Genomic DNA, 144,179 nt, shown 5'->3' with positions numbered 1-144,179 from the left:
TTCAGCCTTCATTACAGAAATGCCACCCAAAGGGTGTCTTTCAAAAGCTTTGTGTTTTTCAGCTGGAGTCAAGACTGAATGCATCGTGGTTTCTATGGCCCTACAATTTCTAGTCCAAGATAGACGCCACTGTCATTACAGGTATTGCAGGAAAATGTGCTATTTCTTACCGAGCTGCCTTGTGGACTAGTGTCACTGGGGAAATATCACAGCCTGGTTTATGGGAGGCTGTCCTATTTTATATGCAGGTACATCATAAAGAGCTTTATGCTTGGGAGGCTAGCTAGGAATACACCGCTTCCTACCTAGCCAAGATTCTCCTTTTTATTTCATCTCTTGGAAAAAGTGGCTTACCATTTACCTTTTTGTGTCCATTTCTAATGTGGCATAATCTTTTCTCTCTCACATTTCGAAATCTGACACTTGGGGTTTGCGTCCTTCTCCTCTGCTTCTTCCCATACATTTTCTCCTGTCCTAAAACCTATGCAATTAACTCCTGTCACCTTAAAAGCCTTTCTTACAGCACATTGCCCCAGCTGTTGAAGCATATGTAATTACATCCTACACTACCTGTCCTGGGGCATGCTAGTTTCATACAATTTTCATATCCCCTTTTTCATTATTCAAGCAGAGTGAAATTTTAAGGACAGTGTGATTAGGCTGAAATTGGAACTATTCAAGGTTTGGCATTGTGTAAAAGCAGGCTCTTTCCTTTCCTACACCAAACTCAAAAGCTATTGTTAAAAAGAACGGTTCAATCTGCTTGGTGCGCACACTGGTCACACATTCAGGACCGTCACAGTTAAGACTTTTCATTGAACCATATTAGCATTCATTAGTATTTTCGTGACTGAATTGGAGTTTAATCTGAGGGAAATGGTGTTAGTGATGAAGGATTGTATAGATTTATATAGATTCAGTCCTAATTTTGGCGATGAGAACCACGAAAAACACACGGAGGCGATGCAGACAATATAGGCAAAGTACTTATGCAAAGTAGGCCAGTGAGATACTTAAAGAATTTTGAACATAACCTAAAACATTCATTGTACCACAAAGGAAAAAGGAATAAAAAGCTTAAATAGTCGTTCTCTCTCTACATTACATCTAAACAAAAGCCTCTAAAGCAGACATACAACTGGGAAATGAACTCAATCCATTTAAAATTAATAGCAATTTCCCTAACTTCCCAGCATCCTAGCTCCACGGTTTTCCAAGATACATTATGGTTCGAAGTAATCAATCAACTTTTAAATATTTTATCTCCTCAGGATTAAATTGGGCTACTAGAAACATTAAACTTATAAAGTCTCTGTGATCTTAGTAATACTGTTTACTGCTCACCAATTGGAAATAGAGTTGAAAAGTCGATCAGTGCAAAGCCTATGGTACGGTAATACGTGGTGTCCCTCATATGCAAGGGTACAAATGCCCGGTTATTTTGAAATAATTATGTAACACAATCTTATTGTTTTTATCAAGTGATTAAATTTATTCTGTTATCACATCACATTATCAGTAGCATTCAGTATATTTTGAGCTTCAGGGACAGAGGCTAAGCATTGAAGAGGTGTATAAATATTCATTTGTCACAATATGGGAAGATTGTGTATGTGTCTGAGCACATACGGTGGGCTGGGGCACTAACCTCTGTGCAGTTGAAAATCCATGTGTGACTTCTGACTCCCCAAAACGTAGCTACTAATAATAGCCCATGTTGGCAGGAAGCCTCACCAATAACAGAAGCAGTTGGTTGTATGTTGTGTGTATAATATACTGTATTCTTACCATAAAGCAAGCTAGAGAAAAGAAAATGTTATTAAGAAATTCATAAGGAAGAGAAAATATGTTTAAAGTGCTGTATTGTATTTATTTTGAAAAATGGCATATAAGTGTACCAGGTCGGTTCAAACCTGTGTTGTTCAAGACTCAACTGTAGAAGGAATTTTTGAATTTTTCTGTGCTATATTACTATCATTGGTTATTCTTTCCTTCTTAATCAGCAAAAACACTAAAGAGCTGACTACGTATAATCCTAGCTACTGACTAAAAATCAGAGTACATTTGAATGCATGTCATTACAAGGATCCCTTCCAAATATGATTTATAGTCATAAATAATAAAAAAGATCTATTCACCAGGACTAAAATGTTATGATCATTTGCTTTCTTTTGTTCAATAAATACGAATCTTTTTGAAAGTATAGATTCATGTGAAAAATGAAGAGGTCCAAAAATATCATATATTAGAAGAGCTATGTAATAACCAGAACTTTTGTTGAATGTTTGTAGGCATGTAAATTGGTGCAAGTAATTTGAGGAAGAATTTGGCATTATGTGGTAACATTGAAGATGCACATATCCTTTGACTGAGAAATTAAAATCCTAGATACGCTACCTAGAGAAACTCTTGCATGAGTGCACCGAAGGATATGCTGGGAGTCTTTATAGTAACATTTCTGTAATAGAAAACCACTGGGAAGTGACCCCAAAATCTGTTGGATGAAGAATGTATAAATAAATAAGTCGAGGTATATTTATAGAATGGTATGTAACATAGTTGGAAAAATTAATAACAATATGAATAAACATGATTAAACCTCAAAACTTTAATATTGAGCAGAAGAAGCAAGTCTTTGGAAAATACCTATTATTATTATTATATATAAAGGTAAAAAATACTAGACAAAAAATGATTGTATATATCTTGGGTGCACCTACATCTTTGGTAAAAGTATACAGAAATGCAAGAGAACAATCAGCCTACAATTCAAGGGTAGTGGTTATGTCTGAGAGAGACATGAAGAAGGAAAGAAGGAAGACAACACAAACACATTCAAAGGTAATGATACTGTTTAATTCCTTTAGGTGGGTGGTAAGCTCATGAATGTTATTTCTTATTCTTTAAACTACAAATTTTATGTATACGTACTCTTGACAGAGAATCCCAGGAGTGCTATCAGCGCAGAGCCCAACGTGGGGCTCCATCCCACAAACCATGAGATCACGATCTGTGCCAAAATCAAGAGTTGGAAGCTTACTGGACTGAGCCACCCAGGTGCCCCTGGCACCTGTTCTCTTAACTGATATTTGCCATAACCTGTTTCTTGTTCTTACTTGAAAGACCATGGTAGATGGTAGAAAGTGATAATGCTGGGATTAGCGACAAGGCAGTCAGAATTTCTTGACCTCTACACAAAATGCCTTCAAAATGTTTTTCTGGTTTTTTTGAAGTAGCCTGCAATATTTGTTTTTTTAATTTTTTCAATGTTTTTTTATTTATTTTTGAAAGATTTATTTTTGAAAGACAGAGTGTGAATAGAGGAGGGGCAGAAAGAGGGAGACAGAGAATCTGAAGCAGGTTCCAGGCTCTGAGCTGTCAGCACAGAGCCCAATTCAGGGCTTGAACTCATGAACCATGAGATCATGACCTGAGCGGAAATCAGACTCTTAACCGACTGAGGCACCCGGGTGCCCCTCAGTACTCATTTTATATAGAAAAAAATACATTGTGCCATAAATGCAGTAAAGATAATAAGAAACAATATTGCATAGCATGCAAAGTTGATTGATGCGTAATGGTGTTACAACTTTGACTTTTGAAGTTTAATAATATTCTGTGTAGAAACTTACTCAAACAAATCAATTCATTGTTATTTTCACCTCTACTTATTACAGGAATTATTTCTTCAGTTCAGAGATGTGAGACACATATATCTCTGATTCTTTGCTGTCACACCACTCAACTTATTTTAACTGACAATTCTAAAAGCATTCCCATTTTTAAATGCCTGTGGAACATAACATTCTAAGTATTGACTGAATGAGATGAACTCTGTGAAACTGTTACATCCCGGATCTGAAGCAATAATTCTGTTGATGAGACCCACTGTGGTATCCAGACTACTAGAGAATGCAGGTGGATAGGGGCAGAGGAGATAAAGATAGAGAAAGAGAGACAAAGAGAGACAGAGAGCGGGAGATTGATCCAGATCCTGTGATTGAGGCCAACAAACCTGACTGAAGACCTGCGTCAGTATTGGTCCTTGGAATCCCTGCAATGTATTTTACAGTTCAACCCATTGACCTTTAGGACTCCTGCAGACACTAAATATATACTAAATAATTTTTTGAAAAATTATTTAAAGTAACTAATGTCACTCAAAATACTCTTAGGGGCATGTCGCTGTCATAGCTGTCCCCTCTGAGGAGATATTGAATGATTGGTGGAAATTAAACTCTGAAAGAACCTTTTATTAAAAACAAAAACAAAAACCAACAAAAAAACAAAACAACCCAATCCTTTTTGATGTACAAGAAGAGGAAGTTGTAGATTCCTTTAGCAGTTAATTTTATTTTTCTAATCAGTTTTTCACTTGCTTATCCAGTTTGTTAACCATGATCTTTTTTATAGCAGTCCTTTAGTAGCTCTTGCTATATGTATGTCAGAACCATTCTGAGCGTTTAATGTGTATTGTTTAATGTATCTGCAAGCGTCACTTTACAAGACCAGTGCTCTAACCCCTGAGCTATAGGGCCTCGCTGCAAACGTCACTTTAAAGTAGACATCAGTAACCTTGTTACATAGGGAAAGCAGGGTCATTGAAGAACTTGCAGGAGGTTCTACAACCAGACTTTGGATTCGAACACAGATCTGCTGGCTCCAATATTTGTGTTCTTAACGTCTTCCACTGTGCTATTCTCATTAGCCTCCCAGAATTTCTCAAGCTCCGATTTTCTGTGCTCAGGTTAATCTCTTTGCTAAATCAAGTTTGTGGGAAATATAACCAATTAATCAAAAACAGAATTCCCTTAACCATGATATTTTCTTTCTGCATGCTATCTAATCTGTAACTGCTGATGTTTACTCACATGCCATACCATCAACATTTCCTATGCTGATCTACTTGGTAACCATTTAGTCTTTGATTCCTTTGTAATCTGATTTTCAGCTTCACCATTTTATACTGAGGAAAGGCTGTGCGATGTAACAATGAACTTCCTTTGAGATACAAGAAGAGTCCTTTATCTCAGGATAAAAATAATTATCCTGCCTTATTTCCTAATAATATTAAGAAAATTCCGTGTCAGTGAAAAGCCATATTCACGTAAAGTCAGCAGTTAACTTCCAGAGTGGAGTCCATTTCTGATTTTATTCAGTTTACTGACCTTCTTTTCTGGAATTGGCCTCACTGACTATTTTTATATTTTATAACTTGATAACTTTGTTCACTCTTTCTGGAATGTCCCTGCCCCTTCTTCATTTCATCTAATCCAATTTATTTTTCATTAGATTCCAAGTTTTTCCTGATTCTTCCTAGGACAAGTTATTCTTTGTGCTTCTACTGTAACCACTATTTTTCTGAGATCATTCCTTGTGTTTACATCCATGGTGGTTTCTCTCATTGGAAAGGAAGCTTCAAATTGTCAGATATTATTTCAGAGCCATATTGATTCTTCCACCAAACCTAGCACAATGAATAGCCCATGTGAGTTTTCGATAAATATTTGCTAAATTGAATCAAGGTTTTATAATAGTATATTGTCAATCATTAGAAACTTGACCAATGTAAAATATTTGCTGGGAAAATAATGAGATGGTGGGGGGGAAGCCTTATTTATTTGTGAAGCTATTATCCATTTAAGTGTGCTTTTGTCTGTCTACCTCATGGCCATGAAAATAATACAGGAGATAATAAAATAGTAATCTGGTTTTATTTCCCATCAATAAATTCCATCTGTGTCTTCAATGGAATCAAAGTGTTCAAAATAATATTCTTCTTAGGGCGAAATCCACTGCACACAATGTTTTACACCATTTTGTAAAAAATGGTCTTTGGAACACTTTAGAATCAGGACAAAATTATGTAAAATGTAAATGACAACATTTCAAGGAATTTTTCCCACCACACGTGGAGCATTTTCTGGGAAGATGTTATTGATTTTTTGCAAAATAAAAACAATAGCATTAAATGCAGGACACTCTAAGTTCGTGGTTAGGAGGATTTGGAGATCTGGGGACGTGGTTTCTCTATAGGAGCCTTGAAGTGAGTGTTGATGTTTCCATTAGTGCCAATTCACAGCCTACGAGAGCTGTGGAGAGCTACCATCTGGTGGCCCTATTACATACAGAGAAGAGATGAATATCTCATGGACATAACTAACTTCCTGACAGATAATTTCTCTGTGGATAAATCCTCGAGAATTCAAGTATATATTTGTTTCAGCTTTTTATTGGAATAGATGAGACAGGTGAACAAATATCCATTAAGGAGTTATTGCCTTTCATAGAACATATGGTGACAAGAAGGCGACCTAAAGTTCTCAATCATTCACAGAAGAATTGTGCAGCATGGTTTTCAGACATCCAATGGCACATTTGGACAGAATAAATGTCTGTTGTTCTCTTAGATTAATATTCCAAACGTTGAATTTGAAGCCCAGAATCATGTGGATTTATTTTAAAGTTCAGCTGTAAAGCTTCCCAGAGTTATAACCCAGCCAACCAGGAAGGCTTTGAGCTAGGAATTTTGTGGTTCATGCTACTTGAGGATGAATATGGAAATATGATATTAGACAGCTTGTTGTCAGTTTCTAAAAATCATTACACCCACAGAAATTCTATTTGGCCCACCAAATTTGCACTCTTCCAGCTCATATTTCCTAGCATTATATCTGCTTTGCTGTTTCACATCATGAGGCTCTAGCAAGAACCTGCAAAAAGAGTAGAGTCCATCTCCTCAAAAATAATCAGATTTCTTCCAAAATTGAATTATGTGGGAAAGGCAATGAGAGAATGAATATATTTAATTAAGTTTTCTCAGCCTAAATGCTGAATTTTATTAAATTCACTGAATATTTAGATTCTCAGCACATGGGTTGGCATTTATTTTCCATCTCTCATCCTAGGCTACCCTTCAATCTAGGTTAGTGACATAATGACAATTTACTGAATGCTTATTAAATGACAGATCTTCTGTGAAATCTTGATATGCATTTATCATTTAATGCTAAAAATCGACCTCTATGGTTGTTACCATCTTTATTTGCTGGTAACTTGCACAAAGTCCCCAGCTAGGAACAGTTGCACAAAGTTGCACAAAGTTGCACAAAGTTGCACAAAGTTTCAGTCTCAGTTGCACGTCTTATGCTCATGTTCACAGACAGAATGACATTTGTCTTAAGTGTTTATATTTACAAACCCATATTCTATACTGCCTCTCTCCAAAGATATTGCATCATATTTGAGATCTTCTCCAAACATTTAATTTATTACAGTAAATAAAGGGATCATAATTCAGTCGGTGATACCAGAGATCTTTGGATTTGTATATGGAACCATAGAGAAAAAAAAGTAGGGTTTATTTTGGGGAAAATATACCATCGCTTTAAAAAAGCACTTCATGGAGATAGGATTGATGTACAAGAACTATACATAACTAATGTATAAACTTGATGAGTTTGGAGATAGATATATACCCGTGAAACCGTCCCTGCAATGTATGCCGTGAACGTATCTATCATCTTCAAAAGTTTCCTCCCAACCTCTTTATTATTATTATGATATAATAAAGCTTAACATAAGACCTACTTTAGTAATTTTTAAAGTATATAATGCAATGTTATTAACCAATGGTACTACACTGTGCAGTAGATCTCTAAGACTTACTTATCTTGAATAACTGGAACTTTGTACCCTTTGATTAATATCACTCTATTTCTTCCTCCTCCCATCCTCAGCAACCACTACTCTACTCTCTGCTTCTATGAATTTGGCTATTTTAGCTTTCTCATAAAATAAAGACTTATCAATTCCTCACAAATAAAAAATAAATTCCTCACAAATAAAAAGCCTGGATTGTGATGATAGTTCCACAGATGTGTACTTAATCTCCAAATTCATCAAGTTGTTTAAATTAAATATGCATAGCTTTTTGTATGTTAATCATACCTCAATAAAATAAAGGGAAGTAAAGAACAATTCAAAAAAAGCTTCTTAACAACAAAAGAAACCATCAAGAAAATTACAAGATAATCTACAGTATCTTAGAAAATATTTGCAAACTTGATGTATTATAAAGAATTAGTATCCAGGGGCGCCTGGGTGGCATAGTCGGTTAAGCGTCCGACTTCAGCCAGGTCATGATCTCGCGGTCCGTGAGTTCGAGCCCCGCATCGGGCTCTGGGCTGATGGCTCAGAGCCTGGAGCCTGTTTCCGATTCTGTGTCTCCCTCTCTCTCTGCCCCTCCCCCGTTCATGCTCTGTCTCTCTCTGTCCCAAAAATAAATAAACGTTGAAAAAAAAATTAAAAAAAAAAAGAAAAAGAAAAAAAAGAATTAGTATCCAAAATATATAGGCAACTCTTAAAACTCAATAGTGAGAAAACAAATAATCCAAGTAATACATGAGCAAAGGAACTGACTCAACATTTCTTCAAAGAAGATGATACAGGGGCGCCTGGGTGGTGCAGTCGGTTAAGCGTCCGACTTCAGCCAGGTCACGATCTCGCGGTCCGTGAGTTCGAGCCCCGCGTCGGGCTCTGGGCTGATGGCTCAGAGCCTGGAGCCTGTTTCCGATTCTGTGTCTCCCTCTCTCTCTGCCCCTCCCCCGTTCATGCTCTGTCTCTCTCTGTCCCAAAAATAAATAAACGTTGAAAAAAAAATTTAAAAAAAAAAGATGATACAAATGACCAAGTATATGAAAAGGTATTCAACATCACTAATGATCGAGGAAATTTAAATCAAAGTGGTAATGAGATACCATCTCATAGCTGTTAGAAGAGCTATCAACAAGTAGACAAAGCAGCAAGTGTTGGTAAGAATGTGGAGAAAAGGGAACCCTTGCACACTTCTCATGAGAATCTAGATTGATGAAACTGCTAAAAAACACTATGAAGGCTCTTCAAACAATTAAAACCAGAAAGACCATATAATCCATTAATCCCACTTCTGTGTATACCTATAAAATAATTGCTGTCAGGATCTTCAAAGGATATCTGAACTCCCATACCCATTAAAGCATTATTCACAGAAGCCAAGACGTGAAAGCAACCTAAATGTCCACTGACAAAAGAATGGATAAAGAAAAAGTGGTGTATACACACAATGAAATACTATTCGGTCTTAGAAAAGGAGGATACCCTCCCATGCATGACAACACGGGTGAATCTGGAAGCTAAATATATTCTTGCAATGACTAATGTGTCTCACTTGTTATATTTATTTATGCCTGTATGCCTATATTTATTAGCCTAAATATTATACTTCTATAGAGCTATTTAAGTGCTTGTTACAGTATAATGCAAGCATTGATTGTTTTATTTATTTATTGGTTGTTGCTTTGAAATCTTTAATGATCTTAGAAATCCTGGAAGCTACATGATAAAATGTGTTTTCTTTCAGCTCAGCTGAACTTATTTATAGCCTATTCTTATGTCAGCTGCTATCATTAAAGATTATTATATATGCACCAGATTTATTTCAAGTCTGTTTTTATATGAAGTAGGACTGTTTGCTGAAAGAATATATAACTTAAACTTTCTAGGAACGTATTTATTTCTATTAAATCTCCTCAAAGATTTTCTAGTTCAACAACATGCTAATATCTATATTAGCAACATATCTATAGATTTGAGATCTATATTTTCATGTATGAAAAACTAGTTGATTTAATAAATGCAATTTAGAATACGTAAGAGCTTAATATAGGTCTTTGACAATGCATATTAAAAGCGAATAGTGTTTGTTTTGACAACACACACACTGAAAATGGAACAATATAAAGAGTAGCATGACTTCTAGGCAAGAATGGCATGCAAATTCACCAAGTGTTCCATAGTAAAACAAACAAACAAATAAAAACTAACAGTAAACACAATGCCTATAAACTTGTCTTAAAAAGGGCATGGTGATTATAATGAAAAACAAATTGGAAATGTGTGTTTAGTTAATATATATGTTGGCCAAAAAATGTATCCTTTAAGCTTCGCTGAATTTATCTACAGCCTTATTCCAATGATGTCAGTAGCCATCATGAAATCAGCAAATCCTGGCAGGACTCCGATCCAAATCAATGTCTTACTTCTCTATTCTGCTGCTACATGGGGCTAAGGTGATGATAGAACAAATATTAAATGATAGGGATCTAATGGAGACAGTAGTTCAAAACACATCATGACCTAAAATAATACTGCTCAATAATTTGCAAAATAAAATCAGAGAACTTTCATGAACATAGTAATACCGAATCATTTACCTCCAGGCAATTTATATTTGATATTACCCTTAAGCTATTTTCCATGTATTATGACTCCTATACTTAATGCAGCATTTCAACTTCGCCCTATTTCTTTCTGACCCTGTGTGGAACCATTAGAAGCAGATTAGTAACTATTTATTTTGACGATAGGTGTTTTTCTGTGTGTAATAGAAAAAAAGATTCAGAGTCCATGATGCTAGGAAATCATTCTGTAGCTGTGCTTTCTGTCTCAACCCTGAGGGAAGAAAAGCTATCGGTGTTGATGAGAAAGACTATTCACACAGTACATCCATAAACTCAACAGCTATTTTTCTTTGGTAGCTTTTTAAAGATTATTATGAGCAGTTAAATAATAGTGCTGATTATTTTTATGTCATTATGTATGTCTTATGTTCAATTACTTAATTGATGGAGATTATTTTTGTTTGGTATTTTAACAGAGTCCTTGGTTAACAATGTACTATTATCTCGGTCTATGCATGCTTGTTTTTTTTCTTATGATACAATGTAAAGCCATGAACCAACACACATATCAAAAATTCAACACGCTTGTAACATGTATCTTTGGATGTTCTCCTCCCTATCCCATTTTCTCCCACCGCCCTCATTTTAGGATAGCCACTATTTCAAAAATAGGATGCTGTAGTTGCTTTATAATTGCATTTTTCCCTTAATTTTTTTACAAAGCTATTCTGTCCTCTCTGACAATTCCCAAATCTGTAGTACTTACTGTCAAGCCTTTGTATCTTTTTCTGTTGTTTATCATCATAGAGATTTGGCTCCTAGTTTATTTGGCAATTTTCACATATGATCTTAATCCTGCAGCTATTTGAGCAAACCTTCCTCCAGATATAGTTTGTTTCTAATTCTGAGAGTGGCTAATACTAATCTACAACTATTTCGGCACCCTACTAACATGGAAGAGATATCTCAAGTTCAGCTTCCGTACTCACTACTCTTCCTATAGTCATATCACGAAGGGCATGGAGACTCAGGTCAGCCACCAACTTGTCTACTCCAACTCTTTGCTTCTCTGTATTAGTTTCTCTGCCTCTCAGACTCTCAGCCTCATATCTAAGTCCAGTTTTCCGATGCTCCAACTCCAGGCTACTGAAGCTCTGATTCGCAATCTTCTAAACCTGCTTAGGTTTGTTTTTGTTTGTTTGTTTTGGGAAAATGGAGCATGGAGATTTTTCCTACCATTGGTGAAGAGAGCAGTGGTATAAAGAATGAATGTCACACTGGGAGACATCACCATTCTGGTGAAGTGTTGGTGAGTTTTTCAATCTTCCTTTTAAACACATGCACTACAGATATAGAGACAGAGATGATATACGATAGATGTTGGATACATATGTAGACAGGTAGAGAGATAGAGAGATGAAAGATAGATACAGAGATAGCTATAGATTTTTTTCTGGCAATTTGCTTTCATGTTCTTTTAAAGAAGTGCCAATAGGGCGCCTGGGTGGCGCAGTCGGTTGAGCGTCCGACTTCGGCCAGGTCACGATCTCGCGGTCCGTGAGTTCGAGCCCCGCGTCGGGCTCTGTGCTGGCAGCTCGGAGCCTGGAGCCTGTTTCCGATTCTGTGTCTCCCTCTCTCTCTGCCCCTCCCCCGTTCATGCTCTGTCTCTCTCTGTCCCCCAAAAAATAAATAAACGTTGAAAAAAAAATTAAAAAAAAATAAAGAAGTGCCAATAAAACCCTTCTACACAAGGGAATTATTTTACGTAGCTCAGAAGAGTTTCATAGAGTTTAAGGGCTTCGTACTGTTTTCCTAATATTCAAAATCAATTTTCATTTTGTAATGTTATACTTCTGTTTCCTGAAATTCTTCCTATAATTGTAGATAATGATCACAGCCTCCTGAGTTTATATATTATATCCATTTCTTCCATTTTGATAATGATCTCTTATATTAGCTTATGCTTTATTAAGGATTTTGCAGAATTTTCAAAACACGGTTAACTACTAATATAGCTCTTGAAAGAAGACATGCAGTGGGAAAATCAAGTCTGTGTGAAAAAGTAATTGAAAACACCACACAATATACAGTAAAAATGCAATTACTTTAAAAATAGAATCTGTAAACTAGGTCACTGAAAGGCTGTCAGAATATTTTGGTTTTGATTTGGTCTCCAACTTTTTAACAACACTATTTTCAAAGAAAAGGAAGTGAAACTATTGTCTGTGAGTTAAAGAATTTAAAGAAAACATGACATTATAAGAGAAGCTAATGATCTTCATCTGCCTAGATTAAAAAATATATGAGATGATAAATTAAATATATGTTTACTCAATTGCAGCACATAGATAAAAATGCAAATGTGGTATGTAAAACTATTAACAGCGCTTAATTAAATAATGACTCAGTGTCTGGAGAAAAAGAGACCTATGCAATACTATGGTTTTTTTTTTTTTTTGCTTGGTAAAAATGCAAATGAAATCATTAATAGTTTATAAATGAACCTAGCTAAGAGACAGCTAATGCAGATCTTGTTCTAAATTAAATAAAAGCAATAAGTGGTCCGTTACATTCATTGAGGTAAACTCCAAAAATCACTTTATATTTATGAAATATAAGATTTAAATGTTTATCTTATTTTTTTTCTCCCATGAAATCATTCGTTATGCTGCTATGAATCTTGGCGTTAAAGCAAAGTTAGTTAGAACATCATTTTTTCTCATTATTCTATTCAATTTCCCCTCTCCTCTCTCTCTGCCTTTCTTTCTTCACGCATACACATACACACACACACACACACACACACACACAGGCAAATATTGGTATATAAAGAGAGAGGATAAAAGACACAATAAAATCACATCGATCTATATGCTTTTAGGTCAGCCCCAGCATTAGGTAACTATATTCTTGCCACTAACAGCCATTTAATATTCAGAGGAAAGGTTTGGTATGGTACTTTTCACTTTAATATTTATAGAATTTGATTGAAGCTGGATCCTCCACTTTATAGTGTGGTAGAGAAATGAACAAAAGCAAATGTGTTATGTGATCAACTCTCAGTGATTAGTATATTTTAAAACCGTGTGTCTTCTTCACGACGGGGTTTTGTTTATATCCAGATCATCTCTCTCTGTACTCACAATTCTACTCAGAATCTCCTGCTTCCCTACCTAAGGAATGCAAATAATTTTAATTCTAGCAAGAAAAAAATGTAATTATGAAAGCAAATCCCCTGAAAAAACTGCATTCCCAAAACAAATATAAACTGCCCTTACCACTTTTAGATTATCAATGTGCTACTTCCCTTCATTACCAGATAGGTGAGTTTCCTGTAAATAAATTATTTGAAGAAGGCTACGTACAACAAAGAGTATAAATTATAGAAATGAATAATTATTCTAATATTCAAATATACTTTGAAATTCACACTGGTTAGTGCAGTGAGATGCAGAGGTAGTAAGGAGGATGTCAAATCAGAGGAGAATTTCAGGAGGAAATAATTTTGTTTCTTTATTTAACCATTTGTACTTTGACTTTAAGTATAAAAGGATTGCCATGACCTAAGAAGATGATATGTTGTTATGAAATCATGACTGAGCAAAGAATTTTGTGTGGGAGAAGGAATGATATTCACAGAGCAGGGTAAAATGAGCCAAAGCAAAGTATGACAATAACAAGAATTCATGTTTGTATAGTATTTTCAGCTGGTGAAGAACTCTTAACATCCATTAGATCATCTGATATGTAAGCTTTCTTGGTTAAGAAGGTGTATGTAATTATTACAACTTTAAGCATGAGGAAACATTAGCAGTCATCGCCAAGATACCCAATTTGAAACTCACAGAACTGGGCTAAATGAAACAAAGTAAAATAGTAGAGAATTTTATGCTTTTTTATGGGATAGTTTAAAATTAGTAAAGTCTTAGGCACTATTTCCTAGTGAGTGCGTACTTTAGAGAATTTTGACTGTGGTAAAGAAAGCTAGCTTAGCAGGCAGTTAGCCACTGAGCCTACTAAAATAACATTGATGACCCTATGAAATTGTTTCCAAAGATGGTTGTAGCAATTCCTACCATGCTTTTCCAACTCAGAGGTAGAGTTAGCTTCCCCATCTCTTAAAATACAGGCTAACTTTGGGACTTCTGCACTAAGTTTCATCAGGCCTTTAAAATAGACTTGTTGATGGAAAAAAAGATTCATAAATATTATTTTCTCATCTCCTTTTTCAAGACATTCAACAGTACTGTCTTGGGCTCCTATAACAAAATACTGTAAACTGGGTGCCTTAAACACCAGACATTTGTTTCCCACATTCTAGAGGCTGAGTAGTCCAGGATCAAGGCTCCAACAGATCCAGTGTCTGGTGATAGCCCTCTTTCTCATTCACAGACAGTTCTGTGTCCTCACATGGTGGAAAGAGTGAGGGAACTCCTAGGGTTTTCTTTTACGTGGGTACTAATCCTATTCACGAGGGCTCTACTCTCATGACCTAATCACAGCTCAAAGACCTCACTTCCTCCTACCATTACAATGGGGATTACGTTTCTTTCTTTTTTTTTTTTTAATTTTTTTTTCAACGTTTATTTATTTTTGGGACAGAGAGAGACAGAGCATGAACGGGGGAGGGGCAGAGAGAGAGGGAGTCACAGAATCGGAAACAGGCTCCAGGCTCTGAGCCATCAGCCCAGAGCCCGACACGGGGCTCGAACTCACGGACCGCGAGATCGTGACCTGGCTGAAGTCGGACGCTTAACCGACTGCGCCACCCAGGCGCCCCGGGGATTACGTTTCAACATATGACACAAACATACAGGCTAGAGCATGCATTTAATTCAGTGATGGACACTCCTTTCTCTCCATTTCAACCGTTGTAAAATCTTAATCTTAAATGTGTATGCAAAAAAAAGTTTATTGTAGGGGCGCCTGGGTGGCGCAGTCGGTTAAGCGTCCGACTTCAGCCAGGTCATGATCTCGCAGTCCGTGAGTTCGAGCCCCGCGTCAGGCTCTGGGCTGATGGCTCGGAGCCTGGAGCCTGTTTCCGATTCTGTGTCTCCCTCTCTCTCTGCCCCTCTCCCGTTCATGCTCTGTCTCTCTCTGTCCCAAAAATAAATAAACGTTGAAAAAAAAAAATTAAAAAAAAAAAAGTTTATTGTATAAATAAATAGATTTCACTTGTGACTAAAACAGTTTATTATTCAATATTTATCCATCCTTATCTCTTTACTAACAGTTTTGATTTTGTTGGATATACAAGTGATGAGTCACAAAACTACATTTTCTAGCATTTTCTGGTAAATATCTGATATAGTTCTGGCATGTGCCTAACTCCTTAAAAGGAAGCCAGTTCAGCCAGAATGACCCTTGGGCCTCTTGTTCTCCCTGGAATATGGTTGGAATATGGTTGTGATATTAGGGCTCTAATAGCCACCTGTCACCATAAAATGAGATGCACATGCTCAATAGCTGAGCAGGGAGACAAAAAAGAAACTGCGTCTTTGATGGTATCATGGAGATAGTAAGCCTGATTGCAGTTGCTCATTATGGAATTTTCATTGCTTGAAGAAAACACACACTTATCTGGTTTGTTTGTTGTTTATTTATTTATTTATTATGTTTTTATTGTTTATTTATTTTTGAGAGAGAGAATTTATTTTTGAGAGAGAGAGAGAGAGTGATGGAGAGCAAGTAGGGGAGGGGCAGGGAGAAAAAGACACAGAACCTGAAGCAGGCTCCAGGCTCTGAGCTGTCAGCACAGAGCCTGACGCCAGGCTCAAAGTCATGAACTATGAGATCATGACCCAAGCTGAAGTCAGATGCTTAACTGACTGAGCCGCCCAGGTGCCCCATACTCATCTTGTTTATTAAGCCTCTATTACTTGGGTTTTCTGTTATATATGGGTGAGCTCCATATATTATCCTTATCCTGTGTGTATTGTTCCATTTTCAGGTGACCAAACTGAGGCCCTAGAGCTTAAATGATGTCAATGAGCATCTAGCAAGTCGATTTCAAAGTGGAAGGAGGAATTCTGGTTTTCTGAGTCCCTACCGCTGAACTTGTTTTCACTATAACACAGCTGAAGTGCCTATGGAGTGGTAAGATCTTTGGGAGCAGGAAGTTACCATTTTTTTATATCTTTTAATATATCTTTTGGTGTATGTGCCAGACTCTGTTTTTGGTACTGGATCCCCAGAGTAGAAAAGTCTCTTGTCGGCATGGAGTTTGTATTTCAATGGGTAAGTGAATACACGAATGAATGTATGAATAACCAATACTTTTTTTTTTCTGAAACACTGACCTACCAGAGATGATCATGATTTATTCATTTTTCACATTTAGAAAAGCACATGAATATGTCTACACCTTCCCTCCTTCATTGTACCAATGAGTAATTGGAGACATTCTGACATGCAACTTTATGCTCAAGGACACAGAGTTCTGGAACAAACTTTGACATTATGTGACAAGTTGATATTACCATGATCATGAAACAAACACAGTCCATCAGGATTCATGTAACAAATTGCAGATGGGTCTACTAAGCTGCTGAAGCTGGAAGCTGAAGGGAAGCAGGGTTTCTACTTCTATACCAGGCACACGGTGGCAGAAGAAATTTTGTATATTCTCTGCAGGCTAATAGGAAACGAAAGCCAACAAAGTAATGATGGTTTCAGAATGTCTGCAAATTGAAGGATCTACACCAAACTGCGCAGAAACAAAATGCTTTCTTTCACATCTGAGCAATAGATAACCACCTGCGACCAAAGGACCAAGCAGAGTCTAAAACAGCAGGTGGATCCACAAAAAAGCAGTAGCTTTTGCAAGAGAGAACACCAAACACCTCTTTGAGATAGCGACTCAGTACACATAGGATCAGCCCTGGGCAAAGTTTCTCCTTTAGAAGTGTCTCTGCAAAGTAACTGCTTTTTGCAGGATAGCTTTGGTTGATGCTGAGTACAAAGAAACTAACCAGAACTGGGATTTAAAAAAGTAGTTAGTCCTTAATGCAATATGTTAACAATTTGGATCAAATCTGGCACTTCTTTGTCATGGGCCAAATAAGATTTACATCAAATATTTCTCAGCTGTTTGAAGAAAATCAATACTATTTACAGTTATAGCAAAACTTAGTGTGGATTGAGACCACGTAGGTACCAAGCATTTTGAATGGAATAATAGGTTTTGCTTTCATTTTATTTATTTGTTTTTTAACTAGTGGAACCAAGTCAGGCTTAATGCATTTTATTGATTTTATGTCACACCATTTTGAATACATGTGTGCCTGGTTGGTACAATGGCATAAAGATATCTTGACCACTTTCAGTTGTTTTCTTATCAAATGTATTGTATCAGTCTAGATTTCTAGGCTTTTGTTTTACATATTTCCCAAATTATGACGGAAATGTAAAGGACAGCACGGAATAACTGTGAAAGCCTCCCTGGGAAAACTTGTCCACATGAGGAGAAACTTCCAGAAGATTTACTGCTGGTGTGATATGTTGACTGAATGTTTTGTTTATGTAAAGCAACACTTTACACAGATAGATTAAACTACATTTTAAGCAAGTTCTTCATTTTGTCTCATGGCATAAGGGTGTGCGTGTCGTTTACATGATCACAAAAGGAGGGAAACAGCGGAGTTTGAAGTGTAAGAAGCTGATCTGAAGACATCATTGTTCTTTATGAAAAAACGTAAGATTTTCAGAATTATGAGAACTGGCACATTTTTTTGTACATAGGGCATCTTTCTGTCATTTTTATATGAATTTCCATAATTAAAAATTTTGTTACAGTCATTTCATATAAACATGGGAAATGATTATCTTCATATGGAGTCTGATATTAGGTCTACAGTGTAAGCTTTTATATTTGAATCCTGCTTATAAAGTCAGATTGCATTTTGAAAGCCAACCTATTCTGTATAAATGTGAAATTTACCCTTTTAAGAAAGATGTTTATATTTCAGGCTTGTACTTCTGCATCTCCTAGAAATTATTGACCTTTGATAGATGTTAGTCTTTCATATTTAATACATTCTAACTGTGTCACAGATGTCAGCGCCTTGAGAAATATATACGTATGAGGAATACGTGACATAACATATACACATAGTAACACGTCTATGATGTGTATATGAATATATACACATGCTAATTTTAGTAACTATCTTAATCTACATATTCTTTCCCTACTGTGGCATACCCAGGGAAGGTAGATGGGTGTGGTCTATCCTTGATATAGGCATTGTCTTTAGATAATTAAAAAAAAAATAAAACCAATTCAAAATCGATATTTTTATCGACATATGTCAATAATTCTAAATACTGTCAATAATAAAACATCTCCGCCCTGAAAATATCTTTGGTCTGAGTAATAAACAAGTGCTAGAGTCACTGCCAAATTTAATTAATTAAACACACACGTATGTGTGTGTTTGTGTGTGCGTATGTATGTGTGTGTGTTTCAGATTAGTACAATTTATTACTTAGCCTCTAACTACCAACTGTCTCATTTTCTGTGAGGCATTTTCTGTATATCCACTGCCTCATTTTCTTTGCCTTCTATCTAATCAGCTATGGAATATCAACCCATTTTTAACCTCCAAAAAAATAAATAAATAAAATTTACATGCAAATATTTGTGGGTGGGCTTTTCTACTGTTATGCCCAGAATTCGTGATCCCCAAAGACCACCAGGGAGCTGAGTCCGATGCAAAAGCAAAAGAGCCTTTATTCGAGCTAGCTCGAGCTCAATCCCCTACCTGCACCGACGCAGCGGTGAGATACCGGAGAGAGAGCGAGTTTCAAAAGCACAAAGGTTTTATTGGGGTCTAGGGGTAGTTGGTGAGGTAATGGCTGTGGCCTCAGCCGATTGGCTGGGGAAGGGTCGTGGCCTCGGCCGATTGGCTGGGGAAGGGTCGGAGTCCTGTTACGCAGGTCTCCGGGCGTGTTTTGATCGGGAAGTTTGAACGGGTGAGCAGGAGGTTGCTCAAGGGGAGGAGGTGTGGTCTGAGGTTTCTGCGATTTTCCCGGAAAGGGGTCATGTCGGGACATAGTCACTCAAGGTTGAGGACACAGAACAAGATGGACTCGGCCGGCGTAGGTCCGCCCTTTCACTACCAAAGAGTAAGTTTCTTGCAAACTCCATTCCATTTGCTCTAACATAACAAAGAAGTTTAGTTCTTTACTCCTTCTGATTCTACCTTCCCCTAAAGAAGGATCATTAATGTGCTGTGCTCAAAAACAGATAAATTATCTGCTTTAGATCCCATCATTTAGCGGCACAGAAGAAATAGAAGCAGTTTGGGCATTTGCAGAATAAAGATGAATTCCCAGCTCACATGAGCTGTACTACTGCCCTGCCATTTTGTTATAAATAATATTTCCGCTCCACTATATAGCAATTTAAAGATATTTCATGTTCATAAGAGCAGATTTCAGGACTCTGTGCCTTTGAGAGTAAAGTCAGCCTTGAGAAAAATCATTTAGCTCACTAATATTTAATTTCATTACCTGTAAAAAGGCGAGCTTATTTCAGAATTCCTTGTAAGTTTAAATACTGATGTTGAGGAATCTTGAATGGGACTTCTTATGGCTGCCGTAGTCAAGTGCATAAATCATGTTTTATTTTATGAGTTTTATAGCTACCCAAACAGCCAATGTGATAGTGCTAACAACAACAAAAAGGACATTAATTAAACATTTCCACGCTTTATGTTAAATGCTCTGTATGCATTTCTTCAATTGATCTTGGCCTTTCCAAGTTTTCAGAGGTAATGGAACCGCCCTCCTTTGACTTGTTCAAGCCCTTGAACACTTGATTCTTCTATGTCCTTTACCCCTACGTGCAATCTCTCAGTGCCTCCTATCAAGCTCTCGTTGGGACGCCAGCAGTAACCTTGTAATGGTTTTCTGCTATTTCCCCTCCTACAATCCATTTTCTGTAGAGCAGTCAGAGTGAACTTTTAAAAATGCCAATTAGATCATGTTATTGACCTGTTTTAACCTTCCAATGGCTACAGAGTTGCACTAAAATCCATTTTCCTTAGCTGCATTGACCGGAGCCACCCAACGAGAGCCTGCTTGTCCGACCATCTCTTCACTTCTCTGTACCTCCACTGTAGCCAGCAACCGGTCCTTGTTCTATTTTTCATGAATTCCATGTTCGTTCTCACCTCAGGGGCTTGGCATTTACTGTTCCTTCTTGCCGAGAAAGCTCTGGCCTGAGTGCTTCACACTGTTAGCTCTTTTTTGTTAAATGACACCTCCTCAAAGCCACCTGCTCATGAACGCTTCCTGGAGTATTTTCACAAGGATTCATTGGTTGCTTTTACAACATTATATCTTTTTGGTTTCAAAACCACCTCTCAGATGACATCAGTCCTCCTCAGGTGGATGCCCCGGAGCCATCTGTCATTAGTGCAAAGGACCATGTTGTGTGATTGTGTAAAAAGTGCTGGTTGGAAACAAACGGGTGAATAGATAGCCCCATATAGTGGGGGGATTTCTCCCAGGGCCTGCTGTACTGTGTAGGGAGAAAATCTGTCACATACATATTTTAGATAAGATATTTTGTTATGCAAAAATCTGGAAATTCAGGATAACTTTCCTTCGGGAGCTCACAAAATATATATTTGAATATGCATCCTTTTACACACATAAAAATACAAAATCATGAATGTGTATCTTGGTCGGTTTTTATTGCGTCTACATACCCGTGAACCGGTATCCATATTAAGAAACAGAGCGTTGCTGGCTCCTGAGAAACCACACTGTTTTGCACTTCCAGCTACTATTACCTCTCTCCCACTCCCAGGGATAACCATTATCCTCACTTCTAGGAGATTAGGTTAGTTTTTCTGGCTTTGAACTTTTTGTAAACAGAATTGTGCTGTGTGTACTCATTTGCTTGTGGCCTTTCCTTCCCCCCTCAATTGTATGTTTTTCAAGATTTGTCCATGTTGTGTATAGCTACCTATTTGGGGGGATTGCTCCATAGTATTCCACTAATTGAATAGAGCAAGTGTATTCCATTTGGACCATTTCCAGGTTTTGGGCATATTAAGAATAGGTTGCTATGGACATTCTTGGACATGCCATTTGGCAACCATGTTAGGAGTAGAATTGCTTGGCTGCAGAGTGTGCCTTTGTTCACCTCAAGTCAATGTTGACAGATTTTCAAAGTGACCGTACCAACTTTACTTCCAAAAGAAGTGTAGCCTCCTTGGAATATTATTATTTTTTTCACTTTTTATGGAAATAGGTAGGCACAGAATACAACATGTATTTAACTGCAGTCATCTTTTTCAAATTATGGTCATTCTACCATATCAACTAAGTAAGAACTTCAAAAAAAGGGGAATGTTTCCTCTCTGCAGTCATTTCCCAAGGGTTATTGGTTTCAAAACAAGATAGAACTCCAAATCTGATAAGTCAGCAGAATCTTGAGAGACAGGTAACGTGACATATGGGAAGACCATAGGGCTCAGGGCTAAAAGGCTCACACTCCAATTTTGGCTTTTCCTTCTACTGACTCTGGATTGTTCACATCATTCTGTCTCTATTTTTTTAGTTACTCATCCACAAAATGGGAATTAAAGAAATATTTTATATAGCTAAGTTTTTGTGAAGCTTCAAGAAAGCAATGTGTGGGATTATCTCTCCTTACAAAGAAGTAGAATAATCCCTACTTTAGTCAAGAAAAGATTAACAAAGTGGATGGAACTAGAGTGTATTATGCTAAGTGAAATAAGTCAGTCAGAAAAAGACAAATATCATATGATTTCACTCATATATGGAATTTAAGAAACAAAACACATAAACATAGGGGAAAGGAAGGAAAAAGAAGATAAAAACACAGGGGAGGTGAACTGTAAGAGACTCTTAAATACAGAGAACAAACTGAGGGTTGCTGGAAGGGAGGTGTGAGTGAGGGGGTGGGCTAAATGGGTGATGGGCATTAAGGAGGGCACTTGTTGGGATGAGCACTGGGTGTTCTATGTAAGTGATAAATCACTAAATTCTACTCCTGAAACCAATATTACAAGATATGTTAACTAACTTGAATTTAAATAAAAAAAGAAAAAATTAATAAAAAGAAAAAAAATGACTACTATATTTGATAACACTTACAAATGCCTCAATAGCATGATTTACCCCCCATTCTCTCCTTTCACAAACTCCTGAATTGCCTTTGGAGATCTGTGTGGTTCTTTAGAAACTGATTCTATCCCTGGTCTTATGCATAGATTTGCAATATGTAGGCTTTGCCAACCCATGCTGTTATTTTCCCGACCACAAGAATTATTTTAGCAGGGAGCACTCCAATTACCTCTCAGATCTCTTCCAAGATTGTGGGAAGCCTTTTCTTCATTTTCATTTTTTATAACAGCTTTATTGAAATATAATTCAGCTATCATATAATTTACCCATTTAGAATGTACAATTCTATGTTTTTTAATGTATTCAAGGAATATGGAACCATCTTCACTACCTAATTTCACAGGACTATTTCATCACCCCCAGAGGAACCCATTGGTGATCACTCTTCATGTTTTTCTAATCCCAGTCCTTTACAGACCAAGGCAGTCGCTAGATTTGCCCATTTTTGATCCTTCATATAAATGAAAAAATATAATACGTGGTCTTTTGTGACTGGCTTCTTTCACTCAGCATAATGTTGTCAAAGTTAATTCATGGTGTAGTTTGATTTTTGGTCTGAGCAGTCGATGGATACTTTGTAATTACTGCTGAGTGATCTGAGAATGCCTCCTAACGTTAGTATGGTTGAAGATCTCCTAGTAGTCTCCTCTCTTATTCGATTATGCTACACTGTTATAAGTCATGCCCTTGTACCCAGCTCTGTAGACGAAGATTTTCCCTATGTCCTAAACGTTCATTTCCTGAGCTGCTGGCGACCTAAAACTATACTGGCCTTTCTTCTTTGCCCTTCTTCTCAAGCTCATTGGATATTTATGTCAATCTGAATTTTTGTAGCTTTTTCTTCATGCTGACCTTTTAACTTTGATCACTGAGTTGGTCACAAGTGTTACCGTGAATTCACAAATTTATCACAGTGTTAATGATTATTGTAGACTCCCTAAGTTACAAAATGTTAACTTTATGTTTTCCCAAACTCTTTCATTTCAATAGTTTAAAGACTACGATGGCATGTATTTGTTTCATGTTTTGAAATTTCCAAAAGATAGGAATAAACCTGGCATTGTCAGTGTGTTCATTGTTTAGGCTTGTGCAATAATTCGAATGCCTTTCTAGACAGCAGCATCCAAGTACTCCCACTTATGGATCACATATATATATATATATATATATATATATACGTATGTATATATATGTCTATATACATATATACATTTATATACATATATATTTATGTATATATATGTATATGTATATAAGTATACATGTACGTACATATATGTATATATATACACGTATATATGTATATATATATTTGTTGCTGCTCTTGTTATTCAAAACTGATGGTCATTTAATTCACAATGATTTTATTAGCTTTCTACTACTTATACTTACTACTTGTTCAATGGTCTAAAAAGTTTCAATTTGTAATATGAGCTCCCCCAAACTCCACCCTTCAAAAAAACCCCATAACAACGAAGGAGGAGAGGGTGAAAACAATCTACTAGACAGACGGAAAAGGACAAAAAAACCAATTATCTCTTTAATTAGATAAGTGTAGAAAATCACTTCAGATATTGCAATATAAATAAATGTCCCTTCTCCATGATTTATATGGTGTTGGTATGGATTTGGTCAAGACTCATTCAACAAAACACATATAAAGTGTTTACTATAGTCATGGCGTGAATGGGCAATAACAAACCAAGCAAAACAGAGGGCTTGTTTCCAATAATGTTACATTTAGAAGTTTGGACAGTTGCCTGTTGTTCTAATTCACTTTGCCAAGACTAAGAAAAGCTGAATTTAACAACATACAATTCACTAAAAACTTTCATCCCCTCAAAATTAGAGTTAATGTTAAAAATCTCACTTCAACTAAAATTTTCCTTGGATATTGTTTTTTTGTTCTAATTTGATGACAGTAATAATCCCATTTAAGGGCATTTGGATTTGATACAAAAGACAATATTTGAAAGGACAGGCAACATCTTTATTAGAAGCAAACACCACCAAACATACAGAAAAAGGCTAAGTATTTCTCACAGTTTGGGGGTAGCTACTTAAAGGTAACATATCATTCAACTGGGATCATTACTTGAAGATCTCCAGCCAATAACACAGAATGCTTGACACCCATTCCAGTCGTTGAACACATGCTGGGCACTGTGCTAAGCAACGTTAACATAGTATTTAATCTAACCCTCAAAGCAACTTCAAGAGTTGCTTTTTATTTTTAACCCCATTGCTTAGATTAGAAAACTGAAGTTTAAAGGGATGGGTAATTTATCTGATTGAGGTCATACAATTCGGAAGCTATAGTATTACAGTATCATAATTCAAATTTAGGTCGATTTCCATCATCTGGTGACCATGCTGTTGTAGCATGTATTACATCTGGGCAGGAAATGTTTCCAGGTCATATTTCGTTTCTTTCCACTTCTTCCAATGCTTTCTTTGATGTGGGTTTCTTTTCGTACACTAGGTTTCCACAGAAATAACTGTGGTGTCTATTCAGGTGAAGGTAAATTTGTTGTCAAAGTGTTTTACTTCGTCATATAGAATAGTGTTGTTACTTTAAAGAAAAAAAGAATTGTCAGATAATTTGTAGAAGTATATAAAATTAGGAAATAAATAGTGTAATAATTCATTGTTTAAACTTATTTTATCATAGAGCCATAGAACAGTGGAAAAGAGTGAGTGTGTACAAATAGTTTTACTTTTTCCCACTCATTTGTTTTTGGGAAAGGTTGAGATCCAAAGATTTAAAAGTTGTTTGGAGTCAAGATGCAAATAACCCACAACAGAACCAGGTCTCAATTCTTTTGACTTGAATTTCAATGATTTTTAGAAAATTAATTTAATTTAATTCGACATTTAAAAATATTTTCTGGGGCACCTGGGTGGCTCAGTCGGTTGAACATCTAACTTCAGCTCAGGTCATGATCTCACAGTCCGTGAGTTCAAGCCCTGCATCAGGCTCTATGCTGTTAGCTCAGAGCCTAGAGCCTGCTTCAGATTCTGTGTCTCCCTCTGTCTCTGACCCTTCCCTGCTCACACTCTGTCTCTGTCTCTCAAAAATAAATAAACATTGCCAATTTTGATGCCTTTGATTTCCTTTTGTTGTCTGATTGCTGATGCTAGAACTTCCAACACTATGTTAAACAACAGCAGTGAGAGTGGACATCCTTGTCGTGTTCCTGATCTCAGGGGGAAAGCTCTCAGTTTTTCCCCATTGAGGATGATATTAGCTGTGAACTTTTCATAAATGGCTTTTATGATGTTTAAGTATGTTCCTTCTATCCCGACTTTCTTGGGTTTTTATGAAGAAAGGATGCTGAGTTTTGTCAAATGCTTTTTCTGCATCGATCGACAGGATCATATGTTTCTTATCTTTTCTTTTATTAATGTGATGTATCACATGGATTGATTTGTGAATGTTGAACCAGCCCTGCAGCCCAGGAATGAATCCCACTTGTTCATGGTGAATAATTCTTTTTATATGCTGTTGAATTCGGTTTGCTAGTATCTTACTGAGAATTTCTGCATCCATATTCACTTTTTGCAGATGACATGATATTATACATGGAAAACCCGACAGACTCCACCAAAAGTCTGCTAAAACTGATACATGAATTCAGCAAAGTCGCAGGATACAAAATCAATGTAGAGAAATCAGCTGCATTCTTATACACTAATAATGAGGCAACAGAAAGACAAATAAAGAAACTGATCTCATTCACAATTGCACCAAGAATCATAAAATACCTAGGAATAAACCTAACCAGAGATGTAAAAGATCTGTATGCTGAAAACTATAGAAAGCTTATGAAGGAAATTAAAGAAGATACAAAGAAATGGAAAAACATTCTGTGCTCATGGATTGGAAGAATGAATGTTGTTAAAATGTCAATACTACCCAAAGCTATGTACACATTCAATGCAATCCCAATCAAAATTGCACCAGCATTCTTCTCGAAGCTAGGACAAGCAATCCTAAAATTTGTATAGAACCACAAAAGACCCCGAATAGCCAAAGTAATATTGAAGAAGAAGACCAAAGCAGGAGGCATCACAATCCCAGACTTTAGCCTCTACTTACTACAAAGCTGTCATCATCAAGACAGCATGGTATTGGCACAAAAACAGACACATAGACCAATGGAATAGAATAAAAACCCCAGAACTAGACCCACAAAATTATGGCCAACTAATCTTTGATAAAGCAGGAAAGAATATCCAATGGAAAAAGACAGTCTCTTTAACAAATGGTGCTGGGAGAACTGGACAGCAACATGCAGAAGAATGAAACTAGATTACTTTCTCACACCATTTACAAAAATAAACTCAAAATAGATGAAGGACCTGAATGTGAGACAGGAAACCATCAAAACCCCAGAGGAGAAAGCAGGAAAAAACCTCTCTGACCTCAGCCATAGCAATTTCTTACTTGACACATCTCCAAAGACAATGGAATTAAAAGCAAAAATGAACTATTGGGACCTCATGAAGATAAAAAGCTTCTGCACTGCAAAGGAAACAATCAACAAAACTAAAAGGCAACCAATGGAATGGGAAAAGATATTTGCAAATGACATATAGGACAAAGGGCTAGTATCCAAATCTATAAAGAACTCACCAAACTCCACACCCGAAAAACAAATAATCCAGTGAAGAAATGGGCAGAAAACATGAACAGACGCTTCTCTAAAGAAGACATCCGGATGGCCAACAGGCACATGAAAAGATGCTCAACGTCACTTCTCATCAGGGAAATACAAACCAAAACCACACTGAGATATCACCTCACGTGAGTCAGAGTGGCCAAAATGAACAAATCAGGAGACTATAGATGCTGGAGAGGATGTGGAGAAACAGGAACTGTTGCACTGTTGGTGGGAATGCAAACTGGTGCCGCCGCTCTGGAAAACATCGTGGAGGTTCCTCAGAAAATTAAAAATAGATCTACCCTGTGACCCAGCAATAGCACTGCTAGGAATTTAGCCAAGGGATACAGGAGTGCTGATGCATAGGGGCACTTGTACCCCAATGTTTATAGCAGCACTCTCAACAATAGCCAAATTATGGAAAGAGCCTAAATGTTCATCAACTGATGAATGGATAAAGAAATTGTGGTTTATATACACGATGGAGTACTACGTGGCAGTGAGAAAGAATGAAATATGGCCCTTTGTAGCAACGTGGATGGAACTGGAGAGTGTGATGCTAAGTGAAATAAGCCATACAGAGGAAGACAGATACCATATGTTTTCACTCTTATGTGAATCCTGAGAAACTTAACAGAAGACCATGAGGGAGGGGAAGGAAAAAAAAAAGTTAGAGAGGAAGGGAGCCAAACCATAAGAGACTGTTAAAAACTGAGAATAAACTGAGGGTTGATGGGGGAGTGGGAGGGTGGGGAAGGTGGGTAATGGATATTGAGGAGGGCACTTGTTGGGATGAGCACTGGGTGTTGTATGGATACCAATTTGACAATAAATTTCATATTAACAAAAAATAAAATAAAAAATAAAACTCTTTAAGAAAGTTTAAATAAATAAATAAATAAATATTAAAAACATTTAAAAAATAAATAAAAATAAAAATATTTTCCTCTTCTGAGCATGTCCTACTTACAGAGAAAATGTGAAAATATTTTCATAATAAGGTAGAGAAATTGAGACCTAAAAGTTCTATTTAACATCATCATTTAGATCATTTTTATTACATCACCCATCAAACTTGTTTCATAAAGTCAAGGGATGAAATTATAAGCTAAATGTAAACATCTTAATGGAGACTTTTTGAATGATGCTTTAAAAATACACTATTTGCATGTCTCAGCATAATTGACATGTTAGAATTTAATAATAAATCTTTACTCCTTTTCTTCTAAATTCTTAACATGGATTAGAATGATTGTCTTTGTTCCTGCTGTTTTAGAAAAATGCTTCAGTTGTTGTTTGGGGTAAGTGCTTTAATTCTAAAAGAACAATTTACATTTCTAACTCTAACGTTTAAAAATGATGTGTAAAATGGCAGATATTAAGAAGAGAAATTCAGTTTTGACAGCCTTTCTTTAATTAAGGTCCATTAAATGAATCTACTTATAAGAATGTTTAATCAGCTGAGTTTCTCCTGACTTAAAAGCCACGTGCTTAGGAAATATCAAGTTAGAACAAAAGAGAAAATTCTGCATGCCCTTTTGGTTGGACCTATATCAATACTTTAAAAGCTGTTTCCTGCTTTGAAACACAGCATTGGTTTCCTGACAATGATTTATGTACTAATATCCCCAGCATATTGCCTCTTTTTCATAATCATAAAACTGTTCAAGTTTGGATACTAGAGGTAAACATGACAATATAAAACACGCTGACCCTAAAAGAGGTGTTTCTCTCACATTCAAACATAGAATAGATAATAATAAATGGTAGAGGTTAAAAAAAATGGAAAGACAAAATCTTTGAGCCCTTTAAAGGCTTTTTTTGTGGGGGTAGGAAATAAGAATATTTTAAATTAATATTTTTGGACTATGGGGATTAAATGTATGGGCGCTTTAGGAATATTAATAATTGGGTGCCTCACACAAGCCAAGTAAGATGCCATCCTTCTAAACACAAGTTAGACTGTTTTTGTCCTAGAGGCTGAGGCCAAGGCAGAATGGCAGGACCCATGGAGATAGAATCAGTGGTTTCCTATATTGTAACTAAGAAATTAGTTCTGTCTGAGAAGTTGCATGCTTTTTGTCAAGAAAGAACTTGAATATAATGGGACTCATCTTTCTCGAAAGACCGTTTAGTGTCCATCTGTTATTGTTCAAGAATGGTCCATGGGATTCTCATTAACCTCCACTCTGACCCTACATGATTTATCAATATCTTCCTTTCAGCTACATCCAATATTCTGCTTAAGATGAGTTTTGGTAAGCGCACTGTTGTCCATCCTACTACACTCGGTCTGTGTCCACTTCCTTCCAGCTTGGTATAATTTGGTGGAAGGGGTGACACTCTTATTATCACTGAATTTTCTCACTTTTACCCCCCTTTGACTCCAGTGGAAAGTGTGAAAAGGTACATTACGGGAGCCTTGTTCAAAAATATTTGAGAAGCAAAGCCTTGGAGAATGATACTACAAAGGTCACCCTGGCATTAGTAGTCTTTTTCAAGGCATAGGGAATCACTACTTATATTTTCTTTAAACTATGTAGTTCTAAGACAGCTTCTGGTTCAATTACCTTAGTATCTGTGATGTAAATATTAACATTTGGTACCAACCTTATTTAGTCATCTGTAGTAATTTCATGAAAATCTCCAATAATGTAAAACAGAGAGAAAAATAGACTTAAAAATATTTTTTATTCCACAATGGGAAAATCCATAAAACTTTTCATAGGAACTTCCAATTCAGTATAACTTTCTTTCCCTCAAACTCTCACTAAAACTCAAACCAAACTTATATCCATTTTATATTTCTAATCTTGTTAACATTGTCCTTTCATTAGTTCTTCTTCATCAGAAGAACTCGATCCTAGATTTCTCCTCTTCGTTACCTTCCAGAGTCAGTAACTTGGCACTTTCTCAGTCTTAAAAATCTCTCTTCTTGGTCCCCTCCTCTTCATCCTCACTGTACCTACCTACCCTAATTCTCTTCCTTTATTCTTCTCAGTTGATTAATTGTATTGCTCTCCTTAATTATCTTCTTTTTCTCAGGGCGCCTGGGTGGCTCAGTTGGTTAAGTATCCAACTTTGGCTCAGGTCATGATTTCATGGTTCATGGGTTTAAGCCCTTTGTCGGGGGCTCTGTGCTGACAGCTCAGAGCCTGGAGCCCGCTTCGGATTCTGTGTCTCCCCCTCTCTCTGCTCTGCTCATGCTCTCTCTTCCTAAAAAATAAATTTAAAAAACATTAAAAATTTTTAAATTATCTTTTTTTCTCTATGCTTATATTTCTCTAGTCCATGCTTGATATCATCTCCAAGATGATCTCTCCAACACAGATATCTGACTGGTCAACTAAGAATGGAAATATAATTTTGGAAAACTTAATTAGAGAATAATCTGATGTTTTGCAAAATATATCAAATTTTTCTTAGCGTGCGGCTTCCTTAAATGTTTTATCTCAACTGATTCAAGATTCCATTTTCCCCTTCTGAATTACTTAGTGTTCACAGACCTTGTCAAACTCATGCTTTCATACCTGATATTCCTTTCATCTGTCATGTCTGCTGCTGATTGTCACCCAAGTGCCTCTTCATCCTGTCAGTCTTAGCTCAAGGCTCCTCTGCTCCTTAAATACATCTTGGATTCTCTCAGATAACAATCAGCAATCTGCCTTAAGTTCTTCCTGCATCTGGCATATAACTTTAATATAGCAAGAACACATTGCATAATAATTTTGGTCAGTGTGCCTATACTTTCTATCTCCATTCTATAAAGGCCTAGAAGGTAGAGGCCAATCCTGCCCCCCATATTTGTGTCCTGAGTACCTAATATACAGCTTGAATGGAGTAGAACAGGTACAAATTTGTACAAATAAAACAAACTTGTACAGTACAAATAAACAAATTTGCCAAATAATCTCTTGTATGGCTCCAAAAATATAAAAAGACATTATAGGTTTTCCAAATTGTGATTAATATTAAATAATTCCTCATTCATAACTGCATTATGATCCCTAGCTCTTAAAATGATTTGTTCCTTTTTTTTTCAAGAAACAAAGTACAACAGAATGTTGAGATTTCCACAATTTTTGCCAATGGTGATAAGCAGTAATAAGGCAATTGCTTCCCACTGGTTGTGAGACCATCAGGTAGAAAATCTTATCTATTAAAATGTAGAAATCCTAAATTCAAATATTTATACTTGTTCTGTGACACCCAAATTGTAGTAGAAACGTACATTTTGTCTCCCTAAGGCATTAAATGAATGATAAGATACTCATCTCTGTTTACCCCTGCAAGGAATAGGACAAGATACGTATCAATTTCAAAAACATAGATTTTGATTATAGCAGGTGGATAGTGAATTTCCTGATGAGATAACAGAGTTAGGTGGTTGTTAGGGATGTCAAAGTGAGCATCGTTTTATGCATCCTTATATTAGTTTTGTAATAAATATGAAACTTGAATTTCTTTTATTTGAAGTGGCAAATTTCACCAACATTTTAATACAAAGTGATAGTGTCAACTAACTATGACTTGAAGATTCCTCACCTGACAAATTGCCTCTTTTGCTAATTGTTATCATCCTCCTGATAAACTAAATCTATGCATACATAGGAGAAATATCATTAAAATAATTTACTCTTGGATCTTTCCTGATCCAGAGAATATTTTAAAAAATTTCTTATGTACCACCCAATGCAAAAAACAAAGTTAAGTTAGTTTTAAAAAGCCTAAAGCCATCACATATCTTTAACATACACATATCTTTAAGTATAGACACATAAATGTAATTATAGTCAAGATTAAAATAAGAAGATGGGTGTTTGAGAAGTAGTATAAGATTAAATTGGATACTAAATTTTTACAAAAACTTTCAGAGTTCAAGCACACATGCTGGCTTAGGTGTAGTCATATGTGAAAATGATTCTCCCAAACAGTTGCATTTGGTTTATGTGTTTAGAGATTCCCTTTCCTTGTCTAGGCACTGACATCACCAGCCATGTTCACTCTTATGCTTCTCCCCAGTGTTTCACATTGACAAATTAGAAGGAAACATATACCATATTTCCCATTCAATAGTCATTTGGAGTGACATGAAATATGTTGGAGGGACCAGAATGCCTAGATAGGAGTCATATTTCCCAGGAAGTGGGAGGGAATCCGTGGACAACTTACCATATTCTCACAGTAGACAGAAGTAAGACTCTCTTGACCCCTTGCTTCTTCTAGCTGGAAGGAGGAAGAGGGAGAAGGAGGAGAAGAAGAAAGAGAAGTGTCAAAGAGCCTCCCCCCCATCCCCTTCTGCCTTCAGCAGACCCAAGGAGAGGGAGGGAGTAATTGTGCATTTTAGAAAAATGTGGACTTTGGTTATTACTCTGCCCGAACACAACAGTTACTGAAATGGATCATTTGCATCCATTGGAGCCATTAATGTGACAGGAGGCTTTTATAAAGCAGATAATGGCTGGAAAAGTTATGGGCTCTGCTTGAGGATTCATCCAGAAAAGGAGAAAATTAAACCTCACTGAAAGGGTGTGTACGAAGAGCGGAAGAAAAGTAAATAAATTTCATGATGGCATCTGAGAGTCAGACTTGTGTGGTGTTCCAGGTGGAAACTATGGCTGGCAGCAGCCTCAGACATGGCTACAGTGAGGAAGAAGGGAATTTCGTTTTTACCCGAGTTTATACAATTCTCTGCATGTGGAGCAAACTAGTAGTTACGAAAACAATTCCAAGCATTGGTTTTATTTATTTATTTTCCCCCAAGCATTGGTTTTCAATGCGGATAAACAATTTACTGTTGTACATAGGAGATGCTAATGTGGTCCTTTTATTCGTCCGGATCTTTAGTGAGGTAAATTGTAAGATTGGTACATTTTTGAAATCTGTGTTTCAGCTAATATTTACAATGCATTTTAAAATGCAACATTTCGTCCCTAAGATGTTTATATTTGTGGAATATAGGGGATTTGGGGGTAATTTCCATTAAAATTTTATTATATTCATCTATAATTTATAGGGCTGTTATGAAGCTCAAATAAGATAATAATGTACAGTACAAGCCCTTGACAACTTAAAAAATGTTGGATATTATAAATACTATTATTACATTAGTACTAACAATTACTTTACATTTATGACACAAAATACTTTAATTTTATGCCTTTTTAGCATTAAGAATATTAAGACATAAAGTTATAAAAGCATAAATTTATTAGGCTGTATTATTCTGTTTTGAATTTTAAAAGCCATTTGGTAATGGTTTTTATATTTGAATAAGTATAGAAATCGAATCTAACCATAACACAAAAGGTTACTAGTTTTACCACACTGCTTGACATCTTTTATTTAAATATTTCACAACTTAAAATGGTCTGTTGAAAAAGTGGTAATACATGTTTCAGTATATGATAAAATAATGGCACACAGAGAAAGATACAGAAGGTACATTATATGAATAATGGTTAAAAAAGTCAGTCTTTATGATTATCGCTTCCCTTTCCCACAATTAGTTTTTTATTTTTTTATTTTTTTTTTCAACGTTTATTTTATTTTTGGGACAGAGAGAGACAGCATGAACGGGGGAGGGGCAGAGAGAGGGAGACACAGAATCGGAAACAGACTCCAGGCTCCGGAGCCATCAGCCCAGAGCCCGACGCGGGGCTCAAACTCACGGACTGCGAGATCGTGACCTGGCTGAAATCGGTCGCTTAACCGACTGCGCCACCCAGGCGCCCCTAGTCAGTTTTGTATGATAGAAACATGGCTTATAAATAACTTAATTTATACAATAGAATCATTCTTAACTTACCATTCTGTGATTGGCCCTTCATTTTATGTTTACTGGTCACTTATTACAATCAGCTTTTTGTGCCTTTTCATGTCAATTTACCATATTTTTCTTAATCCCTTGCATAATACTCCATTGTACAGCTTTATAGTAGTTTACTAGATCTGTCTCCTACTTCTTGATATTAACATTGTCAGTTGAATTTTCAAATATTTTTATCTTTGAGAAAGCTGTTGGGTATTTCCTTATAGTGGGCTTGTGGATGTGTTGATTTGCAATATGAATTTTTGTATCTATACTTCTAAATTGCTTTCCAAAAATAGACATTTCCATCTATAAAAATGACAATACCTATTCTGTCATAGCTTCACTAACATAAGATCTTATAAAATATTTTGGTATCATTTTGGCAGTTTGGAAATGGGGCATTGTTGCTGTTTGATAGTATATATTTTTGTGTGTGTGTATGTGTGTGAATGATCCGACCGTTTCTAAATTTATTCCCATCTTGTTTTCATTTTTTGTGAGATTGTTATTCATATAATTTGCATTTTCTTTAAATGAGATTTAAGAAATATTATTGATTAGTAAGAGTAGTTTAATAATAGATTAGTCCTATGACTCTAGCTCTCCTTTTGTATAGGCAAGAGTTGTCAACATTGCAAAACTATACATAATTTTCTACATTAGAATAATTTTTTACTGAAATATGCTCATATTCAAAATATCTCCTTACATGAAATGACCATAAAACATAAGAAATAAACATGTGAATTCAGGAGAACAGAGAGAATGGTACTAGGTAATTAAAACAGAATGCTAAAAAATAAAATGACAGAGAGGCACTTGGGTGGCTCAGTCAGTTAAGCGTCCGACTTCAGCTTAGGTCATGATATTGTGGTTTGTGAGTTTGAGCACCACGTTGTGCTCTCTGCTGATGGCTCAGAGCCTAGAGCCTGCTTCGGATTCTGTATCTCCCTCTCTTTCTCTGCCCCTTCCCCACTCACACTCGCGCGCGTGCTCTCTCTCTCTCTCTCAAAAATAAACATTGAAAGAAGTTAAAAAAAATAAAATGACAGATCAAGAGATTAGGATACAAAGCCCAGGAGTAGCCTATGTTTATCATAACATTGGATAAGTGTGTCATTTGGAGTCAATAGGGATATTATGGGCTGTTTTTATTTTATTTTATTTTATTTTATTTCATTTCATTTTGTTTTGCTTTGTTTTGCTTCATTTCATTTTAATTTATTTTATATTTTATTACATCTAAACTAGTTAACATATAGTGTAGTTTTTCAGAAGTAGAATTTAGTGATTCATCATTTACATACAACACCCAATGCTCATCCCAAGTGCCCTCTGTAGTGCCCATCATTCATTTAGCCCATTCCCTACACAACACCCCTCCAGTAACCCTCTGTTCTCTGTATTTAAGAGTTGCTGATGATTTGCTTCCCTCTCTGTTTTTGTCTTATTTTCCTTCCCTTCCCCTATGTTCATCTGTTGTGTTTCTTAGATTCCACGTATGAGTAAAATCATATGACATTTATCTTTCTCTGACTGGCTTAATTCACTTAGCAAATACACTCTAGTTCCATCCACATTGTTGCAAATGGCAAGATTTCATTCTTTTTGATTGATGAGTAATATTCCATTGTACATATATACCACATCTTCTTTATCTTCATCAGTCGTTGGACATTTGGGCTCTTTCCATAATTTGGCTATTGTTGATAGCACCATTATAAACATTGGGGTGCATGTGGTCCTTTGAATCAGAATTTTTGTATCCTTTGCATAAATACCTAGTAGTGTAATTGCTGGATCATAGCATAGCTCTATTTTTAATTTTTTGAAGAACGTCCATACTGTTCTCCAGAGTGACTGCACCATTTTGCATTCCCACCAGCAGTGAAAAAGTTCCCCTTTTCCCGCATCCTCGCCAACATCTGCTGTTTCCTGAGTTGTTAATTTTAGCCATTCTGACAGGTGTAAAGTGACATCTCATTGAGGTTTTGGTTTGTATTTCCCTGATGATGAATGATGTTGAGCATCTTTTAATGTGTCTTTTAGCCATCTGGATGTCTTCCTTAGAAAAGTGTCTGTTCATGTCTTTGGCCCATTTCTTTACTGGATTATGTGTTTTTTGGGTGTTGAGTTTCATAAGTTTATTTTATAGATTTTGGATACTAACCCTTTATCTGCTATGTCATTTGCAAATATCTTCTCCAATTTATGGACAATTAAATAACAGATTAAAAGCTATAACCCAAATATGTTGCTACTTGCATCAGAATTAACTCTGTATCAATTTACATGTATAAGTAAACAATAGAAATGCTAGAAGAAAACATAATTTAGTTTCCCATTTTTTGAGTGCTGGTTATTATTTTAAAGATACTATAAAACAAAAAATTCCTACAGAAAGAATATATGACAATAAAACAGACATGCCATTACCAAAACACATCAGAAAATGAGAAAGAGACAACAAACTCCAAAAATATTTGTAACACATAAACAATATTTAAAGAACATATAGAAATGAATTTGCTAAAATAGCAAATGAAGTCATCATTTTAATAAAATCATTTTTATTTTTTTGAACATTGCATTTTGATTAGTCTGGGAAAAAAACACATTCTGTAAGCAGATCATCACCAGAAAATAGAGAACACTGCATTTTATGTAATTTACCTTTTGGAAACTGGCCTGAAGGGTTCTGTGAGCATGAGCTGTAGAGAAACAGCCCTTTCTGCATCATCTCATGGAGTTTCTGCTTAAACTCCAAGCAGATGAAGGAGGTTCTTCTCTCTGACCTTTTCAATGGCTTTCCGTCAACCAGCCCCACGTCCCATGTCCAAAGAGGAGCTATACAGCTAAAATGGCAGGCCACTGGGGCAGGCTACAATCTTGCAATGAAAAAGGACAATGGGGCTCCAATGATAAACAGAGATGTGTCTGTGAGAGAATGCTTTATGAAAAAACAATGCAGGCAGGCACACCAGCTGTACATGAGAGGGAACTTGGAAGCATGGAAGGAGGTGAACAACCAGCAGTATTTTCCTTCTGGAGATTGGTGGTGGTGGTGGTGTGGCTACAATTACTGAAACTTTTTCAAAGTTTTTGCTCTAAATTCTGCATCTATTTGAAATGTACATTTGAAGTGTTTGTAACTTCTGATTTTTTTTCTAAGATATTTGTAATATGTGTTTCTTTGAACTAGGCTTCTCTTCTAGTGTGGGTTTTCTTGGAAGTAAATTTAGTTTCCCATCATTAATCAGCAAATGAGTTGTTTGTTTCCTATAGCTTCCTTGATTAAATGCAAGGACATTGGAATGATGAGTATCCCAGGAGAGAGGAGGAGTGGGAGAGAAGGAAGGAGGGAGAGAAAAAGTGAGGAAGGAAGGAGAAAACACAAAATAGTAGAATATGAAGTTGCTTGCTTTAAGAAATTCAAACCCAAGCCTACAAAAGGAGAAATGTCTGCTGTTTTCTCCCACTTTGTGGTCACGGAAGAGCTGAGTCGGCTGTCATCTAACTGGCAGGAAGAGACCTAAGCTCAGAAGAAACTCACGTGAAGAGGGTTAGTTTGTTGGTCCACAGGGGAAAGTTAGTAGCCAGGGAATGCACTGAGAGGGTCCAGACTCTGGGGTGCTTCACTCAACCTTACGCAAGTTGTGAAAGTTCTGCATGGTCCTTCCTATGGCTTCATCCATGGTGACCAGTGGCTGGTGGCCCATGACCTTTTTGGCTCTCACAGCTGTAATAGTGGAATGCACTGGCCAATGCGACTGGCATTGGTATGAAAGTGGGCTGGAGCTGGATGACAGGACTGATCGCCATCACCAGGAGGGAAAGCAGGGGGGCCAGGGAGCAGGCCACCCAGTAGGGGATGTGGTACTTGGGGCCTTATAATTGAGGCCTGTCAGGATGTGGGACAGGAATGTCCAGAAAGAGGTGACTTCATGGTTGATGATGTGAAGTGCCTTCTCACTAAACCACATCTCAGGAGAGGTACTCTGCAGCCAAGATATGTCTGTGCACTGGGTTCTCCACGAAAGTGAGGTCCACCAAGTTCTCTCCATTTCCAATCTCAAACTTCACCTTCCTTGCCTTTCCCAGCCATCTTGATGAGGATGGGGACCAACTGGGGGTCTCTTGGGCTGAAAATGCCATGACGGCAGGTGGCCATGGCTAAGAAATGCCTCTCAGAATTGTTGATGCCCAGGACTGCTCTCTCCTGTAAGATTTGGTCTCTGTGTAGTGGTCTGCGGGTTTCATGGGACAAGGGAGATCTTCAGTTCCATTTTTGATGTTGACACCCTCAAAGATGACACTGGTACTTCTGGTTAAAATGAGTTTTGAACCCCAGCCTCTGTGCAAGTTTCAATGGCATTCTTCGTGCCAACGCAATTCACTCTATAAAAGAGTTTTTGTTGGTACTGGTTGGTGGGGGTCACACACATTGGACAACTGTCCTATACCTTTAAGAGTTGGGTACAAATCCTATTAGCTACAGGGGTCACCCAGAAAGAACTGCACCCAGGGATTGTGAAACCCTTGCTGCATATCAAATACATTGATAGAGTAGCTGGCTAGAAACTGCTCCACCGCGTGCTGCCCCAGGAATCCAGAGCCTCCTATCACTGTGCACTTATTGGCCCTTCAAATAATGGTTATTCACTTCCCAGTCTCCCACCCATGGGAGCTCCTCTGGCCAGCCTCAGAGTGCTTTCAGCTTGCACCCAAAGACCTCCAGCTGCCAGTGCCACCCTTTACTCTGATGCAGTCATTTTGATGTCAAGGACCTTATTTTTCCATAAACAATTAACTTGTTAATTAATTATATTTTTCCAGAATAGAAATATCTTTATTAGCTTGTTCTTCTGACATTGAACCTAATGCACCTTCATTGTAAGCTATTAAATAAAATTTTTAAATAAAAATTTTAATGAAGAAGATTATAATTACCCACAATCCAAGAGTAATCGTTTTCAATATATTTGCAGAATGTCTTTCTAGTTTCTGTTGTTTTTCTCTTTCTCCCCTTCTTTTCCTGCCCCATCCCTTTCTCTTTCCCTCCTCTTCAGCTTCTAAAACAAAAATAACCTTCATAGGTTGCATTTTTTTAGGACTTTCATTTTTCACTTACTATAGTTTGGACACATCCAAAAGCCAACAACATAATCATTTTTAATTTCCACAGAGTATTTTTTATTGTATGTATCTAGACTATGTATCTAAATCCTGTTGATGACCATTTAAGCTAATGTTATTTTGCACTACTCTAAACAACTCAGGTGTACAAATCCTTGCACCCTTTCCTTATAATATGTCTGATTATTTAGGTTAAATTTTCAGAAGTGACATTTATAGGTCAAAGTATCCACACATTAAATACCATGATGCCTACAACTGTACTCCAAAATGTTGCACCTGGCATTGGGGTGCTATCATTTTTACTATCATTTTTATTATGTCTTTTTGTTTTTTATTATCAATTTTTTATTTGCCAATCTTATTTTCAGAAAAAACTAATTTAATTTGCACTTATTGAATGGCTAGTGAAGTTGTATATTACTCATATTTTAATGACTATTTTTTAAAATGATGTCATAATTATGTCCTACACATTCTCATTATCTATTTTCTCTCTTTTTTCTCTCTCTCTCTTTTTAATTTTATATTTCTCTATTTGACTTAAAAGATTTATTACAATAATCTTTTGTCCTATGCACACAATAATTTTCTCTATTTGAAGTCTACCTTTCAATTGCTCATTTTATTATATAACCTAAAATATTTCTCTTAATGATATCTGTATTGGTTTAATGTTTTAGAAAATTCACCCTTCACCATGATTTAAAAAATAGTAACCTAAAACATTCTTATAGAGCCCTGAAAAACCATAATACATGTAGTTTAAGTCAGATGCCTGGACAGAATTCCCTCTCATGGGAGCACTTGTCTTTACTAGTATCTTTTTCCTTCCCAAATGTAATTTACCTTTTTTTTCTTTAAATGGAACAGGCAGATCATATAACAAATACGATGGCAAAATAATTAGTAAATTTCAAATACATTTGGAAATATTGAGTAAGATATAGGGAGGCATTAGTTTTATAGCTTTCTTCCTTCTTCTCTTCCTACCTTCCTTCCTTCCTTCCTTCCTTCTTTCCTTCCTTCCTTCCTTCCTTCCTGCATGTTTATTGAGTGCTAATTTAATGCCATAGGCCCAATTCAAGATTTCAGAGTTATAACAAGAACAAGTAAATTGAATAAAAGACTAGACTAGAATTTTGCAAAGACAACCTAAGAGAATCATGGATAGCTCACAAAAAGAAAGACGTATGTAGTATGAACACAGTTCCAGGCTATGAGTCAAATGTGCTCAATGGTGACATTTTTGTTTTTCAATAGAAATGCTCCCATTCAATTTGATGAGAGAAAACATAATATTTCTTAGTCAATTCATATAAACTTAGTCAATTTGAGATTTTAAAAAAATGAATTTAGGTTCTTCCTCAATTTTGCATTTTTGGGGGAGACATTTTTCCTGGATGTACCAAAAATATCATCATATCTGAAGGAGTGGGAGGCACCCAGTCACTGCTATTGACATCTTTCCCATTAGCTTGTGCTGAGAGACCTCTCATCTGATTCATTCTCCATGGCCACCAACGCATGTCTTTGTAACCACTGCAAATCTTTTTCAGCCAACCAGCTTTGGGTGTCGCACCTGGACACTCCCAGCCAAGGAGCATAGAAAGGTCTGAGGGATTGCGTGCTCCTTATGTCCTATCAGAGCATGTGAGGACTCTCCTGACACTGCCTCAGATTGCTTCCTGACATGCAAGAAACATGTCTCCTCCTGAAGCATCAGTGAGATCAATCTACCCCTCATGTGTGCATACATGGTGAACTTAACGATAGGTAGGGCAAGATTCAGTGCTCCTTCAATGACTCACTCTCTGACTCTTCTGAATTCTTCCCAACTTGCAGTTTCAAGTGCCTGGAGATATCACTTACTGATCAATTATTTATTCATTCTATGCCTATATTGATAGCAAGAACTTGGCTTTTGATGCTGTAAAGATCTAGCTTCTTGTGACTTAAAAAGCTAAAGAATCTGCCAAAAGTTTGATTTTTAAACTTTTTATACCAAAGCTAAACATTCATTCTTTCTATCTTCATTTCTGCAGTTATGATGGTTACCTAAAAGAGACCAGCCTGCCCAAGCCTGATCTTTTTCTGGTTCTTTTTATTCTGTTTCACTCTTTTTCTCTGTTTACTCTCTTTTTACTTCACACACACACACACACACACACACACACACACACACACAAACACACACACACACACATTATAAATGGACAAACTAAATCATATATAATATCTTCCCTCAAAGATCTTAGGCTTGATAACAGGAAGAGCTTAGGTAACACTTAAGTGTTGTGTAAAATCTTTCACTATAAAGAGATACCAAGAGTAAAGAATTTATAAAATTTAATACGCTTTATACTCATTTTCAAGATTAACATATCTTGGGGAGATATTTACAGTGAATTCCTTATATGTTTTGCTTGTTATTTATACTCACAGTTATTTATACTCACAAAATTTTAATTCTGTAAAACATGCCTTGTAGATTTTGCTTCATTAGTTATTAAGTGGGAAAGAAAAGTCAACCAAAGAATGAAACATAGTGTTCCAGCCTCTAGACATGAAAAAAATGGGAAGGAAGGACTAAAATCTTTTTAGGAAGGGCGTTTTCTTTATCTTTTTATATTTTTCCTATTCCCTTTCATCATCCTGCTTTCACATCTCCTGCAATTAAGCATCAGCAAATTAAATATACTCAACCAGTTTGCAGTTCTTGCCTTTGAAGATGCTCTTAGTAAGATTTTTTTCTGTGTATACAAATGTACTAAAATTAATAAATGCAGAATATATAAAAAAGCGTATGATGAATTGTTGTCAACTTGTCCAGTTTATATAAAAATGTACCTTTCTTTGTTGCATTTAATGATTGACTTTCTAGGTTAATGTAACTGTAGGTGATAAAATGCCAGAGAGATTAGTATTGGATCACATTTGAGATTTTTTTTTTGGTATTTACCCACAAAATATTTATTGAGCCCCCACTATGTGCCAGGTACAGCTGTAAGTGCTTGGGATACTTCAATGAACAAAAGGCACACAAATTTCTACAAATCCTGGTCTTCCTCAAGCTTACATTCTAAGGGAGACAGACAATCAGTATCAACAACCAGTCAATTCTATGTAATTGGAGGGGATAAGTCCTATCAAAAGAGCAGAGCAGGGTAAAGGGGGACAGAAGTTCAGAAGTGGAAAGAAGGTTGAAATTTAATATGAATATGCAAAACATATTTGCAATTCTATATACAGCATTTGCAATTGCATACATAGTATATGCAATTGTGCACACACACATGCACATATGTGTGTATATATATATATATATATATATATATATATACACATACGTGAAACAAGCAAATGTTTTTGCCATCTTTGCTTCGGAAGGATCACATTTGAGTTTAAATGTTAGAATTAGATTTAAGTCCACCACCTCCTGTTACTGCTTTATCCCAAATCCAGTTGTGTTGTTCCAACCCTAAATTCTCCATTTGATCCAATATCCTACAGCACTCACACTAAATATTTTAATATCAGTGCTTCCTTAAAAGTCTTGGACAATCAGTAAGAATCTCATTGTAGGAGAAACACGCAGGAGGTTAAGCCTTGGGTTCCTCCTTCCTGTAATTTATGGTAGTGTAATCGTGGTGAAGTAATCAGCTCACTGCAATTTGTTATTTCAAAGCTATTAATGTTACCCACACCTATAATGAAAAAGTCAAGAATTTTTATTTGAAGTATACTTAAGTGTCTTGGAAAGAATAATTGATTAGTATGTTCATCCCAAATAGAATATCTACAACTTTTTAAAATATTCTCTTTTTAAATCATTGAAATGTTGCTAAGAAAACATAGGAACAGCTTTTGAGTACAGTATTAAATTTAGAGCAAGTTCATACAAAAGTGGTGATTTAGACATGACTTTTGGCATAATTATCACTGAAAAATTCTATAAAGCAAATAGTACAGAATAACTTTAAATATATAAGTCCTGAAAATGCAATTACCCACCGAAAAAGGTTCAAATTAGAACTTCTGTGTATGTTACTCTTTCTTTTGGGATATGGTTGTGATTCTACAATCCTATGTGACATGGCTTCTTACTTGCCTATTTGGTTTTATCTTCGCACTCTATTTTTTATTGCTTTAACCCTAGAAATTTAGAGGCAAAGCCTTATAATATATATTTACAGTATATGCATGCAAAAATGCTTTTCAAAGAGTATGCTTTTCAGATTTTTAATGGAAAATAAGCTGCAGGTAACTTATTAATTTATTCATCAAGTATTCATTTTACATGTTTATTGAGCTCCTAACTTGTTCTATGGGTTCTGGGTAAGGTGATAGGGTGTCATTTTGACATAGGTAGAACATCTTAGTATTGGAGTAATAAGTGAAGAATTACTAGGTAAAGTGAAAGTTAACTTTTGTTGTGTTCCCAGCTTTTTAAAAAAACTTCCCTGCCTTTATTTGGAGATATGGAAAGAGAGAGAACATTTTAGCAGAGCTGTAGAGATCAATATTATTTTATTTTTGGAAAATAGTGAACCCTGTCTTAATGGAACCTGTATGTTTTATCTTGAAATCTCTTATTGCCATTTCCATACATTCCAGAGAGTTGTTCAGACTGACAGCTGGGGTATCTGGGAAAATGGCTAACTTACACATATCATCTCCCCAATCAATTCTGCGAAACTCTGTTCTTTATACATTTGCCTATTGTAGGCACATGTTTTAAATTAAAAGTAAAAGTAATGATATTTTCACCAGAAAGATGTACATAAGTGGCAGCAAAAAGTCTAAATAAATGGCGTGAGAAGACTTGCCAGGAGGAACTCCCTCGAAGAGGTGAATATTGAGTTTGTCATTAACAGAGAGAAGAAAAAAGATGCCGCAGAATTGCCTATGAACCAGCACGGTAATAACAATTTCTAGCTCCTTATGTGTGCTCATATGGACATCACACCTACCTCTAGAAGAGCTACTATCCTGTTTTCATCACATTCGTTTTAAATGCTTATGTTCCCCTCCTAGTCTACAGGAAAGAAGCCTACAGGGAAGGAAGCATGCTCTACTCATTTTCAAAAAATGAAGGCATAGATGAACAAATGATTGTATGTGTGTGATTAGTTTGCTAAAGAGAGAAGAAAAGCCGACCTTGACAACCATTTATAGTGATGGCTTCTTTGAAACAAAGCTGGCTTAGGTGGATGTGTCAGATTCATATCCTGGAAAGTCAACTGTGAGGTGGAATTTGTTGAGAAGGGTGATTTTTAGGGGCAGCCCTTGGGATCCACAGTTGTGAAAGAAAGGCACTCAGGCAGGAGTGGGAAGAAGGAGATGCTGAGAATGCAATTCCAATCATAGCCTCTGCCAAACCCATGGAGAGAGCTCTGGAGCTAGAATGACCTTTCAGCTTTATAGGCCAACTTGATCAGGACTCTGTATGCCTTTGTTGATGAGCCATTGGGTGTTGGGAAGCCTGGGAAGGGGGCATAACCTCTGCAGTGACTCTGTGCGATAAGGCAATCTCTGATGTTCCTGGAAGTTGAGAGCTGTCTACTGTCAGCACTCTGTAACTGGGGCAACTTCAATGATGTACTCCTTCATCGGTAGGGATCTGGGTGGTGTATTACAGTGTCGATTGCAGTGGGGAGAAACTAAATTATAACGACTATGGCAAGTCAGAAAGAAGGATTATCAATGGTGAACAGGTGTCTTTTTTTTTTTTTAAGGCATAATAGCACCATAAAGTTCATTCCATTACTAGTATGCTGGATGCATAGGACTGGGTGGAGAGATCAAAGCTGAGGGAGTTAGTTTAGAAAGTTGTTTGAGTGATTCTGTCGTGAGGCAACGAGGGCTGAGGCCCTGGTAAAAACTAAAAACCACGGAGATAACCTGAATTGAAACTGGTGCCTGAATGAATTGAGGGGTTGGAGAGGTCCGCCCCAGAAACTTTTGAGCTTCTATGTTTCAGACACTCTGTGCATATTTTGCACTTAATATGAGGTACACATTATTATAATGTTATTATATAGCACAACAAATAGATACTTTGAAAGTTTAGATGCATTGTCTGAGTCTTTCCGGACTGGGACGAAGACTAGATTTGTCTGACTGTAGAGACTGTACATTTTTACACCTAATCACTGATAGGACAGAGCATGCATTTCATCTTTGAAGTGCAGATTGGCTAGAGGATGTGGAAATATGATGATAAAAGAAAATGACACGTGAAATCAAGACCCGTGTCGAGCTCTGCAATGAGCGTGGAACTTGCCTAAGATTCTCTATCTCCCTCTCTCTCTGCCCCTCCCTGACTTGTGCACACACACACTCTCTCAAAATAAATAAAAAAACATTTTAAAAAAGAAAATGAAAGGCAAATATTCCGATTTGCATTAGTGAGGAATGAGGATTTCGAAAAAGATACAAAAGTTTATCAGGTAAGAGAATAACACCCTTATTATGCACTGGAACTATGCTTTAAAGAAAATATACTTAAGTCTTTATGAAAACTCTGTGGGACAGATATTATTATAATCTTCATTCTACACATAAGGAAACTGGATCTTAGGAAAATCAAATAAACTGCTTGACCTCAAGCAGTTAGTTAATGGTGGAACTAGATGTTTTTACATCAAGATTGCCTGACTTTATTTATTTATTTTTTTATTTTTTTTCAACGTTTATTTATTTTTGGGACAGAGAGAGACAGAGCATGAACGGGGGAGGGGCAGAGAGAGAGGGAGACACAGAATCGGAAGCAGGCTCCAGGCTCTGAGCCATCAGCCCAGAGCCTGACGCGGGGCTTGAACTCATGGACCGCAAGATCATGACCTGGCTGAAGTCGGACGCTTAACCGACTGCGCCACCCAGGCGCCCCAACCTGACTTTATTTAAAAAAAAATTTTTTTTTTAACATTTATTTATTTTTGAGACAGAGAGAGACAGAACATGAACGGGGGAGGGGCAGAGAGAGAGGGAGACACAGAAACGGAAGCAGGCTCCAGGCTCTGAGCCATCAGCCCAGAGCCTGACGCGGGGCTTGAACTCACGGACCGAGAGTTCGCAAGATCGTGACCTGAGCCGAAGTCGGACGCTCAACCGACTGAGCCACCCAGGCGCCCCTAGATTGCCTGACTTTAAAGCCACCAAACATCATATTAAAATTTGCCTCCTTATCAACAGGGCGTATTTTTCTGTTAAGTCATTTAAACAATTGCTAATCTACATCCTCCCCTTTTGAATATTCACCAGTAACGTTGCTAATCTTGCTTTTTAAAAATTTGTGTCTGGCTAATTATTTTATGAAATGGTCACCTTTAAAGTCGCCACCAAATCTTCATATAGGATATAAATGTATGTGTAAGTTGCTTATATTCAGTCAGATTGAGACGTGCTGTGTTAGCTGTCTAAGGCAGCCATGACAGAGTACCTACCACGGACTGGGTGGCTCAAAACAATAGAAATTTATTTTCTACCAGTTCTAGGAGCTGGAAGTCTCAAGTCAAGATGTTATTAGAACGATGCTGGCTCTGAAATATATACAGGAATCATCCCTTGCCTCTTTCTAGCTTCTGGTGGTTTGCTGGCAATCCTGGATGTTTCTTGGCTTATCCATGTGTCACTCCAGTCCTCTGTTTCACGTGGTCTTCTCTCTGTGTCTCCATCTTCAAGGGGCCATCTTATATGTACAACAGTGATGTTATACTGAAGGCCCACTCTACTCCAGCATGACTTCATCTTAATTAGTTACATCTGCAATAACTTTCTTTCTTTCTTTCTTTCTTTCTTTCTTTCTTTCTTTTTCTTCCTTCCTTCCTTCCTCCCTTCCTTTTGAGAGACAGAGAGAGAGAATGTGTGTACACAAGCAAGGGACGGGCAGAGAGAGAGAATCCAAAGCAGGCTTCAGGCTCTGAGCTGTCAGCACAGAGCCTGATGTGGGGCTTGAACTCACAGGCTGTGAAATCATGAGCTGAGTCAAAGTCAGATGATCAACCAACTGAGCCACCCAGGTGCCCCCCTTCGCCCCATAAATTTACATTCTTAGGTGCTGGGGAATATGACTTTAATATATCCTTTTGGGGAACACACAGTTCAGCTTATAATACTTGCATACACAAAAGCAACCTGTGTGATCAAAATAATTTTGTTTTGTACCATGTTTGTAAAAAAAAAAATAGATGAAGCTTTGCTAGGCATATTCCATTATAGCATTCTTTATTTAATCTATCTGTACAAATTAGAATCGGATAGATATCAAATTATTCCTAATGGACCAGAATCTAACACTTTATCTCTTCTTGTATGGAATTCCAACTGATATTATTGAGTGTGCTCTTGTGGGGAGCAAACAACTTTACTGATATTACTTATGATTTTGTTATTCCCCGTGGGTTGCATTTTCTTTTTGCTCATTTAGATAAGTTCCCCTGGAACACAGAGTTGAAACTTGTAGGGTAGGCTTGGGGAATTTGTTCTTCCTAAAGTGCTTTATTCTAATTATATTTTTTATTACTCATATTGTAAATGAGACAGGCTGAAGAGGCATTGCCATACTAATTTTTTTTCAGCTTTTGTCATTTGAATTACTCTCCTTCCATATGCATCTAATTATAAGAGTTTCTTAGATGTAGATATCAAAGAATTTTAATATTTAATTTGCCCCTAGGAATACGATGAGCAAGGTCTTATGTTTATTAAATTGATCTTAGGGCAGGCAGCCCCAAAGTCAGATGCTATGATGCATGATTTGTATTTAGATATCATTAAACCCACGTATAAATTATGTGATTATTTCATACGTCTGTAACATGGAAATTAGACCTCTTACTTGTCAAACGTAATTATCTATTTCTGGGTTTCAGCCTTATTTACCTTTCTGCACATCTTACAACTTCTTCTCTCAAACTCTTTTATTTCTGGTGCCCACCATATACTCACTTGTACTTTATACACTTTAGCATCCTCTTCTGCCTTGTCATCTACTGTCTACCCCAATGAATTTGTATTTATTATAACATACAATCTTTTTATCCTAATGATTTTGTATGTACTGCAAAATTGTTGCATATCCATATACCAGTGTTGCTCAAATCTACTTCTGTAGCTTTGATATCACCAAGTCTTTGACCTCAGTTGCCTCCTGGATATACCCTGGATGTTTATATGTATTTTTGAGTGTAAAATGCACCATATTCATTATCTTCTCTGCAAAACTACTTTAGTAGTAAAGTAGGTATCATTGCTTCCTCAGATGGCATTGTTTCCATGTAATTTTGCAAATCCTCCCCCAAAACACAAAGTATATTTGCCCCCTTGGATTCTGGGCTAGCTAATAAAGTAACTTGGTGTGGCCAATGGGAGGCTAAAAGCAAGAGCTTTTTCAGCATGTAGGGACTGAAATGTGCTTGAACATATGCTTTGGCACTTTTATTATTTCTGTGAGAATACCATGCCCTGGCTAGCTTGCTGGTCCAACGAGGTTGTGAGAATCATGTAGAAAAGCCACTCCAGGGACCTTTGTTTGAAGTAGCACTACCCAAACTCAGTAGTTCCACTGACATGTGAGTGAATTCAACTGGCAAAAGTAGAGGGAACCTGGTAAGATGTGTGAGAAGTAAATTATTGTTTTGGTATCTCGCTGATTTTTGTGGTTGTTATAAAGCAAAAGTCATCTGATGCAAAAAGTGGTACTTGAAGTGGAATGCTGATAAAAAAACTAAAATATGGGGCACTGATTTTAAGCCTGGATGGCAAGAGAAAGAAGCTGATATAGGAGGCTTAGAAAATGATAGCCCATATGATGCTGTCATTAAATGTTTGTAAAAAGTGCCCTTTTTGATTCTTGGGAAGACTGATATCACATGTAATAATTTGTAGATTTGGATAAGATGGACTCCAAGCAGAGTGCAGAATGAGAGATCTAACTTCATTTAGGTGGATGTGATCAGGTAATGAAAGTGAGACATGAGCTCAGTAAAGGACTATCCAGTTAGTAAACAGAATGAAGGGGCAATAGAGAGTTTCCACAATGCACTGGTTTATAAAACTCTTTAAAATTCTTCAGGCTCTCTAACCCTGCAAACCAGTAAAATATTATCAAATTAAGATAGATGCAGTTTGGGGGCAAAGAAAAAATCAAGGGCCTTTAAGATGTAGCTTAGGGATGTAGACCCTAAGGAGTAGTCCTCCTGTGCTTTCCTAAACTATTTAAAAGATTTAGGGTGATACCTAGTATGTCTTGCAGAGAATAAAAGGGCCTCTAGAAAGCGTAGCCCCGCAGATTCCTAATGGACCATACTACTCAAAGCACCCAAAGGTCTGTGGCCTTAGAAATACGGTTCATGGAAACAGAATACATGATAAAACCCACACATTTGTTCTTTTGTAAATGTAGTTGGCTGGGATCAAGTAAATAAAACACCTGGATTTGGGGATGCTTGGCTAAAGTACCACTAGCCAGGGCTAAAAAGGACTGAAGCTGTTTAATATCTAAAATAACTTTTGGGTTCCCAATTTTGCAGGCAGAAATTAGTCAAAGGAAAGAGGGCACATCCTTTAACAACCTCTTTAGAACTGGAGAAAGATGATGACAAAAGACTAATCCCCTTAGGTGGCTGAGAACCACTCCCAGGAAGCAGAACTGGGACCTAATCAAAGAACATTTTTGACTTCCAGAGGACAGAGGCATGGAAACACTTGCATAGCAGGAATTCTGAGTTGCCAAGGAGTAGTGACTTCTGTGAACTTTTTTTTTTCTTCAAATGGGAGTGTGTTTTAGAGAGTTCTCTGGTTTCTATTCCCAAAACTATGTGATGTATGCATGAGGTCAAAAAATTTACTTGTATGTTTTCTTCTCTCTCTCTCTCTCTCTCTTTAAATTTATAGGTCTCTAAATCAAGAGAATACATGTTTAGACTTGATATACTTTACCAGATCCAAGAATTTAAGCCTGATATTATGATTCGTTAAGACTTTCAAGGATTTTTTGATAGAGTGGGGATGAGTTTTTGTTTTTTTTTTTTTTGTTTTTTTGTTTTTTTGTTTTGCATGTGGGATAAGTGTGTGTTATTATGGCTGAAAGGACATCTCTCAGGTATACTTTGAGGAAGAGGCAGAGAACATTTGTTAGGCATCTTCAAGTTCTGAAGGTAGCATATTGTGTACTTGAGAGTATTACTCCAACTAATTTACCCAGTGACATGGAAGGCTGAGAACTAACTCCCAGTATGGCTCTGAGGCAGATCCAAAGTGTGTTGCAAGGAGCTCTGTCTCTTGAGTCACAGATATAGGAAGCCTTTTTGTATGTGTGGTGGGAAAAGATGTCATGCAAGCTGTAATAGAAAAGTTATAACAAATACTTTCTAGAGAAAGTCCCCATGCCATCTGTAGCACCACTCATAAAGCATAAAGCATTCTGTTGTTTTGTTAAGAACTAATATTGATGAACTGTGTAACCATGAGACACCAAGCATCTATGCCATCAGAGATATCCATCATGGGTAAAATGAATCAAATCATAAATTTAGGTAGGCTCAGTAGCAATCCCCTGTTAGATAAAAGTGATATGTCTAGGATAAGCATGATCAATGTCAAAGGCACAAGAAGATGGGGTGCCTGGGTGGCTCAGCTGGTTGAGTGTCCAACTCTTGATTTTGGACCAGATTCTGATCTCACAGTTCGTGAGTTCAAGCTCCACATCAGGGTCCGTGCTGACATTGCAGTGCCTGCTTGGGATTCTCTCTCTCTGCCCCTCTCTCTGTCCCTCCTCCACTAGTCTGTGTGCATGCATGCTCTCTTTTTCACAAAATAAATAAATAAGCTTAAACAAAAAAGGTACAAGAAGTTGCATTAGCAGATGGGCCAGGCCTTAACTATAGTCATCCACCACAGTTACATGCTGCTTATCTGCCTATCTTCATCTTATACCCATGCCAAAATGGAGTGAGTTTTCTTATAACAAGCTGACAGAAATGGGAAAAAATCAAGGCTGGTTCATAGATATGTCAGTTTGGTGTGTTGGGGCTAACTGAAAATGGAATGCTGATGCACAATACTCATACTTAGAAGTGGCTCTGAACGATGATGCAGAAGGAGAATCTGTACAAAAGTTTCCACACTATGCACGTAGTCATCAACATGGTGGAGCAAGAGATGTGCCTAAAGCAAGAATATAGACAGATTAGTCAGGGGACTGGAGGATAAAGTTTGGAAGATAAGGGTAAGGAGGGCTGTGAAGAGGTGTGTGGATGGACAGATAGGAGTGGGTACAAAGTGTGTAAGGTTTTTGTATCACTCATATAAATGAGTGCCTTGTAGAATTGATCCACCTTTACCAATAGAAGAAGCACTAAATAACCAAATAGATAAAATTACACAGCACAGCGTAGTTAGCTATTGGCAAACCATTGTTGGCAAATTAAACAAATGGATGCAGTAACCATGATGACAGGGACGAGGGCTATACGTAAACCCGAAAGCCTGGATCACCTCATGAAGACTGCTACTCCTCGCTGCTGACTATCCCAACTGCCAGCAACAGAGACCAGTGGTAAGCCCCTGATATGGCACCATCTTAAGAAGGCCAATTTGGTGGCAATATATTCTCTTGAACCCCTTCTACCCTGAAAGCAATTCCTCTTTAAAAAAAATGTTTATTTATTTATTTTGAGACAAATAGAGCACCAGCAGGAGAGGGGCAGAGAGAGAGAGAGGGTGAGACAGAATCCCAAGCAGACCCCACACCCACAACACAGAGCCCCACAGGGGGCTCCATCCCACAAACTGTGAGATCATGACCTGAGCTGAGACCAAGAGCCGGATGCTTAAGCGACAGAGCCACCTAGGCACCCCTGAAATCAATTGCTCTTGATTGAGATTCACACATTGTCTTAGTCTGTTTGGGATGCTATAGTAAAATAAAAAAGACTGGGTAATTTTTAAACAATAGGACTTTATTTCTCACAGTTCTGGAAATTGGAAGTCCAAGATTGGGATGACAGTATGGTCAGGTACTGGTGACGGTCCTCTTCTGTGCTGTAGACTGTGACTTCTTGCTGTGTCCTCATATGGGAAAGGATTGAGCTAGGTCTCTAGGACCTCTTCTATAAGGTCACTAATTCCATTCATGATGGCTTTAAGGACCTAAGCACTTCTCAAAGGCCCCACCTCCTAATACCATCACGTTGATATTTCAACATATGAATTGGGGGGAACATGAACATTTATAAAACACATTCCAAGTATGCATTTTCCTTTGCTTCCTGAACTTTGAGGACTTACAAAGACTTTCAGCCATTAACACTGAATGCTTCACAGCATCATCTCAAACTAAGGCATCCACTTCTTAGCAAAGAGGCACAGCAATGGGCAGAAGAGCGTGGGTTCCACACTGGTCTATCACATACCACACTCTGAAGTTGCCAACCTGATAAAATAGTTGAATGGTCTTTTCAATATTCTGCTGATGTGCCAGTTTGAGACATTACCCTAAAAGAAAGGATATTGTCTTTCAGGATGAAGTATACACTCTAAATAAATAAGCAATGGTAAACAATTGAGTTCAGGAACCAAAGTGTGGAAAGTAGTTGAGCAGTAATTTTTAAAGAAAACCTACAAATAAATAAGAAAACAGTAAAAAAAAAAACAACTCTGAAAAAGTATGCGTAGTTTTATTCCTAAGATTCAGTGAAGCACAGTTTTATTTTCTAATATATGGTAGGCTGAATCTAAAATAGCTCCCAGTGATCTCTGTCTACTGGTATTTATGCCCTTGTTTAAGGTATAGGCTTAGTGACCTACTTTTTATGAATAGCACATGGCAAAAATTATAGGATGTTGGTTCCTAGATCAAATTAAAGAATATAGTGACTTCTGTCTTGTTACTTATTTTCCCTCTCCCCTTTGCTTACATAGTAGTATGTTCTCCATGGCAGGGAAACAAGGATCTGAAGCCAAAAGCTTGTGAGGCACTGAATCTTATCAAAACCATTATTGTGAATTCACTCCAATTCAAGTCTTAAAACAAGACTATATCTTCACAGGATTAATTGCCATCTTAACAGTGTAGTGTCTTATTGTGGTTTTCATTTGCATTTCCCTGATAACTAATGATGTTGAACATCTTTTCGTATACCTGTTGACCATTTGGATGCCATTTTTGGAGGAATGTCTGTTCAAGTCTTTTCCCCATTTTTAAGTTATTTTTTGTTTGTTTGTTGCTATTGAGTTGTAGGATTTCCTTATATATTTTGGATATTAATCTCTTACCAGGTACATGGCTTACAAATGTTTTCTTCCATCCCATAGTTTGCCATTCATTTTGTTTATTGTTTTCTTTGCTGTGCAGAAACTTTTTTGTTTGATGTGTATTTTTGCTTTTATTGCCTGTGATTTATTTTGATGTCCTCCAATAACATCATTGCTAAGACTAATGTCAAGAAGCTTTTAGTTTTTGTTTTCTTCTAAGAATTTTACAGCTTCAGGCCTTACATTTCAGTTCTTAGTCCATTTGAGTTTTAAAACAACTTTTTAATGTTTTATTTATTTTTGGGAGACAGACAGAGACAGAGCATGAGTGGGGGGGTGGGTAGAAAGAGAGAGGGAGACACAGAATCTGAAGCAGTCTCCAGGCTCTGAGCTATCAGCATAGAGCCCAATATGGAGCTTGAACCCACAAACTGTGAGATCATGGACCTGAGCAAAAGTAGGATGCTTAACCAACCGAGCCACCCAGGCACTCCCAATTTGAGTAGATTTTTGTGCAATCTTGTGGTCCAATTTTGTTTATATATTTATTTTTGCATGTGGATATCCAGAGTTTTTTCTATCCCACTTATTGGAAACCGTCCTTTCCCAGTTGTGTATTCTTGGCTCTCTTGTCAAAGATCAACTTTTGTCAAAGATCAGCTGACCTTATATGGATGAGCTGATTCCTAGACTCTCTAACCTGTTCCATTGGGCTCTATGTGTATCTTTATGCCAGTGCCATACTGTTTTAATTACTATAGCCCTATAACTTTGAAATCAGGGAGTGTGCTGCCTCAAGCTTTTCTCAAGATTACTTTGGCTACACTGGGACTTTTATCATTCCATATGAATTCTGTTTTTTTTTTTTTCATTTATGTACAATATACCATTGGGATTTTAATAGGGGTAGCATTGAATCTCTAGATCGCTTTAGGTGGTATGGACAGTAACAATATTAAATCTTCCAGTTCATAAACAGGGAATATCTTTCCATTCAGTGTGTTTCCTTTAATTTCTTTTATAAATATTTATAGTTTTTAGTTTAGAAATCTTTCACTTCTTTGGTTAAGTTTTTCCTAAGTATCATATTTTTTTTGATGCTATTGTAAATCAGTTGTATACTGTTTGTGGGAACATAAAATGCTGTGGCAGCCTTGGAAGGCAGTAGGGAGGGTTCTTAAAAAATTAAAAATAGAACTACCATATGATCCAATAATCCCTCTTTTGAGTGTATATTCAAAAGAACTGAAATCAAATCTTAAAGAGACACCATGTCTCTTTTCCATGTTCAGTGCAGTATTATTCACAATAGCCAATATATGGAAATGACTTGTATGTGTCAACCAATAAGTAAAGATAATATGGTATATACATACAATAAAATATCTTTCAGGCATAAAAAAGGAAGGAAATCCTGCCATTTTCAGCAACACGGATGAAGCTGGAGGACATTACAGTAAGTGAAATAAGCCAGGTATAGAAAGACAAACACTGTATGATTCCACTTATGTGAGGTATCTAAAATGGTCAAACTCATAGAGGCAGAGAACACAATAGTAACAGGGACTGAGATGAGGTGGATATGGACAGCTGTTTTTCAAAGGACATAGTTTCTGCTATACTAGATGACTAAGTTCCAGAATTCTACTATACAACACAGTACCTACAGTTTGCAATAGAGGTATTGTGAGCTTCAAAATGTGGTTAAGAGGGTAGATCACGTGTTAACTGTTCTTGCTACAAAAATAAAAACAGAAACAGGGACATGAGATAATTTTTGGAGGTGATGTGTATATTTACCTTAATTGCAATCATGGTATCACAGGTGTTTGCTTATGTCTAAACTCATCAACCTGTACACATTTAATATGTACAGTTGTGTGTAAATTGTGCCTCAATAAAACTACTAAAAATAATTTTAAAAGTAAGACTACAGTTTTGTCCAACACCTTCATTGCAGCCTTGTGAGAGGCCCAGAGCCAGAGGAACAAGACAAACTATGCCTAGATTCCTGACTCACAGAAATGGTGCAGTAAAAATATTATGTTAAGCCACTAAGTGTTAGGTTAATTTAATGCAAAAACCTTAGGGGAAAAGCTTTATTTTTTCCCAGTGAGAATGATGTTAGCTATAGGTTTTTCATATAAAACCTTTTTATGTTGAGCTATGTTTCGTCTTAACCTACTTCGTTGAGTGTTTTTTATCATGAATGGATGTTGTACTTTGTCAAATGCTTTTTCTGCTTCTACTGAAATGATCATATGGATTTTATTCTTTCTCTTGTTGATGCGATGCATCACACTGATTGATTTGTGAATATTGAACTACACTGGCATCCTGGAAATAAATTCCTTTTGATCATGGTGAATTAATTTTTTAAATGTATTGTTGGATTCAGTTTGCTATTATTTTGTTGAGGATTTTTGCATCAATATTCATCAGAGATATTGGCTTGTATTACTCTCTTTTCTGCTATAATGTCTTTGTCCGGTTTTGATATTAGAGTAATGCTGATCTCATAGAATTAACTTGGAAGTTTTCCTTCCATTTTTGGAATAGTTTGAGAAAAATAGGTATTAACTCCTCTTTAAATGTTTGGTAGAAATCAGTAGGTTGTCTTAATGCTTTGTTGATTATGTCCTTTGCTGTGCAGTAGCTTTTTATTTTGATGTTGTCCCTACAGTTTATTTTTGCTTTTGTTTCCCTGGTCTCAGGAGACATGCTTAGAAGTATTTTGCTATGGCCAATGTCACAGAAACTACTGTCTGTGCTCTCTTCTAGGATTTATGGTTTCAGGTCTCATATTTAGGTCTTTAATCCATTTTGAGTTTATTTCTGTGTATGGTGATAGATAGTGGTCTTGTTTCATTCTTTTGCAGGTAGCTATCCAGTTTTCCCAACACCATTTGTTGAAGAGACTTTTTCCCATTGGATAGTCTTTCCTGTTTTGTCAAATATAAACATATTTGACCAACAAACATAAAAATTTAATTGTGGGTTTATTTCTGAGCTCTCTATTCTGTTCTATTGATCGATGTGCTATTTTTGTGTCAGTACCATACTACAGGTTTATTGTACACCTCGAAATTTGGGATTGTGATACCTCTATGTTTGTTCTCCTTTTTCCTTTTAAAATTTTTTTCATTTATTTTGGAAAAGAGAGAAGGAGGGAAAGAGAGAGAGAACAGGGTAGGGGCACAGAGAGAGGGAGAGAGAATCCCAAGCAGGCTTTGTGCTGTCAGTCCAGAGCCCAATATGGGCTCAGTCAAAATCTAGAGAAAGACACTTAACCAGTTGAGCCACCCAGGCACCCCTTGTTCTTCTTTTTCAAGACTTTTGGGATCTTTTGTGCCTCCATACAAATTTTAGAATTAGTTTTTCTAGCCCTGTGATAAATGATGTTTGTATTTTGATAGGGATTGCATTGGATAGTATGGACTTTTTAGCAATATTTTGTTTCCCAATCTATAAGCATGGAATATTTTTCCATTTGTTGGTGTTATCTTTAATTTCTTATATCAATGTTTTATAGTTTTCAGAGTGCAGGTCTTTCACCTCCTTGACTAAGTTTAGTCTTAGGTATTTTATTCTTTTTGGTGCAATTGTAAATTGAATTGCTTTCTTAATTTCTCTTTCTGCTTCTTCATTATTTGTGTATAGAAATGCAAGCGATTTCTTTACATTGATTTTATATCCTGCGACCTTACTGAATTCAATTAGTGGTTCCGGTAGTTTTTTGGTGATTCCTTAGGGTTTTTTTTATACGTGGTATTACATCATCTGCAAATAGTGAGTTTTACTTCTTCTTTACCAATTTGGAGGCCTTTTATTTCTGTTTGTTGTCTGATTCCTGTGGCTAGGACTTCCAGTACTATGTTGAATAAAATGTCAGCTTGGTTCCCGACTGCGTCTCAGCCCTTCCTACCATTTTTGATGTGGCCTCTCTCTATGTAGCTGTGGAGAATCTGTTCTGCCAGCCTTTGGGTCATTTTCTAAGTTATTTATGCTAATGTGGGTGTTATCTAGTTGTATCCATGGGAAAAGGTCAGTGTAGGGTCCTCCCTTACACTGCCACCTTTCCCAGAAGTCCTACATTTTCTTAATTCAGGATGTTTCTACCATTTTGAAAAATTTCTAATAATTTCATTCCATCTGCATCATCAATAACTGTATGGTCAGTTACATTCATCACATTTTAACTATATTTCAACTCAGAAGTTAAAAGTTTAAAAGTTTAAAGTTCAAACTTTGAAGCTTAAAAGTTTAAAAGTTATTAAAGCAAACACGATCTAAACTTAGTTCTGCATACAGGCAAGACTGAGGTAAACAATAAATTGTTTTTCCTTAACTAGACATTCTCGACTAGTCATACTTGAGGATTTTATTTTTGACTATTCAATCAGGTTTAATAGGACCAAAGTGATACACGTGCAGGAATGCTAAACACGAAGCAATGATCTAAATTTGAAGTATTTCTTTTCTGGTCTCTACATCTGAAATGAGAAATGTGCTCCTTCATTTCTCTTGTGTGCTGGGTGACAGATGGGAGAAGAGCTTCTTCTACGTCTCTCCTGCAGTCTCAATGCCCGAGGGTAGCGTTGCAGTCCCCAAATCTCTAGCTTCATAACTTTCAGATGTGCTATTTCTTTGAACACTTCAGGGACATGCAGCGAAGTAACTGAAAGGATGCTCAATTCCATATCTCAGTCTACAAGATGGCTTGGGATGTCCTGTCCTCGCCTCTGAGGTAGGCCATGCCTCTTGAAAGGTGAACCTTTGTGCTACCTCTTAGTGACTTCCTTCCCTCTATAGCCCCATGAAAAATTTTCCCCTATGGATGTATTACTCCCTGCTTTCCAAATTGGTCATGGACACGAGTCATATTTATAAAATTCTGTTCCAACCTAAATGGAAATTTCTGGCATGTAATCACGCAAATATTTCTGGCATGTAATAGCAAATATCAAAAACTGACCAGAGGAGAAACCTTGTAAGATGAGATACATATGAGGTTTATATGGGAGGACTATTTCTATGCTAATCAAGCTCAACAACTATTTGTTAAATGAATGATTTTTTTCCCTTTTCTTATTTCCTTTCTGAATCTTGGAAAGTTTAGCCTGCACAATTTGTTATCCAAAACTTTGAATTTTTTACAGATATTAACTTGAAGGTTTTGAAATTGAGACCAGGTGGTTCAATCCAGGGCCTTACATTTGGAATATTGGATTCCCCTAGGGTAACAGTCTGTCAGGAAAACATTTATGCAACACAAAGATAAGTCCAGATTCTTGTGCCAAGACTTGAGGGGAATGAGGCTCTCTGCATGAACTAATATAAAGTTCTGACTGCGTTGATGAACAGAAAATGGTGAAATTGTAAATGCATAGCTATTATGGAGATGGAGACATTGCCTTTTAGAGATTTCCTCTGGTTTCATTCCACTCTGGGGATACAAGATCAGGAATATTTTTCACCAGTTTAACATATCAGAGCAGTGTAGAAATACTGTTCTGGCAAGAAAGGTTTTCCTATCTGTGAAAGTTTCTAAGTTAACAAGATTTATTTATCCTTTAGTTCACCAGGATTATATTGAACAGTTTGTCTCCACTATCCGTTTCTGCACACGTGCTGTCAAACCTCTCCATATTTTTCATATTCCTGTTCATGTTTGGGGACTTTTTTTTCCTTCTCTAAAATCTCTGGATTTTTCACTCATATTGATTGCTTCTTTTTCCAAAAATTTTAAGTTTATTTATTTATTTAAAAAAAATTTTTTAATGTTTATTTATTTTTGAGACAGAGAGAGACAGAGCATGAATGGGGGAGGGTCAGAGAGAGAGGGAGACACAGAATCTGAAACAGGCTCCAGGCTCTGAGCTGTCAGCACAGAGCCTGACGCGGGGCTCAAACTCACGGACCGTGAGATCATGACCTGAGCCGAAGTCGGATGCCCAACCGACTGAGCCACCCAGGTGCCCCTTAAGTTTATTTATTTTTGAGGGAGGGAGGGAGAGAGAGAAAGAGAGAGAGGGAGAGAGCTTGTGTATGCGAGCAGGGGAAGGGCAGAGACAGAGGCAGAGAGAGAATCCCAAGCAGGCCCTGTGCTGTCAGCGTGGAGCCCAAGGCAGGGCTCAGACTCACAAACCATGAGATCATGACCTGAGCCAAAACCAAGAGTCAGTCGCTTAAGGGACTGAGCGACGCATGAGCCCTCGCCAAATTTATTTTTGACTGAAGCATTTATTCTAAAATACTTGCTTTCTGAATGCCAAAGCGGACAATGACTGTGCTGTGGATTTAGGACTTTGCACTGCAGCTCCAAGCTCTGAGTTCCCAGACAGAGTCCATGTGCCCATCCTCAGGATACCCAAATTCTTAGCCTGTGGCTCAAGCCCGAAATAGAACTTGTTCATCCCAATGAATTTGCTTTCCAAAAGGCAGAATGTGACCCTGCCCACTTAGCTGGCTCCATCACCATATGGTGGTCCTCCCAATAGGCAAAGAGCACAGTTACTACATACTCTTAGAGAAATAGAAAAAATAAACTTTTGGTCATGAGTCATTATTTAGAAGTATCACTTTGATATTCTTTAACACACGTTTATCTTCTAAATTAATTCCCCAGCCAAAAAATTAAAAAAAAATCAAGTTTTCTATTCCTATGTATTACATTAAGTTTCTTAGCATTTTATGCAGAATTCTAACCCTGTTTTTAAAACAACCACCACTTTTCTATACAAACCCAATGCTCTGGGTTTCTTATGCTTTCACATTTTGTTACCATTGCTATGTCCTCTGATATTTATAATACTTTGGTCTACTGATTCTTTTTTTTTTTTTAAGATCATTTAATTTTTATTTAAAAATGTATTGGAGTACAATTAACATGCAAGGTTATATTAGTTTTAAGGTGTACAAATATTGATTCATCATCTCTATATATTACTCAGGGCTCGCCGCTATAAGTGCAGTGGTTGTTGTTATACGTTATTACCACATTATCGGCTATATTCCATATGCTGTAGTTTTCATCTCTGTGACTTATTTTATAACTAGAAGTTTGTGCCTCTTAAGCTCCTTTATCTATTTCACCTACCTGCCCCCCATCTCCTGCTTCTTCTTTAGCCGTATGTGGTCTTACCTTCTCCATGAAGATTTCCTAAATGACTAAAGCTCTCTGTATCACACCGATTTAGATTTTAATATACAGTGTATCATGTTGTAAAACTCAGAAGACTCAGCACAATCTTCCTACCTTTGCTAAACAAAAAATGCCTTAACTTCCACATACACATAATCAATAGTCTTACTGATTTTTCTGGAAGAGTTCTATAAATCAATCTCTCAAGTCATTACATTGGCAATTTCTGACAGAAATAGTACTTCTTTGCCCAACATTATCATAATTCTCTTGAGTGAAATCAATACTGTAAGCTCCTTGTCTAGTCTCTTAGTTTGTATTGGAATTATCACAAAAATCCCAATTACTGTAGTGAGAAAATTGAAGAAATACATCCAGGACGTCACGGTAACCTGAAGTTGGTGAGCAGAAGAAAATAGCTTCATCTGATCAAAGTTTAGGCTTTCCTAAAATTGGCTTCTTGGCAACGAAATATTAATGGTGGAAATAGTGGCAATTAAGAAAATAATTCATTAGCTATGTTCACTTCTATGACAGATAGCTCTTTAAAGAAAATTACTTTTCCTTACTTGAAGTTAAGGCAGTAGTGTGGCACTACATATGTCCATCAGTTCTCTGAAATGCTCTGAAATGTTTGTTTTTCACTAATCAATTCTACCAAATCAGGATTTGTATGTGCAAAGTTGTGTCCCACCTATTTTTCTAAGTTTAAATTTGGTGCAGTGGTTGAGCCTCTTTTTTTTTTTAAGGATAATAAAAAATAAAGATGAGTTTATAAAAAAATTGTTTTTTTTCTAACTTTTGTATTCATTCTGAAAAGAGGCAGTCTAAAATCAAAATTAAACAGTTATATCAGAATGACACAGGACTAAAAGATCATTGTTCTGAGCTCTTTAGAAGAAAGAAATTGTGCTTTTTTGAGAAGACTACAAATGAAGTGTTCTCTGCTCTTTAAATAAGAACTGATTAAAAGATGACTTAAATAGAAACTCTAAAACAAAAGTGGTTGCAACTTTGATAAGAAGAAACAGATGTAGCTGGTATTCCTTGAGTTAACACAATTGAAATTCTAATACTGAAAACCCACATTAACTGTTATATTTTACAAATATATATATTAAAAAACAGTCCATGCTCACATGTTTGATTCTTTCAGATTGACCTTATTGACCAAAAATGCATTATCTACATCAAAACATTTATGAAAAAAATTTACTAACATGATAACCATTCCAATGAGAAGAATAGAATGAATATAAGTATAAAATCTATAGATAATTCAAAACCCAGTAGTATTTTATAACAAAGTAGACATTCAGTTATTTATTTCATGCCTTCCATACTAGAATGTGGGCAGATTCTATGTCTTTCTCATTCATCATTATATTCCTAGCACTAGATCGGTGGCTGGCTTATAATAACTACATAAGAATATTTGTTCATTGAAACAAAACAGACTCATAAATACAGAGAATAATTTGGTGGTTGTCAGAGAGGAAGAGGTGGGGGAGATGGGTAAAATAGGGGAAGGGCGTTAAAATTTTAAGGTAGAAGATTTATTTTCCTTTCCTTTCCTTTCCTTTCCTTTCCTTTCTTTTCTTATTTTATTTTTTAAGTCCATTTACTTATTTTAAGAGAGAGAACAAGTGGGGTAGGGAAAGAGAGAGAGGGGAGAGTGAGAATCTCAAGCAGGCTCTGCACTGTCAGCACAAAGCCCCATGTGGGGGCTCCAACTCAGGAATGGTGTGATTATGATCTGAGCCGAAATCAAAAGTCAAATACTTACCCTTAAGATTGAACCATGCAGGTTCCCCAAAGAAGGTTTCTTAAACAGAATAGAAAAAGCGTCAGCCATAAAAAAGATTGATAAGGTGGACAACGTTAAAATTAAAAGCTCTGTTCGTCAAAATACACATTTAGGCAATGAAAAGACCAGACCCAGATTGCGAGAGGCACATGTAACTGGCAACACATGTAACTGGCAAAGGACTCGCATCCAGACATATAAAGCATATAAAGAATGACTACAAATCAGTAAAAAAATAATAAAATAAAATAAAATAAAATAAAATAAAATAAAATAAAATAAAATAAATTAGCAACCCAATTTAAAAAAATGGGCAAAAGGCTAGAAAACACTTTACAAACGAGGGTACCAGAAAGGCCACTGACAGATGGACAGGTGTTCCACCTCCTCATCAGGGAAAACCTTACCGGAAGCATCAGGAGGTGGCACCGAGCACTGCCAGAGCAGTAAAAACTGCAGAGCTGGCCGGGATCTGGAGCAGCTTTTGGAAGCTCCGGTGGGAGTGTGAACGTGTGACCGTTTCGGAACGCTGCCTGCATTTTCTCTACAGCTGACGCTGGCAAACCCAACGGTTCCACAACTAGGGGTGCCCCCCAAAGTGTATACATGTGTGCGCCGGAAGACATATACAAGAATGTCTGAAGAAGATTCTTCATAATCGTCTCAAACTGGACACATCCCAAATTCCAAAAACAGTAGATTGGATGGAGTAATTGTGGTGTATTCAAACAATGGATTACCATAAAGCGAGCGTGACACAAAATAATTACATATTGTGATTCCCTTTATGTAAAACTCAAAAATCAAGAAACAGTAACTTCTGGGATCAGAAATTAGGACAGTGATGACTTTGGGAAGGAGAGGTAGTGAACTTCAAAGGTACTTGGTCTGGACGTTGGCTACCATGGTGTGTTTATTTTGTGATAATTCAGTGAGCTGTAAAACTTGTGACTTGCATACATTTATATGTGTGTAAGAGAAGTTTTAAAAAAATGAATATTTGTTGATTAATTAATGGATGAATTAATGAATGAATATTAAACAATTGTAAAAATAACAAGACCTACTGTTTTGTGCTCAATAAAAGACCTGTACACCGTCTTGTATACACCAGCTTTCTATGAATTATGGTGACTTTTAGGTAGAATCAAAACAGCTCTCTCATATAATAATATTTAATTAGGTTTTGTGTTTAGTAATTTAAATATTTGGAAACAAGTCTAACCTAAATTTAAAAATAATAGATTCTATACAATGGTTACAAGAATATTTTATTTCTCCTCTTTCGTCTTTTTTTTCTCTCTCTCTATATATATTTAATTTTTTAAATATTTATTCATTTTTTAGAGAGAGCAAGAGACAGAGCCGAACGGGGAGGGGCAGAGTGAGAAGGAGACACAGAAACCCAAGCAGGCTTCAGGCTCTGAAATATCAGCACAGAGCCCAATGCGGGGTTCAAACTCACCAACCCTGATATCATGACCTGAGCCTAAGTCATACACTTAACTGAGCCACCCAGGCTCCCCTTTTTTCTCTAAATGTATTAATTAGGGTTTTGAGGAACATACAAGTGTGATTTCAAATTTATTGACCATAGTTTACCAAATTGCAAATCTTTTGGTCCCATTGAAAGATAGCTGTATTTTTCTTTAAATTTACCTTAAACCAGCTCACTATATTGTTTTAGCCTCAAGTTAGGGGAACTCTCAAATCAAGGACAAATGCCCATAAAATCATAGTTTTGAGGTAGTAATTATCATTGCTCTAATGGAAAAATAAAATAAGTACGTAACTATTAAAATAAATGCCCTTCCACAGAAACTGGGAGACTACAGTGCTATTTTTCTTGGTGTTTACTTTTTAATGGGATATTTCCCAGGTCCTTGAAAAAGACATTTTTGGGTCCTTAAGGTGGCAAAAGCCTAATTTAACTTTTAAAAGGATTTACAAATTTTTCAAAGAGACAGAGTAAGAACTTATTATAAGTTTTCTAAAATAAGTGGTATGATATGGGAGGGGAGGAATCTCTTTCCTTATTTTTATCAGGGAGAATAAAGCCTTTTATTTTTAATTTGCATTTGCCTTTACATAAGTATAGCCCAAATTAATAGTAGCAGAGTAGGGACGAAAGGCTACTAGCAGAAATTTCTGATTTTGATTCCAAGTTTCCAGTCCCAAACTTCATTAGACTCTTTTCCCCTTTAATCATATTTTATTTATTCTTCAGTGAGTTCAGGTCCTATTTCAACAGTCAAGCTTGCACAAAACCCCTTAGGCTGGGTTACCTTTCCTCCATGACTAAATCTGTACATATTTATTATAACAGATGGTGCATAATAATTCTTGACAATTAAAGTGTGGTCACTGGAGCCGAATAAAGACAGGATAAATCGTTGCTTATGTTGTATAATGGAAAGAATGCAGAAGATGATACTGAAGGTTGCAGTTATGTTCCAGCCTTGCTGTACCAACTTGCTAAGTAATTATAATATCTTCTTCTGTGGGTTACTGCAAAGATAAAATGAAATTATGTGATTAGCACAGTGTAAACCAGAGAGCAAAAGTAGGTCTGAATGGAGCTCAAGGAATGTTGCTGGGTTAAATACATTTTCAAAATCCTTCCAAGACCTAGGATTTCATGCTTTGCTGATTTTGGATTTAGGATAATATTGCAGGATTTGCTTCTTTAATTTCAGCACTTCTTTTCCTTCATGTCATTTTAAGTATTTACACTTCGGTTTTATTTGTTGAGTTCCTTCAATTTTTGTGACATGGATGCTCACCTTTGTGTGTGGAATCAGATTAATTAGGATCCATTGATGTCTCAGATTTATGTAAAATTGGAAATGGGCCTAATGGACATCTGGTATGAAAAACAAGTTGAAAGCATGTTATCTCCTTGGTGACAAAATAGATTTGATTTAGAACTACTAAACGGTATTATTCTTTAGAGGTTTTCCTTTTATTTATTTTGTATTTATTTTTAATCCAAACACTTGATTTTACCTGATAGAGAAGCAAAGTGATAAGTTGTATTTGAGGATGCAGCATTAATTGATTCTTAAAACCCTTCTTCTCCATAAAACTTGAAAATATCATATAAAATACCAATTTCATTTCTAACCACATATTGGAAGATGCTAACATTTTCTGATACAATAAAGGAGGACTTTTCCACCTTCTAGAGAGTGTATTTTCTTGAGCATTGGACACATGCTTAGATACACCAAGCAGATTAGAACCCCTTCCCTGGAGATGCCGAATAAACACTGTCCGAGAGAGAAGCAAATAAGCATATTTTCAAGATATGTTTATGTAATAAACTATTTTTGAAAACTATAAATTATTTCTGCCTCAATTTTTTTCTGGTTGTCTGGCACAAATATAATATCTGAGAGTGCAGTCACTTATGCATATTTACACGAAGAGTAATCTGGTCAAATATCAGTATGATTAAATATAAAGAAGTATTTGCTAACAGCAAATATATTTAAGTTCTTATACAGTACCCCATAGGAAAAAAAGAACAAAACATATCATATCTTAAAAGAGGGCTTTAGCAATATATATTTTTTTGTTTTTAGAGAGTGCATCTTTATTACTAGCACAATATTATTAGCACATACATGAGTTTTAATATTATCATTTTTGTGTCTGGGTTGAAGTCAAAAGTATATATGTATTTTTATCATTTTATTTTATTAAAAAATGTTTATTCAGAGAGTGGGGGAGGGGCAGGGAGTCAGGGAGAGAGAGAGAATCCCAAGCAGACTCCCTGCTGATAGCACAGAGCCTAACTCAGGGCTCCATCTCATGAACTGTGGGATTATGACCTGAGCTGAAATCAAAAGTGGGATGCTCAACCAACTGAGTCACCCAGACACCCCTATAAACATATTTTTAAAGTTGAAATTAAAACAATCAGGTTGAGCTGTAATTGAGAAGAGAATGTAAGAAAGTGATTGGTAAGAAAAATTGGTTAAGTGATGAAATCTATTAGGTTTAGATAATTTAAATTAAAACGTGAAATGATATAATGAAAGATAGTTTGAAAATAAGGTGACCAATACTTTACATTTAAATGTAGCAGGTAAAAATTCCATATTTTTTAGTTTTGAAGTATCAGACACCCCTCTGGAGACCAAGTGAAAATCCGATGGGCCTGGGTATGTCTAGCAAAATGGACGAGACCAGAATCCTGATTTGTTGCCAGTGTTCTAGCTACATGAGGAATGAGGAGCCTCTGAGGAAAATTCATTCAACCAGAGGGAAGAATAAGCCATAAATACTAAACATGAATTTCTGAAAAGAATAGATATTTCAAGTACATCCTTTTTGGTATTATTGAATTATTGGCCTATGACCAGTACTGTGGGAGCAGAAGAAATACAACCATGAGGGCCCATTAATAAACCATTATGGGAAAGTAGAAACCAAGCATTCCTTTCCCCCACTTTACCACATGCTGCTGTCAGAGCACTGTAAGTGGCTAAAACCATAGAAGTCACCAAAGGGACACTGTCATCATGGTAGCATTCTGGGAGACTCTGTAGTGCTCAGAAGGAGCTGCCTACCCATCCTGTCACCCCCTACACTGCTTAAGCAACACTGTGCTAGATGAAATAGACATATTTCTAGGTGTATATGAGGAATCCCTGAATCAAAGAAATAGGTGAAAAATTTCATGCGACCAATAATCCTTCATCAGAAATGTTAAGGCAGGGGCACCTGGGTGGCTCAGTCAGTTAAACGCCCAATTCTTGATTTCAGCTCAGGTCATAATCTCACTTTGTGAAATTGAGGCTCCCCGTTGGGCTCTGCACGGATAGCATGGAGCCTGCTTGAGATTCTCTCTCTCTCCCTCTCTCTGCCCTGCCTCTGCTTGTGTTCTCTCTGTCTCTCAAAATAAATAAATATTTAAGAAAGAAATAAATATTAAGGCGATGGTAAAGAAAAATGAAGTTATTCTTCTTAGTAAGACTCCATCCCTAAGTACAGGTGAGGCCTAAGGAAAGTGGAAGAACTTTAGAGTAAGTGATTGAATATCCCTTATCCTCTAAGAGGAAATAGTTGGAGAAGTTCTCATAAAAGGCTCTTTGGTTTTTGCATGATTTTCCAAGAGTCTCAGTATTTGAGGAAGTGTGATGAGGGAGGGCTTGAAGAAGGTTGTTGGGTGGATAGACTTTGGTCTACCTGGGTAGGCTCCTGAAAGGAGCTGTTGGCAAACACATATTGCACACTATGGACTTTCCAAGGCTCAGAATATGTTTTCTTTACCCCAGTAAACCTCGCTCTGTGATTTCCTTTGAGAAAGTTGTGAATGAAGAACATTGTAGCTTGGTCTCTCCTAGAACCTCAGGGTCATAAAAGGATTTTTGAAAGTATCAATGGACTCTGGTGGATAAGGTTAGAAAACAAATCCAGTAACAGAGCTGCTTCATACAAGAAGTAGCTTAGAGTAGCAATCTCTAAGTCTATGTGGGTGTTATGGACTTGGTTTCCTTTTGATCCAAGGGTCCTATTAATAATAGCAACTCAAAGAAAAATTTGGTAACCCTTAGTATGTGCCTAACAATCTGCTAAGTACTTTATTCACACTATCTCCTTTATTCCTCATAATCACCTTATGAAATAGCCATTATTACTATCCCCTTTTAACAGATGAAGAAACTGAGGTTCATAGGTGATGGATGACTGCCTACATTCTCACCATCTTTTAGATGCCAAGCACTGTGCCAAAAATTTCACCTGCATCATTAACTTTAATACTCAGATCCACTGTTTAAAATGATGATTTCTAAGACTTGAGCTATATTAAATGTCCTTAGATATGGTTTTATTTATTTCTTTATTTTTTTAAATGTGTTTCCTGGAAGCTCAGGCTTACAATTCAGGTGTGTTACCCAGGGGGCTATGTTAGGATAGGAACTAAACTTTTCTGAAGTTGGTGGGTCAGAAATACATCTATTTTCTTTCTATAGAATTAGATCTCTAAATGTATTTGAACATAATCTCTAAAGATGTTATGTAATATAACATTGCCTTATAGCAAGTATTTAAAAACAAGGAGGCTTGCTTATAAATAGCTGGTTATTTTCTCACTTCTTTTTTTCTCAGCACATTTCTCTTCAGTGTTTGGTATCTTTCCAGAGCTAATTACCCATTGTTAAAGAAAACATTGCACCAGAAAAGAGGAGTATGCAGAAGTTGATGTTATTCCAGTATTATTGCCAGCAAGAGGGGAGAGAACACAGACCAAGTCTGAATAGTCAATTCTGCTGAAACAAAGGGTGGAGTGTTTCTTTAAGTGCTGAAATGAGTTAGTGGAAAAGAAGTGGAATACATTGTGGGGAAGTTGATCAATGGTATAAGTGGAACGCACTGAGTTTTCCCTGAGTTTGTAAATGTGTTTATGACTAGGTCATCTGTGTTTGCTAACTGACTCTCATCCAAGGTAGGCTTCTGACCTCCCACAGAGACTGGGAGGGTGTTAAGTCCTTTCATAATGTTTATGATTTAAGGAGATGGTTTTCAGGTCTTTGAGAAAGATGTTTCCTGAGTTGTAAAACTTGCAAGAGATGGGGAGAAGATTTACATATATTTCAAAGAGGCAGAGAGAGAAGTTACAACAGTAAGTTTTCTAAAGTAAATGCTCTAAGAACAGGGAGGTCAGGGGTTATAGTCAGAAAGAAATCTGTCTAAAGTTTCGTCAAGCTGAGAGGACCTTGAAGACCATCTTGATCATCATCATCCTGACGTTTTTTGATGTATCTGCAACCTTCTCAGGAGTGTTTTTTTGCAGTTTTGGTCTTTCTTTCTTTCTTTCTTTCTTTCTTTCTTTCTTTCTTTCTATGTTTATTCATTTTGGAGAGAGACAGAGGCAGGACACGAGTGGGTTAGGGGCATAGAGAGGGAGACACAGTATCCAAAGCAGGCTCCAGGCTCCGAGTTGTCAGCACAGAGCCCGACGCGGGACTGGAACTCATGAGCAGTGAGATCACAACCTGAGCCGAAGTCGGAAGTTCAACTGACTGAGCCACCCAGGCACCCTGAAGAGCTCTTTCTTTTTAATGTTTATTTATTTTTGAGGGGGGGTGGGCAGAGAGAGAGAGAGGGGTGGGGGACAGAGAATCTGAAATGGGTTCTGCACCAACAGCAGTCAGCTGATGCGGGCTCGAACTCAGGAACCATGAGATCATGACCGAGTTGAAGTTGGATGCTGAACTGACTGAGCCACCCAGGCACCCATAAGAGGAGCTCTTAATATTCTTATTGTCCAAGCTGAGAGAGCATTCCAGCTATCAGCTTTCCCACAAATCCAGGCAAACAAGTTTGAGACTTAAGATTTATCTTTGCTGCTTTTTAACAACCTCTTTATTTCATGCTACATTTAATCCAGTTGTGGTTGGCTGTCCTGGAGGCAGCCTCTATTTCCCCTCTGTGCCAACACTGAAACAACATTTTTGTAACATTAAAAAAAAACTGATTTTGCAACATGCTAGTGAATGATGTAGATTTTACTAAAGAATTATCCGGAGACAAAGGATAAGAATTTAGGTCACACAAAACATACAATCCTAAGTTCCCTCAAAGGCCCCCTTCCTTCCATCCCTTTTGTACTTCCTGTGAACATCTGCCCTTCTGGAACAAAGAAAAGGCTTTCTTTCAGGTTTATCAAAGATTACCCCAGGGCCAGGAAATGGAAACACAGTCTTTGTGTATGCCTACCAAAATAACCGCCCCACTCTCCTCAGCCCCCAACACAGTGGATTCTTCCATGAGGAGATTTCACTGCTAAGGTGAAGAAGATAGTTCCATATCAGTAGTTATATTAAGATCCTTCTTATCTAAATGTGAATAGTACTTTAGCAGCTGAATAACTTTTTTCAAATCTATAAAAACTTGAAAGAAAAGTCCTGAGGAAAGAAATGCCTACATAAAGTTATCATTTCCAAGACCCTGAAACTTTCAGCCAGAGCTAAATCACTGACGCGTGATTTTACTGTGAATTCTGGCTCTTCCTTACTCATGCATAATTAAGTTACATTTCTTAGCTCCTCATGATTCTGCCAAAGCTCTCGGGCAAATCAACTCAACTTTCCCTGAGTCCTTCCTGGTATGTGGCTAAAGCTCAGTTTTGTTTCCCTTTAACGAAGAATTAAATCATAGAATCCATAAACTAAGCCAGATCATAGAAAATTTAAAGCAGGTCATTATAGTCTAGTGACTTCACCAATCCTTTGTGCCTTTCTTCCTTTTCGTAAAGCAGGTGATAAAGTAAGCTTTTGCTGTTCAAGGGTAAGTAATTCTCAGGTATTATTTTTGGATCATAATACTAGTTCAGCAGCTACAGTGCTATAGGGTTAGATTCTAAGAAACTTCTTAGCAATAAGTTGTACACAGACAGAAAACCATGACTTTCAAAGAAAGAATAAAACCCATCATCACCATGTTATGAGCTTCTTAGTGTCAATAGGCTCCTACTTAGGGAATGAATGTAAGATACTCTTTTAATACTAAAAAAACACAGATCTTTTGTTGTCTTTAAAATAGAAAGTTGATAAGACTATTAATTAACAGTTGGTTTAAAATCTCCTACTAAAAATTTCAACTTCCAGTTTGTCAATTTGTATTCTAATCAAGCATTGTATCATTAATGGGTTTAAGTTCCTAGAGAAATCCAGAAAGGCTGTTTTAATCTGTCATATAGCTGATAAAGTGTATAGATACAATAAAGTGTAATGGAACAAAACCTATTATTTTTTTTTCTTCCAAGTATCACTATCCAGTCAAGGTATTAAAGGCGTGAACAAGATAAATAATGTACACATTGTCTGGATGGACTAGTTCCACATAAAAATTGTTAGAAAGTTTCAGAAGGATAACTGAGGTTAAAAGGTAGCCTAATCCCTTAAATCTCCTGCTGAATATCAGAAAATAGGAGGAAAGATATAGAAACAGGAAAATAATGATTACAAAGGAGAAATGGTATTGTAGAAAATTAAACAATACTGTGGATTTTTTTACCCATTGCTTATTTATTTATTTATTGAAGTAATCATTTCTTTTTTTAAATTTTATTTATTTTTTTAAATTTAAATCCAAGTGAGTTAACATTTAATGTAATAATAATTTTAGGAATAGAATTTAATGATTCATCACTTAAATATAACACCCAGTGCTCATCCCAACAACTGTCCTCCTTAATGCCTCTCATGCCCTCAGCCCTTCCCCCCCACCCAATACCCCACAAGCAACCCTCAGTTTGTTCTCTGTATTTAAGAGTCTCTTACGGTTTGTCTACCTCTCTGTTTTGATATTATTTTTGTTTTCCTTCCTTATGTTCATCTGTTTTGTATCTTAAATCTACATATGAGTGAAATCATATGATACTTGTCTTTCTCTGACTGACTTATTTCACTTAGCATAATTCACTCCAGTTCCATTCATGTTGCAAATGGCAAGATTTCATTCTTTTTGATCGCTGAGTAATATTCCATTGTATATACCCATTTCTTATAAGAAAATTTAAAGTAACATTCATCCCAGTTAAAGTAACTGTAAAAGTAGAAATAGACATAGAAGTAGAAATTTGCAGGAGAACAGGGTGGAGGGCACCAGCTTACTATCCATCTTCCACTTCCTACCCATTCAGTTAGCCATGTTTTTAGAGGGGCAATCATAAAAGTTGGAACCACGAAAAAGAATTTCTGCCAAGGAAAGGAGATGAATAAGACATGATCAGTCAGAGTAGTTCTAACAGCAGTACCTTATTGAAAAGAAGGTAGACAGAGAGAGAATTGAATAAAATAAAAAACACAATTCTTCAAGGGCAGCACATCTTGGCTCAAATATCTTCCTAGCAGTTTTGTAAAGCGGAAAATGTAAAGGAAAGACACACAGAAGAAATACCTCTGTGGAAGCAGTCAAGGGGAAGTGACAGCGGCACAGGGAAGAGGTGATGGCCAGAAGACTGGAAGGTGGGGACATAGCGTCTAAGATGGTGTGGAGTGTTTTTTTGAGAATGGATCCCATTTGCCATGTTAAGAGCTGCCTTATGTAAGGTTCATTCTAGTAATTTGGACATCATTAGCTGTTTTTTGATAAATAGTTCTCATATATTGACAGGGCCTGGAGAAAATATTACAAAAGTTCCTAAGTACATTTGTTAGAATTTGCACCATTTCTGAACTGTATTATATAGCAAAGTGGAAAATGTAATGTAGAGCAAGAAGCTGGGAATCTAAAGATAGCACAAAATTAATAAAATGTTGCACAAAGGACATTCTCATATATTTCACCATGTTTTGAAATAAGTTTCGGGTTATTTTTTCTCATATTCTTTTTACGGAAGGTTAACTGTAGCATGTTCAAGTATTTGGAATATACCAATTGCTTAGATGGAAGGGTATTTAAATTTTCATGCCTTGACTATCATTCTATAAGTCAAAACATAGTTTTGATGGGTTTACACTTATATTTTTATTATCTCTTTTTCAACATTGTATGTGGACGTATCATTATTTTGACAATTTTAAACAGTTCTTCAATTTAGGCTCAAGTAGGAGAAATATTAGAAGCTGCAACAGATTTCAGAATTTAAGTACGATTCATACTCTCTAAGGCAAAAGAAAATGACATGATAAAAAATCAGTAAAGAACTCTGAAAATATTAATGTGTTCCCTACATAATCTTTTATATGAATGTAATGAAAATTTAAAAAATCATGGGAGGGAATAATTGCTTTTAAAATTGCTAATGAAAATTCGCTTTGTAGGTATAGTCAATTATGCAGATTTTGACTACAAAAAGACACATGTCCACTTTTGAAATATTGGAAGGGTTTGGTTTTTGCCTTTAGCTTTTGGCCCTTTCAGTGATAACACAGCTGAGGTGGATATACATATCTTAATGACTCATTCCCTGATGAATGCAACTCTGTCCAATAAAACAAGGGGTGTTTAGAATTTTTCATAGCAACAAGATTCCACAAGAGCTGCCTGATTTAGCAAAGCATTCAGTCAGAGAATGTGGCTGTCTTTGCAATAAGAAACAACGTTTAGAAGAATACATTGTAATTAAACTCTAGGACTTGAATATAGCAATTATATGTGGAAACTCAACTTTTCTCTCATAAAGATGAGATGTAAGTGACCTATGACTGCCAATCTCTTTTATGCTTTTAATAAATAGCATGTTCAACTTTACATTTTTACAAAAAGTTTATTTATTTAGTCAAGTTCCCTATATGGATGCTTAAATTAAATTTATCTCTAAATTCCACATAGATCATGGTCAGGTTTTACACCTACTCTAGTGCAAGAAACTTGTTCGAGCACAGAGACAGACATTCGTCCAATGAATTTGGTGGTGGCAAACAGAGGTGGGTGGTACTTTCATGACAGCATGCCCCTGCCCAAATTGTCTTTGTATAAAATAGGTCATTATGTCTTTTATTTTTACTTAAAATTTTTTTAATGTTTATTTATTTTTGAGAGAGAGAGAGAGGGACAGAATGTGAGTGGGAGAGGGGCAGAGAGAGAGGGAGACACAGAATCTGAAGCAGGGTCCGGGCTCTGAGCTGTCAGCACAGAGCTCGACATGGGGCTTGAGCCAATGAACCAGGAGATCATGACCTGAGCTGAAGTGGGCCGCTTAACTGACTGAGCCACCTATGCGCCCCTTATTTTTACTTTAACAGCAAGTAGAATCTATGTGTCTTATTATACTTCTTTGCTAAGATTTTTGATGATAAAAATATTCAATTAAATCTTTAACTGCCACTAGGGGCATAGATAATGAGTAATTGTATTCTCCTATGAAAACCAAAGATTTATATTTTAAAATTTTTATAATTTTATTGACTTTTAAAGCTTTGAAACATTGTTCCCACATTGACAATAAATTTCATGAGTAATCATGAGTTGGCAGTAGATGCTCTTAAGTCTTTTGTCTTTTTAATGTCTTTATTAGTTTTTGCACAATAATAATAGAAAATCCACTCGCAGTAATTCAAGCAGTATATATTAATGCCTAAGAAAGCAAAGGAGAGATCTCATGACAAAATAAATTAGATTAGTATAATCATCATATTTATAGTAATAGAGAAATTTCTTTTCATTATTGGCTGGTTAATCACATATGAATAAAAACAGGGACTATAATCAGTATAATATTTTGGAAGTACATCATGCCTGTATTCTCATATAATTGAAATTAGAGATTCTAAATAATGTATCACCTCAACTGTGCTATTAAGAAATTTATTTAATGTTTATTTATTTTTGAAAGAGTCAGAGACACAGAGTCTGAGCAGGGGAGAGGCACAGAGAGAGGGAGACACAGAATCTGAAGCGGGCTCTAGGCTGTGAGGTGCCAGCACAGAGCTGGACACAGGGTTCAAACTCACAAACAGTGAGATCACGAACTGAGCCAAAGTCAGGTGCTTAACTGACTGAGCCACTCAGGCGCCCTTTGGCTGTGCTATTTTAAAGTCACAATTATGTTTAAGTGTCATGATTTAGAGTTACATTAGGATACACGTACATTAGATACGCAATATTTCCTATTTACACTGAAACGTCCACTGACTTAAAAATTGATTATCCTTAATTTTTTTTTCATTTGCTCCATAAAATGTAATAATCTGAATTACTTGGCCTAACCTATCATGCTGTGGATGGAATAACAATGACTTGCAACAACTTACACTAGTAGATCTCTAGTCTTAAAAAATTAGAATATGTTAAAAAGAAAAAGGCTTGGGGCATCTGGGTGGCTTGGTTGGTTAAGCATCTGACTTCAGCTCAGGTCATGATCTCATGGTTCATGGGTTCGAGCCCCGCATAGGGCTCTGTGCTGACAGCTCAGAGCCTGGAGCCTGCTTTGAATTCTGTGTCTCCCTCTCTCTCTCTGCCCCTTCCCTGCCTGTGCTTTGTCTCTTTCTGTCTCTAAAAAATAAATGTGAAAAAAATTTAAAACAAAAAGAGAAAAAGGGTTGACAAATTTCATCCACAGTTAGAAACCAGAAAATGATGGAGTGTCAAAGCATTTAAATAATCTTTCAAAATAGTGGGTGGCATGGTTAATAGAATGTATGGTATTTGGGCTCATATAATATTACATTATATAGATATACTATAGTATACAAATAAGACTATTTTTCTACAGTATCCTCATAGTAGATTTAGGTTGTGTGCATTTTAAACTTTTTATATATATATATATAATGTTGCAATTTACGCTTATGTAACATCCTTTCCATGCACATGTGGGATTATGGCATTGCTTGGTCAAGTTTTGTACATTTTCAGTTAGGCTAGCTGAAAAACATACTCTCCAAAGTTTTACTTATTTGTACTTCATAACAAGCACATAACAAAAGTGCTTGAGAATTCGAATTACCCCATATCTTCACCAGTACTTGGTTTTATGTGACTTTTTTGTTGTCATTGTTAACAGATGATTGTGAAATACTATCTCACTTTTAAACTTTTTGTATTTATTTTGAGAGAGACAGAGAGAATGTGAGCAGGGTAGGGGCACAGAGAGAGAGAGGGAGAGAGAGAGAATTCTAAGCAGGCTCCATGCGAGTGCAGAGCTCGATGTGGGGCTCGAACTCACAAAACCGCAAGATCACGGCCTGAGCCAAAATCAAGAGTCATATGCTCAGCCGACTGAGCCACCCAGGCGCCCCAATACTATCTTACTTTTGTTTTACCTTTGCTGATTACTAGAGACAATGTCATTTATCTTTGCTGGTTACTAGAGAGAATGAGAGAATTTACTTATTGGCTATTTGGATATCTTCTTTCTGCTAATTTCTTGCTAATAGGCTTCTCCCATTTTGTGATAGGTTTAGATTTTTCTCAGTATTCATATGACTCCATTATATGGTTTGATAATTAATTTTCTTGTAGGCTAGAAGTTTTAAAAATATTTTTTCTACAAAGTTGTTATGAACATTTTGTATCTAAGTTTTTAGGGTCATAAACTTTGAGGATTGTTACATTCTCTTAATAAATTGACTTCTTTATCATTATGAAATGATCCTCTTTATCCCTGGCCATGTTCTATGCTTTGTACTCTGATTTATTAGATATTTATATAGCCAAGTTTCTTTGGATTAATATTAGCATGATATATCTTTTCCATTCTTTAAATGTTAATCCATGTTTTTACATTTAAAGCATGTTTCTCATAAACAGCATACAGTAATGCCTTGCTTTTATTATCAAATTTGAAAATATCTGCAGTTGAAAGGGATTCCTAGGCAGTGTATTAATACAATTATTGATAAGATTGGTTATCTTTCTTTTTGATTTTTTTTATTTGTTCTAACAATTCTTTATTTCCTTCCCCTTTTTTCTTCTTTTAGGTTAAATATTTTTTTATGATTCTATTTTATCTCATTTGTTGTCTGGTTAGTTATAATTCTTTGCTTTGTTACTTTTGCATTTGTATTAGGGTTTATAGTGTACATCTGACGTCTGAAGTTATCACAGTATATCTTCAAGTGGCATTATAGCATTGAATGTACAATATGAAAACTCAGTAGTATACTTGCATTTCTCCCATCCCTGTCGTGATGTTATCATATGTTTTGAATTAAATATATAATAAACACCACAAAAATTAACATTAATTTTGTTTAAACAGATCATTACTTTTATTTATTTATTTTTATTGTTTTCAAACTTTTCTTTAAATTCAGTCGGTTAACATATAGTATAATATTGGTTTCAGGAGTAGAATTTAGTGATTCATCATTTACATATAACACCCAGTGCTCATCCCAACAAGTGCCTTCCTCAATGCCGTTCACCCATTTAGCCCATCCCCCCACCCACCTCCCCTCCACCAACCCTTAGTTTGTTTTCTATTGTTAAGAGTCTCTTATAGTTTGTTTCCCTCTTTTTTCCCTTTTCCCTATGTTCATCTGTATTGTTTCTTAAATTCCATATATGAGTGAAATCATATGGTATTTGTCTTTCTCTGACTGACTTACTTTGCTTAGCATAATACACTCTAGTTCCATCTGCATGGCAAGATTTCATTCTTTTTGAGGGCTGAGTAATAATCCATGCTATATACAATGGTAAGTACTTTAAAAAAGTAAAATAATAGGCACAAATTATATATCTTTCATGCTGTTACCATTTCCAATATATTTCATTCCTTTTTTCCTTTTTGCTGTATATTAGGATTTCCATATGGAATCATTTTTATTCTGCCTGAAGAAATTTTTTTTCACATTTCCTGTAGTGTGAGTTTGTGGTTATCAACTCACACTGTTTTTCAGACTTCTATGTCTGAAAAACACATGAAGTGGCTTTGTTTTACTATAATTTTTTAAGATCGTTTTTGTTGAGCATAGAATTCTAAGTTGACTTTTTTTTCTTTTTATACTTAACGAATTTGCTGCTGTCTTGCTTGTTGTTTTGTTTCAAACAACAAATATGATATTTTTTACGTTTGCTCTTCTGTGTTTGATGTGTCTTTTTTTCTGTGTGATTTTAGGATTTTTTTTCTTTATCACTGGTTTTGAGAAATTTTATTATAATGTGTGGTGGTATAAATTTTCTCATATTTTTTGTGATTGATGTTCATTGAAGTCTTGTTTTTATAGTTTTCATCATATTTGGACGATTTTCAACCATCATTTCTTCAAATACCTTTTCTATATTCCCATCTCCCTCCTCTCTTTCAGGAATTCTAATTATATGTATCTTAGGTCACATAAATTTGCCCCACACTTCACTGATGTTCTGTTCATTTTAAAAATTTTATATTACCTCTGTGTTGCATTTCAGATAGTTTACATTATTATTTCCAAATTCACCGATTTTTTTCTTGATATTCTAATTTCTACTATCTCACTAATCCTATATAGTATATTTTTCTCTCAGACATTATGGTTTTCATTTCCAAATTGGATCTTTTATAGTCTTCCATGTCTCCACTTAACTTTTTGAACATAGAGGATATAGTTATAGTGACTAACTTTATGTGTTAGTGTTCTAATTTTAATAGCTGTGACAGTTATGAGTTGGTTTTGATTGATCAATCTACTCCTTATTATGGGACATACTTGCTGTCTTTATGCAAGCCTGAATTTTTTTTATTGAATTTCAGACATTGTTAATTTTAACTCATTCATCCTGGGTATTTTTGTATTCCTATAAATAGTTTTCAGCTTTGTTGTAGTATGCATCTAGATACTTAGAACAGTTTTATCCCTTAAGTTCTTGATTTTAAGATTTCTTACATGGGACCAGGCCAGGACTCAGAGTGTGACTATTTTCTACTTCAGAGGCAAGATTCTTCTGAGTACTCTAGCTGATGTCCAGCAAGTCATGAGTTTTTCTAGTGTAGCTAATGGGATCAGGCACTCTTCTCTATCACATGTAAGCACCAGTACCGTTCTCTTTAATCTGACTGCCTTCTGCCTTAAGGTAGTTTCTTTATGTGTGTTTGCTTATCGGTACTCAGGTGAATAATTATTGGGGACATATCTTGAATACGCTCTATGAGCAGCCCTCTGCTCACTGGTACTCAGTCCTGCCAGCTCTAGCCATTTTGGTCACCCTGAACTCTCAGCTCAACACAGGTATCCTGCTGACTTTCCTGTATCTGCACTGTGGCCTGGAAATATTCTCAGGTTAGTAAGTTGGGACAATCATGGGACTCATAATGTTTGTTTTCTGTCTCTCAGGAATCACCTTCCATTACTAGCTGATATACAGTATCTTTAAAATAATTATTTCACATATTTTGTGTTTTATTTATTTATTTTTGGTTGTTCAAGACAAGAGGGCAAATATGTTCCACTTTAGTCTATCTTGTTTAAAAGTGTGACTCATGGGCACCTGTGGCTTAGTTGGTCGAGCGTCTGACTTCGACTTAGGTCATGATCTTGAGGTTTGTGAGTTTGAGCCCCATGTCAGGCTCTGTGCAGACAGCTCAGAGCCTGGAGTTAGTTCCAGATTCTGCGTCTCCCTCTTTCTCTGTTCCTCCCCCACTTGTACTCTGTCTCTGTCTCTCTCTCAAAAATAAATATTACAAAAAAACTTTTTAAGTGTGACTCAGCATTCTTTCCTTATCTAGTCTCTAAATAAGTTGCAGAATATTGCATTGTGATCTGATTCTTGAGTGTTTTGCAAAGCTCACCTCTAAAACTATCTGGACTTGTCAGCACCTCTGTGTGTGTGTGTGCGTGCGTGTGCACGTGTGTGTGTGATTTTCTTTAAATTCCATTTCTTTTATTTATGTGACATACAGATAGATGAATAATAGTGTATATTCAGGCATTCCACTGTTTCTTAATCAGGTTTAGCAGGTTGTATTATAAAGAAGCTTGGGAATATAATTTGTTATTTTTCAAATTTATCAAAATATATTTTCTTATTTTTAAAATTTTACCTTTAGCTATGGTAATGTCTCTTCCACTTCTGGTAGTGAGTATTGGTTCCTTCTCTTTGCCTGGGTTCCCAAAAACATAGAGTCTGAAACAATGGTTAATTAAGTGCAAGTACCTTATTGGGGGGTGCCATCCGGAAGACAAAAGTTAAGGGTAGAATGAGTGCAGCAAGAAGGAAAAAGAGCTAGTGCCAAGTAACATTATTTAGTTGCCCTCGATCTTAGAAGATTGGTTACTCCGTCTCTTCTTACCATAACAAATGTGCCTCTGGAACACCCATCTGGGAGAAGATCTAGGGAAGGACTTACCTATCTGTTCCTTTTACTCATCATAACTCATACAAATAGTAGCAAGCACTACACACAAACACGAATTTATTACCGTTGTCAGCCAACAAATTGCCAGCTCTGATTTACATTTTTCTCTTCATTTTCAGCCCCAAGGACTTTGATCGCATTAAAGGGGCTTAACTTTGCATTCAAAAATAAGCTTTCTTATGTGTTATCTGGCATAACTAATTGTCTTCTGAGAAAGGGTTTTCCTGCCATGTTGTTAGGAAATGAAGAAAAACGTACATATTTAAAATGGTGTGGGTATTCTTTTTCACTTTCTGGCTATGAAAACAAACGAGAACAAAATGTTCTAGATATAGTTTACTTTCATATCACTTTGAACTGAAAAGCTTTCAGTGAGCAAGCGGACATGCTATGCGAATCGGTGTTTTGTGACAGGAAGGTGAAATAATCTTCCATGCTTAAAAAAGGTTTTCTTTTAAATAACATTAAAAAAATTTCATTTTAGAGAGAGAGCATAAGCAGGGGAGAGGGGCATAGGGAAAGAAAGGAAATCTTAAGCAGGCTGCATGCCCCAACACGGGGCTCAATCCCACGATCCTGGGATCATGACCTAAGCCGAAATCAACAGTCAGATGCTCAACTGACTGAGCTATCCAGGAGCCCCTCTTTTAAATAACATTATTTTTATTTTTTTGATATATTTAATCAAATCCTGCTCATTCTATTCCTTAAATACTCTGACTCACACATTGGAACATAGTTTTCAAATTTCCCTTAATTTTATTTATACCGTATATTTGATCGACATTCCATAATTCTGTCATAGATGTTGTTAAATAATCTAAAATCTCTGCGGAGGTTGGTTTTTAAATACCATTTACTAACAAGATTCCAGAACTCCATGGTGAAATGGTTGATTCTAGGGAATATAGAAGATATGCCTAGAAATCAAAAAGTGAAGAAGTGCTCAACAAAGGATGCAGGATGGCCCATGTTAAAGGGGCTCAGGAGTGAATTCGAACATGCTTCCAATGGTCAAGTCTGTATCAGTTTGTAAAATAAAATAATGGTAGCAATAGAAAACTACCCACAGAATAACCTGGATATCTAAGACTCTCTTGGTATAAATAAATAATTCAAGAAATAATGAGAGGATAATGTTTAGTCCTTTCTTACCGTAGAATTCCAATCGATAAATGTAGAAGAAGTAGGAGGTGTCTGCCTGGCTGAGTCAGTAGAGCATGTGACTCGATCTTGGAATCATGAGTTTGAGTCCTACATTGGGGATAGAATTTACTTAAAAATATGTAGAAGAAATGGAAACAGGGAGTTTTAATTAAATAAACATCATGGCAATAAGTTTTGCAGGCAAAATCATCACTGGATGCTGAAAGTAGTGAGCTAAAAATGATGAGGGACAGGAAATTTATACAGGCCCAAAATATCATCCCACACTTATAATTACAAAGGGTAAAATACTAACTTTACAGTGAGGAAATCTGGTGTACACCACCTTTAGTGTAAGTTAAATTAATATCACCAGTAATGAGACATCTTCCCATCCTATATCTCCTAATATATCCACTAAGAAGGGCCCAATATCAATTTAATTATGAAAAGCTCTCAAATATTCCAAGTTGAAAGAAATTCTACAAAATAATTTATTAGTACTCTTCAAAACTGTCAAGGTCACAAATGGCAAAGAAGGACTGAGGAACTGAAGGAGACTAAGAAGACATGCCATCTTAATTCATCTTGGGATCCTGGACTCGATCTAGACCATAAAAATGACAGTGTAAAACTGATGAGATTTGAATTCAGTTCTGTGGATTTTTAATAGTGATGTATTAATGTTAATTTCCTGGTTTCAATAATTGTATTCAGACAAAGACGTTAATATTATGAAAAGCTGTGTGAAGGCATATAGGAAGTCTTTCAAAATAAAAGGGAAGGTCCTTAAAATATATATATAATACATATATATTATATACATTATACATGTATCACATATATGTATATATTTAATTTAAGATTTTTCATTTAAAAAAATTATGTCGAGACTCTTGAGAAAAAGAAAATCTTAGAATACCTTATCATCTTCGGCAGAATAAAAGCCAAACCATGTAGTCATCTAACCCGCATCTTGGGTTATCTGATTCCTCCACATTTTGACAGACTCATCTGCTATCAATCAGTCTAGGCACAGCTTCACCTCTGGCTAAAACAAATTGCTTGCAATTTTCCCAATGCTCGATGCTTTCTCTTACCTCTAGGCTTCTGTCCAACTTCTGTTCGGAGGCTTATTTGTTCCATTTTTTTCCCCCCATAGTTAACTTGACATATTCTTTAAGACTCAGTGCAAAGATTCCCTCTTTTCATCAGGGTTACGTAAACCATCTCTGTTCTCGTAATAGCTGTGATTACATGTGCCCTATAACTTACAGTGGTTTGTAATTTATGATTTACTTCTCTGTTCCTTCCACCAACCTATGAATGATTTTAAGACAGAGATAGTGTCTTTTGTTATGGGATTTTGATACCCAGTAGTACCTGTTATATAGTAATGACACAACGATTCGTATAATGAATGTTTGGGCCTTACGTAAAGTGAACCAATAATAGAGAGTAAAATTGTTTTTATCCCATTATTTTTATAAAGGAGGATGGTATGTATTATTAGGATGTCACTGAAGATGCAGCTGAACATCGATTTAATATATTTCTAGGTTTTTCTTCTCACTAATAATACAGCTTTGAAACCACGTGATCCTACTTACAGACAAAAAAAAAAAGAAAGAAAAAAGAAAAAATATTCTGGAAAAATCATGAATTGGAGATTAAAAGTTTAAAATTCAGTTGAAATTGCAAGTTAAACATACTGCTATGTTAGCTCAACTGTATTCTTTGTATGTTAAATAAACATCATGGCAATAAGTTTTGCAGGCAAAATCATCACTGGATGCTGAAAGTAGTGAGCTACAGTATGTGCTAACTTTATTTTCTTGTTTGTTCCTTCTCCTTGTTCTCATATATTTGGGTTATTGATTGACAATTTGCTTAATTCTTTGGGGGCCCTGCTTTGCTCCATTAATCTTCTGGAAGTTATCCAGTATGGCAGAGAGGAGAAGCATATGTGCCACAGAGTTAGACTGCCCTGGTTAAAATTCTAGCTTGGCCAGTTACTGTGTGGACACGAGGGAGTCAATTAGCCTCTCTGTGCTTCAGTTTCCTCATTTGTAAAATGAAAATAATAACAGTAATTAGCTCATAGAATTACTGTGAGGATTAAATATTATTACACAGGACATACTTAGAATAATGCAAAAAAAGCTCCTGGCTCATAGTAAAGAATCATGTAAGTGTAAATTATTATCATAATTGCTATTTGTCTTTCATCCAACCTTGCTACTTATCATTTCCTTTCAATACATTTCCTAATTACCTTTGTGGCTACAAAAAACTATGATTAACAAAATCAAGTAAAAATATCTATTTAGAGTATCATAGGAATGGAAAATTTGTGGGAAATGGAGGGCTTAGTAGCAGACTTCAACCATCTGAAGGGCTCTTATGTGAAAGAGATTGGAATTATTCGCTATTTTTCAGGGACAGTATGCTAAAGTGTATGCAAACTGCAAGGAGACTTACTTTGAATTTCTCATAAATAGAAATGACAAAAATGTAACTCCAGGAGAAAGGTTTCCTTTTCTAGAAGTACAGGAGGTAACCTTTAAACTAGATGACTTCTGAGATGTCTTTTGTTTCTAAAGATCTATATGATTGTGAGTAATATTTTTAGGCAGAGAAGAATCTATTTATCCCTTCAATAATGCTATAGGTCCCCAGTTCTGTTCTGTTTATCAAGAAAGAGAAAATCTGTCTTATAGTGAACATTGAGAGTGGAAAACAGGGAAGTTTTGGCATATATTAATAAGATTTATGCCCATATCCACAAACCATCTTTCATAACCAGTGGTATGTAATCTATTGGTGAATCGAAGATACATTATAAAGTGGTGTATTACTTATTAATAACTCCCTAAAAAGTTCTTTAATTTATTTTGGTTCATAAACTTCTATGTTTCCAAAAGGAATTATAAGTTTGTGGAGGGTAAGTAGAAGAAATAGGATAGCTGGATCTGTAATGTGTTCCTTTTCCTCTGATATGATTATTTTGAAAACATCAGCGCATTCCCGCTATTAGCTGAATATTTATCGGCAGGTGTACCATGTGCATTAAAAAGTTGATTTTCACTCTGGGTAAAATCCACTTAAAGTTTTGAGGGACCATCACTTTAGTAAGTTATAGATTGAGAAATATATCTATATTTGCTTTCTTCTCAGAGGACTTGTGAATGGGTTGACCACAGGTCTATTTATGAAAGAATGAAAAATATATTTTGCCTTCAACTCATTTTTGGCAAGTAGTATATTTGAAAAGGAGTTACTGTGATCTAAAATCTCCACTAAATATTTATTGCACGACTAAAAATCCCCTTCTTTATCTACCAAATATGTTTTTGAGGAAGGCCATCAAGAAACTGGACCTGAAATGAGAATTACCTGGCCGTGTGACCTTGGGTGCACTTTTTTATAACCACTAGGAACTGGTTACTTCATCATTAAATTGACTGTATTACCAATGGCCCACAACATGTTAGTTGAAACCTGTGGATCCAGTCACGTTTAAATTCAAATTAAGAGGGGTGCCTGGGTGGCTCAGTTAGTTGAGCATCTGACTCTTGATTTTGGCTCAGGTCAGTATCCCAGGGTTGTGGGCTGGGACCCTCCTTTGGGCTCCATACTGGGCATGGAAACTATTGAGATTCTCTTTCTTCTTGTCCCTCTGCCCCTCCCCCTTGCACGTGCTCCCACTCTCTCTCTCTTCCTCTCAAAAAAAATCAGATTAAGAAAAATCATGTAGTGCGTCTATCATATATTATTTAATACTAAATGGGGTCTGAGGTATAATCCCCAAAAGGATACTACTCATGTATTTGCAGTGATTCATGAATATTTATTCTAAGTGGGGAAAGTAAGATATGTAACATCCTCACAAAAGCTCAGATTAGTTTCACTTTTAAATGAGTTTTGGCAGCAAATTTAAAAATAAAAATAAAAATAAGCATCTTTTGCTCCTTAGAGGTTTTTGTATTTTGAAATAGCAGATGAAAGACCATATACCTATATTTATATAGCACAGTTCTGCTAAAGGCAGTTTTGCAGATCAAATTGGATAACTTTAAGAAAAAGAACTCTATAATTTAGAAAGCATTATATAAATGTAAGGCAATATTACTACCTACATACTTAACTTTATGTTTATTTTCCAAGCTTTTACTGGATAACAAAATCTGGGCAATATTTTTTTATTATGCTGGGTTTGAACCCAGTTTAAAGAAGCAAAGAGATTAAAAGTTTTATTCCTAGAAGTGTATGGTGATCATACTATTTAGATTTCATTGAAACCAGCATAAATTTATGTCTTCTGGGCATTAAAATTATCTTTCTTACCAAAATAATGCTGCACATTTCTGCAATTGTAATCCCTATATCTCAGGGAATCGAAACCTCGAATTCATTCATTCACTTATTCATTCAGTAATTGCTAATTTTGAGTTATTATGTGTGGAGTCACACTCAGTGGGAAGTAATAGTAGCTCAAGGACCTGACAGGAGAGTTGTTTCACCTGAAGAAATATTGGAGATATATAGGAAATTCCAGCTTAAGTGATAATTTGGCACAAAATTAAACTAAATTAAAAGTTTACCTGTAGATCTTGGATATTCACGAGCAGATAAAAGTAAAAAAAAAATTGGAAAGTCTTGTTGGAATGCACAGGAAGCTTCTGCAGTTGGCCAAGAAGCCATAATTGGAGTTACAGTGAGATGTTTGGTAACTTTGGCCAAGAAAAGTTGTGAGTGCTCATCTGGGTCGGATTCTGCTCCCCAGAGAGCTCCAAAATGCTGGTCACACTTTAGGTCCTTTGGTAAACCACTCTGTGAATGAGTGTATAGGAACCACTATAATGATCATTACTTTCTTCTACTCTCTTTGATGAATAAATTATTTAACTCTGCATCACCCTAATTAATGCAATCAACATCATGCATGGGAATTTATCAATGAATACATTTGATTTGTTTAACTCAGCAGCCTCCAAAAAGATGCTAACACTCTGCCCTCTTGGACTAAAGCAGATGAACCTCTCTTTCACAAAGTGAGAAGGGTCAACTTAAAGTATGAACATGGGATGGCATAATGATAAAGTAATACACACGTTAATATACACATTCTAGTCTTTCCTCTTAAATCAATCTGATTTAAACATAAAAACAATACGTCTGGGTCTTACTTTTCTCATATATAAATTGTGAGAATAAGCCTGATGCTGCTACCTGCTCAAAAATTGTATTTAAAGCTTAGTATATTCTGGTACTTTTAAATTTCCCTGTAGCCATGTACTATGCTTCAATAATCCAATTGAATACAGAAGTATCAGTGATTATCTTACCAGGTTGATGTAGGGTTTTCTTTTCATGTTTTTTTTTGAAAGAAAAACCATGCAATTTAAAAATTATCTCCTGCACACACACACACACACACACACACACACACACACACATCATTCCCCAAGTTCTTTGGTCTTTGACAGGTTAATGAAAAACTGACATCACTATCTATGAGGTTAAGTGATGAATGTACTCTAACACAGCTGGATACTTTATGCTAAATATGTCTTCTCAAACACTATCATATCATCACTTCTAACTTTTCAAACACTTTTCTAGTCTTATAAAAAACAAAATAATTATGAATCTTCTAGAAGTGACAGAGTGTAAGTTTTAGAGCAAAGAGAAATCATTAAATGGAGCATGAGTAATGTAAGTAAATGAAAAGAAAGACATGATATGTAGGACATTAATAAAATAAAATTTATATTGCAGTTGGGCTTTGAAAATTGATAACAGGACTCTGTGCTTCTGAAGGATATGATTTTGCAAAGTCTCATACTGTTTATTTCCATCTCCTTCCAAAATAGCCATTCCTTTTAATTTGTAAAGAAAAGGCCTCACCTTTTCATGTCTCAGTGGGCTGAATTCATGCATCAAAAAGTTGTTTGGTCTCAATTGGAAGAGATAGTAGAAAGAAAGAATGTATGTTATTGTTACTTACATACGCTGTCTCTTGTCTTTTGGAATCAAGACGTCATTGGTTTCTTAGTGATACTGTACATGTAACACACTCTGTTCAATAGATCATGTTACCAATCTGGATGTATTAAGGATAAATTCAAGGAGTATAAAATTTTATTTTTTCTCTGATCTTTTTATTCCATGTTCTTTTTTAAATTAGTAAATATTTATAAATTGCCTTCTAGACACCAAGCACTGTGTGATCAGGGACTGGAGATACCATGATGAAAATGTAATTATTTTTCCTTTCATACAGCTGATTATACAGTGGAGGAGATCAGTGCATCAACTATTGCTAACTATGATAAAAAAAGGTTAATAATTTTTATCTTTGGAGTGGTTACTATGCACCAGAGACTGTACTTATTTTCATGAGTGATCTCATTTTTAACTATGACTACAATACCATGAAGTAGATACCAGAATGCCATTTGTCAGATTAGGAAACTGAGGCTTAGGGACGCTAACTTGCTCCAAGTCTCCAAGTCCATGGCAGAAAAAACATTCAACTCTGGCCTCTCTGACTCCAAAGCCAAGGCTCACAACATATATTATTACAGTGGGACAAAAGTTGTCATAGAAATATGTACACAAGGTTGTGTTAGAATGGATAAATGAAGTGGTTAATTTTATACCAGTTACACAGGGAGAAAGCCGTGGAAAATCTTCACAGATAAAAAGGGTATTGAGTGAATGCTGGCATCTGAGAGATGCAGACAGTCTGAAGTGACTAGGATTTTAACTATGAAGCGTGGAGTGGAGGGGAGAGGGATGGGTCTCAACAGATGTATAGGAGTTTGGTCAAGGACAATCTGTTTAAACTACATAAGAGACCTAGACTTTTCTTTATGTGTGTATAGAACCTCCAAATGATTTCTCAACAGGGAGGTGATCAAATCAACTGCGCTTTAGGAGAATCTGGGACACATGAAGAGTAGATTGGAGTAGGCAGACGCTGGATAGGAAGACAAGTTAAAGTTACTGGAAATGTTGGCAGGAAATAGAAAGACCTAAGTTAAAACAGTAGCCACGTGGAAGAAGATGAGAGAAGAAATGAAAGAGGAAATTCAGAGAGGGGATCAATTCAATTTGATAATATTCTATAGAAGATGGAAAGCAGTTTAGAATAATCCCACAATTACTGTATTTGGTGATAGGGAAGATAAGAAAACAAAAGAATGAGCAGGCTTGAGGGGGAAAATGAGAAGTGGTATAACAATGTTGAGGTTCAGGAACCCATGGTATAGCCAGGTCGAGATGTCCAGTAGATGTAGGTGAGATAATGCAACTATCGTTAACATAGAGATGAAGTAAAAATTTATTTTGCCAACTCAAAAATGACAGCAGGGAATTCCTGCCGGAGAAAATACTGATGGTTGCTATAAACAACAGACTCACAAATCATATGTAGCTATTTTCTTTGTTCTTCAATTGCCTCAAAGTGGGGCTTGACAGCTTGAAAATAGAGATTCTTTCTTAAAAACAAGTCTCCCCTCAAAGCATGCATGGAGTAGGCATGACTTCTTTCTTCAAAGTTGAAGAATTGGATCCATCCTTTAAAAATAGCTTAGTGAAAGTCATCTATAAATATGTTCATTTTCCAAATAGTTCCTTTTGATGTTTACTTTAGCATTTAGGCTATTGCATTTCTTTATGAGGATCATTTAAATAGATAAGTGCTATTCGACATTCAAATATTACTTTATATGTTTCTTCTGACATGTTGTGATGTTAAGATGTATATGTACAATTCTTCCAAGTCAGATTTCCTAAAAATTATTTCTGCTAGGAGGTGTGATTTTCAGGCACCGAAAATTGTTAGTCCATTAGTCACTTATGTATATAAGTTGTTATTTTGTTTGGGGGCTTTTTAACGAACAAAAATGAAAGCAAATCTTATTACATTCATTCTACATAAACACATATTTGGCTCAATTTCAATACATAGCAAATAGTCTTATACCAGGTTTTCATTAAAAGTACATATTTTTGGGGGCGCCTGGGTGGCTCAGTCGGTTAAGCGTCTGACTTCAGCCAGGTCATGATCTTGCGGTCCATGAGTTCGAGCCCCGCGTCAGGCTCTGGGCTGATGGCTCAGAGCCTGGAGCCTGCTTCCGATTCTGTGTCTCCCTCTCTCTCTGCCCCTCCCCCGTTCATGCTCTGTCTCTCTCTGTCCCAAAAATAAATAAACGTTGAAAAAAAAATTTTAAAAAAAATTAAAAAAAACAAGTACATATTTTTTGCTTTTAAAGGATGGGTGCATCAGTAACCTGCCCTTAAGACCTTTAAATCTGAAAATAATTTCTTATCTGCTACCTCATTTTATACCTGAAAATAATCTGAGAAGATATTAAGAGCTCATTTTACAGATGAAAAACATGCTAAAAGATTAAATAGGAAATATGTGACAAGCCTATGTTTCAGTTTTATAAAGTACACAGTAAAGCAATTGACCCTTAACCTGTAATAAAATTATGTTATTAACAAAGTTAAGTGCTTTGCAAATAGCTGTGAGAGTCACAGCATATAGAACTTTCCTTTTTTTCTTAGAAGTGACATGAAAGGTCAGTTGAATGGTGTTTATTATAAGGTGATCTAGACAGCAGCAAACAGCCTTTCCCATTTTGACTTTTCCTCCAGTGTCATTAAATTACACTTGAGAAAATTGTAAAAAAAAAAAAAAATTCAATGTGCAGGGGCGCTTGGGTGGCTCAGTCGGTTAAGCGTCTGACTTTGGCTCAGGTCACGATCTCGCCATCTGTGAGCCCAGGCCCCGCGTCGGGCTCTGTGCTGACAGCTCAGAGCCTGAAGCCTGTTTCGGATTCTGTGTCTCCCTCTCTCTCTGACCCTCCCCCGTTCATGCTCTGTCTCTCTCTGTCTCAAAAATAAATAAACATTAAAAAATTAAAAAAAAAATTCAATGTGCAGTATGTGATGATGTGATATGCATATACTTTGTGAAGGAATTCCTCATACTGAGTCAAATAACACATTCACCACCTCACATATTCACCTTAATTTTTTTTTTTTTGGTAAGAACATTTTTCCATTCTCCTAGCACATTTCAATTATACAACACAATGTTATCAACTGCAGTCACCAGTTATATGTTAGAGTCTTGGACCTTATTAATCTTATAACTGAAATTGTATGCATTTTTACTAACCTCTCTTTATTTTCTCCACTCTTTGCCACTGGCAATAACTCTTTTCCTCTCTATTTCTCAGTTTGACTTTTTTTTTTTTTTTTACATTTTTACACTTAAGTGATACCAGGCACTAATTGTCTTTCTCGTCTGGCGTATGTCACTTAGCATCTAACAGATGTGAGGTGGTGTCTCATTGCGGTTTTGATTTGCATTTCTCTGATGCTTAATGATGCTGAGCGCCTTTTCATGTATCTGTTGGCTATCTCTAAGTCTTTTTCCAAAAAGGGTCCATTTCCATCCTTTGCCCAGTTTTTTAAATTGAGTTATTTGGTCTTTTTCTAATGAGTTGCATGAGTTTCTTGTTTTAAAAATTAGACCCTTATTGAAGCTGTTGTTTGCAAATATTTTCTCCCATTCCATAGGCTGCCTTTTCATTTTTGTGATGGTTTCTTTTGCTGGACAGAAGCTGTTCATTTTGATGTAGCCTGCTTTATTTATTTTTCCTTTTGTTGCTTTTGCTTTTGGTGTTATTAAAAAAAAAATCATTGCCAAGACCATTGTCAAGGAGCTTCTTTGCTAGGTTTTTTTTTTCTTCTAAAACTTTTGCAGTTTTAGGTCTTACATTGAAGTCTTTAACCCACTTGAGTTGATTTTCATGTATGGTGTAAGATTAGGGTCTAGTTTCTTTTTCTTTTTTTTTCTTTTTGCATGTGACTACTCAGCATTCCCATTACCATTTATCAAAGACACTACCTATTTTATATTTTTGACAATTTTTCAAAAATTAATTGACCATATATGCATGGGCTTATTTCTGGACTTCACTCTTTCCATTGATCTATGTGTCTGTTTTTATGCCATTATCATTCTGTTTTGATTACCATGGCTTTGTAATATAGTTTGAAATCAGGCAGTGTGTTGACTCTAGATTTGTTCTTCCTTCTTATGATTGTCTCAGCCATTCAGGGTCTTTTGTGATTCCATACAAATTTTAGATTATTTTTTTTTACTTCTGTGAAAATTGCAATTGGAATTTTGAGAGGAATAATATTAAATCTGTAGATTGCTTTGGGTAGTATGGACATCTTAACAATATTAATTTTTCCAGTCCATTAATAAAGAATATCTTTGGGGCGCCTGGGTGGCGCAGTCGGTTAAGCGTCCGACTTCAGCCAGGTCACGATCTCTCCGTCTGGGAGTTCGAGCCCCGCGTCGGGCTCTGGGCTGATGGCTCAGAGCCTGGAGCCTGTTTCCGTTTCTGTGTCTCCCTCTCTCTCTGCCCCTCCCCCGTTCATGCTCTGTCTCTCTCTGTCCCAAAAATAAAAAATAAAAAAAAACGTTGAAAAAAAAAAATAAAGAATATCTTTACATTTATTTGTGTCTTCTTCAATTTCTTTCATCAAAATCATATAGTTTTTTTGTGTGTACAGTTTTTCATCTCCTTGGCTAATTTTTTTCTTTTTTTTAGAGTATTTTATTATTTTTGGGAGAGTTCAAGTGGGGAAGGGCCAGAGACAGGGGGACAGAGGACCTGAAGCGGGCTCTGTGCTGACAGGCTGACACCAGGGAGACTGATGCGGGGCTTGAACTCATGAACTGTGAGATCATGACCTGAGCTGAAGTCAGCACTCAACCGACTGAGCCACCAGTTGCCCCTAATTTTTTTCTAAGTATTTGTGTTTTCAATGCTATTGTATATATTTTTTTCTTAATTTCTCTTTATGAAAGTTTATTGTTGGTATATAGAAATGCAACACATTTTCTTATTGATTTTGCATCCTACAACATTACTGAAATTATTTATTAATTTTAACAGTATTTTGATGGATTCTTTAAGGTTTTCTCTATATACAATTATATCATCTGCCAAAAGAGACAATTTTACTTCCTTTTATTTCTTTTTCTTGCCTAATTGCTCTAGCTAGGACTTCCAGTATCATGATGAATAAATGTGGAAAGTGACCCTCCCTCTCTTGCTTTTTATCTTTGACATTTGTTCACCTAATTTCCTTTTTCTCTGTCTCTCTGTTTTGTGCCTCTGTCTCTGCCTCTGTGTTGTTCTCAGTTCCCTCTGTTTCTCTTCCTCCCTCTCATGTTAATAAAACACACACACGCGTGCACACACACACACACACACACACACTTTTGGATCTGGTTTTTCTACTAAGGAATTAGCATTCAGCTACAAATGTGACACTTAGGAAGAAAATGAGGAGAATGAGAGAAAAGGTAAGAAAAGAAGACAATATTTTGATACGGTATCCTTTCTTCACCTGTCCTGACCTCCTTTCCCCTTTATATTTTTCTCCCTCTCTTGGCTGTCTCACCCCTCAGGCTTAGAGAAATGAAATAATGGGAAGTTTCACCTATGGAACTCGAGAGATATTATTCAAAGGGGAGAGAAATAAAATATTTATTGCTCTGCCACAGTCTGTGACCTGCTTCTTTTTATTACTATAGTTCAGAGGATGTTAAAAGGGTTTTATTAATGTGGTTGGGGCTAAACACAGACTTGCTAAGTAGTGTTTTCTTTCTGTATCATCTTATTTTGTAACATTCATCTATTATTTAAATACTGATCATTTTTCAACTAAAATTTCTTTTATTTATTTTGTATCACATGCTGCTGATCATTGTCTTGATGATAAATCAATATCTAGGCCTCAAAAATGAGTCATTGGGAAGTTCACCAATGTCTTTGTCTTTTATTTTCCTCTTCCAGATCAATTTTCTAGAGATAGGCTTGCCAATTCCCAGGGAAATTGTGTGAGTGATCAGGCAACCATCTCTTTGAAATCACAGGTAATTTATAAATTTCTTTGCTTTGTTCAATAGTAATTTTATACACACACACACGGACACACACACACACGTACACATATGACAATTTAATAGTAATTTAATAAATGTCTTAGGTTTTTATTAAGAAAATTACATCACCAAATTGAACACATTGGTGAATATCCTATTCGATATAAGTTATGGCAATGAAATATTTTATGATTATGAATTATAGTTTTATTTCCATTTTGAAAAATGGTACTACTCTGATAAGGGTAACAATAAACTGTTTCTTAAATTATTACAAATAATTCTCAAATGTAAGATGTATTTATTATATACATTATTGTGAATATTATAATTATTGTAAAATAATAATGATTACAATGGTAATACTGTTCATGTTATTAATTCAGAATCTCATTATTGGTAATATTTCATATTTTGATATAAAATTTGATGTGAATTCCCTAGAGAAAAATATATTTAGTTCAATGTGATTCAATCTACAGTGATCTGAAAGTTAAGGTAAATCAGTATTAAGAGGAGAAAAAAAAATTCTCATAATGATACAAAATGTCAATTTTACATTTTCTCTGAGAGCAGAATAAATCAAATGCGTGCCTGAATTTCAATGTATGCATCTTTCAATTTTTCTAGCATCTTACAGTGCTAGACTTAGAAACTGACTATTAACAACTACTACCTGCTACTAGCAAGAAATAGACTACTAAGCAGCTCCACGGCATTGAAATAATAATATAAATTCAAATTTTAATATTTTGATTTATTTTTATTATCTGAAAATATAGACAAACAGATTTCCAACTCAGATGTTTGAACTATATTATTAAAGGAAGTGACAAGGACATGGTTAAAGAGGATGGATTAATACTGCATAGAACCAAGATGAGGTATGTGGGGTAATTACAGAACTAATGAGCTAGTTAATCATTCTGAGAACAAACCATTGCTTCCATTTGCTTCACCTGGTGGGAGGTTTGAATAGATGACTTCTAAAGTTCTCACAGGATGTAGGATTCTATGACTGTGCAATTTAATATAATTCATGATTTGGGTCTCTGATTAATTAGAATGTTTGAGAAGAATATTAAGTCTTTTAGGCCATTACAGTAATGTTCTCAGCCATCTTAGTAAGAGGAAAGAGTTAATATCCAAATTTTCCAATTTATTATTGTGGATCAATAAAGGGGTGAGCATGGTAAAATGTTGAAAATCAAGCAATATATTCTAAATGTTCCTCTATGAAGTATTTTTCTGTCCGACATCAAAAATGGTGACCTAGGATTATCAAAAATAGTTATTGGACCACTCAATGTAGGCAAACTACATTTTTGAATAAAAATAAACAACAAAATAAAAAATAAATACATGAGGCTAAATTATTGTATTTTTTATTACATCATGAAGACCTAGCCTTTTAGGGTATTAGAGAGATAATGTATTAACTTCAATCAGATAGGGTTTAATTAAGTTCATTCTAAATCCCTGGAGTTGTATGCTCTAAGTGGCAGCCCAGTGACCTGAAGAGGTCATGGATCTTGACCTTGCTAACTACCACATTCCCAACATTAGAGAGGAACTATTCTGAGGGTGCCTAATCCACTAGAGTATATGTTAAATGTACAAGATTCTATATCTAGGCTAGTGGAACATAATTTAGGTAAAGGGAAAAAACGGTACAAAAATTTCTATACCATATGCATTTGAAAGCCCTTATAAAACACAGGCAACATATACATATATTTAAATCAAAGATTAAAATAAATTGCTATTTCTTTTTCTAGAGTGACCATTTTTCATGAGTCGAGACAAATTTTGGTTACATTGATTGTCTTGGTATGTCCCAATTTAGACAGGGAATTCTCCCTTGACTGGAACAAATACACATGTTAGTTATCTTTATAAATCATAAATTAAGTGTGGTACATCCCTACTCAGGCCTTTACCCATGAAAAGTTAGAGGCCTAATGCAGATCTTAAGACTTCATAAGAATGTGAAAGGATGTGCAACACTTGCATTGAATTAAAGTACCTTTCATAATGGTATCATGTAAATAATTGTTCTAGATGTTTTTCAACCAAATTATGAAATTTCTGGTTTTCAGTTTTCAAAGGTAATAAGTAATCAAAACTTGATTATCCAACAACAACATGGTCAAAATGGATGTCCAATACTGAAAAGTAGCAGAAAAAAAAAAACAAACTTTAAGGTTCTTTGACAGCAAAATTTTCAAATATATTTACAGATTAAAAACCTTTATATTAACTTTATTCCCTTTAACATTACCTTTTAGAATGCATTAAGTCAGATTAGAGGTGATTGATGTTAAAAACTAGTTTATATTTCAAAGGAAATTTTAGCATTTTTACACACCTTTGGACTTTACTTTCAGGAGGAAGACAAGCAGTTTATAGCAAGGATAATTCAAAAATAGGCAATACGGATAATCAATTAAGGGTAGTCCCCTTTACAGAGACTTCAGATTAATGCTATAATGTTGTGTTCACTGATTTGATCTGGTAGTTGATTTTTTTTTTAATTCAAATAGCCTCTAAAGCAAGGACCTCTTGAGACATGACTGTTATCTTCCAGATTTTCTGTACATGAGTTTACTCTGATTTTTAAGGCACCTCAGGTTATGATCCCATTTGGTAGACAATCAGGAAGTGTTACTAGGTCACTACCTGGTATACCACTGATGCTGTATCGTCAAAATCTCGTTACTCTGAGACCATGATGGAATTTATTTGAACTTGCTCAAAGACAAAGGATTTGAACTTTCACCATTATATTTATGTTAACCTGGAAGCAATATGAAACAAAACCAAACCCATAAGATTAGATCTCCATATTTAAGACATTGGGGTGGGAATTTTGTTCATTTTGTGTAACTGTATGTGTATGTTCATGTGTGTAATTTATTCCATATTAGTCTTATGTATTAAGGCTGAGCTCGCTCGCTATGATGTTAACTGAAATCAGAAAGAACAATTTCACTGGAAATTACCAGAGACAACTTGGCGGGTTTTTGGATAAAGCAGGAAGTAAATGAGATGGACCAATGTAACACGTACTGTAAATAAACATGAAAAAATACATTTCTAAAATTCATGCTAATACTAAGTTATCAGGCTAGGGCACAATGTATGAGGCCTGATTAAATTTTAACTTTTCTTTGTGTTTGTCATTTCATTGTATGCTTCACTTCACTTAATAAAAATTCGTAATCAACATCAAATAGTTCAATGCAGTAGGCAGAAGATAGCAGAAAAAAATTTCGTTTTTGTAAGTAGCATATGCAGCTATTACATTTTTATTGGCTAGGGAACCAAATAAGGCAAAATGTAAAAATCTAGGCAAACAATTACTAAAAAGAGACCATTGAATTCCTTGAGATAATAATACTCACAAATATTTAGTGCGTGCTGACTATGTATTTGCTGGGCCCCTATGAGGTTGGGCCCATTCTTATCTTCATTTTTCAGATAAGAAAAGTGAGGCTTGGGCCTACTGTTTTTTTTAACATAGACAGCAACAGTATTCACTGTTGAACCCAAAGAAAATTTGCATAACTTGAATATCTAGGAAATGTTATTTTTTCCCATCTACATTGTGACAAGATTCGCAGGAAGAGCTGGTACACTTGCATTGAGAAATATCATTTATTTATTATTTGATTAAAAATGCATTTGTGGTTAATTTTGGAGTAACTAAGATCCATATGCATTTAAAAAATTATGATGAATGAATTTTGCACTGAAGTATCATTTTAGGAAAATATTACCACTAGACAAAAGCAATTTTCTGCTCTAATTTGCACATGAAATCAGTATACCTTTTATGTAAATCTGAGGACAAAATTTTATCCATAAATCTCTTAGAACAAAACATGCAAATAAAACTCCATAATACTGTCTTCTTTCCTTCTCTTGTAAACCACAAATGGAATTTTATTTAATCCATTTGGACAATAGCTACCGTACTTATTTAATCTGAACACTTCTCAAACACAGTAAGCATCCATCCCTGAATAACAGCTAATGTTTCACTGTTTACCATCCCATGCACCACAGGACATCTGGTGTGTGAACAGTGCACTCTAATACTGAGACGTGTCACACTGACCTTGGGAAGCAATTTTGCTAATGAGTGACAGAAGACCAATGAACCATGGAAAGCCTTTCCTGATAAAGTCATAAAACGAGTTTTACAAGAGTCAATTCCTCATGTTCCTTGTTACACAAACATTGAAAGCTACAGCACTCTTGTCCCTCACAGATGCAGAACAACAGTTTCTAAATGGTACTGGATTGGGCTGTGAACCTGGCCTGAGCTCAAAATAAGGTCAGCTGCCAGCCTGAGGGTGTCCTATTGTCAAGACCAATGTTTGAATAAATTGGATGAGAAGGTCCAATCTACTCCATGCTGGTATCCTCATTCTGTAGATCTCACTCAAAATCATTTACTTCACATTATATTGACAGGTAGCAGTAGATTTACAACCATTGTGTAGTTTTATCAGTTGTCAACTTGATAAAAATTAATCTCCCCTGCATTATAAGATTCTGACCACTATCTCTGCATAAGTCAATACAAATTTCACACTACTCTTCAAGTATCATAAAAATATTATTCAACTGAATAAATATTTGTTGCCTACCATCACGTCCATATTCTTACAAACCAAACATTACACCATCACTTGTGCAAGGGTTAGTACTTGAAATTCTAAAAACCTTACTGAATTATTCCATGATTAAATTTAGAGTTTTCAAAGGAACTAGGCTTTAACTTGCAAATATATAGGACTATTTCATGATTTTATGGCCAAAAAACCATTTCAGACAACAAAAGGAAATCAAAGGCATCAAAATTGGCAAAGATGAAGTCAAGCTTTCGCTTTTTGCAGATGACATGATATTATACATGGAAAATCTGATAGACTCCAGCAAAAGTCTGCTAGAACTGGTACATGAATTGAGCAAAGTTGCAGGATACAAAAACAATGTACAGAAATCAGTTGCAATCTTATACACTAATAATGAAGCAACAGAAAGACCAATAAAGAAACTGATCCCATTCACAATTGCACAAAGAGCATAAAATACCTAGGAATAAATCTAACCAAAGATGTAAAAGATCTGTATGCTGAAAACTATAGAAAGCTTATGAAGGAAATTGAAGAAGATATAAAGAAATGGAAAAACATTCCGTGCTCATGGGTTGGAAGAATAAATATTGTCAAAATGTCAATACTACCCAAAGCTATCTACACATTCAATGCAATCCCAATCAAAATTGCACCAGCATTCTTCTCAAAGCTAGAACAAGCAATCCTAAAATTCATATGGAACCACAAAAGGCCCCAAATAGCCAAAGTAATTTTGAAGAAGAAGACCAAAGCAGGAGGCATCACAATCCCAGGCTTTAGCCTCTACTACAAAGCTGTAATCATCAAGACAGCATGGTATTGGCACAAAAACAGACACATAGACCAATGGAATAGAATAGAAACCCCAGAACTAGACCCACAAACGTATGGCCCACTAATCTTTGATAAAGCAGGAAAGAATATCCAATGGAAAAAGACAGTCTCTTTAACAAATGGTGCTGGGAGAACTGGACAGCAACATGCAGAAGGTTGAAACTAGACCACTTTCTCACACCATTCACAAAAATAAACTCAAAATGGATGAAGGACCTGAATGTGAGACAGGAAACCATCAAAACCCTAGAGGAGAAAGCAGGAAAAGACCTCTCTGACCTCAGCTGCAGCAATTTCTTACTTGACACATCCCCAAACGCAAGGGAATTAAAAGCAAAAATGAACTATTGGGATCTCATGAAGATAAAAAGCTTCTGCACAACAAAGGAAATAATCAACAAAACTGAAAGGCAACCAATGGAATGGGAAAAGATATTTGCAAATGACATATCGGACAAAGGGCTAGTATCCAAAATCTATAAAGAGCTCACCAAACTTCACACCCGAAAAACAAATAACCCAGTGAAGAAATGGGCAGAAAACATGAATAGACACTTCTCTAAAGAAGACATCCAGATGGCCAACAGGCACATGAAAAGATGCTCAACGTCGCTCCTCATCAGGGAAATACAAATCAACACCACACTCAGATATCACCTCACGCCAGTCAGAGGCGCCAAAATGAACAAATCAGGAGACTATAGATGCTGGAGAGGATGTGGAGAAACGGGAACCCTCTTGCACTGTTGGTGGGAATGCAAACTGGTGCAGCTGCTCTGGAAAACAGTGTGGAGGTTCCTGAAAAAATTAAAAATAGACCTACCCTATGACCCAGCAGTAGCACTGCTAGGAATTTACCCAAGGGATACAGAAGTACTGATGCATAGGGGCACTTGTACCCCAATGTTTATAGCAACACTCTCAACAATAGCCAAATTATGGAAAGAGCCTAAATGTCCATCAACTGATGAATGGATAAAGAAATTGTGGTTTATGTACACAATGGAGTACTACGTGGCAATGAGAAAGAATGAAATATGGCCCTTTGTAGCCACGTGGATGGAACTGGAGAGTGTGATGCTAAGTGAAATAAGCCATAGAGAGAAAGACAGATACCATATGTTTTCACTCTTATGTGGATCCTGAGAAACTTAATAGAAACCCATGGGGGAGGGGAAGGAAAAAAAAAAGAGGTTAGAGTGGGAGAGAGCCAAAGCATAAGAGACTGTTAAAAACTGAGAACAAACTGAGGGTTGATGGGGGGTGGGAGGGAGGGAGGGTGGGTGATGGGTATTGAGGAGGGTACCTTTTGGGATGAGCACTGGGTGTTGTATGGAAACCAATTTGACAATAAATTTCATATATTGAAAAAAAAGCAAATTAAATTTTAATAATTTAGGATTTATTATCATGTGCATTGTAAAGTAAAATTATTTAAAGTGAATGAATAATCATTTGAGCTGATCCTGCTTTTTGAACATTTAGGAACTGCTAAGGTTTAAAAGATATTCAAAGGAAAGATAATTATATATGTTAATATTAGGGAATTTATTTTATCTCATTGCAGAGATGTTTTCCATTCCATTACAAGGTCATTTAGAAGACCAATAAAATATTCCCACACCAAATATGTAATACTAACAACTTGGAATCACAAAAAACTAAGAGATTTATATCATTTTTCTCACTTAATCTTTTGTGAGGTAGATGTTATTTTTTATCGTACTCATTTTTCAGAGGAGACAGGAAACATATTCAGATAGCTCTAAACTCTCCAGAAACCCTCAAATGCTTATTGAATAAAGCCCAAAATCATTATTAAGGACTGTGCCATACACAGTTAAGTTTCTGTATTCTTCTCTGGCTTTATTTCTTCCACCCTTGTCCCTGCACCTTCACTCTCTTTACCAAAATAAATGATGAGTACATGAGTTTATATGAAATAACTTGTCATTCTATAGCTCCAAAACCAAGGCTACATCATGGCCTCTGTGCCTTAGTTCACAGAGCTTCCATAGCCTAAAATACATTTTACGGAACCTCTGTTTCCTTAGACATTACAGTTGCAAGATGCAGTTCAAAGGTCACTTCTCCTATCAGAGGTGTACCTGTCTCCTCCATAGGTTGCTGCCTTGTGCTCCTCCATTATTCTGGTTTCATGTGTACTTTGTAACATTTATTGGGTTTATTTGTTGAAATAATGTTTCTCTTCTTGAAGACTGTACCTCTCTTGAGGGCAGGAACAAGGTTTTTATTGTTTTAGCATCCTCAGCACCAGGCAAAGTGTTTGCCTACAGTTCATAGTGCACTAAATGCAATTACATTAAAACAGTAAACGCTAAGTACAAAGTACAAGGTATGATAATGGTTCAAAAGGGTGTTTGACAAGGAAAAAGCGGCTCTCAACTTAAGTTTTAGAAGGCTCTAAGTAACTTGTTTATTTTTTTCTGACAGTATGTATTAGAATGTGTAGAGGGACACCTGGATGGCTCAGCTGGTTAAGCGTCCGACTTTGGCTCAGGTCATGATCTCATGGTTCATGAGTTCAAGCCCCATGTGGGGCTCTGTGCTGAAAGCTCAGTCTAGAGCTTCCTTTGGATTCTGTGTTTCCCTCTCTCTCTGCCCCTCTCCTGCTCATGTTCTATCTCTCTCTCTCAAAAGTAAATAAACATTAAAAAAAAAAAAGAACATGTGTAGAAAAAAGAAATTAGCTTTCAAGTCAAAACAAAAAATAAAAATAAAAACAAGTGAAAATCAACTACAAAAATATTCTTTTGACCAAGTTTGTTTTAATTATGTGACCTAGATGAGGTACAGGCTTTCTGGATTTTATTTTTAAGTTCAGTTTTAATTTTTTTCTAGGTTCCTTTAAAGGTCTTTGTCCGGTAACATGTTCATTCAGTGGATCTACAGTGTGCTCCATCCAATGTTAGGAACTTTTTTAGCCAAATGGGTCTGGACCCACGGCCCAAGCTCATATTTTTACTTATTCCTACTTCAGCCTCTGACCCTTTCACTGATGGAAATTGTCCTTCTAATCCCCTGGAATTTTCTTCAGTTTAAATGAGTTGACTTTGTGAGTTATTGCTTTTTTATTGCCAAAATGTCTTTTGCAATTACCTTTTCTTTCAGGGAGAAGGTTTTGCGTGTGTGTGTCTATATTTACAAGATTAACTCCTGATACTTACTGTCTGCATCTTTATTCTGTATAACAAAAATATTCATTAATCAGGATGTCAAAGAGCGTTATTTTCATAGCATAGTAAATGCTTTTCCACTGTCTGACTTTTGAAGTGTGGAGGCTACACTGTAGAATGACCTAAGCCATATACGGTGGTATGATATTAATCACTATGAGAGGTAAAGCCTGAAAAATCATAAGTTGGAGATAAGCCTGTTTGGGGGACAATTTGCTATTCAGACTTCGTGTGCACCCTGAGAGTAATTTTTATTGCACACTGTGACAATAACACATTCATAATATGACACAGAAATGAACTTGGCCTCAGAGTTTAGGACGGCAATTCACAAGTAGCCACAGTATTAGCACTGCATGCTAGGAACAATTTTAACACAAGCTACGAGTTGGAAGTGGGGCTTCCTAATTCCATCAGGTTCCTGCTGTCTCCTATTAGAAGCAATTTTTTTTTAATTTTTATTTTTTGCTTAAGACTTTTCAGAATTGCTGTAAGTCTTTCTGTGATTAACAGAGGATGAATTGGTAATAACCAAAATCTTCAAAGAAGAAAGAAAGATGTTTTAAAGAAAACAAGGTTTCCTGGGGCTCCTGGGTGGCTTAGTTGGTTAAGCGTCTGACTCTTTTTTTTTTTAGTTGTTTTTAATGTTTATTTATTATTGAGCAACAGAGAGAAACAGAGCACGAGCAGGGGAGGGGCAGAGAGAAGGGGAGCCACAGAATCTGAAGCAGGCTCCAGGCTCTGAGCTGTCAGCACAATGCCTGATCTGAGGCTTGAACCCACAGACCGCAAGATCATGACCTGAGCCAAAGTCGGACGCTTAACCAACTGAGCCACCCAGGCACCCCTGAGCACCTGACTCTTGATGTTGGTTCAGGTCATGATCTCATGGTTCGTGGGATTAAGTCTCGCGTTGCTTTGCACTGTTAATGCTGCTGTTTGACATTTTCTCCCTCCTCTCTCTCTGCCCCTCTCCCTGCTTTCTTTCTATGTCTCAAAGCAAATAAATAGAGATTGTTTTTTCTTTAAAAAGGAAACAAGGGTTCCTGACCTATCTTTTAAAAATAATAATTCAAACTTAGGATTTACACAAAACTTCTGGTGTGTCAGCAGAGTTCTAGAAGGGAACTGTATCCAACTCTGATGGCTCAAGAGACTTTACCTTAAGAGGCTCCTTACAGAAGCATGGCAGGGTCAGGAACAGAACAACAACATGAAGCACCAGAGACTAAGCAGTGGGAAGCTATTAACAACTTCAGTTCTGAAAACACCAGGATGGGGAGAGTGTTCTTGGACCCAAGAGCCAAGAACGACGGTGACCTGAAAGAAGCTGTAGACGTGGGTGGACAGGAGAGATGTTAGAAACGCTGCACATGCAGAAACAGCAGGGAAGAGTTAGCACGACCCCTTTGCCTTTCTGCCCTTCAGCCTCTTTTGTCCTCCTGATGATTGCCACTGAGCATCCTGGGAAGAGGGGAGGAGAATGAAAAATAGATATGGAGAGTAGGCAAAGCATAGTGGTAGACCTGGGGAATATCAGCACAGCTCAGTGTCATTGTGGCATTTCACACTGCAAAATTTTCTCTTCATTATGATATTCTAACCTTTTCTGGAGTTGATCTTTGACATAATTTTTGAATGAAAACACTTTAGCGCTGTGTAATCTGAAGCGATATTTCTATGGGGGTTTTATGTGCACTCCTCTTAAAAGGAGGCAAACTTCTTCTCATCAGTGTCTACATACTTTAAAAATGTTAGCCCATATTCCTATCACAATAGGAAATTTCTCCCTTGAAAATGTCTCAGGTTTAAAATGACACCTTTAAGAGACCTGTCTGAGGCTTTATGTCCTGACCTTTCACAGTATTCGATATTGATTGAACTTCCCATTCCCTGATGCTACTGATTACCTATTGATCAAAATATCTTTGATAGCCTCTTACTCAATCGGACACTCTACTCTGGCTTTTCCTCTTATTTTCTTTCTCTTCTAGTCCCTATAATGTAAGCTGTCCTGAGGGCTATGGACAATATCTTTTATTCTATTTCTTTGAGTAACAAGTATGATTGTCTATCTGTAATGCTAGAATCTGAAGAATGTTACCTTTTCATTTCAAAAGGAAAATCTCTATCATTTTCCTCCTCTACTTGCCCTGGATCATACTATAATCAAGAGTTTATGTGTTATTAAAAATTATATATAAAAAAGAGGGGAAAGCCAGATCTTGATTTGTAGAAGGTGACCAACGTTGCTCTTGCATGCTTGGCTGCATGAGTTGAACCCTCTGATCCCAGAGGACTCAGAAATGGTCCTCTCAGCAGTTCACTCCCTGACTCATCTGCGACACTTAGGACTGCTTTCGAGACTTAGGGGCTAAAGGCGGCCCCTTCACAAATGTCATATATCACTCTTACTGCTGGGTGTGTATAAGTGGCTTTGGGTCTTTTCCTTGACCAGGAAGTTCTCAACTTCTCATCTCCAGAGACTCATCTGTCCTTCCTTTGATGAGAATTCCACACTTCTTGAATTCCTTGCAGTAGCCAAGTTCCATAACTGAATTTACATCTTTTCCCATTATGTCTTTTTGTTTAGAACACAGCCCAGGCTCAAGCGTGAACTCCTATGAGAGAATGTTTCTTTTCTGATTTGTTTTCTGCTAGACTGCAGCACCTATCTCAATATGTGATATGTGTGAAGCTCATTATAAAGAACTATTCAATAAATCAATGAATTTATGAATTTCCATAATAATTTTACTGCTTTTCTTTCTTGCCTTTCAACTCTAATTGTTTTAGATTTTGTGAATGATCTTTCAAATGTATTATTTGTATTCCCACTACCTCAATGAAAATTTACACCCTTATTAAATGTCAATTTTGATATGGCAAAACTTCCCACTGCTGATTACGATTTTTTTCTAGCCTTGTAACTTCTACTCAAAGCATCAGGATTACATTTTCAAGGATTTTGATTTTCGAGTCAAAATTTCAATCCTGTATTTGCCCAAAACAAAGAAACAAAAATATGGAAAACTGTACACAAAATTTCAACTATTGTTAAATGATAAAATCACAGATTATTGTTATCATTTTTTGTCAGCATTTTCTTCATTGGTTTTTAAATAGGTTTAATCTATATTATTAGTCATTCAAGGGAGTAAACAAACTCAATGAGTTAAAGGAATACCAAAAATAAGTCATAGTTGAGCACTGGAAATTACATACTTTATGTAGGAATTGATTAAAAGCTAATTTATAATTATTCAGTTAATATATTCTTATTATCTCTCTTGATAATAAATCTTTGATGAAAGCTATGAGGCAAAGACCTATTTTTTTTCCTTTTTGCTTCAGTATCTATCTATTAGAACACAGATCATAATGTCTGCTGTGTTCTGAGAATTGTTTAAATATTAAGAATACAGCCAAGTCCCCTGACTTTGCAGGCCTTTATTTAGTGAGGGAAAGCAAACATTAAACATTAAATAAACAAATTATTAAATAAGGCAATTTCAGATAGTAATAATGAAGAAAACAGACTTCTGTGGTACTCTATGCTGGGGAGGTAGGATGCTACTATACTTTTATTCATTTTTTTAAGTTTATTTATTTTGAGAGAGATCGAGAGCAGGGGAGGGGCAGTGAGAGAGAGAGAGAGGGAGAGAGAATCTCTAGCAGACTCTGCTGACAGCATGGAACCTGATGCAGAGCTCTGTCTCATGAACTGTGAGATCATGACCTGAGCCAAAATCAAGAATTAGACACCTGACCGACTGAGCCATCCAGGTGCCCTGGATACTACTTTAGACTCAGTGGTCAGGGAGGGTTTTTCTGAGATGTGAAATCAAAGCTGAGATATAGATTTATGAAAAAGAGTCAGTCATGTAAAATCTGAGACATGCAAATTCAAGGAAACTGTTAATATGAAGGGTGTATAATTCATCTCCTTAGTGTAGTAAAAATAAAAGTGATGTTTATGCTCATAGAATAGCTAAGGCAAAGGCCCTGGGGTGGCAACAAGCTTGTTCTGTTAAAGGAACAGAAAGTTCATGGTACTGTAGATACAAAGAGAAGGGGAGAGAGAGAGAGAAAAAGAGAGAGAGAGAGAGAGAGAGAGAGAGAGAGAGAGAGAGAGGTGACTGGCCATGTAAGGGCTTCTAGACTATGGTAAAAAAAATATTGCAAGAGTGATGAAAATCCTTTAGAGGATTTTAAGCAGAACAATGGTATATTTATGTTGTAGAACATTCCTGGCTGCTGTTTGAATAATAGATTAGAGAGAGAGAAGTGAATAAGGAGAGCAATCAATGTGGATACTATGGCAGTTGTCTAGGAAAAATAACCTATTCGTCTGTTCATACAGCTCAGAACAAAACTGAGGATAACTGGTTAGTTTCAACACTGGCATCAATGAATACACTGAAGTTTATCAGAAATGTCCGTTTTTAAAGAACTGTTATTGGTCTGGGGGCAATAAGTATAATCTTTTGCCTTGTATATTGAGATGTCTGGGACCTTAATAAAAGAAAGAAGATGGGACACCTGGGTGACTCGGTTAAGCGTCCGACTTCAGCTCACGTCATGATCTCGCAGTTCATGGGTTCCAGTCCCCCGTCAGGTTCTGTGCTGACAGCTCCAGAGCCTGGAGACTGATTCGGATTCTATGTCTCCCTCTCTCTTGCCCCTCCCTGCTCGTGCTCTGTCTCTCACAAATAAATAAGCATTGAAAAAAAATTTAAAAAAAGAAGGAAGAAGGATTAAACAGTCTAGTGAAATACTTTACAAAATTTTTCTGGGGGAATTTTATGCTTTCATTACTCTGGCCTTGTTCCCAGCACTGATTTATTTATGTGATGCTAAAATATTTGGGTTAAAAAATTAATTATATTATCAACTCTATGTTTTCTTAAATTACATAATATAACCCTAAATACTAACTATAAACATAAAAACATATTAACATCAATTTAATAAAATCTGAAAGTTTAACATAAAATAAACTACTAATTGAATAGCTATTTAATATTTTTTAGGAAGTGTTGATGTCATGGAGAGAGAACACAGTGATTTCATTTGAAATGATATTAAATATAGTCAAAATATATCAAGTTATCAATCTTTTTACTTCTCTAAAGTATTGATTTTGTGCTTTGTTTTATAAAACCCTATATCTTCTTTATAGCCTATAAATATTTTCAAAAGAACCAAGGTGAACACCTTCCTACGGCTTATTTTTCCCCCATTTAAAAGAAAATCACTTTGTGATATTTTTCATTCTTCTTCCTTCGACCTTGACTTGTCATTCCTGAGAATTAATGGAACTCAGTCAGCTGAACTTTTCTCAATTCACATTTCACATTTCTCTACTTTGGGTTTCTTGACAAACACAGAAGTTACATGATTTATTTGAAAGGGAAAAAATGATCTCACACGTGGCATACATAACTACATGTTGAAAAACAACAACAACAAAGAAGCTTAGGAAAGAATAAAATACATAATAGGTCACACTGATCAATGACAGTGAAGAATTGCTATAGGGATTTCTGACCCTCACAGGCCCTCACACAGTTTTAGGACCGAAGCTCTGATTCAGGAGGAAGAAGCTACTAGTTATTTAAGGCTGCCAATGTGCCACCCCTACTCCTCCTTTCTGGTTCCAACCATGGAGCTGGGTATAGGCTTTAGGGAGCTAAACCAGCTTCCTTAATTTCAAATTAGAAACATAAGGCCCAATGTGGTGAGCAGTCATGAAGAAGTCAGGTGTTAAGTTATTCGGGGAAGCAGGTACTGAGAAGGGAATTGGTGTGCAGGAAATTTACTGGGGAGTGCTCTTCAAATCAGCATACCTGGAGGAATTTAAGAAAACCAAATGAGGCAGAGAGGAAAGTTGGGCTGCAATAAGGTCACAATGAAGTCTTCAACAATAGGACTCTGGGTCTGACATGGCCTTGCAGATTAGAGCAAGGAACCCCCTATCCATGTGTTTCCACTGATCGTTGGAGACAGGACATCTTCCTTCAGGGATGGCTGGAAAAGTGGAACAAGTTACTTTAAATTTATCACAGTGTGCATTTTGCCATCAGGACACAAATCAGGATTCTCTTAACAAATAAGAGAGTGGGGTGGGAAGGAATGATTCTAGATTGGGCAATTTACCATACTTAAGGGAACCTCAAAATACAATAGGGTAATGGGTTCATGGACATTCAATTCTCCCTACTTCTGTATATGTTAAAAAATTTCCATATGGAAAGCTTGAATATGTTTTTTTCCATTCAATGGTAGTAAACCTTAAAAAGTTGGATTTAGCATATATTCAAAAATCAAAATATATAGTTTTACTATACTCTTAATAAAATAAAATGATATGCAAAGCAAAGAAAGAAGGCAATAAATCCAAATGAGTTTCTTTCCCTTTCCTCTACATTTCTTGGTTATTTTTCTCCTCAGTTTACATCTTTCATCCAATCAGCTTCAGCTGGAAGGGGGCAGCTAGGCAATTCCCCATCTTACTCCATTTTGACAGGAAAGTGTTCAAAAAGGAGCCAACGGTTAAGTAATATTTCAAGAGTATGGCAGTGGTATTACAGATATGGAGAAGGAAAATAATCAGAAATTAAGTAGAGTTAAGGGCCTAGAGGAAGGGACCTGTGTGCTACTATGGCTTCAGACCTGTCTGGTCATAGAGAAAGCACAGGTAGGTCAGGCAGTATATTCATGAGAAAGCTAAAGGTGTCCCCTAACAGCATAAACACAGGAAATATTAAGAGTATTTCACCTGTCCAGAGTTTATGAAACAACTTGGTATCCTTAAGTAGGGACTCGAATTAAGGGGGAGAGGGCAAGGGAGGGTGAGAAGCTTCAACAAAGCTTGGTTCAGGGACAATGATTAGACTCAGGAAAAGGTTATCTCTAAATAGTATTCACTTTTTTTCTGTACTAGACCTCAGGAACCTGGGCTAGTATGTTGGATGAGAAAAGCTTCATAAAGTAGCCATCTAATGAAGCCGTTGTATTATTATAGAGATGCACTAAATGTGAAAGCAAAAATGGGGGTTTTAGAAACATTAAATACAGATATTTAATGGGCGTGTTTGGGCGTGTTTGTGTATGGGCGTGTTTGTGTAAAGATTGCATTTTTAAAATTTTTGTGTATTGCATTAATTGTGTAACTATATATCACATATATGTGACTATATATGTATTATTTATATATATACATGGTGTGGTATGGTTACATACTATGTATATAATTCATATAATACTTAATTTTCCTTATGGTTCTATTAGCAAGCATATTTTTTCTGTCAGTTGGCAGATAAGGAGAAAATCAGAGAAAGAGTTACGTTATCCAAGGTTTATCTGCATACGTCATATCGAGAATGATGACATGAACTGCACTTGTCAGTAGGAATGAATAAAGAGCTAACCCTCAGGATAAATAAATGACTGAAACCACCAAGTGGAAGATGTGGCCAGTCACGACTATTCCTAATCACTTGAGGAAAACCTCTGACATTCTCTTGAACCTTAAGGGAGAAATTTAAAATAGCATGCCAGTGATTCTGTTGCAGGACCATGGTGTATCTGAGACCTACTATTTTATTAACAGTTATTATGACTCTATGAACTGCCAGCTGTTGCAGTCTGAGGAAAAAATATTGCATTCGACAACTGATGACACATAGAAGAAGATGAAAAGGTGATTCACTGGAAGGCCAGAAAATGTGAAAGTGTTAAAAAACAACCACCGTGCTGATAGGGGTGCCACAAAGGGGCACCTGAGCCAACTAGAAGAGCTTCCAATCGTCAAACCTACACCTAGTTAAACAACAAGATAAGTAAAGTAGTGCTGGATCACGACCAAAGTCTAAAATAAATATCCACGGTTCCATAATGATATAAATAAGTTAATGGCTATGCAAAAAAAAAAAACGAGGAAGAAGATGCCGGCCTCTCATGAGAAGTATTTCAAATGATCTATGAAGACACTCTGTTCTCAAGAAAGTGGAGCAGAATGTTGCAGTCTTCAAAGATGGGTTGCACATAATGACTTCCTGCCAAAGACTACAGTATTCTTTTTTATTTTTTAAGTTAGTTTTCTTTATTTTTGAGAGGCAGACAGAGACAGAGCGTGTGTGGGGGAAGGGCAGAGAGAGAGGGAGACACAGAATCCGAAGCAGGGTACAGGCTCTGAGCTGTCAGCACAGACCCCGAAGCGGGCCCGAACTCACGAACCGTGAGATCATGACCTGAGCTGAGGTCGGATGCTCAACCGACTGAGCCACCCGGGCGCCCCCCAAAGAGTACAGTGTTGACAGGGGGATAAAGGAAAACATTACAGTGGGAAAACCTGACAAACATGACCCTTTCCAGGTGAACAAGGTCAACGTCAGCAGAGGCGAGTCATGGTCGTGGTATGTATCCTTGATGTAATGATAACAAACGGCACTTTATCTCTGAGGTCGTTCTCACATAATCCTAGTCTAATCATGAGGAAAACGGACACGTTCCAATAGATGAGGATCCTACATAATATGTAAGTGTCGTCTTCAAAACCATCAAGGTCATCAAAAACGGGGTAAGTCTGAGGAACTGACCTTTTCAAAGGAAGCTCATGGAGACATGACCACTAAACACAGTGTGGTATCCTGTACAGGATCCTAGAACAGAAAAAGAACATTAGGGAAAACTAAGGAAATCTGAATAAAGTAATAGCTTTAGTTAATCATGATGTCTCAATATAATTTCGTTTATTGTGACAAATACACTATTGTAAGATGTTCACAATTGGTGAAACTGTGTGTTGGGTGTATGGGAACTCTCTATACTATCTTTATAACTTTCTGAACATCTAAAAACTATTTTAAAATGTAAAGTGTATTACCGGGGCAGTTGGTCAGGCATCTGACTCTTGATTTCAGCTCATGATCTCACTGTGAGGGGATCTCACTGTGAGTTCGAGCCCCACTCTTCATTGTGGCATTCTGCTTGGCATTCTCCCTCTCTATGCCCCTCCCCTGCTTGAACTCTCTCTGTCTCTCTCAAAATAAATAAGTAAATAACCTTTAAAGTATATTATCCAAAAAAAACATGAAAATGTCTGTGGTATGATAATAAAAAAACAGGACATGTAATTATATTGAGTATGACAACTGCCTAAAAATAAAAACAGGTATTAGAAAATAAAACATAGGAATACAACAAAATTTTTGTGATAGCTGTGCTTATGTGGTATGACTATGGTAATTTTCCCCCTGTATCTGTTTGTCAATTTTTAATGATATATATTGATGTCATAATAAAAAGAAAAGAAAGGCAAGATGTTTCATGGATCAAAGAACCAAGAAGTGCATGTTTTTTAGATGTAACGATGTATAGAGCAGTGTTCCTGGCAACGTTCCTTTGAAAAAAACGTACTTAAAGGAACACACAACACTGGAGAGATCATTATGATGAAAATCAAAGTAAGAATAAATCAAAGTGCAATTATATTTCCAGCTAATGCCTCTACTTAATAATTACCTCATAGAATAATTTTCCGTTTTTGTGATAGTTCCAGACTTACGTAAGAATTTACAGCATGAATTGTATCTATACAGAAAAGGTCTGTGAACGCATCCTGTATACAATATTGAGTGGTAGCTGCCGCAAGTTTCTGAAGCAAAACCATCATCTTTCTTTATATGTTAACATTATACAATCATAAATAGGTTCATTTTAAAGTAGATGTTGACATGCCTCATCTTCACTGTTTACACGCCTTCGCACACATGCAGGGCAGTTGTAAATGAGACTCAATAATAGTAACCTATATATTTATAAAGTCTTTTGATTGCTACATTAGTTCTGATAGTAGACTACATAAAATTTCTTAGAAATGATATATAAACAGTGTGGGAAAGAAATCTTGGAAGCCTGATATTCTTTACCATAGAGGTTCATTATAGGGAGAAACACTTCGTAACTACATAAAAGTATGTCACCTAAGTAATTTTACCTTATTTGAGAATGTGTACCTCAAATATTTATTTATGAATAAATATCAGAAAGTTAACATAAAGACAGCTAAGTGATTATCAGGAAGCACAATTAAAAAAATTTTTTTAAATAATTGATGACTAAGATACATGAACAGCTAACACATGAATTGACTCATATTTACATCTAGGACCGAGAACTACCAAATTCATCTTTATTAATTTCACACCTTTTACATATTGAATATCAAAGATATTTCAGCTCCAATTTTACTTCAAGCTTTAGAAACTCATATGTGTTTTTAAATTTTTTTTAACGTTTATTTGTTTTTGAGACAGAGAGAGAGCATGAATGGGGGGAGGGTCAGAGAGAGAGGGAGACACAGCATCCGAAGCAGGCTCCAGGCTCCGAGCTGTCAGCACAGAGCCTGATGCAGGGCTCAAACTCGTGAACCACCAGATCATGACTTGAGCAGAAGTCGGACACTTAACCAACTGAGTCACCCAGGCGCCCCTCATGTGTGTTTTTAAATGAATGTGTGATTATCTCCATTAGAATCACTTCAACATAATTATTTTAAAGGTGATTTTTTTTCCTGGCCAAATTCATTTCATCACCTAGTATATTGCCTTAATAATGTAATAATGAGCATCATCCTTGCTGCAATCAACAAGACAGTGTGGTGTGTTCTTTTTAATCAAAGATGTCACAAATGAGAAAATTAGATACTGAGTTCGAAAATGGATTGTTTTCATTATAAAGCTATTGTTGACACTAACTAGATTGTGTATGCACAGCTATATATCAAAGCATAGAAATCCACGTCACAACATTTGACGATAACTGGCTGACCTTCGGGTCTCTTTTCAGCTGTCCAACTCTGGCCTTTGTAGAATATGCTCCTGAACTCGCAGCATGCACCTGATTGCCAAAAAACTACATGTAATGAAAGCAGCTGCTGGGATGCCATAAACTGTTTCACCAGCCAGAGATGACAACCTCTTAGAGGCACTGAAAGCTTTAATGGAAACAATTCTGTTTACTTGCAGGAAGCAAGACTTCTTGCTTGAAGAGACTAATCAATCCTTTTATTTGATAGAAAATTTAATTGAAGACAACATCCAGAGGTAAAAATATGGTTCAGCTAGCCACTTCTTTTGCCATTCCGTCATATTAATTGGGATTGTCCTCGTATTTTCATTGTTGAATTCGCTTGACAGAATCACTAAATTACATTAAAGTTGTTTAAGCATGAATTTTGTGAGAGGCAATCTTTTTAAATTTGAGCAGTATGTAGGAAGCATGAAGCTGATATATTAGAAGGATAATTTCACAATTCTTTAACAATGCAATATAGCATCTACTCCCATCTACCAGTGAGGTATGACACTCACCTCATGCTCATATCGGTAATGTGGGTAATTTGTTTTCAAGCAAATATTTACTCTGAAGTTGACGTGGAATGTTTATTAATAATTTTCTACTATGTTTTCTTGTCTCCCATGAGAAGGGGTGGAGTGTTTTTACCTCTTTTGTATATGCCCAATTGTATAGTTAGCAGCATGGATCAGTCAATAGATTGCAGGGAAATGTTGTTTCAACAATGCAAAGAAAAAAACAGTATCGAGGAAAAAAAGCCCCTCCTTGTGTATTACACCATTCCATCACTTCATTAGGCACTGTTTCTAGAACCGTACACTGTCTCCGTGAATTCTCCTAGTGTGGTTGCCATACCCTTAAACTCTACTTATGGACAATTGGACAATACTCCTTCTATTGAGTGTCTGACATGCAGGTGTGACGTGCTTTGTTAGTTGCCTTCTACGTACACAGGAAAGAAACTAGGGAGTCATCGAAGGGTCCTCTGTGCTCTTAATATCAAGTCCTGAATCACTTATCTCTGAAATATTTTTCGAACATGGCTTGCATTTGGTTTGTTTTACTTCAAAGCTGTGTTGTTTCATGTACAGGCTATACCACCAGCCGTTACACTGTTATTCCGAAGTTCTCATTGTGATGAAGTGACCTACCTAAAACTAACATCTATATTTTAGCATCATTTTGAAGTGTTATACCTATTTCCAATATACTGGCTATAGGTATAATCTGAGCTTCCTAGCATAGTTTGCAATGACCTCCATCATCTGACTCCTTTTTACCTCTACCTCTGACCTCCATCCTATAGCCTTCCCTATGAAGAATTTCACGTAGCATACATTCGCTTCCTGTTTGAATTCCTGGTTCCTCCATGTTCTCTGATATGTTGAAAGGATCCCATATCCCTACTCTCAGCTTTAGGTATATACCTCCTCCCCTAAGGGCAGTATTCCTGAGAGCCTTGACCTTCACAAATTGCTTACTTTTCCTAGGCTATAATGCATTTGTTTTCTTCTATCATTGCCCTTATTATGGGTTGTGTACCTCACCCGCGAGTTTCTTAAAATGAGGACTACATCTTATTCAAGTTTGTAGTGCCAGTACTTAGCATGGCACCAGACACATACCAGTGCTCATTAAACGTTCATGGGTGGATAAATGCATTTCAGCTGTAGAATAATTTTTTGACCTATGCTTTTTGTCTAAATCTTTTTTTCAGGATGACCAGATAAACTGCTCTCAATTAATCATGAACTTTCTCCAAATTCATAAGCAAATTGTAGTCAGAAAAGTCCACTGTGGATGGTACTTATTTGAGAATAATGAAGTCAGAAAAAACTTGGCCAGAAAGAATGCCCAGACCCACCGCAGGGCTGCTGTGGCTGAAGGGCAGGCCTGAACTGCCTAGAGGCCTGAACCCCACTGCAGAAGAAACAGGTGTCTCTGCCACTCTGGTTCCCAAAAGGTCTGCTCTCCCCATCTCACTGTGTTCACAGTTATGTGACTGGTGAAATGCTAAATGACATGGAAAATCTTGGGCTCAAAGGGAGTTTAAGGGATGTCATTTTACTTTTCCAACCCTCACATTATATGAACACAAGTTAGAAGACCGAACGTGTTGAATGAGCTACGTTATATATTATCTGATACACCCACAAAATGTACACCTGAAAATTTTTTTTCTGAGCCAATAAAAAATCAATCTGTCAACAGCCTACAACTGTTTTCTCTGGAACCTTGGGTGCTAGAAAGAACAAAGGCAGAAGTCTGAAAATCATGGAAAGTTTCTGCTGGCCCCTATTGTTGACTTTCAAGGGGACCCCAAAATCTCATTTCCTCCTCTTTTCAATCCCTTATTTACTATTATTCCATCCACAGTATTAGGAAGTGTTGATGTGGACAGGCATAGTCTTAAGAATGCATCTGGACCCCAAATGGGCATCATCTCTTTTAGAGTCCCAAAGTTTTAGGAATTTAGATGAGTGTGATTCACTCTCAGCAACTTCCCAAGCTGAGGAGAGTGATTTCAGCTCTTCTGTGAAATTCCAGCACAAGCTGTTTTCCAGGATGCAGGCATCTAGGGGACTCATTCATTCCTTCCTCAGATACTGAGGTACAATGGCACTGAGGCCGCTTTTGCTTGAGAATGGATCACTGGCTTCTCAGGCTCGGATGGTTGGTCTATACAATGACTATAGTGGCATTTAGAAAGAAATACTGTCTCTTTTCTGGGATTATGATTTTCAGGATGCTTTCAGAGAACACATTGTTTTCCTCCATATTTTATTGGTAAGTGCCAGTGGTCTTATAGGAAAGGGAGGTCACTTACACTCCCTGCTAGTCTAGCAAAAACACAGACTTCCACATGACTCAGGTTGTGTGTGTTTATGAGGAAAACTACACAACAGTAATGACTGATTTTGTCAGGATTGATCCTCTGCTCACAGATTGTTCTTATAGAAGGGGACTAAAACCATTGTAGGTGGTTGGACAAGGATATGAATCTGTGTGGTCAGAATTCTGTTCCTTTGGCCAAACAGTACTGTCTATTGTTACTAACATTGTATGTATTTACTGGATTCCTCAGTCCAGAGTCCTTATGCTTGCTTTAAAATGCATCAAAGTGGGGAAATACGGCAAACTAGCCAAAATAATATAGCTTCCGTGTATGAAAGTATACCTACACATGTCAATTTTACACATGGAGCTCTCCTGGGAAGTTTAGGGTTTATAATAGAGCTGCTATCTAAATGCACCTTGCCACCACTCACACTCAAGTGCTTGTGAACTTAAATGGCAATTATTATCTGTGGACTGTAGTTGGTAATTAACCATATACAATCTTCTGATACCTGTTTGGTTGTTGCCCTGAATTGTCACTTAAATACTTTGTTGATGTTTAATTTTTCATCTGTTTTTCTATATTATCTTTCTAACCAGAACAGGGCCAGAATTTTTTTTTTTTTTTTGATATCCCACACTGCCTGGCCCAATTCTGTGGAATTGGGGAAGAACACAATAAATATTTACCAATGGATCTCTTATATGGTGTGGACTGCTTCCAGACAGATTGAATCATGATGTGGCAGAAAATGTTATATCTCTCAGGGTGCCTTTAAGACTGCAACTCTGATTTCATCTTTCTCTTCAGTTTCTTTAATTTCCCAACAAGACAAGAGCCCTGAGATTTTTATGTGCATTGAAACATTGAAATATTATATACTAAACTAGTACCACTGACTATCTCTGGGTGGAGTCTTCATAGGTAGCTTTAAATGTTTGTTTTATACTTTTCTAACACTTCCCCAAATTATTATGCATCAATTTTGAAATGACAAAAGACATTTTAATTTTTAAATGAATAAATGATCATCATGACTATTCTGGTTGTTTTACAAAGAAGAAGTCAACTTAGTCTCTGCCTTTAAGGGGTATTAGATTTATTGTTTTATTTAACTTTACACTTGTCTTTTCTGCAAGGGTCTTTTAAGGGTGGATACAGATTATGCTGTTTTAAGTGTGGATACAAAATTTTGTAGTGTTATATAATAGACCACTTGACCTTTCCTTTCTTTTTAAGTTTATTTTACTTATTTTGAGAGAAAGAGTACGAGTGGGGGAGGGACAAAGAATTAGGGAGAGAGAGAATCCCAAGCAGGCTCTGAGCTGTCAGCACAGAGCCAGATGTGGGGCTCGATCTCACAAACCATGAGACTATGACCTGAGCCGAAATCAAAAAGTGGCCACTTGACTGACAGAGCCACCCAGGTGCCCAGGCCTTTCTTGACATTAGCAAACTAATCAGACTTGCTTCATTTGCTACCTCACTGAGAATATTTATAAAATTCTTTGAACTATTTTTATGAAGATTATATATAAATGCAAAATCATTATATAAAATCCCATTATCTATATAGTCATGATCTTGTTTTAGGTATATAAAAATATACATGTGACTGACTTAATAATTTTTATTCATTCCTGTCCCACAAAAATAAAATGGTTTCTGGGATAGTAAAGGGAACATAATCTTTATTTCTTCACAATCCTCTTTCTGTAAATCTTTGTGTAAGTTTTGCAAATAATTAATTTAGAATGCTTCCTGAACTAGAAACCACCAAACACATGCAAAATGATGGCATCTCTAGCCTTGAGGAGCTTACAGTCTTTTGCAGACAAGACATTTCCATGAAATATTTGGCCATATCTTCCTATATAGTTGTTGAATCAATACTTAAATGACATCAGTTTGAAGGAGCTTTAAATTACCACCCTGCCTGAGGTACTTACATCACTCTAGCTGTTTGAAAATCTTTTTTAGTCCTAGAAATAAATGCAGTAATTTTGGTTCAGGCAGTTGGGGAAAAAAGCACAGAAGTTCTACTATTAAACAAGTAATGATGACCTCAATAGCAGAATTTTGGGTTAAATACATATGAGCAAAACATGGAACAAATGCATAAAAGAATAAGGACATCAAATTAAGAGACACTGCATTATTATTTAAAAATAAAATTAAAGATACACAATTTCAAAGAATATGTCTTTAGCAAGATTCATTGGAATTGTGGATCTTGGAACTTTTAAACAAAAAGGAATGATGAGATTGATTGGCCCATTTGTTTTTTCTTTTGAGGAAAGTAAGGGTAAGGAAGTTCAAGGTCATTCAGATCTCAATATCTTTGTACAATGTTCTTTATGAACAAATATATTACTCTTCTTTTGATTTACTTTTATTTTGTATATAAGACTATTTAACAAATAAATATATGCACCTAGTTTAAAACTCAAATGTCATTGTAAGGCTTATAACAGACTCAGCAGTTTCTTTCTCACATCTGCCTGTCCACCGGATTTCTTGTGATTTTAATTACAGACTTATGTTAGTTCTTGATTTCTTCCAGTATCAACATAATTATGGACTTCCTACCCTCAAATTTGATGCCCCCCCCCCCTTAGGCCACTTCCTCTACACACACATTGCCTTTCCCCCAACCTCCCTATATGGTTATATAGATTCAGTATAGATCAATATTCAGTTATTACATTATTCTGACTTTGTAAATACTGTTCACAATTAAGCCACATAAAAGGCACTAATTACATTTTCTTTCCTACAATGATCTATTTTTCCTAGAATTAATAGTGCTTGCCTGTGTTTGCTTGGTTTTCTTTGTGCCTGTTACTACTTTATCCCTCAACATCCACATAGAACTGTAAAACTTCCCCCAAAATATCAGGAGATACAAAAAGGTATCTTTTAATGTTTTTCTTAGAGATTATGACAGAGTGATTGCATTCATTGCCCCAATTTTTCACACTGCCCTATCTCCACGCCCTTTGATAGAAATCTTATATTGACTCTGGGCTTGGCCATATGATTTGTACTGGCCTCTAGGAAAGCAGCAAACTTGAGACAAGGAGCGGCTTGACAACGTGATGGTGCATTTCTGCTTGCTCGCATAAGATTATTCCTTGGTTAGTTTGCTGCTAAAATATGAGATAAATATAACGAAGAGCCAAGGTGTCCGCCAAGACCATTATAGCACAATCAGCCTCCAGCCAACCTACTAGCTGACCACATGGATGAGTAAGTCTAGCCAAGATCCGTCTGGCCTATCCCAGTTATGCAGAACTGCTCAGCTGCTCTGTAAACGTGTTGGAAATGGCAAAAGATTTTTTTAAGCAACCAAGTTTTGGAATGGCTTTTACTCAATAATGATTAATCAATACACAGATATTATTTCGAGGGCCTTTAGCCTGGATTAGTGACATTTTAAGCCTGCTGCACAGCTGCCATCCTGGGATCCCCATTACCATCTTGGAAATTTGTGTTGCCAGTGTCTCTTACTCTGGAGACCCTTTTCCCTGGGTCCCATATGTTTTGCGTTATTCCCTCCCTCATTTCATACAGCACATGTTCTAGCAGCATTTTAAGAAAGGGTAATAGATGGTTACAAATTTTTTAGGGCCTAACAAATCTGAAAATACTGTTTTCTGTCCTTTAGAATTAATTCGTAGTTTGATCAAACAAAAATATACCTTCAAATCATTATTCCTCAGAATGTCGAGTATATTTTTCTCCTAACTTCTAATGTTGTTATTTAAAAAAAAAGTTTTTTACCCTTTTTAAAGCTTTTCAGCTCTTATTTTCATTTCAAAATTCAGAAATGTCATGGATGCTTTGCTATAATTTTTATTGCATTTGGTCTGCTTTGGTATGAGGTTTATTTTATTTATTGTTTAAAGCACTTAATGGATTACCACTATCTGGAAATTGATAATATTCAGATCTACTTATTTTTTTTAAATATATATTATTCCTTTAATCATTTTTCTTTCTGTATCTCCTCCTGTTGAAACCTACAGTTTCAGGATATCAACTCTTCCGAATTAAGCATTTATTTTCCCCCAATTTTCCATCTTTTTATTTATTTTACTTTATTTCCTGGGGATTTTTCAAATTCTACTTCAACATCTCCAATAGATTTGAAAATATTTCTGCCCTATGGTACTTAATTTCTAAGAGCTCTTTCTCATTCTCTGAATGTTTCTTTTAAAAAGCACTCTGTTCTAAATGAATGTATATCTTCTTTTATGTCTCTAAAGACATTAAAGTTTAATGTATATATTTTTTTATCCTCTTCCTTCCGTTGTCTTTTTTCTCTTGAGTCCCTTGTTTTCTGTTTCTTTTCTTAGGCTTCTGTGCTCCCAGTTGGAGGCACTGTTTGATGATCTTTGAAGGTTAATTTATATTTAGATTGACACACTAAAAGCAGATAGAAAACTAAATACTTGAGTAGATCTTGCTGATGTGAGGCTTCCAGAAAAGTGACGGGGCCGTGACCCGGCACAAAGCTGTCAGTACCTGTGTGCATTTGCGCTCGGGTTGGTTATTTCTCCCAGAGAAAACTCTTTCAATTGTATGACTGGAAATTACACATCTGCTGTGTTGCTAAGCAAAACGAGGGGTTGGGGTTTCAGGATTTAGTACTAAGAAACTTGTAGTTGATTCATTTGCAGGGTAGACCCCCCTCTTTCCCTAGCTCCCCTCACCACCACTTCCATCTCTGGCTCATGTTGCAGAATCCATAGTTTTTCCTTCATACAACATTTTCACATAGGAAAACTTTTGCCTTTTGCCACACAGGCAAGGGGTAATTTTGTAATTGAAGGGACTCAAGAAGAGGATGTGGGGTTTTAACTGCACCTGATAGTGACAAGCAATCAGGTATCTTGGTTTTCTTTTGTCCTGCTCTTCAAAGCTTCCCTCGTGCCTTCATCCCCTAGACTTTCCCTGGTTCCAGGCAAGAAATTCCACTGCCTTGCGCAGGTCTCCCTCTTCTTCGTTTCTTCTGACTTGCTAGTTCGCTGCCATTTCTGTATCTCTGCTTTTCAACTTGCAAAATATGAAAGACATCTCCCATCTCCCATTATGTTTTCCCCTTTCTTTGTCCCTCTGGGTCTATACGAGTATTTTAAAATTTTTACTATCATTTTTATAGAATTTGGGAAAGGGGCTTATGTTTTCTAGATGCTGTATTTAATTTATTAAAACCCTGAATACGTGACTTTAAACTTCAAAATATACATAAAGATTCACATAATGATAAAATAACCCTCTATTACTGTAGCTAAACAAAGAAGACCTTAGGAATAGCAATAATTATTAATTTTAAACTATAGAAAAATACTAAATATTATGTAAAATGATGTGTTTTGTGAGTCATAGGAACTTTAAAATGAGGTAAATATTTCATGTGTCCCTGAAAATACACATATTTTTAAGATGGATTAATTCCAGGAAAACAAATGTAGTAAAAGCTTACCTGTTAAACAAGGTCAAACTTTCCCACTATGAAATAAACGTTAGTTTGGCTTACATGTATATTTTCTAACAAATTTGGGAGCAGTGACCATTCTAACGAACTATTATCTCTGTAAATAATGTTTTCTCAGAAGCTAAGTTAATGAGGTAAGTCTTGGTCATCTGCTCATTAAAGTTCTAAAAATAGAGCAAGTGATAAATGTGGTGTCAGAATTTCCAGGCCAGGGGGAAACCTGTAAGACTAACAGTGATCAATGCCAAACTCCAGCATCATGACACTGCATATTCATTTAACAAACCTCTTATCTGTTAATTACTATACTTCCTTGGATTGAGATGATTACACTTTCTGTGAAAAACCTATGACTTTTGGACTTTGTGTGTGTGTGTGTGAGCATTTGTCATTTGCTGAATTTTATAGGTGATCTGATGTGGATTCCATTTTCCAAAACTATGAAGAGACGCCATTATAATTTCACAGATAAAGGGAATAAACTTCTCAGTAAAAATTTACAACGAAGGAAGATCTAAGAGACACAATTTTGGGGGAAGAATTCAGTGTAGTAACCTTCCTGCCAGTGGACTTTGTTCTGTTGTGCTATTATGAGATCTATTCACTTATTAAAAATGTATGCTCTACAACCCATCTCCTCTGAATTCCATGTTCACTGAACAGCTAAGGGTTGTGAAGTTAGCATAGCAATCAGGCAGTCCAGGCTTGAACACCTACTCTGTATCAGGTATAATGACCTTGAGAGAGTTAATCACTCTGACACTATATACTCACCTGTTAAATGGGAACAATGCCGTTTGCCTCTAAAGAATGGAATCTGCGCATAGGACTGGTTAGGATGTATGGGTAAGCACAATGTCCCATGCCAGGCACGCGTCAGCTGATCAGTCAATGCTGGCTTCTTCCCACAGTCAAAAATATATGCATAAAAAATATACAAAGCTTGTAACAATAAAAACTAGATAAATGAAACTGAACTAAATTATAAATTCACATAATTTAGGGTGTAATAAACTCAGTTCTTGAGTCCATTTTTCTCCCGGGGAGTAGGCAGATTTCTTTTCTTTTTTTCTTTTTTTTTTTCTTTTAAATGTATTAGTATTTGAATCAGTTGTTCTCACCAGTTAGCAGAGGGATTGGGTATGTGTCAGAATCAGCTGGGAAATGTTTTCAAACTTGATGCTGCATTCTTAGCGATTCTGATGTATCAACATCTCCTGTCAAAAATTCACTGTTTTAGGAGAAGGAAATAATCAACAAAACTGAAAGGCAACCAATGGAATGGGAAAAGATATTCGCAAATGACATATCAGACAAAGGGCTAGTATCCAAAATCTATAAAGAGCTCACCAAACTTCACACCCAAAAAACAAATAACCCAGTGAAGAAATGGGCAGAAAACATGAATAGACACTTCTCTAAAGAAGACATCCAGATGGCCAACAGGCACATGAAAAGATGCTCAACGTCGCTCCTCATCAGGGAAATACAAATCAACACCACACTCAGATATCACCTCACGCCAGTCAGAGGGACCAAAATGAACAAATAAGGAGACTATAGATGCTGGAGAGGATGTGGAGAAACGGCAACCCTCTTGCACTGTTGGTGGGAATGCAAACTGGTGCAGCCGCTCTGGAAAGCAGTGTGGAGGTTCCTCAGAAAATTAAAAATAGACCTACCCTATGACCCAGCAGTAGCACTGCTAGGAATTTACCCCAATGTTTATAGCAACACTCTCAACAATAGCCAAATTATGGAAAGAGCCTAAATGTCCATCAACTGATGAATGGATAAAGAAATTGTGGTTTATGTACACAATGGAATATTACGTGGCAATGAGAAAGAATGAAATATGGCCCTTTGTAGCCACGTGGATGGAACTGGAGAGTGTGATGCTAAGTGAAATAAGCCATACAGAGAAAGACAGATGCCATATGTTTTCACTCTTATGTGGATCCTGAGAAACTTAACAGAAACCCATGGGGGAGGGGAAGGAAAAAAAAAAAAAGAGGTTAGAGTGGGAGAGAGCCAAAGCATAAGAGACTGTTAAAAACTGAGAACAAACTGAGGGTTGATGGGGGGTGGGAGGAAGGGGAGGGTGGGTGATGGGTATTGAGGAGGGCACCTTTTGGGATGAGCACTGGGTGTCGTATGGAAACCAATTCGACAATAAATTTCATATATTGAAAAAAAATTCACTGTTTTAGGCCTATGTAACCCAATCCTTATTAAGATCTTCTGAAATCACATGTCAGAAATGTGAATTACTATGGAACCATACTTGCTTTCAATTATGTTTGGATAAATGACAAAGTCCCTTCCACTAATTTCATGGTTTATGACGGTATGTAGTTTCTTAATCTAAGTACTCAGGTATTCATTGTGTGTACCCCAGGGCCATGGAAACTGCAAATCCTGAATAGATGTAAAAGGGCAGAAAAAAAAATCTAAAACGTTCCTTTAAAACTTGACATGGCATGGAGCGCCTGGGTGGCTCAGTTGGTTAAGCGTCTGACTTCGGCTCAGGTCATGATCTCGCACTCCGTGAGTTCGAGCCCCGCGTTGGGCTCTGGACTGATGGCTCAGAGCCTGGAGCCTGTTTCGGATTCTGTGTCTCCCTCTCTCTCTGACCCTCCCCACTTCATGCTCTGTCTCTCTCTGTCTCAAAAATAAATAAATGTTAAAAAAAAAACTAAAAAAAAAACTTGACATGGCAGCAAATGAAAAATCCTATCTGTTTACAATATTCAGATAGTGTCATAATGTTAAAATTAATTCACTCCATTTTACCAATTTGTAAATCACAGAATTTCTAAGTTAAAGACCATTTATTTTTACTACTGCTGCTGCTACTACGAGTAGCAGTTGTGCTAGTGGAAAATACTTATTGAGTTATTACTATGTGCAAACTCCTGTGTTAAACAACTTTTCCTGCATAATTTCATCGAATCCTTCCAACAGGGGAATAGTTCCTCTTGAGAGGAATCCAAGGTAGCATTTACGGCTCCTGACCTCATTGAACTATAAAGAATATAGGTAGAATTCCTACTCCATGGAAAAATCTTTTAAATTAGAACAATTTTATGTCTCAGTTTCCAGGCTAATATTTTTACTTTTTCTGAAATTATGAGATTGTGATTTCCCTTTCTACTCTGGTAATTGCCTTCTTACAGTCTTCCAGTTTCTCTCTTTTTCTCTTCTAGATGCTAAGTGCAACTGCACCTGACCCCCCTGTATTCGGTGTACAATAGCCAAGGATTATGCCGTCCCTTGTGTTGGATTTAGCTCTAGTCTTCAATCAAATGCCAATTTAGCTCTTTTGGCCTTGGTGCCACATTCCTATCACATCACCCATATTATACTTCTTCATATTATGCTATGCTGAAAATTACTGGTGAAAATACATATAGATATGTATTTGTAATATCCATATCTCAAATTTACATACAGTTAATTACCATTTATATAAACTTGTAGAAATGATGAGTATGATATAAAATTAATAAATCTTAAAAAAACGTTTTATATTTTCTTTGAAGAATGTGACACAGAAGCTCAGATTCTCACTCATTCCATCCTTGAATTCTTCTTGACTTCATTCAACTGTGAGTAATTTGCAAGTTGGTTGAAGTGCAACTAGAAACATACCAAAATAAATAAGCACAGCCAAGGAAAGTTGAAAAACGGCACTCTATTTAACTCTACTAATATGGGTAAAATGAAATGCCATTCTAATAAAATTCTTTTAACTTTTTAAAAAATTCCAACATGCCCAAGTACCATGACAGGAAGTCATAGTGTACATTCTTGTAGCGAGTTTATGCATATAAGTAATAGATGTTGGTGAAGAGTCATTTGCATGGCTATGTGGAAGCTAAAGGACACAGAAACTGTTGAAAAACAACAAGAGCTGATGATCGCCAGAAGAGAGATGGGTGGGGGATGAGTGAAATAGGTGATGGGGATTAAGAAATGCACTCAGTCGGTTAAGCATCCGGCTTTTGAGTTTGGCTTAGATCACAATCTCACTGTTGGTGAGTTCAAGCCCCACATCGGACTGTCTGCTGTCAGTGCAGAGCCCAATTTGGATCCTCTGTCCCCCTCTATGTCCGCCTTTCCCCCACTTTCACTCTCTCTCTCAAAAATAAATATTAAAAAAAAAAAGGTGCACTTGTGATCAGCACTGGGTGATGTATGGAAGTGTTAAATCACTATATTGTACACCAGAAAATAATATTACACTGTATGTTAACTAATGAATTTAAATAAAAACTTTAAAAAATAAAATAAAAACAGTGCTTCCAAAGCCTCAGTAACTTGCATCATTTTAATCTTTTTATCATTTTCCCAGGTTATTATAAAGGAAGATGAAGACTCACATATGAGTTTCCTTTTTTAGAAATGGCCAAATAACTACAAAGAAAGTGTTCTATAAAAGACTTATTTTTGGCTTATAAAATTATGTACTTTGGACAGAACTGGACATTTAGACTTGGTCTCTGACCCCTCTATTGCTCAGGAAAAAAAAGAGAATTTTTAAAAAGAAAAGACGAATTTAGGTTTTTTTCTATTTACCCAAATATTGTATTAGTTGGATGAAAGTGTATTTATATCTTAGATGATGCTTTTTTCCCCTATTAGATTAATTTTTCTGAAAGGATCTCTGCTTTTACAGTCTTCCTTTCAAAATTATGTATGAACTTCAAAAAAAGGCCTTTTCAGCATACCTCTTTCTGCTCTGTATAACACTGCATTTCATCCATTATTCCCTGGTTTATCCTGGCTATATCAAAGGGATGTTATCTTATGAATTCTTTTATATATATAATATTTACTAAGTGTTATTATAACTTTGACACTGTCAAAAATATTCTTATATGGAAACTAAAGTGCAAACTGGTGGAAAAATATCTGAGAGTTGACCAAAACCCATCATTTTTCTTTATTATATATTTGTTTTTCTGGATTGTCTGACTTTATCACTTTGTATTTACCTATTAAAGTATTTGTCTATTGTATATAGGTAAGATGAGAATCAATTCTTTAGACATTAGGAACTTCTGAAATATTTTCTGTCAGTTGTATCCATGGCATTTATTTATATAATTGGAGATAAGAGATCACAAGTAGTAATTTAGAAGTTAATGCACAAGGAGGTGGGAGACAGAAGGTGCCCAACACAGAATGTTGAAGTCCAACCCTTGGCACCCATTATTTTCCTCTTTGCCATATTACCTTTGCCCTAGTCTCTCTGTGTTTGGTAAGTTAGTTTCTTCTACTTGTCCCTATTGGCTAGTGATTCAAAGAGGGATTTGTTGGAAGAAGTGATTTCTTTCAGGACGTTATTTTAGTATGCCTAAAAGAAGAGAAAAATAAAAGTGATGTTTTTCCCTTAGTACTCTCCATCTCATCTCACTTGGAGCTGTCAGGGACACATTATGGTAGCTTCTGAAAGTGTTTAAACACTTACCACCAGCACTCTTTCTTCATTCCCTAATTTATTTACTTGTGCAATAAATATTAACTGAACATGCTTACTTTGTGCCAGTAAACTCTGAAGACAGATAAATACAGTCAGTTTTTACCCTCAAGAAATTTGTACATTTATGGTGACAATAAGCATCAGTACTTAGCCCTTCATTGGAAAACTAGGGATGATTTCTCGGAGAGATAACGCCTGAATTTACTCTTCTGTGTCAAACAACTGATGGTTAGACAAAAGAATAGGCCAAAAATTTCAAGACTGGAAAGCAACATAAACTAAGGGCCTAAAATCTAAAACAATTTGGTATATTTCAAAAACGTCAAGTCTTATAATGCTGTTGTATCACAAAGTGTCAGCCAGAGAATGACAGATGATGAGGTTAGCTAGCCCCGTAGCCAATAGTCATGAAATGGAGAACTTTGTGTGCCATCTTAAGAATTTTAGAATGTATCCACAGAGATAAAAATCACTCGTTTGTTTTTTTTTTTTTTTATCTAGGGAAGATAATTTGTCAATTTGGCATTCAAGACTGTCAATGTAATCTGTTATGTGGAGGATGGATTTTAGAGAAAGTGGAATTTCGGAAAAGAGAACATTTGGTGTGCCTCACTAATAATCTAGCATGAGTTTGTTGAGACTGGATTGTGCCAATTTTATCCTTCTTTAAGCTAAATTTACTGAGCATTTTCTTTATACCAGGCCATATCTGAAATCCTGGGAACACAGAGTTAAGCAAAACTGGACATAATTCCTATTCTCATGAGATTTACAGCATAGTAAGGAAAACAGATTTTAACAAAGTAATCACATAGATCAGGAATTGGCAAACAATAGCTCCCATGTCAAATCTGGCCTTCAGCTTTGTTATGGGTTGAATTATGTCCCCCCAAAAAGGTATGTTAAATTCCAACCCCTGCCCCACCATACATCAGAATGTGACTTTGTTTGGAAATAGGGGGTGATCATGAGGTGTTAAAATGTTAAATGAGGTCATTTAATATGACTGGTGCCCTTATAAAAAAGGGAAATTTGAACCTAGACCTTCAGAGAAGGAAAGTAAGGTGAAGATACCCAGGTAAGAGTGGCTTTGTGTCTGGAGTGATGGATCTACAAGCTGAAGAAGGCTGAGGATTCTTGGCCAACTCCAGAAGCCAGAGCAAATAAAGGAGTTATTCTCCCCTAGAGGTGCTAAAGAGAGCATGGTTCTCCTGCCACCTTGATTTAAAACTTCTAGCCTTCAGAAATGCGAGACAGTAAACTTCTATTGTTTTTAAGACAATTTTTGGCACTTTGTTTTGGTAGCCCTAGGAAACTAATACGCATCTGGTTTTGTAAATATAGTTTTACTAAAAAACAGCCACATCCTTTTTTTTTAAGTCAATGGAAGAATTAAATTTTTGTGACAATGGCTATTTTGCCAAGAAAGCCCAAAATATTTACTAAATGACTTTTTTACAGAAAATGTTGGCTATTCCCTGGCACAAATTAATGTAATATTACAACTGAAACACTACAGAGATAAATGTGTCTATAAGAATGTGCAACAAGGGAAGGGAGAATGGGAACATTAAGCGAGAGAAATTCTCAGAAAGATTCAAGCCCTTATTGAGTGTTAATCAGATGAAGGTGGTGGAGGAAACATTCCAAGCATAGGGAGCAACCTATGTATCTTTGAGATAATCACTCTAAAGGAAAGCTTTTGAAACAAAGGCTTGCATGGGATTATTTTACAGAAAAGTTATCCAAGGGAACAGAAGTTAGAGACTGGAAGAATGAAACCAAAAAGGAAGGAAATTCAAATCCTGTTGGTCTCACTGGAGGCAACTCATATGAGATATTTCAGAATTTTTAGAATTTTCTCTTTGCGTATCCAAACACTGGCATCGGAGGGGCTTTGGGTAAGAAGTGAGAGATACCTACATGTTTGTATCAGGTCGAGACCAACAGTAGGTACAATCAGATACACCTGTAGGAAGCTGTTCAAAGCATGTATTGACCTGGTCACTACTGCGGATGCTATGAGGAGGGAAGTGGAGCTGAAATGGTGCCTGCTGCAAAATATCCAAGGCAAAGTATGTACAGTCTGAGGCAACATGGTACCATTGAAGTCTAGTGAAAAGGTTTGGTAAGGCTATCGTATAGAAAGTGAGGTGGAGAGCAGCATCAAATGTGACTAGAGGCAAAATGAACCTGGAGAGTTAGGTAGATGCCAGACAAAATAATTTTTTGTTCATCATATCGATAACTTTGTTCTTTTTAAAAATTTTTTTTTTCAACGTTTATTTATTTTTGGGACAGAGAGAGGCAGAGCATGAACGGGGGAGGGGCAGAGAGAGAGGGAGACACAGAATCGGAAACTAGCTCCAGGCTCTGAGCCATCAGCCCAGAGCCCGACGCGGGGCTCGAACTCCGGGACCGCGAGATCATGACCTGGCTGAAGTCGGACGCTTAACCTACTGCGCCACCCAGGCGCCCCTTTTGTTCTTTACCTAAATCCAATATCAAGCCATTGAAGGATCGTAACTAAGAGAAAAAAGCTGACCAGGGTTGGATTTTGTGGAGTCAGCATCAGCTTCAAAGACCTCTGGCTCTAGGTAACCCTGGCTGTAAGTAGTCTGCTGTGGAGGATGGATTGGAAAAGTGAAAGAGTAAAATATGAAGGAAACCTTTTAAGAACTTATCAACGTGGTCTGGTTGACAAAGGATGATAGTGGCAGAGATGGAGGTGGAGAGAAATAGACATATTTAAGATATTTAGTGTTTAGTGGAAAAATTATAGCATTTGATGGTAGATTAGGTTTTGGGGAAGTTGTGGTGATTAAAGAAGGAGGTGTCAAGAATGGTAAACAAGCATCCATCTTGTAGAAATTGATGAATGTTGGTGCCAGTCATTGACAAGGAGACCACAGGAAGAATCAGGTTTGATATAGAAGCTTGAGATACTTTTAAGACATCTAAATCACTATGTCAACTAAGCTGGTGAACATATAAATCTAGTTCTCAGAATAGAATTGGCTGGAAAGAGAAATTTGGAAGCTATTTGCATAAAGAATGTGATTAAAGCCATGTTTGGGGGCTGAAATTTATTGGAGAGTATAGATGAGAAAAGAAGAAGGGTTAGGGCAATTTGTGAGAAATGCTGATATTGATGATCAGATAGAGAAGGATACATTTACAAAATAAACAAAATCGCAGACAGAAAAAAGAGCAGATACAGAACACAGATCTAAGCAATATCTGTGAGATATAAACAGTAGCCCTGGAAATTTATTAGCATTAGAAATGAGTTCAAGAGAAACCAGAAGAATGACAGCTTACGTTCTAGTTTGCATGGGTGGATGGATAATGGCTGAGCTGGAAAAAGGCTGGAGTGAGTCTTAAGCACTTGGAATTTGAGGTGACTGGGAGACATTTAAGTGCACACATTTGAAAATGCTATCATTAAGATTCGTTTTTAGATACATAACACACTGTGCCACGTATTGTTGAAAACATTCTATTTGTATTAATTAAATATAAGAAACAGATACTACCATTGCCTTCATCTTATACATGAGGAAAGAGAGGCGCAGAGATGTTCAGTAATGTGTTTAGAATCACACAGCAGCTAAGTAGTAGAGCCAGATTTTAAACTTAGGAAATCTGGTTGAAGAACATTATCTCTTAACCACTATGTTAAATTGCTTTTACTTTATAAATCTAAAGATAAATTAGAGATATGATCTGGATATATAAATTTAGCAGTAGCCAATACAGGTTGGAGTTAAAATCCTGAAAGAAGAAAAGAAAGCATGAATACAATAATAATAATAGATGATAAAAGAACCCTGGAAGAAAAAGCAATTTATGGAAATGGCAGAATGTATTTTTATTTTATTTATTTAAAAAAATTTTTTAAACGTTTATTTATTATTGAAAGACAGAGAGAGTCAGAGCGTGAGCAGGGGAGGAGCAGAGGGAGAGGGAGACACAGAATCTGAAGCAGGCTCCAGGCTCTGAGCTGTCAGCACAGAGGCGGGTGCGGGGCTCGAACTCACAAGCTGCGAGATCATGACCTGAGCTGAAGTTGGACGCTTCACTGACTGAGCCACCCAGGCGCCCCCAGAATGTATTTTTAGAAAAAGAGACAGAATAAGAATTATTGGAGGAGTCCAAGGAAAACAAAAGAGTAGAGAATTATAGAAGCCAAAGATTTAAACAACGCTTAGAGGGTAGTGACCACATAGAATATACAGTTAGCAAGGTCTCTAACAGATTTAAGTATGTTATATTTTCATGGAGTGTAGGAATCAAAGCATCCCTAGTGGCCTCAAAATGTGCTGCTTTGGTTGTGTGGTAGTAGTAAAAGTGAGTTACTGGAATTCATAGAGTGGAAATGAAGTGAGAAGGTAGAAATAATAAATAAATGTGATTGCTTCTTTTAGTTATTTGTATGAAGGCAAAAAAAAAGGATGTTCAGGAGAATAGAGAGGGCACATGATTTTTTAAAATATAATTTATTGTCTAATTGGTTTCCATATAATACCCAGTGCTCATCCCAAAAAAGAAGGCACATGATTAAGAGAGGTTTTCTTTGAAGGTGAAATAGAGATTTGGATATGTATATAGGTTGCAAAATGAACAGCTGGAGAGTGATAGGATTGATGGAAAAAAGCTCTGGAAATAAACAAAAGATGGGAGGTCGTGATGTCAGAGGCAGTAATGAATGAACCATGCTATTATGAGGCAGGTTGCATTGTTCTCTTACATTGTCAACTAGGAGTGGGGTAGAGATGATGAGAAGATGAATTTTTCTTAAGTTAAAAAGGAAGAAAATCAGAGAGATTATAATTTTTACATTGTTTGCTATAAGTGAAATGGGTGAAGATTGAAATAACTTTCAAGAGGAGAATTTCTGGAATACATGAAAAAAAAATGACAAAGTAAGATAAATAAGAATAAGGAAAATGACTAAATGGACTGGCTAAAATTATAGTTGAAACACTCTGCAATTTTACTTGGTGCTAATCTATATATCAGTTCAGGTTTAATCTGTATACTAGCATTCAATAACCCCGGGACAGTTAATGAAAACAACAACAACAAAAAAATGGGATTGTGTTGTTGATCCAAAGGACCCAAGGGTGGAGTTTTGCTGACTAGGTGCAAATAAAACATAAAGCTGTAGGAAAATGCAAGGTATTATTGCAAGTATTGTTTGGATGCTCAATCACAGATTCTAATACAGAGAAGACAGAAAGAAAACCCAAGTGACTCTATTGGACTTGGATAAAAACCAGGCAAGCTAGAGCCTGAAAATTTCTGATTTGTGCACGGGTTTATTGGGGGTAACATAGCTGTGCAACTGAAGGTATAGTGAAACAATGGCATATTAGAGTTCAAGATTTCTGCAATGTGTTAGTTCTGGTCGTTGGCAAGGTAAAAGACTTAGTCATGAGGGTTGCTAAAGACTGTAGATGATTATTAAGCTAAAAAGATCCAGGCCTTGAAATTTAAGGTTATGATGATGTTTGGAAGCTCCTGTTCTACAGGAGATGACCGTAAGACATCTACCATAAATTTGAATGAGATTGCCTTAACTCCAGTCATATGAGAATACTGCTCTGAGAATACCTTTACATCTTTTATAAGAGTCGTTACAAGGAATAGGGAAAGCAAAGAGTTTAATTCTTAAACATGGAGCTGGATTATACTTAAGTACCCAGTATGCTGGAGTGACCAAGAGAACTGTCTAGCCAGATAATCAGCAGGTTACTCAAATTGGTCGGGGTTAAAAATAAAATCTGATGAGGATTAAAGTCTGTAAAGCCATCAAAAATGGTAATCTCATTTTAAAATAACTTATGTAGAGGCGCCTGGGTGACTCAGTCAGTTAAGCATCTGACTTCGGCTCAGGTCATGATCTCACAGTTTTTGGGTTCAAGTGCCGCATCAGGCTCTGTGCTGACATTCAGAGCCTGGAGCCTGCTTCAGATTCTGTGTCTCCCTCTCTCTCTGCCCCTCCCTGGCTTACACTCTGTCTCTCAAAAATAAATAAATGTTAAGAAAAATTTAAAAAATAAAAATAAAAAATAAAATAACTTATGTAGGTGTTTCATCTAAAGGTAAAAAGTTAATATGACATACAAGCATCTAACTCTGCAAAAACATGCATTTCACATATACCTTGATTTAAACCACAGCTTTGAAGCTTTATAGCTGCTTGACCTTTAGCAAATTAATTAACCTTGGGGATTCCAAGTTCTTCAATTGTTGAATTAGAATAATAATAACTACCCCAGAGTTGTTATCAATATAAAAAATAGTACATCTATCACATACAATATACTTTACATACTTACTTATTCAATACATTTCTATCACATACAATATACTTAACATACTTACTTATTCAATACATGTGTTTAAAATTAAAAATAATAGTACAAATAACACCATATATTTCTTTTTTTTTTAATTTTAGAGAAAGAGAGAGTGTGAGAGAGAGCACATGAACAGGGGAGGGCGAGAGAAAGAGAGAGAGAGAGAATCTCAAGCAGGTTCCACGCTCAGAGCCCAACACTGGGCTCAATCCCACAACCATGGGATCATGACCTGTGCTGAAATCAAGAGTCAGATGTCCAACTGACTGAGCCACCCAGGCACCCCAATGCTAGGATATTTCTTAAAACATAGTACTTGTAATAGGTGTATCTATTCCTCTCAGTTGCCAGGTTAAGATTTATTAACTTACCAAATTCTGTCCATAAATTTTAGATAGTTAGACTTCCTAAACCATTACATTTCCAGGAGTCCTTTAAGTTTTCAGATATATTGTAACAATATTTTTTGAAATATGTTAACATGATGATAAAATGAGTGGGGATAATATAAGGAGGAAATGTTTGTAAGCCTCCTTACATGGTGGGATTGGGGAGGATGGGGTCTGGGAAGGGTGCTCTAGTGATTGTGATCAAATAGTGCTCTTCAAAATAGTTATTTCCCCAGTATACTTCCTTCAGTCCCCTCTGGACCAGGAACCAAGCCTGGAACCTGTATTGGGATGCAGCGCAGAAATCTGCCTCCAGATTTTCATCTTTCTTCCAAAACTCTCCTTCCAGGACCCTGGTCATCGTCTTTCAGCTCTCAATTTCAAAAGGATTTAGCCTGTTCTTCAACAATTTCTTCTTAAACAACTGTTTTTGATTGCCCATTACAAATGGTTCCTTTTTGGAAACTCACAAATACTTATTTTTCTTCCTTGAGTTTAGCTCTTTCAAAACCCAGACATTACAAACACAAATGCTTATTCAGCTTCTTGGAAAAGAGAGGAATGGTACTCTAGACTTTAATTTTCCCCTGATGCTTCCCCACACTTGAAGAATGAATAAAGGCAGTTATTTACTTGTAATGTCCTGCTCAAGGAGGACAACACCAAGTCAGTCTTCAGTACAATGCCATCAATAACTGTGGCAGCATTGGGTTTCAGTTCCAAAATCCTGATGAAAGTTTCTTAAGTTTCCCCTCAAGAAGATTATTTTGTTCCAACAACGTAAGCAAAAATGCATTGCTCTTTTAAAGGTGTTTGTGATTGTTTCTTTGTGTTTCCTGGTTTCCTCTCCCTTATAATTTACCAAAAAACCCAAAAAGACATAGGAAAAGAGACGGCATCTTAGAACACTTTCCATAACTGTGGTTAGCTTAATATTAGGGAAGGAAAAAAAAAGGTCCCAGCAGAAGAATGGGTAAATATGGAATTAAAAATAGGAAATTATTCTCAAACCTGTTCTACCTTTGAGTGACATGCTCCCAGTCCTACCCAATCACGGGAGAGTATATGTTGGAGAAGTACAGACATGCTACAAGTGCTCATTCCAATCCAAGAAGGAAGCTGAGAATCAAGATTTGCATGCCAAACCATGTACAACAGAGGTTTTCCACCAAAGGTCAACAAAAGCACCTAACGTAGTTTGAGGACCTACTAAAACTATAATCAGAATTCAATGGTCATACAAACATTTAGTTTCCTGGAGGGATAGGCATCAAGTTCCACAAATCAGCATTTTTAGAAAGACTCCTGGATGGTGTTGGGGGAGAGGGGAGGGATGAGAAGTAATGGGTGATCGGGAAAAATCCCTGTGCAGGCCAGACCCTCAATGACCCTGAGCGGGAGGCTCTTGAAATCACAGCCCCCAGGAGCAGTCACAATGAATCACCACGGAGAACCTGCAGTCGTTCTTGAGGAAGCAGGTTCTGGGTCTCTGAATAGGATGGTTTGATTTGCATCTGTTTTGGTTTTTTTTTTTCAAAATATGAAAAGTGTGCAGAAAAGAAAACGGGAAAGAGCCGGATGGTATAATGAATTTAAGTATTCTCAGGTATAAGAGGAAACAGGATAAAAAACAAAAAAGATGCAAATGAACGACTTATAGATTATAAAAAACAGAATAGCCCTTACTGTTCTTTCCAAAATCTTTGCACAAGAATTTAAATTACATTAGACATTCAAAGAAAACAATAGAGCAACCCACATAGTATTAAAAAATAATTCACCTCAAGATGTTCAAAATAGTCTTGTTTTCTTATTAGTTGCAAATGAATTTAGCTTAGAGAGCATAAGCAAATCACTTTCCATTAATTGTAGCTATTATCAACACTGATTTTTATATGTTTCAATTTATGAATATTTTATAAGTAAAACAAAGTGAAAGAGAGAAACTAGCATTTGATTTTAGTCTTTTCTTAAAAAATCTAATTTCTTATGTGAAAACTTTTAGTTCTTTGTTTGCAATAAGTATTCACATTTGTTAATAAACTGTTGCCTCCAGTGCGTGGCTGGCAAGTGGCTTGAGCTGTGCAGGACCTAACCGGACAATGCCCATTCTATGGTTTTATTCTACAGAGAAATGTTTACAACAAGATATGTGGTGATTCTCCATTTTAGATCATTTTCTACACATGAATGCAGAGTTTCATTGGAAATAGAAACTGTGCTTGTATCTATGTCTCTAAGTGTGGTATGTTTGAGGAGACCAGTCATAGCAAGAAATCAGAAAGCTAATTATAAATCATTTATTAAAACTCCGTCAATCAGAAGAGGTAATTTTTCCACCAGTGGGAATTTCTAATTTTTCCACAAGTGGCTCACTTATAATAAAGACTAAATAAACAAACATTCTGAATAGACACATGAATTATTAAACATCTTTCCAAAAAGAAAAATGAATAAGGGATGATAATATGCTTATAAATTGCCACAGTCTCCCTGGTAATAATACAGATCAGGGGGCATTGCACATCTACCAAATTGGAACTATAGTAATTTTTCTTTAAATTTTCCCTGACTTTGAAAATGAGAATAATTAAGCAAGGAGAGAATTCTCAAATCTCTGAAGCTATAAATAATAGATTTTAAGGAGAGATGAATAAGGAAGGTATGAAGAAGAAAGAGAAACATGCCATAAAATTGAGGGATTGATTCTTCACTCCTTCAGCTGAAAGGCCCCCAAATATCCCAGTATTAGTTATTGACCATTCTTTTAATTGTATCACAATTCAAGTCACTTTTTTTAAAACTTAATAATGAACCCCTTGAAATGTTTATAATGTTACACCGATACTACCCCCTCTAACGGAAACCCTGAAACTCAACAACTTAAAGCAAGAACATCTGCATTCCCTCACACATAGCCCGAGGGTGGGGGGGAGGGGGAGGAGAGATGGAGGTAGGGGAGGGGGTGGAGATAGGTGGGAGAGGGTCTCTACTCCACAAGGTCATTAAGGGGTCAAGCTGCAGAAGGCTCTGTTAACCTCAGTGCATTCACCAGTTCCCCCCTTACTCTGTAAGTTGAGATAAAAATCAAATCAAGAGCATAGAATCATGGGGGCTAAGACTAGAAGAAGTATTTATTACTTCTACTCATATTTAATTTACCAAAGCTCAATTATGTGGTCACATCTAACTGTAGGAGAAAGTGGAAGGTGTAATCTAGTAGTATTCTCAGAAGGAAAGAGAAATGAGTTTGGTCAACAGCTACCTAGTATTGCAAAATAATAATAATAATAATAATAATAATAATAATAATAAAAATATTGGCAGGCCTTTTTAATGCAAGTCTCTTCTCCAATTTCTGCGAGCATACAAATCATTTGGGTATCTCAGAAAATGCAGATTATGGTTCAGTGGGTCTAAAGTTGGGCCTAAGAATTCTAATTTCTAATAAGTTCCCAGGTGATGATAATGCTTCTGGTCCACAGGACCAGGAACAAATTAGTCCATAGGAACAAAATAGTAGTTAATCTGGTCATTACATGAAAACAAATCCCCAACTAACAAACAGAAGCCCAGGCTCAGTGGGATGAAGTTTAAGTCCAATAGCCATCTTGGTGTTTTTCTTGGAATATATATTCCCTCTCTGTGCCCTGGTTCTGCTAAGTGACTCTAATAATCCATAGTTCCTCCAAAACTCACAGAAAGCTGGAGATTTATGAAATAATATCTGCAAAATGCTGTGGCCTCCTTTGGGAAGAGGTATGAGAAATATATGATGTATTATATTATTATTAACTTGTCATTGGCTGGGAGGAAAGAATATCCTATTGGGAAGAATGTTCCATATTCCTTTAAGTTTCTAAAAACCTTTGCAAAGAAGAGGAGCCCTTTTCCCTGCATAGAGCATTTTGCCATTATTGTTTCCATTATTCCATTTTCTGCTAAGGCATACAACAATCCAACTATAGCATACATACAATTAGCTAGAAATGTGATGACTCTTTGAGCTTCGTAGCACAGCTACTAGCAATTTAGAACCTAAGAATTATATATATATATATATATATATACATATATATATATACATATATATTTTTTTCAAATGTTTATTCTTGAGAGAGAGACAGACAGAGCCTGAGTGCGAGAGGGGCCGAGAGAGAAAGAGAGAGAGAGAGAGAGAGAGAGAGAGAGAATCCAAAGCTGGCTCCAGGCTCCGAGCTTTCAGCACAGAGCCTGACACGGGGCTTGAACTCATGAACCACGAGATCATGACCGGAGCCGAAGTTGGATGCTTAACTGACTGAGCCACCAAGGCACCCATATATATATATATATATATATATATATATATATACATACATATATATATATATATATATATATATATAAACAAGTGACACATGACACACACAGCCACACCTGAAGCAGCTCAGGTGTTCTGTAAGTGATAGAATTTAAGCATTCACAGAACTCCAGAAAATCACAGATCCTGCAAACTTTGTGAAGTTTTCCCTGTTAGCTACATTTGCTCCTTGTCTTTCTCCACCTTGAAACAAATAAATATGCCTTTTCATCTTTTCTCTGTTAGCTAAAACCATGAAACCAAGGTTGCCAGGATTGGTTTATTCTTTAATGTATTTATTCATTCATTTATCCTGATTTTTACTCTCCCCGCCCTACCCTTCTAGATAGGCTCAGAATTAGCTGGAGAAAAGAATGAGGGAGAAAGAAAAGAAAAAAATGGAAAAGTTCAGCACTCTTTTATCTCTGTTTTACAGGCTATTTTCCTATTTAAACTGGGAGGAGCACTTTCAAGAATACAAATCAGGAATCGCGATGGTTATAGCCTAAGGGAAAAAATAGAGTAAAATATAAGTAAAAGTCAAAGACCAAAAAAGTATGTTCTTATTCTCACTCTTTGTTAGTCTTTTCTAATCAGTTGGAATGAGTGCTAAGTGGAAGAAATGTCAAATGTGGGGTTTTGAATAATAATATCGATCATCTGGTACTTTTTGTCCTGAAAACTTACGAGACAGCTATTTTAGGATACAAATATTATGCAACATTGTCAGCATATAGCATTCATTTAAAATGTAATTTTTGTATTTTGACTGAATAGCTAGTTTTGTTGGTAGCATTATCTGAATTATTCAAGCAAATGGAAATTTTCTTCTGAATTATATACAAAATTGCCTTCTCTACTTGGAAGCTAGACACCTGACCACAGTTTATTACCATAATAACACTAATAATTCACTATATTACAGTAAATCTGGTTTTAGCCATAACACAACTTGAAAAGGTGTACTAGATCACATTATATTGTTCCAATTTCATTAATAGGAAAGGAAGATCATTTAGATGATGTCTTTTAATATCAATTGTAGTACTGTTAGCAGAAGAGAGAGAACTAACTTGATTCCAAGTGTAAAATTACTTCAAATTAGACTTATTAGTTCAAATTAGATTTAATTTCCAATTCTCTGTTGTTAATTAGGTGAGCGTTTTTTTAAATTATATTAAGTAACAGAGGTTTAAATTTTTTCAAAAAATCAGACTACAGGAAGGTAATTGGTAAAAACTTAAAATCTCTCCTGTCCAAACTTCCTACCAACCAAAATTTTATTTGACTCCCCAGAGGTATGTGTTATTAACAATCTGTTGCGTGTATGCCTCCAGGAATTTTCTGTGCATATGCAGGCATATATCTTCAATTCACTTTCTAACTATAAACCCAGTGTAGACAAAATATGAATTGTATACACATACATAAGTTATATAATTCAATATGTCATATTGATAACTGAAGTCCTGCTAATTATTTTTAATTGGAGAACAATTTCTATTTAGATGATTTCAAAAGTTTAATTTTAGAGTTCTTATTACTATGAGAAGCTACATTATAATTATTCTTACTTCATACACATATATTCCCTTGTCTATGTAGGAATACTTCCCATTTCAGCTTTTAAAAAGCATAAAAACCATTGAGGGAGGTGGATTCCCTTAATCACACTTCTCTCTTATGCTTTGCTGCTAGAGATGCTGGGCTCATTGTCCAAATTATACCGGTAGCTGTACGTAATGCTGTTTAGAGTGCAGTCACAATGAATTCAAATCCCATCCAAATACATCCTAAAAATGTTGGTTTGACCCCTAATTAGTTGGTGCATGTCCATGAGCCACCCAGCGAGGCTGTCGGGGTTGCAGAGTCGCATTATTCTTTCTTAGTGAGCCTTTTCCCTACCTTCGCAGCAGACAGATGAGTCTCTTATCAGAAGGAGCAGATGGCAGCGTGAGTCTATTTGAAATTGCAGACATGCACTTGGAGAACAGTTCCTAGAATTTTTTTTTTTTTTTTTTTTTTTGTTAGAGTGTATTACATAGGAGGACAATTGGCGTTAGGAGCCTAGGGAAAACTTTTGAATTTTGGCTCAGAAATATTTCTCGGGTTTTGCTTTAATAGTTATGCAATGTTGGGATTAAAAATGAGATAGCTCATTGACCCTTGATATTCGGAGATACGAAACACTGAAAACCATTTAAGATTTAAGAATTCCTGAACTTCAAACCAGTAGTCCCTGAATAACATTAATGAATCGTCTTAACTGTTTACAGGTGCTTTTATATTCAGGATTTCATTTAATCCTCACGGCAAATCAATTTGTTTTAAGTTCCTCTTTTACGAGGATCAAAGAGGCAAAGTGGTTTATTCTAAGTCATGTAGCTAACAAACAGAAATCCAGAAATTAAGTGTATTGGTCAAGATTGGCATAATAAGCATAGTTCATGATATGGGTAGGTAACTATTATGGGTCAACCATTGTGGCGGATGCTACATACACATAATGTCTTCTTTGTCACAAAATTACTGTAGCTGAGGAATAATTATCTCCATTGTATATATGAAGTTACTGTAGATAACCTGCCCAGAGCTGTCCTTCTGGCAAAGAGTAGACAGGCTTCAATCCTATGCCCATTTAACTCCAAATTTTATGCTTCCTTAGAGCTCCCGGAAGTTGCACAACCCTGACAGTATCTTAAGTCAAAAATCTACAGAACTGTAGATAATAAATCTATGTTGTTTAAGCCACTAATTTTGTGGTAATTTGTCACACCAGCTATAGGAAACTAATACAGGAGCATTGTGGATATTAAACGAGATTAGGTAGACAGATATGTGCATAGATGGCTAACCTGACATATTTTAGGGATTTAGTAAATCATAATTATTATTTTAACCATGTGTTTTTTCTTTGACTATTACAATCCCTTTAATCAGTTGTATTGTTTGGGGTATCTTACACCTTATTTTGTATATCATAAAAGTAGCCCTAAACTGTTGTATGTAAACTCATGTAGAGTTTCTGTTTATATTCACATGTGTTTTGTATCAGGTAACTCGTGTACAGTTTATAGGTTTGAAAGAAAATCTATCCATCTATTCATTTTTTCTTCTCTTTTCCTGTACATTGGGAAAACCTAGTGTTTTTTTTTAAATGTTAAAGCGAAGAAAGACAAAGCAAAGCAAAGAACAAAGAGCTCCATTACTGTTTACTCTATTAGCATTAGTTATCATTTTATTTATTCATGTTTTATTAATTTTGTTAGGAGTGGATTTTCGATTAGAAAGCTTGGTGTCCTGGTGAGTTAAGATAGATAAATAGCAAAGGTGTGGTGCTATGATACTGGTTTTGTAGTTTGGTATCACAAGATCTTCTTTTAATGCTCCTTTATTCGTCATGAATGATAAATCAGAAGTAAAACTTATTATACAACTAGAATGTGCCAGCATTAATTTAGGAGCAAGGACATAACAATAAAAAACAGAGATAAAAATTCCCATTCTTCTAGTGGAGAAGTAAGCAAATGTAAAAGTAAAGCAAATGTTTATTTGTCTTAAGGCAACATAGAATTGAGTGCGTTTAAAATCCTGATGGTTAACTTTATAGAATTGAAGAGCTTGAAGTGTTGTCCGCTCTGGAGTAAAACAATGGTTTTCTTCTCTAGCATTATGTAGAAATAAAGCAATTCACACAAATGAAATCTCTTCCTGTAAAGGTCATTGCTTGTTTGTATGTCCTACATTTAACATTTTTTGAGGTAAAGTTTTAAAAGTTGATGTTAATGTGTTGTGGACTTTGGAATATAATACAAGCATCATCAGCATAATTTAAAATTTGATAATTACTTGCATCTATTTTTATCATAAAAAAGAAACTGGAAAGCTAGTTAGCTGTACTGATTAGCTTTATGCAAATGACCCCAGATTGGTAAGTCTTCTACACTTGGGTAACTTACTTGTAAAAAATCTTTCTTCTCTCTCTTTCTTGGTTATTTTATGGCACTTAATCAGTATACCTGAGTTTTGTGTTCCTTTGCTGCTATCCCTTCATCAATCTCTTTCCTTTTTTTTTTTTCTTTTTTCATCAATTTATTTCTACTCTTGGATTTAAGATAACCACACCAAGTAAAATTCTGGCTTAAAATAAAGGCATGTAGGCCTTAACTAAAACTTTCCCCAAAGTGCTGCCCAAGAAGCAAAGGCATTAGTCCGTGCACTTTGATTCGTAGATGTTGGTGTTCTCATAGAATTCGGTGGCTTCCTGCTAAGATCCTGGTCTGTATCATAACCATGGAAGTGAGGTAGTCATGTGCGGGTAAACTCTGATTGATTCCTCAGACACAACTCTACTTACACATAATTTGCAGCCAGAAAACTTGCCTGAATTCCATTCATTTTAACTAGATGTATTGCAGAATGTGAATCCTAGTACCTTTAGATCCAGAATCTGAAATATAATCTTAATAAAGAAGCTCCTCAACCTTGTTTTCCGGACCACCATGTTCTCTTTCCTTACTTTGGCTGAAGGGTTTTCTAGTCAGAATCTACCCTAGACTGTGTGAATAAGTATTTGTTTGTTTGTTTGTTTGTTTGTTTGTTTTTCAGTGCAAAAAAAAGTGCTTTTATTAAAAGTGCTTATTAAAGCACTGGGACACGACCCATGGGCAGAAAGAGCTGCACTGAGATTGTGAAGAGTAATTGGTTATATATGTTTAAGTTTGGGAGGAGAGAGACAAAGAAGTTTCCGAAAGGATTTTCATATGTCAAGGAAGACTTACAGGATCCTGGAGGTCTGACTGTTGTCAAGCTAAGGTTACTTTCTGCCTGTAGCAAAGCGTTAATATTAAGACAGTTGGAAGGGGCACCTGGGTGGCTCGGTGGGTTGAGCCTCTGACTTAGGCTCAGGTCATGATCTCAGCAGCTCCTGAGTTTGAGCCCTGCATTGGGCTCTCTGCTCTCAGGACAGAGCCTGCTTCAGATCCTGTGTCCCTTTCTCTGTGCCCCTCCCCCACTCACTGCTTTCTCTCAAAAGCAGACATTAAAAAAAAAAAGACACTTGGGAGTTCCTGGAGGAATGTCATACTCTGCCTGTGTCAAGTATTTGTCAATGGACTGCAAGTTGTAAGGAGATTTAATTTTATCTACATTTCTTTTGACTTTGTTCTCCACGTCATTCCCCCCTGAACATTTCTGACCCTTAAATCTGTAAGGTTGCTGAGGCTGGAAGGTCTTTTCTTGAAACACATCCCAGTATGAACACACAAGGAAGCCAGCCTTATCTAATTCTTGCTTTTGCTATTTTCAAAATCTGGAAGTCCCCACCATAATTTCTCACCTTTTGGAAAGTAAGATCTTCCTTCATAAAACTCTAGAAATACTATCATTAATAAATACAGTAAACTTAGAAAATATAGTTTGAGGGTAACAAGTAATGATAAAAGTGCACTATGGTTTTAAGGAAACGACAAAGAATTGACATTGAAAGGTCTTAGATTTTCATGAGTATATTGTTAGCTCACAACCACAGAATACCATAGTGAAAGACATTCTATGATTTTATACATGATGCCCAGGGAAATTAAGTGACTCCCTTAAAGTGAAGTATTAGGGAGGGCAAGAACTTAGATATGAGTTTGGGACTTTGGCCTCTAGCTCAGATTCTTTACACCATAGAGCAATAAATAGAATTATATGATAAAAGTCCTTGAAAGATGGCCTTGTGAGGCTTTATTATTTTATATGCTTTAACAGAAGAGGCTGAACTACAGACAGGGGCGGGGAGTCTTCTATCTGAGCCTGACCAATTCTGCTAAACTTCACTTACTTTTCATGAAATCGCTAATCACGTGACTAAGTCACCTGATCAAATTATGTTCCCGAGTAATGCAGAGACATTTTCGGTAGTGCAAACAATCTGACATACCCAGTACTCAGCTAATCTCACTGCTGAGTTCATGCAGTATACTTTTGCTCTTTAGGCACTCACTTTTCTGAGTAGTTTCTTTCATGTCTACATAGGTTCTGTTTCATATGACTGGTTTTAGAATTAAGGCATCTGGAGAGGTAAGGAAAACTTTTCATCTCATCTTCATTCCTATTTGTGGAATAGACTTTAATCTGGAAACATGGAAAAATGCCTCATTGTATATGTAGAAGAGATAAAAATCTTAAATTTGGTATATCTTATAAGAAAACAAAATGCCCTGAATACTATGTTCACTGGTAGGGGTAACTTCCCTCTTCCTTGACTTCATTTCCTTTTGGAGGGACTTTCATTAGCCATTGGGTGCCACTCGACTTCTTTCCTAACTTCTTACACATTTCTGTGGTAGGTATGGAAAACATGTATACGTCATGTTTAACTCTTTCCCCTTTCCCATTGAGAATAATTATCTGCAAGGCAAGTGTTTACTGGCCTGCTTCTTATTTTGTGGGAGGCTTATGGGGGGGGGGCAAATTATGTTTCTCTACCATATTCTGCTAGGTAAATATGAGTATTTCAAGCAAGTATATTCATGACCATCTAACCAAAGATTCAAAGCTGTGTCTTCAATCAGATTTAATAGTAACAAAAATGATATCATGATCTTCAACTTTTGACTTGACATTTCTTACCTCTTCCCCCATCCCCACCCCCA

General features: G+C 36.3%; 1 pseudogene; it reads right to left on the bottom strand.

The window, feature by feature from the left end:
• Nucleotides 1-37,495: 37,495 nt before the first annotated feature.
• On the bottom strand, nt 37,496-133,557 carry LOC125148655 (sterol-4-alpha-carboxylate 3-dehydrogenase, decarboxylating-like; annotated as a pseudogene).
• Nucleotides 133,558-144,179: the final 10,622 nt, after the last annotated feature.

This window comes from Prionailurus viverrinus, chromosome D3, assembly GCF_022837055.1.
Source record: "Prionailurus viverrinus isolate Anna chromosome D3, UM_Priviv_1.0, whole genome shotgun sequence".
In the NCBI taxonomy this organism is placed as follows: domain Eukaryota; kingdom Metazoa; phylum Chordata; class Mammalia; order Carnivora; family Felidae; genus Prionailurus; species Prionailurus viverrinus.
This window is presented reverse-complemented; position numbering and strand designations above follow the sequence as displayed.